Source organism: Pinus tabuliformis, chromosome 1_2 (genome assembly GCF_031772625.1).
Source record: "Pinus tabuliformis cultivar Carrire ecotype Pingquan chromosome 1_2, CPIR1, whole genome shotgun sequence".
In the NCBI taxonomy this organism is placed as follows: Eukaryota; Viridiplantae; Streptophyta; class Pinopsida; order Pinales; family Pinaceae; genus Pinus; species Pinus tabuliformis.
Window position 1 is genome coordinate 357,871,871 of NC_142298.1, and position 144,179 is coordinate 358,016,049.

The window sequence follows — 144,179 nt, forward strand, 5'->3', positions numbered from 1 at the left end:
ACATTGGGATTGATTTCAACCAATGTTTTACAAAACGGACTCGGATTCGGACTCGGCCGAGATCGACTCGGAAACGGAAACGGAAACGGCAATGACTCGGCCGGCTCGATTTCAATGACTCGGTCGTTGTAAAAAATACATTAAATATTTATTTTTTTTATAAAAAAACATAATTTTAAATATTTTAAACATAATTTTAAAGATTTTCATTCAAGTTTCCAAACACACAACATTATAATATACATGGAAGACAACATATGATCAAAGTAGGCTCATGAACCAATCCATTATATCAAAATGGTACGGTGTACCCAATGGCAATAGTAAATACATAGTCAACTGTAGTCTGTCATACATGATCAAAGACTCAAGAGTCAAAACAAAATACAAATAACCAAGGAGGCTGTATAAACTCCGTTTTGAGGCCTATTTGGCCCCTTTTCTTGGGAGATTTCTGTAGCTTATTGGGGAGTAATTCGGACCAGGTCTTCAAGGTATTCTGAGCATCAAGTTTTCATTGAGTTTCCTCTTCCCTAGACTGAAGGCAACTTTGCTTAGTCTCCTAAGGCCTAATCCAAGCCCTTTTTTTCTGAGGCAACTTTCATTGGAGATTCTGATCCCTAATCCAAGATAGTCTGAGGCAATTCTTTTTGGCTTCCTGAAGCTTAAATTCAAATTATCTGAAGCAGATTTAAGGCCATCTCTGAGGCCTGTCTAATCCTAGTCTTAACCCTTAATTGGCACAGTAATTTGAAGGATTTTTGGTGGCAGATCTTTGCCTTATCTTCAGGCCTCTTTCAGGTGGAGTATTTTCTGAAGCTGATCTCACTGATATGTGGAGTTCTTCTTAGGACAAGTTTGCAGAGTAGTTGGATCTGTTTCATGTGGATCTTTAAGACTCTTGCCCTGGTGAGTTTTGATCAAACGGTTTTTCAGTCTGTCTTGTAGCAGAGAATGAATATCATCATCAGAAGCAGTGAGTTGACTTGTTGAAATTTATGCTTTTAGAATCATTTGTGCAAGGGTTGGCTGAAGTTATCTAGTGAATATCTGAAGTATTGAGCTTGCTCCTGAGTGTTTTCCAGCCCTTTCAAAGCAGCATTAAGGATGAAGTTAAGGACTGTTTGAGGGCATGGTTAAGCCCTGTTCAGTGACATCCTCTGGCACTCATTTGCACCAATTTCAAATTTGTTCAGGCTGTATAAAAGGACCTCTATTGACTCGGCCGTTTTTTGACGGGACCCGGCCGGGTTGACCGGGTCAGCTATGACCCGCCGAGTCATTGGCTGACTCGGCCGGGTCATAGCTGACCCAGTCAACCGAGCCGGGTCAAAGGCCGTTTCGCAAATTTTTTTTTTGACTCGGATCGAAACGGCCGTTTCCGTTTCGGTACGGCCGTTTCGTAAAACAATGATTTCAACAACAAACTCATTTGGGAGGACTGCAGAAAGAAGAGAATTTTAAGAGGGTGGAAAGCATTATATGCTCTTCAAAACAAATGTAGAGGCAGAGTTCTGGGATTGGAAAACGATTAAAGTGCTTTTTGGACTCCTAGTTTATCCAGTGATGCTATATGGGTGTGAATTGTGGGCTAGCAACACTCCCGTCTCAAAATGGAAACAAATTGAGAAAATCCAAAAACGTTTTATCATGAACAAGTTCAAAATAAAAAGTTCAATACCTTATGAAATAATGTTAAGTGAAACAAGAGCAACTCTCATTGAAGCAATTGCTATGGTGCAGCTCATAAATTATCTAAAAAGAATTGAGCAAATGAGAGTAGGTAGATGGCCTAATATTATCTTCAATGAAGGCACGAGTGAAAGAAGAAAAACATGGATGAAACAAAACTACACATGGATGCAAAAATGGAATGTCTACCTCAATGCCTATCCCACAAATAGCAAGGAGCTAAAGGATTTTGTTATGGAGAAGTTTCATAAAAAAATATGGGGAAAAGAGTTGGGTAGAAAGAAGAAATATTACATTGAGAAATTAAAAAAGAAATATTACATTGAAGAATTCAACCCTACGTGTGATCTACGACAAAAAGAGTTCATTGGAGCTACCGACAAAAAGAGTTCATTGGAGCTAGCATTTCATGGAGGGCAAAGGTTCTTATTGCTCAATTAAGGACCAACTCACATCAACTTCAATCTGAAACAGGACGGCGGAAAAGGCCTAAAGAAGCTTGGGAAGAACGGGTGTGTACATTTTGTACGTCTGGGGCTGTGGAATCGGAAAAACGTTTCCTTTTGGAATGTGATGCATTCAAAAGCATCAGAGAAAGTTATGAGAACATGTTAGCATCAGTTTCTTAGCAGTCTTTTTAGCAAGGGGATTTTTGGAAGGTTGGGCCAGCACATCATCAATTTGAATCGGAAAAAGGATTGAATTGCAAAAAGCTAAAACCGAATAACTAATGGTCTCATGGACCTTAAAATATCATTTCATTTATATGTACCAATTCAAACAAAACTAAGTCTTATTCTTGATACCCAAAACTTTAAAGAAAAAACAATTATATGTTTTTCTTGTTCTGTTCAACCGCAAGCTCTATAGTTATTCATCAAAGTTTCCTTCAATGCCCAACCTATGAAACACCCAACTTCCGAGTTGAGAGGAACTATTGTCGTTTTTCTCTCGTCTTTATATGTAATAATATATAACTTCATACACTTCACCTTAGCTACATATCAGTTATTCCTCTATTTAAAGTCCACCAAAAATTGAATGAATGGTCTGCATTCTCCATAAACTCTTCAGGACTCAAATCTAAAAATTTCATCGTATTATTTTAGCCATGGGAACATGTATTGGCTCGCATACAATGGAATGAACGCATCTTGTGCACAAGATCGAATTTCTTCATTATCTCGTACGGAAGACTTTATTGCACTTTACAAATACATTTCCATCGCTCAAAACAAAAACGACAAAGCAACGATGCGATCATCTGTTACTGCAATGGAATTAATTAAACTAAATAATAAGTGAGAACCATAATAACATCTTCTAATACATCCGTACGGGACATTGGCTCATATAATGCGTTCCTTGAATGGTCTGGAAGAAAGGGAATTTACACATTGCCATACTGGAGACCTCGTGGATACAAATCATTATGCCAAAGGAATATCAAGAATTATTTACCTTGGGACTAGCAATAGATGTAGTAAATAGTCAGAATTAAATTGAGATCACAGAAAGAGATTGGCATTGTTCTTTGCCTCACAAAGTCTAGCACCATATTCATTTTTATAGTTTCAATAGTTTTTTACCATCTAGTAATAAAGAGGAATAGGCCATATACGAACTTCACTAGACATGGAATTTGGATTGCCTCTCATATATTAAAGACAAAATAGACACCATTCAACTCAAGCATGGACCTTCTACAGTTCTCACCTAGTAAGTATTCTCCTCTTCCTGCTAGTAGATAAAATCCCTTCATCTTAGCTAATCCTATGCTTCCCCTCTGTGACAGCACCTAGAGGGATTTCCTAATATTCAATGATCTCATTTCAATTCCACAAATATTTTTTCATCCAAGAACGAAATCGAGACCATGCCAACTCAACTGATGTCTGGTCATGCTCAGCAAATCCTAGATTCTTTTTGCGCTCGACAGCTTCATGAGAAGAATTCATAAACGCATGACCATTTCCAGGGTAAATATGAACCTCATACGGCACTCCCGATGCATTCAGCTTCTCCTCCAAAGATTTAGCTGCCTACAAATGAAAACAAAATGCAATTAACAAAAAATAAATTGACCAAATATGAAGTAGCTATTTGCCCATATGACAATATTTAACCAGTCACCATCCACCAACACAGAGACATGACTATACATGTAATAACTAACTAATGAAAATAAGACTAGTCTAACAGCTATAGCAAAATTGCTTTGATTAATCATGTATGGAGTGGGAATATCAATTATGTTGCCACTAATTAGGAAAAGTTAAAAGAATCTTTGAGAAAGAAATGGTTGCTAGAAGCTCCCTATATGCAGGCTAGTGATCCTGTAATCACCTGTAACTATCTACTAGTTGCACTATTCTAAAAAACATTATATCTCGAAACAGTATATGAAGATCAGAAGAAAATGTCCAGTCATCAAAAAAGCACCAGATACTTGTTTGTTGGCCACCCAAGATGGCCCTATACCTGTGCCTTGGATTCAGTAAATTATAAATTTTCCATGCAATCACTTGAACATAAAATTTCGATGACTACTTGGCAATCGGTTCATATACAGACAATAAATAATGTAGACAACAAAACCAAAACCATTAGAAACAGAAGGTAAATAATTTCATATCATGATCCTATATTGAAAGGAATTTATCAAGTTGAATAACACTGGATCTAGTTTGGGAAAAGTACCTTAAAAGCTGCAAAAGAAAATATGAAGTCCTTATTTTTAAAACTTTTAAGTTCAAATTCTCACTAAATTGTCTTAAACAAGGAAATGAGTACGGGTTTCAAAGTGGGCAGAAGTTCAAAAACACCACTTCAAAATATTAGGGAATGGTGAAATGGCAGCATAAACACACACACAGACTCAAAGGGGTAGATCAAAACATCCAACGTATAAAAAATATAAACTATAAATGTGTTATAGGAACCCATTGCTCAAATGAATTTCTACAGACACAAATTAATAGGGATCACCATTAAAGCAGTGATGTAAACCAGACTCCATAATATTTCTAATTGTTAAATGCACATGATACACATATATAATATATTCAAAGTACCAACAAGATATCGTCATTCCCTGTGAGGCCCCAATTACATCCAACCAAGATATATATATATACACACACACACACACACACAGACCAAGACCTCGTGATTATTTGTGATGCCAAACTAAGACCTCATGATTCTTTGTGATGCCAAATTTTCTTTCAAAGTTTCTAAAATCTAGAATGGCCAAGTGTCATCACTCAATGGACTTCTCAAAAATTCACCTTGATTGATTCGGCAAGAGTTCAAGGAAAGCTAACAGTTGATTCGGAATCAATGGTTTGCAGATACATCTTGATTGATTCCACAATCAACAGTTAATGCATAAAATCTTGATTGATTCAAATTTCGGAATCAATGGTTTGCAGATACATCTTGATTGATTCCACAATCAACAGTTAATGAATAAAATCTTGATTGGTTCAAATTTCAGAATCAATGATTTGCAGATACATCTTGATTGATTCCACAATCAACAGTTAATGTATAAAATCTTGATTGATTCAAATTTCGGCATCAATGGTTCATGCACTTTAGAAACACTTTGGCACGTAGTGGCAGATCTTTATTCTCAGAGTTGAAGATTGAACAGGTTTCTTGCATGAGATCTTCGTGGCAGTTTTCTTCAAAGGATTAGTTCACACTAATACAAATGCAGAGTTTCGACATTTTCTCGAGTATAGCAAATTTCCATGCTTGTAAGCAACATGCAATACGTGGTACATGAATGGGAAGGATAAAGTTTCAAAAAAGGGTATTTTCAGATTTTCTAAATTTGCTATGTTGTGAATTTCCTATTTCAAGAAAAATCTTGCTTTTGGAAACTAATCATATTTTTGGATACCTTTATAGAGAAGTGAATATGCTTCGGAGTCGATGAAGATCAAAAGTGAAAGATTAATTCAAAATTAGGATTACTGCATTTAAGAACCTAATTACATTTTTGGATACCTTTATGGAAGAAGTCTGAAGAGCATGTGTAAGAATTTTGTGATGATTGGAGAACATGATTAGGTCAAAATTAAGGTTTATATTTTTAGAAAATCCTATACATGGTTGGGTTCATGTTATGTACATAAATTAATAAGCTAGGAAAGAAACTAAATAATATAAATAATATTTAAATTAAAAAAAAAAAAAGATAAATAAGCAATCAAAGCTAAGTAAAAGACTTAATAGTCATAACCCTTCATGAAAAGTCACTAAGGTGGCCCCATAGGATTATTTATACGAGGCCCTCTCATTGGAAAAAGCATCTTGTATTTTTTTCATTCATCTTTTATATATCAAATCAAACATTATTCTCGTGTTATTGAACAAATAATTGTCAGCTTTTATGTTCCATTTGTATCAAAGTGTGTTATAGGTTCTGGACCACACTACAAGTGATACAGGTGATGGTTCTAGGCTTGGGCATGGAGGGCTAGGGAACCTATGGAGGTTCCCTAGGGCTAGGAAGCCAGATACACTATTCCTAGTTGGCTTGGTGGAAAATCCAATCAGGCGGGCTTGAAGGTTGCGGAAAGGAAGGCAGCTTCAAGGTCCTCACAAACTCCCAGATACTCTTCTTGTTGTTGATGTTATCTAGGTTAATTTGTGAATATTGTATATGCAAAAGAAAAAGAAAAAGAAAATGTAAATTTACATGCTTTTGATATGCTATTAATGAAAATAAATGTATTGATGAAATGAAAAATAATTATTTTCTTTTGTATTATATAACTTAAAATAGGTGGGCTTACCAAAACTTGGTCCTCAGACATTATGGGAGGAAAAGATTCGGAAGGATGGAGGCGCGGGCTCGTTTAGCAAGCGATCATGGCTAGCAGATGCGTGGACGCAGCAGGACGCAGTTGTTTGTACCAAGAGTATACACGTCCCCATCATTGCACGTGTAGTCTTTTTACCTTTTACCATGGGCAGTTTTGGGATTTTTACTCTGTTTCATTTACCTGTTCGCATTTTCCCGCTCTTCGATACTGTTGGCTGACCTCTGGCCTCCCTCATTGGACACTGTCGATGGGTTGTTCCTTCCTCTAGCGGTTACCAAGGCAGCTGGTGTTTACCTCACCCGGACAGCGATGGATCTAGAAATGGTTAATTATTTGGAGGAAGAAATAGCGGAAGACGCTATCTAGGCGACCTCGAGACCAGCTAAGTTGGGGTCCATCTCTTTTGGCGAGGACCTACATGAGACCATCACAGGACTCCCCACGCTCTCTGGACCATCGGACCACCAGATTATCCTGCCGGATGACCCTCCTACCTAGTCGTCGCTCACATCTCCCCCGCCATCCCCGGCGTCCCTAGGTTTTGCTATGAGTTGCCTAAACCCTAACCCTCCGTCCCCAGCCCCTGGTCAATTTTCTCATCCCGGTTTGTCCGTAAACCCTCCCTCCCCCCGTGCCCCCCCCAACATCCTGGACTCTGTTGCACCCATCGTGCTCTTCCCCCCTCCCCTCTGGCAATTTCACTGGCATCCCCCCTGCGGAAAGTCTCCCCGTAGTTCCCCCCCCCCCCCCCGGTGAATCCCTCAGTCCAAGAGCACACTTCAGAAGGTCGAGGGAATCCTGCAGCTGAGGACAGGACCACCAAGAAGACGCGGTGTTTTAGAACAAAGGAAGTGGATACATTCCTCGGATTGGAGGAAGACATACGGCTAGGAGAGACTATGGATTTTGCTGATAGAGTCCTGGTTGGCAGAGTAAGGGGCCGTAGCTACACAGCGGCCCATCTGAAATCATGGGTTTCGGAGATCTGGGGGAATCATCTGGCGGATCTGCCCACTGTGAACGTTCATAAAGGGTTGGTTTGCTCTCAGATTCTCTAGGCCTGACCTCACGAACTGGGTTCTCTCGTCGTATTGGCATTTCGAACATGCCCCAATCCTGCTGAAACGATGGTCCCCTCTTTTCGATTCGGACACGGAGCAACTCGAATTCAGGCCGATCTGGATAAGATTATCCGACCTCCCTTTACATTTTTGGTCGGAGGACATATTCAGGGGAATTGGGAATTCCATCGGCACTTATATGGAATCAGACAAGTCATACCTGTCCACGGGAAAGATGGCCTTCGCCAGGATTTTGGTTCACATGGATACTCGAGGAGGACTGTAAGAATTCATAATGATTCAATGGAGGTCCTTTTTTTTAACACATGGTGAATCAATAACTGTCAGTCCTAATCTATGGGAGACCCAGGATCAATCCTCGTAGCTGCCTCTATAACACCAGGAGTACATCCAACTACCTGCAAGTCGGATATACTAAGATCCTATGATTTTAGCAAGAACAAGACTCACAGGAAAGGGGAATCTGCTCCTTTAGCTACCACCACAGCAAGTCACTGTACTCCATGAGATTTTAACTTCGGTCTCCTTTACTCGGAAGCAGCCTTTGGATTATGAGGGCATTCCTTACAGATGTCGTTGTTGCCACAAAGTGGGGCATGTGTACAAGGACTGCCCTCTGGTCAATAAGCGTGGGCAACAACCGATGGGAATAATTGAGGAAGCTCGTTCTCCACAGGAGGAACCTCATCCAGCCACTGAAAAAGAAAATCTGAGTCCTCCAGAGCAGACCGAGGTGGATAAGATTCACGAGAAGGACCAAAGAAAGAAGAGAGGAAAGGCTCCTCTCCGGCCTCCCTCTCCGCCTCTAACCAGAGCACGGGCGACCATAAGGGACGCTCACACCACGAGTATGTCTTCTCTCCCCCTCTCTAATTTTTCTTCCAATGTTGCTTCTGTTATGTCGTCTACTAGGCAATCTGTTTCATTTGATCCCCCGGATTACCCCATACGCGCCCCTCTGGTTCCCCCCCCCAGCCCTCACACCTGACCCCTATGATCCAGCACCGCACCGTTGCCCCCCCCCTCCAATTTTCTCCTTTCCTCAGCCTTCTCTCTCGGAGGAATCCCTTTCCCCTTTCCCCGACCCTGATAACCCTGAACCTCATTACCCCCTCCGCTCACAAGGCTTAGATACTATAGGCTTTGAGGTCTTTTCCTCCCCCCCCCCCCAAATCCAGAGGTCGACCCTCCCACCTCTCCAAAGCTATGCATCAGGGTGGGGAGGAGGTTGCCTCTGGTAAGCAGAAGACTTTAAACTGGGCTCTTAGAGCAAACCATGCCCCTCCCCCCCCCCCCCCCCCCCTCCATGAAGCTCCTCTCTTTTAATTGTCGTGGGGTGGCTAGCCCTCAAGCGCCTTTTTGCCTCCGAGCAGGTCGACATCATTTTCCTCCAAGAAACCCTTGGCTCTACTTCTGCTATATCCTCCTTTATTTCCTCATGGCTCCCCGTTGGTCTTTTTACTCTCTCGATGCCTCAGGTAGATCAGGGGGTTTATCCCTTGGCATTTGCAACAGAACAATTAAAACTCTGAGTGTATGGGGCGGCCGGGGCTTTTTGGGGCAGACATATATTCCCCAACCCTTGAATCAAAGTACAGGATTCTCAATGTGTATGGGCCATGCCAGGACAGGATGGCTTTCTGGAGACCTCACCTCAACTCGTCCCTCCTCCTTCAAGATAATATCATCATTGGGGGAGACCTCAATTTCTCTCTGGATATTCACAATCCTAGGGAAATCATACATAGGTGGACCCTATGTCAGGTCTCTTTGAGAATATCGTGGAATCCCACAACTTCATTAATGTCCCTTCAGCAAAAAAGCAGCGTACTTGGAGGAATAACAGAGTGGGGGATGCAAGTCTGGCCAGAAGACTTGATCGCTTCCTCACTAAAGAAGGCTTGATCAATGGAGGACTCTGCATTAGACAATGGGTAAGCTCGGGCGGGCTGTCGGACCACCGACCTAAATACCTAGAAATGCAGGATGTCATTAGTAAGCCAAAGGCCCCTTACAAGTTCCATTCTCCCTGTCTGCAAGATCTGGATTATATCAAGCTTGTGAAGGATTTCTGGACGGCTCACCCCCATGGGACATCGGGGGACATAACTCAGAATTTCCTCAACAATATGAAGGAACTGAAGAACTTATCCAAGTCTTGGGCTCAGAAGAAAAAGGAGAAGGATGAACTAACCCTCCAGGAGGCAGAGAAGACTATTCTTTTATTTGAGGAGGACACTGGTGGTGTCCTGAGGACCCAGGAACAAAGAGATACATATTCTGCCTCGCTTCAAAAGAGAACCCAAATACTGAAAAACAGAGAAGCGAACTGGAGGCTCCGTAGCAGGGCTATCTGGTTAAAGGAGGGGGACGACAACACTAAATTCTTCCATAAGCATGCGAATGGGAGAAAGGCCATAAACACCATCTGGGAGCTTAAGGATTCGGAGGGGAGGTCTGTACAATCCTTCAGAGAGTTGGCCGCCTTAGCATGCTCGCACTTTAAAATATCTTCAAGTCACCCCCCTATGCCTCCCTGGCAGAAGTGATGAAAACAATGCAACTTTTCCCGAGTTTTGTTGAGAAGGAGATGGAACTGGATTTAGAGGGAGAAGTATCTATGAGAGAGCTGGAAGATACTTTAAAAATGTTAAAGAAAGAAAAGAGCTCGGGGCCGGATGGATGGACCGTAGAATTCTATGTGACTTTCTTTGAGGTGTTGGGGGCGGACCTCCTTCAAATCATCGAGGACAGCAGAAAGAGAGGGAGGATCCCTTGCAGCCTAAAAGCTACTTTCATCACCCTCATCCCAAAATTGGACAAGCCCTCCTCCTTTGATGGCTTCAGGCCCATATCCCTCTGCAACTGCATTTACAAAATTATAGCCAAAATCATTGCTAATCGCTTGAAGTCGGTCCTATCCCTCCACATCTCTCAAGAACAATTTGCCTTCCTACATAATCGACAAATTCACGAGGCCATAGGAACTGCTCAGGAACTCCTCCATATTGTCCAGCACCAGAAATTGAAAGGCATGATCCTAAAGATTGACCTCTCTAAAGCTTTTGATAGGGTCAATTGGCTCTACCTCCACCTGCTCCTCACTCACATCGAATTCCCCTTTTCCTTTATCAAATGGATCATGAGCTGCATAACCGATGTTCCCTACTGTGTGCTAATAAATGGCTCGGCCTCCCCTCTCTTTCATGCAGAAAGGGGCCTTAGACAAGGATGCCCCCTGTCTCCGCTCCTGTTTCTCCTGGTCATGGAAGGCCTCAGCAGATTTATTCATGAAGAGCATAGACATGGGTGCCTTAAGAGTATCAAAGCTTCTAATTCCCTGTTCTTGACTCACCTGTTTTTTGTGGACGATGTCCTCATCTTTCTCGATGGTAGTCTTGGAGACCTCACATCTCTCTTCCAAGTCATGAGGGTTTTTCAAAAAGCCACCGGAATGGTTTTAAACGACTCTAAATCTACATTGTCTGCGCTTGGATGTTCACAAAACGAGTTTTTGTTCGCACTCAGGAGGTTTCCCTTTGTCACCCTCCCATTCGAAGAAGGCTTGAGGTATCTGGGGTACCGTCTGAAGCCATTCAGTAACAAAATTGCAGACTGGATCTGGCTCATCACAAAGGTCGAAAAGCAGCTGAATATTTGGTACCACAAATATCTGTCCAAAGCCGGCAAACTAATCCTGATCAAAGCGGTTTTAGAAGCAACCCCTGTTTATTGGATGACCCTAGCTTGGATTCCCAGAGGCATCCTGGACCGGCTTTAGAAAATATGCTGCAGATTTTTGTGGAAAGGGAACCAGATAGGCCGAATCTTTTCTGGACAAGATGGGAGACTTTGGCACTGCCTAAACGCTGGGGAGGTTGGGGGATAAAAAGACTGGACTTTTTCTCAAAAGCGCTAGCGGCAAAAATGGGTTGGCAACTCCTTAATAGTGATAGCCTTTGAATGAAGGTTGTCACTTCAAAATACATAACCCCCTCAAACCCCCTGGATTGGATACGGCAAGACCATCGAACCAATGGGAACATCTCCAATATCTGGAAAGCAGTCATCAAAGCAAAGGATCTAATAAGGAATGGATTAACTTGGAGAATTAGAACGGGCTCTCAAGTGCGCCTGGGTGTGGACCCATGGGTGGGTTGTGGAAATGTTCACAAGCTCCCTGAGGAGCTGAGAATCCACCTTGTAGATCAGGGGATCCTATATCTCAGTCATATTGCAGACAATGAGCATTCCACTTTAGCACAGCAGGCCTGGAAATCGAGAGCAACCCTAAACATTCCCCCTCAATGGCAACAAGTTTGGAGCTACTTCATTACATTGCTAACAGAGGCACTCATCAGGATCATGGAGGGGGAAGCTGAGCTCATCTGGGCTCTTGCAAAACACGTTTACTATGCACCCAAGTTCGGATACTTGGTTCTAATGGAACCCTTCAAGCCACCAGAATCCGAGATAAGATGGAACCTTCTTTGGAAACTCAAAGTTGCCCCCCGATCAAAACTGCTCCTGTGGTCCATTCTAAAAAACAAGGTTCCTACAGGGGCAAATCTCATGAAGCGATCCTTTGCAGGACCGTTCTGGTGCCACCTATGCAGAAGCAACAATGATGACACAGAACACCTCTTCCTAGGGTGCCCATCGACTCAAGATCTTTGGAATGGCATCCTGACATCACTCTCCATTTGAACCAGATGGCATGGGACAGTGATCAAGGAGGCCTGGAACACTTGGTGGAGGGACACATCTGGGAAGGAAAGGAACCTACCTCTGTTAATCTGTTGGGAGCTATGGATAGCAAGGAACGAGATTATTTTCGCGCAGAAGTTTCCCCACTGGCCCTCTATACATAACAGAATCATGCAAACTACCACATGATCCCTGAAGAGTCCCATACAAACCAGTCAAGGATTGTTGAGACAGAGGTTATCAACAAATCCATCCCTTGGGCTTATTTCGATGGTTCAGCTCAGGAGACGGGTTGTGGCAGGGGAGCGATCCTTCATTTATATGAAACCCATTCATTCAAAATACAAATGGGTTTAGGCAAGGGAACCAATAATTATGCCGATCTTGTTTCTGCAAAAAACGTCATCCTTTTTGCTTTACAAAAACAATGCACAAACCTGCAACTATATGGTGACTCAAAACTGGTTATAAACTGGATCAACAAAAAACATACATTTTCTGCTTACACATTGAGGCATATACTGGATGAGATACATAGACTTATCCTATTTTTGACTCATTCATTTGTCATCACATTTACAGGGAGCGGAACACCTCTGCTGACTTCCTATCCAAAGAAGCAGTGATCAGGGACAACAACTCTTGGATGATTTGTGAAGATCTGGATGGGGTCGTGTACTAGCACTATCACAGGCCTTTTGTAGACCCTGAAGCATTATGACAGCATCACTGGAATGGAACAGTTCTTACATAGTTTTTGTTGATAATCATTTTTGAGATTTTTGTAATTAGTTAACGGTTATCTTACCCCTCTGTGAAGAGGACAAACAGTTAAATTATAGTTGTTTTGCTTTTTATGAACTCCTGCGAGGAGGAATGCACAGTTTCTTCATTTTTGGTTGGACAGGCAGTGCCATATCAAAGTAATGCTTATGCATATGCAGAATGTAATTTTCATCTTTATTAATGGAAATTACGACTCCTTCCACAGGAAAAAAAAAATAACTTAACATAGGTACAGAGTAGTTCAAAATGCTTGATGCCTTGAGGTAGGCATCACATGCTTCTTTGAAACTAAGTCTCTCTAATAAGTATCAATTGTTGGAGATTGTATTAGTCCATACAAGGAATTATTCACCTTGCAAACCAGCGATCAACAACATGTCATCAACCTACAAGACTGCATAAATTAAATGATCACCAACCAGCTTGGAATACACACAATGATCAACTTTGCTTCTTGAAAACCACGTCTCTCAAAATAAATATGAATTTTTTGATACCACATTCTTAGATATTGTTTCAATCCATACAAAGACTTCTTCAACTTGCAAACCAACCCCGGCATTCCCTTTATTGCGAAACCTTTTTGTTGCTTCATGTAGATTTCTTCTTCAAGATACCCATGTAGCAACATTGTCTTCACATCCATCTGCTCTACTTCAATATCAAAAGCAACAGCACTAGACACAAAAAGAAAATCTAATAGAAGTTAATTTAGTAGCAGAAAAAATTTCACCAAAATCAATTCCCTCCACTTGGGAATATCTCTTTCTTAGGTAAGTTTTCTATTTTTTCACTTACAACTTCTTAAACACCCATTTGCTATCAACAAGTTTATGTTCAGCTAGAAACACAACTAGACCCCAAGCCTTAGTTTTCTCCAAGGCATCCATTTCTTAAGCCATGGCCTTCTTCTAGAGTTTATTATATGCCAAATACACTACCTACCTAACAATTCTAGGATCGTCATCAATAATAGATATAGCAAAATCAATTTTAGGATTGTAAAGACGAGTATGAGGTTCTTCCTCTTCTAGTTCATCTTCTTCTATTGAGTCAGATTCTTTGCCCTCCAATTCAAACTCTATTGTCTCTAGCTCTTCCTTCCTTGACTGGATTTCCTATTCAAGAACAAGTTTTAACCTCTCTAAATACTATAGATACTATAAACAATCTTCTTTTCTATTGGGTTCCAAAGTTTATAACCTTTTATACCATTTTATAATCAATTAAGATACATTTTTCAACTTTATTATCTAGTTTACTCCTATTCTCCGTTGGAACATACACATTAACATCACAAGCAAAACACTCAGATGTTTAAGAGATGGTATTGTACCAATCCATGCCTCATGGAAAGTTTTATCAATGCATTGATGTAGGTAATCAATTTATTAGGTAATGTGTAGTGTCCACTGCCTCTACCCAAAATTCTTGTGCACTAAGCCTACACCACTAAACATACTTTTTTCCTTTTCCACTTGCTATTTTGCACTTTTTACAGAAACCCTACAAGTCATTATGTAGAACTCTCCACAATTATCTGTCTACAACACATTTATCTTCTTCTCTCTCTCTGGTTCTCCAAGGCCTTAAACTCCTTAAATTTACCAAAAACCTCATACTATTTTGAAGGAAACAAATCCATGTGTTCCTTAAGAAATGATCAATAAATGAAACTTAATAAAGAGATTTACCTAATGATGGAACAAACATAGGTCCAAAATATCACTTTGTATCAACTCCCAGATTCCTTTTGCTCTTGTAGCACCCAACAGGAATCTTATCAATTATGTTTACCATACATACAATGTTCACAAAAATCAAAAGCAAATGAGCAATTGGACGTATCTTTAACCATATATGTCATATGTAATGCTCCAAGGCCCTTCTTTTCAATATGTTCCAATCTTTGATGTCATAACATTGTCTTCTCTCCAAGAATAATAGGGGTCTTTTCTTCTTTTCCATAAACATCCTATATTCACCCAGAGAGGTTGCACGTGTGGGGTTTGGAGCTCATTTGGAGGGCCAAAAAACTTCCAGAAGGATCTGAGGCAAGGCCAAAGAGATTGGTGGAGGAGGCCAAGTTTTCTAGGAGGTCATGAGGTCATACTTCCATCAACATGCCACATGTCTAGGGCTGTACATATTTTACTGAACGACGCTCGTGCTTTCTAGCAAGCCAAAATTCTTAGAGAGACTCGCATCATCTTGCAAAGAGAGGTCGAGTACCTTCTAGGTATTTTTATTTGTTGGTAGTTGGAGAAAAATATTTTACCAGAGCTTTGCCATTCTATAGCAAGTAGTGGTAATATCTATCAATTACAGAATTGTCAAAGAAATAATAAAACCCTCATCTGCAAAACCAATTTTCCCCGCATTGGGATTTTTCCAAGGACATTTGTCCAAAAATATTGGTGCCCATTTTTATGTGTGTGGCTTTCTCAATTCGTGTGAATTTTAATTGGTGGATATTGCAGTAGTGTTTTTATTCAGTATTTACAATAAATATTTTCGCTGAGGCAAATAATCTTTGAAGAAAAGATAGGTTGGATAATTACCAGATAACTGCGATAAGTTCTAGATCAGAGTTGGATATAGAATTTTCACATTCTACAACTCCAATATATTAAGGTGTGTTTGTAGTCTTTTTCCCTACTATTTTGCACTTCTTATAGAATTCCTCAAACTCATTCTATAGAGCTCTACACCATTATTTGTCCTCAACACTTTTATCTTCTTCTCTCTGTAATTCTCTACAAGGGTCTTAAACTCTTTAAATTTATTGAAAACCTCATATTTATTTCAAATGAAATAGATCCATGTGATCTTCAAGAAATCATGAATAAATTAAATACAGTATGTATCGACTCCTAGATTCATTTTTCTCCCATAGCAACAAATAAGAATCTTACCCAATGATATTTACCATATATACAATTTTCACAAAAATCAAAATCGAATGAGCAATTAGACATACCTTCAACCACACCTTTACCATTTAATGCTCAAAGGCCCCTCTCTCTAGTATGTCTCGATCTTTGATGTCATAGCATTGTCTTCTCTCCAAGACAATAGAGGTCCCCCTTTTTCATTGCTACCCTTGAGAACAATAGAATTGTTACATCCATCAGTAATAGTGCTTCCCAACAACCTATACAGAGTTCCCATATGACTCCCCTCAACAATATCATTTCTCCTCAAACCATCTTGCAAGTTTCATTTTCAAATGTAGTATGCACACCTATATCACTCATCTTACTTATGGATAATAGGCTTCCTAAGGACAGTGTTCTTCCATCTTTGAGCAACAACTTGAATCTTTTGCATCCTATAATTTTGGTTGTCATATCATCTCCTAGGAAAACATCACCTCTATTGTAAATTTTCATATTCTCAAAACCACTCCCTATGAGGACTCATGAAATGAAGCCATATATCATGACCTTAATGTTTAGTTGTACTTGGAGATGCCAAATACACATATCCTCCTCCTAAGGAGGTCTTCCCTTCAATGGATCATTAGAACTCTTTCCTTTATCAAAATTTTAATCTACAAATCCTTCTTATAATGCCCAACTCACCACATTTCCAATGTTTCCTTAAGAATTATCCTGGAGATTTAGATATACCTCTAGATTTAGATTTAAGCCTTGAAGACTTAATTTCCAATATTAGGGATGGAACTACATCATCAAACTTTAATGTAGTTGCATTACTCCTGACAGCTACACCCAGACTATCCCATGAATATGGGAAGGAAAGCAATAGATTAATGCACTTATTTTCATCAAAAATTTAATATCAAAATACAATGATTGACTTACCATAGTAAGTCATTAAAATGCTCTATCATGGAGTCATCGTCATTCATCCTTAGGAAGTCTAGCTTCCTTCGAAGAAAAAGTTTGTTTACCAAGGACTTAGACTAATACAAAGTCCCTACCTTATCCCATAATGCCTTGGTTGTGACTTCTCTCCGGACATTCAATAACATTGAATCTGAGAGATATAATCGAATTGTACTATTTTCCTTCCTATGCAACTTCATCCAATCTGCCACTACCACACTCATAGGTACAATACCAAGATCTACAACAACCCATTCTTTTTTGTCCACAAAGAAGGTCCTCTAACTTAAGCTTCCATTAGACTAATACAAAGTCCTTACCTTATCCCATATCCCCTTGATTGTGGCTTCACCCGAGACATTCAATAACATTGAATCTAAGAGACATAACCAAATCATATTCTTTGCCCTCCTATCCAATTTTGTCTAGTTTATTGCTATTGTACTCATAGATACGATACCAAGATCTATAGCAACCCATTGTTTTTGGTCAACAAGAAGATGTCGCATCTTGAGCCTCCATAGCTCAAAGCTTTAATCGTGAAACATGCCATTCTCTTTCAAACTATAATCATTGTCATAGTGATAGAGCTCCCACTAAAACCAAGTTTATCATAAACCCAAGATAATCTTGCTCTATCAAAAACAAGTTAAACCTAGCAACAAAGGTGTCACTGTGAAGTCAGTAACCTCACTTCAGTACCAAATGTAACTTTTAAAACTTTGGAAGTGAAGTAATGCATACAAATCCTTAAGCAAAATAAAAAGAATAACAATGGAATACATACAGTACATGGAGATTTACCCTAGAAAATTAACCTGAAACACAGAGTACATAGAGATTTACCCTACAAACCCTTAACCGAGAAACCCAACTTAGAGCCACATCTATCTCTTGTTCATTGTATTAAGTTTACCATTCACAATACAATATTTATGTATTCCACAACATCCAAAGCTCTAATCCATTCCACCAAATTACATTACACCCCTCATCCCTTACCTTAAACCCCCTTTGCTTTGGAATAAAAAGTATACCTGCAAAATATACAACAAATTTACAAAATTTAACCCCTATTGTACTTCGTTACTTTGGTTCCAAATACCCCTTCTCCTAACCTATATGCCCTAGGATGAAGAAGTCATAAATGGACTGTATAAGGCTACTACCACTAATCTAGATCCATCTATTGCAACTTTGGTTAACACATTTGGGCTTGGATGAGAATAAGTATACCTGCAAAGAATAAAATGCATGTTCAACATTTCGACCCTATAATATTTTAATTGCATTACTTCCAAATATCGTTTCTTCTAATTTAGATGCCCTAAGCAAGAAATATAACGAAGTTGCAATAGATGGATCTAGATTCAACCTGTCAATAGCCTCATAAAGTCCACTTATGACTTCTTCATCTTGATGTCTTGCTACCTCAAACAATCTAGAGACCAAATAGCATGTTGTTGCATGCAGAGGCTATGCATCATCTTCCATCTTTGCTCAACTACCTCCCATATCACCAGTAATCACCTTCCCCATTATCAAAACCACTTGCAATGCCTTCCTTGCAATGATCCATGCCCTCATAAGCAAAACCCATACAAGGCTTGTCACCATGCACCATGTGAAACATATCAACAATTGGACCACACATTTTTAAAACTTTGTCAATGTTTTCCCAAATGATATTGCCTAGCATTATTTGTTCCACATTATCTCCCTTCAATTCTTTTGAGAGGTGACTTCTCTCTCACTCCATATCGTAGAAAATAGTTCTTAGACTTGTATTTTCCTCGAGAACTCTTTTCAAAGTATGCAAAATGTGGCAACCTTTGTATCACGATTCACAAGGCCTCAACAACTCTCTAGATGCATTCTTCTAGTATATGCTCAAAGTCAAACAATGGTTAAAGGCAAGGTATGTAGTGTTTTTTTCCTCTTCAAATTGTCTCATTAACCTATGTAAATTTAGCTAAATCGTGCAACAATTAATCCAAGTAGTGAGCTACATAAGTGTTAAATTTTCTACAAGATGCACAGTAGAATACAATTTTCTGCTAGATAATTACTTCCTAATGATTTTCACACGGTTTTCTATGCCACTAATATTACAATTACACTTGAGAAAATATCAACAATAAATGCAGCAAAAACAGCAAAGATCATAGAAAGACAGCCACGCACAAATAGACAATATTTTTACCCTGGGAGAAAACCCAACAACTTTTCTTCGGAGAAATTATTCTTCAACAAGGTTTACAAAAGCAACAATTTTGTCTAGAAATCTTAGCCAAATATACAAGTCCAAATACTAGTCAAACTCTAGCAAGTCAACACCAATCAAATTGCCCAAAATAACCAAAAGTCAATGTTATTCAAACTGCCAAAGTATACGGTCAAGCTCAGACCTGCGTTTGTGGCCCTTGCGTCCCTACGGCTCCTACAACTTGCACCTTTTCTTTGTTGCAAGTTGTCTTGGCCTTATGGTTTACTGTTGCGGCCAGCCTCCAATCAATTTGGCCCTCCTGTTTAGACCTATGACTCTACTCCTAGGGTTTCAGCTAACTAACCAAGCCTATGGCTAGCCCTAACCAACCCTCAAACAGAGATCTTGCTTTGCTTCTTGCAGCTCCTTGCTGCCCTCAGCCCTCCTTCTCTAGCTAGCTGAGCTCTCCACACAAGTGATGTCCTTCACATTATTCGTTGGTGTGTAAAATGAAATGTCACATCATCTATATATATTAGTCGAATGGGGGTAAAATTACCCAAGGGGCACACCCTTTTATTTGACTGGGCCGACTTGCACTCCAAAAAATAAATTGTATATTAATTTTTGCTAAGCCGACTTGGAGACCCCCTTTTCGCCATGCAGGAATACCTCCTGATGCTACAAAAAATAAAAAATAAGGGGTCTAATAAATGGATTTCTACTTTTCCATAATCATATTTCCTGCACCGACACGGTTTGAGGCATTCTTGGTGATAACTTGGTAACAACTCTCCCTGACTCTCAAATTGCATCATCCAAAATTCTAGAAATATATCTCGTTGCCTTAACAAGATCCAATGCATCAATTGCCTTGAAAACAATTAACCTTTAGGGCAACAAAAAAACACATTAATCAATGGTCGATGACACAAATCTGACCAACCATTAGTCAAAATTGTGCAACCTAAAAGCTTCTGAGACTATTTCATATCACTGAACCTATTTGTCACTCATTTTTTTGTTTTCATTAGCAAAGTGGACCTTTGATCCTCGAATCCAAGAAGAACATACCCCTTACCAAAATCAAGAACTTTTTTATGCATTTTTAAAATATGGACTTTTGGCCATATTAAGCAAAATTGCACATGTATAAAAAAATAATAATAAATAAAATAAATAAAAATCCACCAACAGTGTTATTGACTTGTTGTTTTAGGTTTCCAAATGCATTTAATAGCATAATCAACTTATTGTTTCTCTTCATTTCCCTTTTTCCCTTCCTACTTTTGATGTGTTATAAGCTTTCTTCATCGCATCTTTCTACTCATTAGGTATTCTTGGCCATCCTTCCACACCACCTCCATTTCCATTATCAATATGAAGGAGGTGGTTGACTACTCTTGTTAAGTAACTAATAAAGTTATGCATGTATTACTAACACACAACATTTTTGTTAATTTTAGACAACAATGGTATGTTCTATGCTTTAGAGCAATTTTACTTCAATTTCTTTATTAGCCCAGTATCAATACCCAGATTAGCAATCACATCAACATGATAGTAAAATGCAGATAGAACATAATCATAAACAAAAGAAGACAAGCCAAGACAAGAGGACACAAGATGTGGCACCAGCCAGGGACAAACACCAATGTAGGGAAACCCTTGATCAAATCTTCTTTTAGTCTTCAATAGTTCAGCAGAGAGAGATAGTACAATTTACAAATTTGATCATTTATAACAGCAGCAAAAGAGCCCTAACCAAAAAAGTCAACATTGGTCAACAGGGCCGATTTGACCCTCAGCAAATCGGTCAACTTCAATCAACTTCGACCTCCAAATAGCAAGATAAAGCAGCCCTCAAAACAGTCAAATTCAGCCTAGTCAAAGTCTAGTCAAACAGCCCACCTGCGGTCAGCCCTAACTGCAGTCAACGCTAGTCAAATTCAACGTTTGGCCTCGATTTCTGTGCCCAAAAATGCGGTCTACCCAAACAAAAATACCTCACCCAAAAACGTAGTCAAACAGGTCAATGCATGGTCAAACTGTCCAAAAATTTGGTCTCCTGAAATTTCGACCTCTTGAAATTTCGCTCTCTTGAAATTTCGAACGTGTGGAGGGAGAGAGGGAAGTGTGAAGATGAGTGTATCCAAATGAGGCTAAGTCACCTTCTATTTATATGTAATGTTGAGGATGAATAGACGTGATTGTTGGGCTTCTGAGCCTCTACAAAAGTTTGTTGGTCGACCTTGACAATTTGACCATAATCAAAAGAAATTCATAACTTCATTTGTACATGTCAGAACTGGATGATCTTTAGATCAATCCTACACCTCTCAGAGAGAGGAATCCAATAAAAATATCAATTGTCATAAATAAGATGACCCATGTGGAGTTTGGCCCTAGTTTCCAATTTTAACACTCCTTCTCAACTAGGGAGAACTCCATTTGCTAATCCATTTGCCAATCTGTACTATCTTGCCATCAATGCACTGCTCTGCATTGCTCTACTCTGTTGAGCTATGAAGAAGAAGAAGTGATCGAGAATGTATCATACCATTTTCTACAGACCCGAAGTCAGTCCCAATCAAAGGAGAGTGTGTCATACCACTCTCACTAACCCGAAGTCAGTTCCAATCAAAAGAGAGTGTCTCATACCACTCTTACTAACCCGAAGTCAGTGCCAATTGATCCCAAATCAATATCGGTCATCTTAGCATAGGGAAGTACGGTAGTACACGATGCGTCCATCGTAGTACTATGGTCCCTATCCTCATTTCCCTACTCATTGCCCAGATGAGAGGTACTTCCCATGAGTCCTAGACTGCATGGGTAGGATGTCTCAGTAGGAGAAGGATGAACCACTCATCCTGCCTACATGTCGCCAAGGGATATCGCAAGGGAAAGCTAAACCACTCACTCTATGGTTGCTCATTTCTCCAAGAAGTACCCCAAGCCCCCCAGAGCTCCCAAAGCTTAATGTCTATCTCATACAGGACCCTCATAAGAGGGTCTCCCCACGATTTCAAGTCGTTCTCGAAAGGCCAAGAACTTGACCTTCCCCAGGGGCTTCGTCAAAATATCAGTGACCTGCTCATCAGTGCCAATGTGATGGAGCCTTATTGCTCCTCATTGTACCATGTCTCGGATAAAGTGGTACCTGATATCTATATGCTTGGAGCGATCATGAAACACGGGATTCTCTGATAATCGGATCCCACTCTAGTTGTCACAGAGGATCACAGTGGTATCCAACACATGTCCAAATAGCTCACTGAAGAGCTTCCTCAACCAGATAACTTCACAAGATGATCAGGGGGGCAGCTATGTATTCGGCCTCGACGGTGATCAAGGAAACCGATTTATGCTTCCTGCTCATCCAGGATATCGAAGCAAAACCCAAAGAAAAACAGCATCCAGAAGTGCTCTTGCGATCCACCACACTGCCAACCCAATCAGCATCAAAATAACAATGTAGCCTCACATCTCCGGCAGTGTATCTCAGTCCATGAGTGATTGTGCCCCGAATATATCTTAGAAGATTCTTGGCACCAATCCAATGTATATGATGAGGCTCAACCATATATTGGCAAAATGTGTTAACTGCAAAACATATGTCCGAACGAGATTTCACCAAGAACATCAGTGCTCATATGAGTTAATGATACTCGGAAGCATTTCCCAATTCATGTCCAGCAACACTACCACATAACTTCTTAAAGTTAAGTTCCATCAGAGTAGTCACAAGCTTGCAATCCACCATCCCAAATCTTTCCAATATCTTCTGACCCAGGTGGATATTGGTGACCACCTGCCTATTCCACTTGGACCCCCAACACTATCTCTTTAAATTTTTCGATTTCTTTAATTGTAGCACAATTTACTATTTTTGGCAGTTTTTTGGGTCCTAAACTTCCGGAGCCGTTTTGAGGCCCTAAACGACATTTTTAGGGAAAACGAAGAGACTAAAAACGTCTCAAATTGACTTGTCAATTTGTTTTTAGCTTTCTCTTCGAGCTCTTCGAAACGAAGTATTATGATAGCCAAACGGAGATTGTATGCCAAAGTTACGACCCCGAGAAGTTGATGTACCAATTTACCCAAACGAGGCCCACAATTTTGGCACTTCATCTCCTAGGGTTAAGTTTTTGGATGTTTAGGATTTTCCATTGTTTCTCAATAATAAATAGGCCTTTGAGCCTCATTGTAGCACAGTTCAGAGACATGTAGTCCCCACATCTTTTCTCAGAGATAAGCTACCATCGCCCAAGCTTGTCTTATTTATATTCTATCAGTATTTGATATTAATGAAATGAAGTGTTATTTCTACTGCATCTTTGTATTTATAGTTATATATGTAATTTGTTGCATTCCTGTTTAAATCCGGATCATCTTCACAACATATTTTCCTTGAGAGAGGAAAATTTCACCTAGCTTTTGCCAGACCTCCAACCCTAGGAAGTAGTGCATCTGTCCTAGGTCCTTTCTCTCAAATTCAGAATCCAACTCCCTCTTACATTTGTGAATGAAAGGGCCTGCACCTGTCAAGAAGAGGTCGTCCACATAAAGTACTAGAATAAGAGGTTTATCATTTTCAACTTTAAAGTAAAGGTTTGTGTTAGCTTCACTTCTAGTGAATCCTAGCTACATCAGATAGCTATCGATCCTCTCACACCAAGCCCAGGGTGTTTGCTTCAACCCATAGAGAGCTTTCTTCAACCTGCATACATGAGATTCATGATCATGTACTTCAAACCCCTTGGGTTGTTCCACATAGACTTCTTCTTTGATTGCATCTCGACATCAATTCTTCAAACACTGGAATTCGATCATTGTTGAGTATAGTGGTTCTAAATACATACCACTCAGGCAGGAGTCCTCCAAGGGTGGTGAGAGTAAGTTCCCTGTCAAGAATGCCTTCTCCAATCGAGAGTAGATCATTCTTGATCTCAGTAATCCTCAAGATATAGGATTGAATGTCCTCGTCCTTGCCTTCTTAATATCCTTCAATTTATTCTTGAGAAATAGAATTTGAATAGCATTACTAACCTTGAACATGCCGACCAACTTGTTGTAGATCTCCTTGGAGGTCTTCAATTCGGAGATGTAGGCCACCAGATGCTTGTCAATGGAATCCCTGATAATCTTCTTCGCTTTGACTTCAACCCTATTGTACTTGGTCTTCGCAACAGCCGGTGCATTTGAAGAAGGCTCAGGGATTTTACCCTGCACATAATCCATCACTTCTTTTTCTTCCAAGGTCAAATCAAGAGACATCTTCCATCCATGATAGTTAGATTTATCATGGAGCTTGTCTTCAGCTGAGAAAAAGGATGAGGAACCCATTGAGCCTTTTGTCATTGTCCAACTGTCTTTAGTGATTGCTCTTTCACTCTTGCTTGGGCTTTGCCTTCACCTCAGCTTTGATACCATGTTAATTTTAGACAACAATGGTATGTTCTATGCTTTAGAGTAATTTTATTCAATTTCTTTATTAGCCTAGTATCAATATCCATATTGGCAATCACATCAACATGATAGTAAAATGAAAATAGAACATAAACATAAACAGTAGAAGACAAGCCAAGACAAGAGGGCACAAGATGTGGCACCAGCCAGGGACAAACCCCAATGTGGGAAACCCTTGATCAAATCTTCTTTTAGTCTTCAATAGTTTAGTAAAGAGAGATAGTACAATTTATAAATCTGATCATTTATAATAGCAGCAAAAGAGCCCTAACCAGAAAATTCAACGTTGGTCAACAGGGCAGATTTGACCCTCAGCAAATCAGTCAAATTCAATCAACTTCAGCCTCCAAACAGCAAGATAAAACAGCCCTCAAAACAATCAAATTCAGCCTAGTCAAAGTCTGGTCAAATAGCCCACATGCGGTCATCCCTAGTTGCAATCAACATTTGGCCTCAATTTTTGTGCCCAAAAATGCAGTCTGCCCAAACAGAAATAGCTCACCCAAAAACGCAGTCAAACGAGTCAATGTTGTTGGTCAACACATGGTCAAATTGTCCAGAAATTCTGTCTCGTGAAATTTCGGCCTCGTGAAATTTCGCTCTCCTAAAATTTCGAAACGTGTGGAGAGAGAGAGCGGAGTGTGAAGATGAGTGTGTCCAAATGAGGCTAAGTCACCTTCTATTTATATGCAATGTTGAGGATGAATAGACGTGATTGTTGGGCTTCTGAGCCTACATAAGTTTGTTGGCTGACCTTGACAATTTGTCCATAATCAAAATAAATTCATAACTTCATTTGTACATGTCAGAATCGGATGATCTTTAGATCAATCCTATACCTCTCAGAGAGAGGAATCCAAGAAAAATATCAGTTGTGATAAATAAGATGACCCATGTGGAGTTTGGCCCTAGTTGCCAATTTTAACAATTTTACCCTTCAAGTAGTTGCTACATCATTGATTGTATAATCCTAGGCAAACTAAGATCTATTGGTTTTTCTAGTAGAAGCAAACTACAACAATTTTCTTCAGCGATAACTACTTCCAATGATTAGTTAGCATCAATTACATATAACATTCAATATCATTAAGCTACATAAGAAAATTTCAACCATTAGTCATAGTAGAGCAGTAGAAATAACAATAAGACATTGAGACAAGAGACACAAACAATTGAGTCTGGGGCCAAGGCAAAACCCACAAGGGGAAAACCCAAAATATTTCCCTAGTGATAGAGAGTTCAAAGTTCATCAATACATCCAGAAATAAGACATCAAGATAACATCTAAGTTTCTAACCAATAACAAGAGTTGCCAAGGCTCTCCTCCTTCCTTCTGAAATTCGACCTCCTCCTACTCCTTTCTTCGATGGATCAGAGATAAAACAAGAAATCATTGATGTGTCAAAGTGAGGAGGAGAGGTCTCCTATTTATATTCTTCCAAAGGGGTCGAAAGGGTGCCTCAAAGGGGCCTAGACAACTTGGGGCCAACATGATCAAGGAGGAGGCCGACTTGACATTTGTTGAGTTATTAAATTCAAATTTAATTTTTCCTTTTTCTTTTGATGAAAATATCGACCATGGCTATTATATTTCCAACCCTCCCTCTTAGCCAGGCAGGCACTTTTCATTCTCTCTCAAGATCAATCTCACTGACTAATCCATAGGTCTCTCAGCAATTGCCTAAGGGAGAGATCAGTTGCATAAGTCTCTCTTTCTTTCAAAATCAATCTCCCCGACCAATCCATAGGTCTCTCAACAATTGCCCAAAGGAGAGATCACAAGTCTCATCATAAGGAAAGATACATAGCATCAACCACATCCCATCAATCCATATCGTTCATGAGGCCAAACCTTCCAATCATATGCAATGGTTACACAAGGTCCATTTCACCGACCATAAACAGGGTCTCTCAGTCCATGACCCAAGGGATGAATCCCTATATCAATATCAATCTCCCAAACTATATAGTCTCTCAGTCCACAACCCAAGGGAGAGAACTCATACTTCCCAACCAAACCATTGGCCTCTTAGTCAACGACCCAAGGAAGGGAACTCAATATCAATCTCCCTGACCAATCCATAGATCTCTCACCAACTGCCTAAGGGAGAGATCACAAAATCATTGTCCCCGACCAAACTCATTGGTCTCTCAGTCAACCAACCTAAGGGATCACTCCATGCCACAAAACCAAGCTTCCCGACTAGAGTCAATGGCCTCTCGGTCAACTGACCTAAGGGAGTAACAATCTTCCCGACCATAATCTACGGTCTCTCAGCTACAACCCAAGGAAGATTCATGATGTTATACAATCAATGCTCCCTCTCCACGATGGGTCCTCATCCATTACAGGCTTCTCATAGAAGCAAACATTAGCAAACAACAGAAAAGTATACCATGGTCAAATCCAGCAGACAATAATAGGCTAAACAAATAGCTATTTATTTAGCTTTGATCGTGGCTTCTCACAGAGGCAAACACCAAAATATGCAACAGATAGTTCAACGAGCCAAACAAAGAATCAAGTCAACAACACAGTCTTGCAGTTCTTCAAATTTTTCATCATGGAGATGTCCATGGACTCACAGTCCATTATGCCAAATTGCAGCAAGGATTTCACCAGGCTCATGTCTTTTGGAAAAGAGTGCCCCATTACATAGGAAACAGAAGTCCTTAGCCCTTGTCAGAAACAAATCATCAATATATAGCAAAAAAATCACGAAGTCATCTTCAACACATTCAGATCAGCGTCGTTCTTAGAAACTTCTAGCCATCTTCATCTTGGTCACAGATCAAAAACATGCTTCAATTAGGTTGATCGTGTATGCTCCCTTTGAGTCCAGAGCTCATCCAATCACGAGTCTCTTCTTGTCACTTTGTTCTTTCATCAATTGCCACAGCCTTAGCAATCTTCACTATGTACCTACAATCCTCAGTAGGAGGCCATGGAAGAACAAACACAACCAAACAAGATACACAAGGACAAGAATATCAACAATAGTAATGATTTAAAGCAAGATACAAGATACTTATCTTTTGAGAACATGTCAGCGCCCTCTTAATCTTAGCCTTCTTGCATCCAACCTGCAAACGAACCTCATCATCAAGATATCATTTCTTCTAGGAGATAGGGTTTCTACTTTCAAGCGTAAACAATCAATCCATAAGCCCTAAGCTTTTATCTCCAACCTTTTTGTCTAGATAGAGTTAATAATTATTTAGCTAGGGTTTTGACTCCAAAGCCTAATAATTCTTCAAGTTTAGTCTAGATGTGTAACACTTATCCATGGATTCTTTTCCAACTTCATCATTCTCATTTTCAATATCAGCAATATGAATGTGATTAGTCCTAGGGTTTAGTCCACAAACCCTAGGGCTTGCTTGTTCAAACCCTTGCTCGGGTTTTACAAATCCAAAACATTTCAATCTTCCAAACCCTATATTTTTCAATCACATCAAATCTCAAATCCTCAGCAATAATCTGATCAGAATGGACTTAGAAGGGAAGCTTCGACCTCTTATTATTTCTACCTTGCTTAGCAAATGGTGTAACCTTGACATCCTTGCATTTATTCCAAAGTGAAAGCTACATGCTACAGATCAAGGAACTCTTTTATCAATGTAACAGTTGCGTTGCTTTTGCAATAAATTTCATCATTCAGGTCAAGGCTTATTCTCAAATATTCATGTCAGCTCTTAGTTATATAGGACTTCATTAAGAGAGACATTGGTCTTCAAGGCTTGAAGAGAAACAAGTAACATCTATAGATTTAATATACATTTTGCTCAATACTTGAAATTTCAAAGTAGTGTCCTGATGCTATTTTTGCAGACTTACAACTTGTTCGTTTTTTAATGATTCTTAATTGAAATACTAAGCCACTCATTATTGTTTGATTGCTCTAAAGATTTGAACAAAACTCAAAGGGAGATCATTAGTGAAACTTCAATAATCCATATCAGTGGGTTCCTCTTGAGACTCTAGACGAGATGGGTGGTCAGGACCGACATTATGTTTTCCTGGTCGTACAATAACTTCAAATTCGAATTCTTGGAATAGTAATAACCATTGACCAATTCGTCCTTGATTAACTGGTTTGTTTACAAGGTATTTTAATGCTTGTTGATCAATGTAAAATATAAAAGGGTTTGCCAAGAGATAATGCCGAAATTTTTGTAAGGCAAAAAATCATTGCTAGAGCTTCGCGTTCTGTCGTGGAATAGTTTCGTTTAGGCTTGTTAAGTTTCCAACTAGCATAGGTGTTTGGATGGTCTATCAATTCCTCGTCGGGTTGTGCTAGCACTGCTCCAACTACAACGTTTGATGCATCGACATGTACATGGAATTGTTTGGACTAGTCGAGAAACTTAAGGATTGGAGCTTCAACTAATTTCTTTTTTAACAACTGGAAAGACTCATCGCATTCATTAGACCAAATAAAAGGAACATCTTTCCTTAAAATCTCATCGATTGGAAACGTGATGTCAAAGTAATGCCTAATGAATTTTCTATAATATCCTGTATGCCCTAAGAATATTTTGATTTGTTTTTTATTTACAGGAGGCTTCAAATCTAAGATTACCTTGATTTTCTCCATATCTACTTTAATCCCTTCCTTTGAAACCACATGGCCCAGCAATATTCCAATAGGTGTTGCAAATATGCAATTTTTTTATATTCAAGGATAAATGTCTCTGACGGCATCTCTCAAGCATTAGTCGTAGCCATTGAATATGATCTTTTAATAATGTGTATATTGTCCAATCATCGAAGTATACTGCCATTGTTTTATAGATATACTCTTGGAATGCTTTAACAACGATCCTTGAGAATAATGTTAGAGCATTCTTCAATCCGAAAGGCATTACTCTGTAAGCAAAAGAGCCAAATTTAGTAACAAGAGTTGTTTTTTTCTTCATCTTCTTCCGCTATAGGTACCTGGTTATAGTCCAAGAATCCATCAGTAAAGGAATAACACTCATGTCCCGCAACCTCATCTATGATTTCCTCAGCAAAGGGGGTTGGGAATGGGTCAGTGACTGTTAATTTATTTAATCCTCGATAATCGACACAAATGTGTTGTATGATTGAGTCACGCTTCTTTGGCTAAATGACCATAGGGTTTTCCCACTCTAATGTTTCTATAGGGTAAATAATACCAGTGGCTAGCATTCCTTCAATTTCATTTTGCACAATGGGTTTATATTTGTGCGCAAGCTTATAAGGCCTTTTCTTTATTGGTTTAGCTCCCAGTATGTGATTTATTTTCATTTCTCCCATTTCCTTGACCAATCCTTCTAAAATCTTTAGAGCGAATATGTCTTGATATTCCTTAAGTAGATCGACAAATTCTACGATTTGTTTCTCCGACCAATAATCACCAAGTCAAGTGATTTTCAGTCAGTCGTCATTTGATATATCTACTTCTCGTATTTTAATCTTAGCGTCCATCTAGTCGGGTGTTTTAGAGTCATCAATTTGTTGTTCCCCGACTTTTTTTTTTGATATTTTGGCGAAAAGTCTATTTTTTTTATTTCTCGGTTTCTTCTTGTTTCCTGACTTTATACTCTGTGTGAATTCTTTTATGATTTTCAAGATGATTTTTGTTCAAACAAAAGTTGTGACCAGTAATAGATGATTCTTCCATTTCTAAACAACTGGCCCTCTTTTGTTCAAACGTGTGCGATATATGATTACAGGTCACTGAGGCATCAACTAATTTTCGATGGTCGGTTTTTCTATGATAAAATCTTTAATTTTAAGCGTTGCATCCTTTAAGTATGATTCGTCTGATTTGAACTTGAAATCCTTGATGAAGTTTTCCCTTGATTCTTTCCATTGAAGTGATTGACCACGACCTTCTTCCAATTCATATCATTTATTCAATAGGTCATCCAAGGTGTTTATAAACATATGTGGCCAAACTCGCTCATCTTTATAGTCGATCGTTCTCCCTTCCAATTCACATGTTTGAATATGAGCGATAGGATCTTGTCCTGCGCTAAAAGTGGGTATGCTTGCTTGTGCAGATAACTATTTTCCTCTGAAGCGCTCCATAAAGTATGTTGTTGCAGTCGTCCATGTTTGAAGTCGAGATGAATGGGTATCCCACCATCTCACGAGTTGTCCTGTGAAAGTTCGCACCAAACTCTGCATTTTGCCATGTTCTTTGATGGTCTTTGTTACTTGCTCTACATGATTGACAGAAGACGCCCTTTCTTTAAATCGAATGATGTTATTAGAATCATTGTTAAATCTGTTAGAAGTAGAGAAGGTATTCCTCAGCAATTTTTTCACATACAATTAGTATTTCTTTAATAGAGTAACATGGACGAATTTTTTATGTCGGAATGGCTTGAATTGTCCAAAATTATTTTGCTTTTGGATTAGTAGTTTTCAATCTACCATTCATAAAGCTCTATATCAGAGTTTTGTCCAATGGAGAGTGGTGAACTTATCAAAATTTCACCATAGGCATTTGGTTCAACATTGTCATGATCTTCATGCAGTACTTGATAGAGTTGTCTCATTTCAGCTTATTCGTCAAAAGCTTCAACCCAAGGCTTTCCTTCTCGGGGGTCTAAGGGAATGATAATTTTATTATTGTTACCTTTTAGGTTAATTCTATCTTTTCCTAATGATATTGTTGCCTTCATTTTCCATCCCCAAGTTTGGTCAACTAATGTCGAGTATGCATGGATTCCGTCGACTACGTTAATGACTTCAAAGTCGACTATCGTCGGGATCCCCATTATGTTAGTTTGTACATGTCACAACATCCCTATTGGTTTCATAAATCTCTGGTCCAATAATTTAGGATAATTAGTCGTTTTGTGTAGGCCTCATCGACCCATATTAATCCACATCTCTCTTGGCAGAATGTTTATTTGCAAACCGAATTCCACCACAACTTGTCTAACCATGTATCCATTTACTTCTAATTCAACTTGTGGATCATGATCTTCTAATTGATTTACTTGTGAGAGTTGACGAACATTTTTCCCTTTTTCTCTGTTTCCGTTGCAATTTTTTAGCATATTCAGCAATTCTACCAAGAGAGCAATAGAATGTTCTTCTTTTAATAGTTCAAGAAATTCTTCCAAGATTAGATCCTTAGATAATCGTTGTTGGTCAGTTTCTTTCATAAAAAATTCGACAGCTTTTGTCATTGCATCATTTTGTCCTTGCATATCAGGGTATTTCGTCGTGTTTTGACTAGTTGAATCACTTGGTGGTCTTGATTGTTGTTATCTTTACGTGCTCTTGACCTTGTGACTACATGAAGGCTTTTGGAATTTAAAATCTCATGCTTAGGAACTATTTGTAATAAATTAATAGACTTTTTATTTAAGATTTTCTCAATATTTTAGGGCAATCCTCCAAAGAATGATCACTCAAACCACACATATTACAGAAGCGTAAACCAGTTTTATCTTTCAAGGGGAATTTTGTAGCAATGCACCCTTCTTGCCAACAGGTATAGCAATAAAATCTCCCTCAACCTTGACCACGACCACATCCCCTACCATTGTAACCTCCTTGTCGTCCACCATAGCCAACCTGACCACGTCCTCTTCTGCTGAAAGATGGTAGTTCACTAAATTGATCGATACCCTGAGTATGATAGACAACATGGTAATTGGGTTTACTTTTTCCATTGAGTGGGCATTCCTGGGTGGAATGCATGTTGTTCTCATAGATGGCGCAAAACTTCAGCTTGGAGTTTTGTAGGTTGTATTGACAGTGTTTGGTGGATTGGTTAGAGGCGACTTGGCAGATATCACAATATACGTCGGACTGTATTCTTCGAACATATTGGTCGAAATAATCTACAAACTTACAAATATCTTTTGTATGTCCTTCCATGTGGCAATTAGTACACCAAAGATGGTTCTTTTGGAGTGCCAATTGCATTAGAAAGTTTTGTAAATGGTCTAGTTTGTCTTCAAGTTTGTTGTCAGTCAATGAGATAGTTGATTGGCCTTCGTCATCTTGCTCAATGCGTTGTGCTAATTTCAGTGCCTCTTCATAGTTTGTAACTTCATGCATTCGAAGCAGTCCTCAGATTTTCCGAAGTAGACCAGCCACATACCATTGAACTAAGAGATGTTCGTCATGGTATAAAGAATCTGGCTCAACAAATCTTTGAATCATTTGTCATATTCTCGTACAGATTTGCTTGGTCTTTGCTTGATTTCCTTTAATTTTTGAGTTCCTCAATGCTTGACATCTTGAGCTTTGAAGAATGTCAGAAAATTGGTCTTAATTTTGATTTTTGATTTAGGTTGTTTCTCTGTAAGGTTCATAAACCATGTTAATGCTTGTTTTCTTAAGGCTGCACAAGCAAACTGTGCCATTCGCTTGTCTTCATCGTTAATATCATTTGCAATCCGAAATTTTTCGCAAATAAACCAGTGCCTTTTCAGGTCATTCTCGCCTTCATAGATGGGTATGTGGTTCAAACCCATTTTGATTGAATGAGGTAGTGACGGTTGAGATGTTAGACTATTGCTTAAATGGTCGTTATTGTCAGGCTCATCATCGAATGATGTATTCATATCTTCTTCTTTATCATTGATAACTTGTGATAATGATTTGTCGGTCTAGCACGCCCTATCTATATATTTTGTGAACTGACTTTCTCGAGGTCGCGACTCTTCGTCAAGCGATTTTATACTTTGGGTTTCTTCTATGGATACAAGCTACGGCAGGTGGCATACAATCATCAGATTGGTTAGTTGGAGAAGTACTTGTTCTACTTCATTATTATTGTTTGATTGATCTTGGTCATGATTTTCTGTCTCTTGATAGTTTCTTTGTTCTTGTTCATTATACCAGACTACAGATATTTCAGAATAATTTCGCAACTGGAGAAATTCTCAAATGTTGGGACTCGCTACTGTTGTAGTCAAAGTTCTTATTGTTGGACTAGAATCGTCAATTTCCATGGTGTCTACTTGCTCTCTAGGGGTTATCAGTAGACCTTCATTATCTATCGGTGTGGGTGGTGCTACGCCTCTCAACTCTTCTAAGGAGTCTCGTGCATCTTCGCTCTCATGCTCCTAATTCTGGATTCTTCTTCTCTGGTATTCTTGTTCTCTAATTTGCTCCCGACGTTGTTGTCTCTTGTCCCTTGCTATTTTATGTATATCAGTCGATTGTTTATATTGTCGATCACTATTTGGTCGGTTATTTTCTTCTTGTTATTTCCTAGCAGTCGACTTTCTTCTTTCCATTTTTGTCAAATATACGTACTTCAACTTTATTTCTTTCTTTTTCATTTTTCTTCTTTATTTCTCACATCCATTACCCCCCCCATGTCGATCCAACTTAGTGCCAGTTCACGAAAAGGTATCTGTCGGCCATGATTATTTGCTTAAGAAATAATCCCATGCTTCCTTTGTATCTTTACATTGAGCGTCAAGAAATTTTCGCCACTTGGTTTGATATTTCTTCCAATCAGTATTGGCTAGTATCCCTAACGGTGGTCAGTACTCAACAATATGTCCTGCACCTTTTTCAAGAAGGAACTTGTGTAAAAGGGTAGGGATTGTGCAAAAGAAACCATCGTGCAGGTCATCATGAAATATGGTCTTAATACGTTCGATTGAAGTCTGATATTCTACTGCCTGCACTTCGCAATAGTTTTCCATCGACTCGAGCCACTCATGTAGATACGTTCGACCATCATTCAACAGTTTCAGTAACAATCAGCCGTCAGCTTCGTTCTGAGGTTTTTTCATGGGCAACGCAGTCGAGGAACTTCTTGATTTCAACCGGGGCACCTCCTATGAATCGTTCATGCGCTTCTGTAAAGAAGTTGGCTCTGGATTCTGCAATTGTTAGACGATTTCTACGCGCGTAGTTCTTTAAATAGATAGTGATCTTTGCCTCCCACCATAGCTATATCTCTTTTAATGTTAACATTTATGCCTACATAATATGTGACTCAAGTTCTGACTACCAGCAACGGAACTAATGTTGTAATCTAGCGAAAAGCATACATTGTTACCAATAAACAGACATCAAGTAATCATACGACAAGCACAGATAAAGATGCAAAGAGACAAAGTAATGGAGAACCAGCAGAAGAGCGCAGATATATCTATATTAAATGTCGAACTAGAACTGTTACAGTGTTATGCAGACAAACATATATATAAATTGTTAGGATAGTTATGCTAGTCTAATTGTCCGACCAAACATGATGCTTAGTTGTTACTAGTTAACCTTTCATTACATTACAGATTTATCGACTTGACTTGGACTAGTCGGCTCAGCTGACTAGCTCCTCCAACACTTACAAAGGAGCATAGCTTTGAAAAAATATATAATAGATTTTCCAAGTGACATGGTCTTTGATCCTGGGACTTATAAGCGTCGGCTTCTTTTCTTCCAAATCAATTAGGTTGGCCTTTTTCAGTGTGATATCATACTTCTTTTATGTATCAAAGTGTCTCCTTCAAGCAGTCTTAGTGTCAGGGTTATACCATAGATCTGAATCCTCCACAAAGTTGTGTCACAGAGATGAGAGTATCATAGACCTCGCATGTTCACAAGGCTATTAGAGCCTCAAATTTGCATTGTTCACAAGGCTATTGGAGCCTCAGATCTACATTGTTTTCCATAGAGAATAAGTGCCTCGGGACTTGCATCATTCTACAATGATTTATGTTTTGAACCTCACATCATTCCATGAGAATTTGCTCCATAAACATTGCATGATTCCATAGATATATAGTCTCAGATTTCACACTACTTCCACGGAGATAAAGTGCCTCAGGTCCACATAGTTTCCACAGAGAATCAATGCCTTATGTCCACAATTATTTTTCATGGAAGACAGGTGTCTTTAGTCAGCAATTTTCCACAGAAGGTAGGATGCCTCAAATCTGCAAAATTCCGCAAAAGATAGGATGCCTTAGAATATTGTGCATATTAAGAGCCACAGAACTTCGCATGCCACAGGTCTGCAAGGTATGTTGCCTCAAGCTTGAATGAAATAGGTGATTATAGAGATATGATGCCACAGAACTCGGCCTAGGTTACAGATCTCTGTGACCCCACATTAGGGTTCAGATGCTACTGAGGTAGTAGATCAGATCCTAGAAGAAGCTCACTTAACACGGACTTTCCGTCCTTAACTACCTTAGGTTCGGATCCTTCTATAATTCGGATTACTTTTTCTTTTACAATGGCTAGGTCTTATTATAGTTCCACAGATGCCTCAGATCAATCACAATATATCACAGGCAGGAGGCTCGGATTTCATCCATCAAAATCAACTTATACATTAGTCCAGTTTATCGAACCATTTCCAAAGTGTTTGTATCAAGGATAAACTTATAATTTATTACAAGAGAACCACATAAGCAATTTCAATCTTGCCAAAAGTACAATTCAAACTCTACCATTACAAAGATAGAGCTCGGACTTCTCTGACACAGATGGTTTGGATGAATTACCTCAGTATGATGTATATGAGCCCACAACTTAGCTTGGATAAAATTACTTCCACAGTATAATGTGTCCCAGACTTCAAGAAGCTTGGATCACTTCATGGATAACTCGAATCCTAACACAGAATTCAAACTTCACTCAATTCGGCCCTTAATTCCAAGGATATGAGGGAGATCGAATTAGGATCATTATTTAGAACTTACACTTGCATTTTTAACTACCACAGAGATGAGGCTCAAATCACCTCAACATAGACTTCAGACCCTTCCATAAACCTTAGAACCATCTCGCAAAACAAAGAGTCGGTTGACAACACTTACCTTACTCAGATAGCACAAACTTTTCGATCCTTCTTCCACAAGATAATGCAATTATTTTATCATGATTGCTCACAGAGATACAATACCTCAGTAACTCACATATCCATAGAGAGATAGTGCCTCAGTGAAACTCGGTTGGAATACAAAGACATAGGAACTTGAGCCCAGGACTTCGCATAAGCCTCAGATGATGATTCAAAGTGTCTTCCTCCCAAATTGCTCTTCAAATGGCTCAAATTCCATGTTGATTTTTCTAGTAGAAGCAGACTAAAACAATTTTCTTCAAAGATAACTACTTCCAATGATCAGTTAAACTTAGCATCAATTACATATAACATTCAATATCATTAAGCAGTTATACATAAGAAAATTTCAACCATTAATCACAGTAGAGCAGTAAAAATAACAATGAATTATGAGACAAGAGAGACAGAAAATTAGGCCCAAGGCCAGGGGAAAACCCAGAAATCTTTCCTTATGAGAGAAAGAGTTCAAAGTTCATCCCATAAATAAGACATCAAGATAAAATCTAACCAGTAACAAGAGTTTCCAAGCCTCTCCTCCTTCCTTATGAAATTCGGCCTCCTACTCCTTTCTTTGCAAGATCAGAGATAAAACAAGAAACCATCAATGTGTCAAAGTGAGAAGGAGAGGTCTCATATTTATAGTCATCCAAAGGGGTCAAAAGGGTGCCTCAAAGGGGCCTAGCCAACTTGGGACCGACATGATCAAGGAGGAGGCCAACTTGAAATTTATCGAGTCATTAAATTCAAATTTAATTTTTCCTTTTTCTTTTGATGAAAAATACTGACCATGGCTACTATATTTCCAACAAGATCACGAACCTAGTGAACCCATGGTCTAAAGCTTGTGCAAAATTTTGGGAAAAATGGTGGTGAGTGCTACTATTGAGTGAAAATGTGATCAATGTGATGAAGTTGTTGCTACAAATCAAGGAAAAAAGGTAAACGGTGGTTTGGTCTAAGCCTTCAACCTTTCAACCCTATAGTCTTCACCTTTGAACCTTGGTTTGTAACCTCAACCTTCAAAGCTCAAACTGTGGTCTGGTCTAGCCCAGTTGTAGCATCCATCTTGACCCATCAAAGACTCAAAGAATATAGCTATTGCAAAACACTCAAAGCCTATAGTCATTAGGCTAGGCTATGACTCCACATAGGTTTAAAAGCAATGTTTCACCATGTTTTTGGGATGGAGTGATGCGGGAACAAGGAGACACAAAGGGGGAATGTGTGGGAAAACCCCCAAGTGGAAATTAAGGGGGAATTAATCAATTTGGATTAATTGCAACCCTTAAAGTTTGGCAAGTTTTGAACTTGAACCTTCAAATTCATTGAACTAACTTAGGTTACAAGTACATACGAGCAACATATCAGAAGCTAGTACAAGATTGTCCTTCAAGTAATCACAAGCTTGGACTCTCCAACGCATCCAAACCCTAACCAAAAAAATGGTTTATCAAGGCATCACACGAAGCAACTCCTAGCCACTCCAACGGCTCAAAAACAAGCTAGGATTACCACCAATAAGTCCTCCCTTGATCTTTCCAAGCTTGCATCATGCAAGCTCCCCCTAGCAAAAGCACTCCTATTTTCTTCTAGAGTTTCTTTGCTATGAACCCTAGGTCTTCCTTACACAAGGACATCAACCTTGTCACTTAAAATCTTCTCTAGGTTTTGCCTCTCACAAACCCTAGTGCCTTCCTTGCATCAACACAAGTGCAAAGACTCGACACATGTTCACCAATAACATATAAATGATCTAAAGAACTTTCACATGCATACTATATGATTACCACAACTAAAGACTCTCTCCTCCCTTCATATAGAATAGGTGAGGTGGACCAACAAAAGTAAAATCGACAAAGTCCAAAAGCAATCTAATCTAATTCTCAATATAAGGTCTCCAAGTAAAGTGATCTCTTTCCAACATGTAAGGCTCCTCAAATGTTGTGTTCTCCAAGCATGGGCTCCAAGTTAAGTTGCAAGAAAAGTGGCATGAGAATTTGTACCATTCTCGGAAACTAACTAAAATGTAGAAATGTGTTTCATACAAATTGGAAACACATTTATTAATTGCTAGCCCATGTTTCAAGCCTATTTAACAATCCATACAATGCATTTCATGGTCTGACTTGGGCAATTTTGACTAGATTCGACCACACAGAACCACCTTGACAACTATAAACCTTAATTCAAGGTTAACTAAGCATTAACAGTGCTTATAGAATCCTCTAACAATGACAATCTTTTAGACACAGAATTTCCTTCTCAATTTTTCCTGACACTGTGCAAGAGTGATTTCAGCAAGAAGAATTAAATATTTTGGGCAGCTTGAGCAGGGGAGGTTCCAAAAAGTGGAATTTCGATGTCTTAGACAGCTACGGCAAACATTGTAGTTTTTGGGCAGCTACAGCCATCATTTCCTGTGTGTTTAGGTAAGCAGCAATCAATTTGGTTATTTGGGCAAGCTACAACTGGGATTTTCTGGTGTTCTGGGCAGATTCAGCAATCATTTCCTGTGTGTTTAAATAAACAGCAAACTTTCTTGGTAGTTATTTGAGTGCTTTATTATACTTAATGCATCTATTACTCATTGCAGAACTGTTTTATTTTTTTTGCAGCAGCGGCAGCGATGGCTTCCAACCAAACTGCTTCTCTTCCTCCAACTGCTAAAATCAACAAGAAGAATGACTTGTATCCTCTTTGGAGGCATGTTTAGAAGATTGCAGGAATTCCTGATGGTGGTTCACAGGAACCAGAGTGCAATCTCTATCATCAACCGTACAAGGGCTCTTACCTAACAGTGAAGGCACACTTTTTGCACGAATCAAGAAAGGGTGTTGACTGCGGTAAAAAAATGTAACCCAAAAGAGAGGGACCAGGAATTTCCCAGTTCACTGGTTGTGTAGTGAGCTAGGGCAATCTGATCTAGGGTTTCCTTAAATAAATCAGGGTTTTTCCACAAATTCAGATAAGGACACAGAAATTTCAAGTAATATTTCGTTCCAGATTTAATAATTCAGTATGAATTGAATTCAACAGACTTGAACTACTTGCATCAACGAATCCAAGCTAATCTATTCCACAATCTCACTAGTATTATGCAGAAAATACCCTAGATAGCTTAGAAATGATAATTTCCTCTTCTCTGTACACAGTTTCCCTTGGAAATTCTTCCAACCCCTTTTACTGCTCGTGAACTGTCCCAGAGATCTCGATCTGGTGACAGACTCGGATCAGAACCCTTTTCAGCCATAGTCAATTAACTTTCGAACTCTGTACAGGAGCCCAAGCTTATCCCACGACTTCAGAACTGCCAGTGCATAAACACTTGGAGATCTTCTGGCTCACCTGGCACGATATGAATGGTTCTGGGTACTCCAGAGCCGCTACAGGTAAGTATAATCATCCGGCAGTCTTAGAGTGGGTAGGGTGGGTTACAATAACTTCAAATAGAGATTCCTCCTGGCTTCAATTAATTTATTTATGAAAGGTTTACACAAGGTTTCATTCTGCTTCTTTTTCAAGCTTGTTGGTCTAAGAACATCTGTCAAACTTCAGAAATAAGTTTTGCTAGTTTATCCTTGCCTTACGGCTACCACAGAGAATTTGCCCTGCGGCCCACAGAAGTTTCATCTGCCTCAAAATTGGTTTGTTTCTTTCCTTAAGTCCGTGATGCTAGCCTCTGGATCTGTGGCCTGCTTCAGGATGCCTTTATTTTCCGATAGAGAGAGAAATCCGTGCCGAATAAAGCCCAAGAGATTTTTGGTTGATCCACAGTGAATTTGACTGCTTCTGGAGTTGTGATCTGCTTTAGGAGGTTGGGCACAGAGTGATATTAAACTCATAAAATACCTTCAGATGGCCTGGATTGGGTCTTCGCTGAACTTCAGGACATTTGCTGATGTCAGGAGCAATGCTCCTATGGCCACAGCACAATTCGTATGCTTCCAAATCAAGTTTGTTTCAGGTTCTGCCACAATTTGCCTTCAAACCAGATTTATTTGACCTCAGGGGGGAGTCTGGATTTGGTCCTTAAGATTAATTTGCTTGACTCGAATGACCGCAAGTGACCCAAATCAGAAGAATGGGCTCTTTTAAGGGACTTGGGATGATTATAACTCCTTTCCTGACAGTGTGGTTCTGAATCCAAATGCAAAGCATAATGGCGGCATACTCCTAACACTTGAGTAGGTTGCACGTATGTTAAGTTTTAACCTTCCATATAAAAAATTGCTCTCTTGCTCCTCTGTTCTCTGAGTTTGAAAGCTGGTCCTTAAACATGCTTGTTTTTCTGTGTCAAGCCCATACACAATTCAATTTCATTGTTTATAGAATCATCGTTCATATGACATTAATATGTAAAGGGCCTCCTTTCAAGCCATCAGCTAAGAGTTAAAACCAATAGTGTTATAACACCTCACCACTATCACTTACTTAGTTATACGGCCTTCTTATTACAAATTCAAGTAGTTAAAAATATGTGTTTATTATTCAATAATTTCAATTTCTTTTTCAGACATTTATTCCAGTTCATAAACAACAAGAAGATCACAAAAAAAGCAAAATGCTTAAATATTTCTTCCCTTTCAACAAATTTTGTAATGTTTCAGCATGAGTTTGTGTCTAAACTCTTAACTTTCTTTCCCACTGGAAAACAGTCTAAAATGATGCCAAAGAAACCAATTCACAAGAAATAGCCATTAGATTATTCAATGTAAACACATAATTTCTTTAAAACAAAGAAATCTCACATTGAAACACCCAAAGAAGAATATAAAAAGTAGGAAAACAAACAGTTTTTAGAGTTTTGACGTACAAATGATCAGATAAAAAGGAAACCGGAATCTAATTTACAATTTGTGAATAAAGTTTACAGTGGCAAGAACATTATAGCCACTACAAACTATGTAGTTGTATTTAGATGTATTTTAAATTAACTGCCCAAAAACTTGATTAGTAATTCAATTAGAAAGAAAAGAAGAAACAAAATTAGACTGTTATGCTTATATCTATTTTCTACGAACATCAAATTTTTATAAATCTGAGGAATTATTTAAAAACTATCCTTCCTTGAAAATAATACAGTGATCACTACACACATGTACCCTATAAGAGGTAAAGAGAATCATACAGTCACGTCTGAAAACCCAACAAAGTTATCAAGTTCTCCAAAATGAGCCTGCACAGGTGCTTTTGCTGATGATGGATCTGCAAGTTGTGTAGAAGGAACACCATAGAATGCAACAACGCTATCAACTTCTGGAACCAACACAGCACTTGCAATAGATAAAGCACCACCCATGCAAAAGCCTGTTACTCCAACCTGCAATGTTCAAGCAGACAACAATTCTTACTCAATTAAAGGAATATATTAAAATTAAATTGTCAATATCCTTTGCAGCTTTTGGTGTAATGGGATTAATGTGATATAACAACAACCACCAACCAATCAATTTATCTTATTTTCACATAACTATACAAAAATAAAATTCACAATCTTAATATATAGAAAATAAGTCCCTGATATGAACTCCCTCCATAAACTGTAATGGCTGGTCCTCACCAGAACAGTGCAATCCACACATTTGGCTATGGCCAACTCATATTGTCTCACTAATGTATTTGGTTAGGAATTGATGTAACCCAGTGTTACTTGGGAGAGGGAGCGAAAGCGGGGAGCGGGAGCGACATTTTCAGAAGCTCCCGGTTTGGGAGCGAATCCCAGAGTGTTTTTTATATAATATATATATATTTTATATTTTGATACATATATGTCAACAAAAACATAATGATTAGATATAAAAAACATAAAAAAACATAGATTGAACCATATAACAACAATCATCTAGAAGTTATAATCTTCATCAACCACGTCCACAAGTTAGTAACATACAACATATTGAGTCTCATGATTCATCAATCTTAAAGTTTCAAGCTTTCAAAATTCAATATATAACATTTATCATCATTGATCACCAAAGTAGTACTTGTAAGCTAAGTGTAACCATTACAACAAATAATATCTAACATGAAATGAAATGAAACAACTTTCCACTTTCATGAAGCATCATATTCATAATTCATTACTAATGAGTTATAATTGCCAACTTCAAACTTAAATTGTCATATATTGTTTAAAAAATATCATAATAAATATGAAAGAGTCAATAGTTATAAAAGCTACTAGAAACTAGAAAAGAGAAGTAAATCTATTATCTATTTCTTATGCTTGGACCTCTTGCCACCACAAGAAATGTCTAATTTTTTAGTCTTGTTGGAAAATCAGGATCTTTGTCATTAATATCACCCTCTAAGCATTAATATCCAGAGGTATCTTTGTCATTACCTCTGTATCTGTATAGGGATCTTTGTCATTAATATCACCCTCTAAGCATTAACATAAGATAGAACAAGCATAGCATGTCAAGTCAAGATTTTGTTTGAGTGATGCGTACATTTTTAGGAGGGTCGCGATAGAGGAGTTTGACAACCAATGTCACTAACATCAAGGTACATAGAGGGATTGATGCTCTTGATTAAATACAAGTTCCATACCCTAATACATGACAAAATTCAATGGAAACATTGCAATCCCCCAATCTTGAAATCCTAAAAAACTGATAAGGCTGCTGGATTTTGAATGAAATCTAAAATTCTACTTTCTCCATATGAAATCCAATGAGGCTGGAACCACTCTCAAACATCCTGAGCCATTTGATGGTAATGTTAAGAATTTAAGCAAAAGGATGAAAATGAAGATTAAGGAAAGGATGAAAATGGAGATTAAGGAAAATGTCACTTTTACTTTAAGAATTTAACATTACCATGAATAGCATATCAATACTAGGGCCTAGACTTGATCATTAAGCTACCCCACTCAAAAATTATTTGTTTCTTTCAAAAAAAATTGCATTTCGAACATTACTACAAAAAAAAATTGCAAAAAAGGCAAAACACTCCCGAAAAGGCAGGGAGTGAAAAAAAATTTAGGGAGCGCGCTCACGAAATTGCTCCCTTTTCGGGAGCGCGCTCCCGAGTCGCTCCCGTCCGGAGCGCGAATTGGGAGCGGGATCGGGGGGGGCGCTCCCCCGCAACACTGATGTAACCATTATTGTGATACTAGGCTTTGGTTAAGGTCATCCTAGCCAACTTATACATGTAGGCTCAATAACCCCTCTTCGGAAAAGCACCTTACTTGTGTTGTGTAAATACACATCTCTCATTTGTATTTCATTATCTTGTGATCTTCTTGTTCATTCTTTAACCTATGAGCATCATTCTTTCATAAAAGTGTTTAAAGTTTAAACAGAAATACATCAAGTTTTGAGCTCTATTATCCACGGGATTATTTAAATGAGTTCATTCCTCTGTTGACCTAAGGACACCTATACCATTTTGCTCTACCTATGGTGGCTCTCTCTTGGTTATGGTTTGTTATGAATATAATTCATATAAAAATAATAAATATAAATATAAATATAATAATAATTAAGTAACTAATGGTAGTGAAGAGACATGTCTTAGAAACATGACCATTCATGAAAGGGCACCTACCTAGGGTATATAAGCAAGCCCTCATTCTCATTTGTAATCATCTCATATTAATTCTTAGACAATATTCAACATACAGTTACAAGTATTACAATGGACATTTACGTCTTTGAAGTATTTTAAAGATTCCCGTTGAGTATACGACTTTTGGTCATTACATGGTTAAATTATCTTGAAGTCATGGTATATGAACATCTTCTTGTGATCTATGCCAAGCATTGTTACATTTCATCTTGTTGGATTAGGGTTTGTGAAAGAGAACAGTGTAGATATACTATCTAAATAAGTTCTCTATCATCTTGAGAGGAGATAGTCATGGTCCCCCCCACCTTGGAGAACACTCAACTCAAGTTGGCTTAGCTAAACAATCACAAGCTGGCTCAACTCAGCAAATCAAAGATCAGCTCTATGAAGTAACAACTAAGAGCGAGCTCCACAAATCTCCAACAGAAACAAGATAGAAGATGGCCCCATGAATCTCCAAGAGACATACCTCGGCTTAGCTCAACAAACACAGGTCACCTAAGCTCAACAATCACAAGTCAGATCCGTGAAGTAACAACCACAAGTCAGCTCCATGAATCTCCAGCAAACATAAGTCAACCCCACAAATCTCCAACAAACACAGGTCGACCCTGTGAACTCCTAATCTAAAGCACAAGAGGGCAGATTGGGCTTCTCTGAAAGTGGATCTGTGGAGGCATGTGACAATCCATTAACATAACCAGAGAGAATATTGTGAATGCACCAAGTACATAAGTCTATGCACTAATACACTATAAATGAAGAATGTGGTCAAAGGAAGTGTAATCACTAGACCAATATAATATGCTTTCCTTCAGGGTTTTAAGGGTTAACCTATACCTGTAATATGCTTTTAGCTAGATAAACCTATACATTGCAAGGGGCAAACTGTCCCTCTCACCTCCAAGTCGATTCCAAAACTTACTTCTAGGTAAACCAGATCTAGATGTGATCTATTTCTAATGTAATACCTCAACTTGACCCTAGACACCTGCCACCCTCCCACTGCCCCATCCCTTATCATTACTCCCTTGTGACCTATCCCTACCCTCCAGTTGCCACCTGTAGGCCTTGCTACCTAACCTACACCCTTTACACCTACACAGGCTACTGAACAACTACAGCAACTCACGAATGACCCCAAAGCACGGGCTAGTAACAATAATGGGGGGAAAACAGGGTGTCCAATAGCTGGATGATCCTGGCGAATATAGGTGACCAAATTTGCCACCATTTTAGAAACGATGCTACACTTTGCTATTTCTATAGTGGCTTTGCAAGCACTAAACTTCTTATGCATTTTTCAAGCACATCCCATGCATTTTTAGGGATCAACACAGCCTAGAAATCTTTGATTGCTAGGCTAACCAAACTCATAGAACTCAGGAAAAGCTTTATAATGGTCCAAGAAACACCTCAAACAAAGTTCATATGCAAAGTTGCGGCCACAAGAAGTAAACATATCAACTAGGCTCCTCAAGGCCCACATTCCTTTTCCCACCTTACCTCCTAGGGTTAGGATTTTGGATCTTGAGGTTTTACTTTTATCCTCTTAGGGTTTGATGTTAAAAGGCAACTACATTTTGTTGTAATGGATTTTTTGCGAATAAGCATAACAAACACATCAGCTATAGCTGGCACTGAGCCAACAAGACTTTCTGGAAGCCCTGTCCTCCTCAAATTTCACATACCTCTGCACCATTGTCTTCCTGAGTGCAAGAATGTAGATTTTGTAAGCCTTCGAGGTCTCGATGTATCCAATGACGATATCCTTCTCCACAGTAGGCTTGAGCTCCGTACTCTTATCTAATGGATTGTGGCAATAAACCAAGCACCCAAAAATGTGAAGATCCCCAACCTCTAGTTTCTTCCTTGTGAATGCCTCTTCAAGGGTCATCCTCCCCAACACCTTGTGTGGACCCCTGTTTTGCAAATAAGTTGTTGTGTTACACATTTCTACCCATAAGAACATAGGCAAATACTGATCATGCAACATTCCTTTGGCTGCCCCAACAATGGTTTTGTTCTTCCTTGCTAATACTCCATTCTGTTGTGGGTTATATGGAACTATAGCTCCCTCTAAATTCCAAAATCTACACAAAACTCCTTGAGGGCATTCGAGTTGTACTCACCTCAATTGTGAGATCTAAGCACCTTGATCTTTTTCCTCGTCTGGTTCTCCACAAAAGCTTTAAACTCTTGGAACTGACTAAAGACCTTGTCCTTAGTCTTCATAACATACATCCAAGTTTTCCTGGAGTGGTCATTTATGAAGGTCACACGTAGTAGTTGTTGCAATAGACATGGCTGACATGGGCCCACGTACATTTGAATGGATCAAGTCTCAGATCCCCATGCACCTGTTGGCACTGCTAGGAAAGATGGTCTTGGTGTATGTGCCATTGGCACACCCCTTGCACACATCATGTTGATCTATATTGAAATCAAGGAGCTCGGTCATGGCCTCCCTGGGCACTTTGAGTGCTCAATGGTGCAAGTGTGTCATTCTCTTATGCCACAGCTCCCCAAGTCCAGACAGTTATTGTTGCTTACCAACGCTTTGTATGGCTTGAACTGAAGTTTGTACAGCTTGTTCCTTCTCACTCCAAGCACCTTTGCTATTTTGAAGTTGGAACCCTTGCGACAAATATAGACCTTTCCATCTCAGAAAAACACCACACAACCCTTGTCCTTCAAGGTCGAAACAAAAATCAGATTCTTTGTCAAACCTGGAACATACAACACATCCTTCACCAGAAGATGCTTCCCGGACTCCCTCTGAAACTTAACAATTCCACTGCCTCTTGGCATTGTCACCAAGCTCAATGTGGAAGTCTAAACCAACGTTGCACAAAGTGGGGAGGTTTTTTGGAAGCAGGGACACAGAAACGTTATTTCCCAAATACCAAATTAGTTGTAGAAGACATAAAACATGCATATTTTTACATAAATCAAGATATATATGGAATCCATGATTCCATAGTACATCAATGATTAATTATTCGAGCATCAACCATCTAGATTCTAGCAATTACAAACATACATCAATTTTTTAAGCATATCATAAAACATAAAACATTTATAAGATAAAAGCATCAAACATTCAAGTAACTTATCTAGCAAGTGAGCAACTGTCAACATGACCCATGTCCGAAATTCAAATAATAATGTTTACAAAATAGGCCACTTGGTTACCACCAAGACTCAAGTACACACTGAACTAGGAAGAGTAAGACAAAAAAGTTCAAATTCACAACAAGACTACAAGTCTAATCTATGCCAAGAGTAGTAAACTGTGAATATATCTACTAATCTCTCCTTCTTCCACCACGAACAGTACGTGATCCTCCACGTGGTGGCAATGAAGAAGATGGTGGCTCTTGAAGTTGTGGCAATGGAATTGATGAAGATGAAGCCCCTGGTATTGGTGTTGAAGCATGGAACCTGGGAAACAAGGGACCAAATGGGGGTGGCATCTCAACTCGATCATCCTCATCCTGGATAAGAGTATCCTCTAATTGCTCTAATTGCAACATTGCATCCTCCAAATTGGGCTCTTCTGGATTTTTGTCCCAAACCTTAAGGTCTTTATTAGTCTTTGCATCATCACAGTAATGGGACAACAATCGCAAGTTGCAGTGAACATAAACCAAGCTCTTTGCCTGGTATAAACTCAACATGTTCCTTTTAACATTATGGATGAAAGAATAAGAGCTCCAACACCTCTCTGCAGAAGAAGTGTTTACCTGAGTTATTAATGGGCCTGACTCAAATAATTACGCTTAAGGTGGCATTTCAGGAGGAATACTTGGCAGAACACCTTAGTGTAATAGCTCGTTGGAACCGGAACGAGAAGATCTATAGGATGGGATGGATAGAAGTGATTTTTGGAGGCTTGAGGAGGCATGGTGGTCAATTTACCATTTTTCCACATTAAAAAGAATATTTTAATTGAGGGAAATGTGTTAAATGATTAAAATAATAATAAAATAGGAGCTTCTAGAGGGGTCCATCAAATCTATAAAAAGAGGAGGAGGAGGCCATTAGAGAACATCTTGGATTTGATATTTCTTCTTGTATGAGAGGTTGGGAACCCGATTCTCTACTTCCTTGGTAGCCCCAAGACGAAAACCCTCGAGTGATTTAGTGAGATTGGGCAAGTACCCATCTCCCCTTGGTGAATTCATCCAGAATTCACAGGAGAGCTTAGCAATGGCAGCTCAGTTCAGTTTTGGTGGAGGGCTCGTGCAGCATTGGAGAAGATCCTTGAGGCCAGTTCTATCTCAGTTATATCAGCTATTCTATTATTTCACCGTGTAAAACCCCAATGATATATTATAATAAAAGCTGAGATTATTTCTGCTCATTGTATGATTGAATTGCATGCATTTTCTTGTTCTATTTTACATGGAAATCTTCTGTTAATCGAATAGTAACTTTATGGTGAAATTTTTGGTTGAGTTAAATTTTTGCAAAATAAGTCAAATATCTCATTTGGGATATTACATGATGATAATCTCCTATACAATAAAAAGATAGAATGGTTGCATCATTTAACACTAGTATTAAAACTCCTACAGCTTAACTGCCAATTTGCAAAAGATGTAAAGCGTGAAGTTGCAAAGAACGAACCTACAGCACATCATCATCTAAAACAGGGTTAAAGTTGTCCGACAAAGATTCACGACAATCCTGATTCACCCATGCCAAAAAGTCTGACACGGTTGAGGGGATTTCATCCACTACACAAATTTCGCATAATGTTTGAACTTCACTAAGTGATTTAAAGGACTCATGGCACTCCTCGCTGATCTTACAAAGAAGGATGAGATCGAATGGGCAGTGATAGTAGAAGCCACATTGGAGCACCGGAAGAAGGTAATGACTTTTAGCCCTGTACTTGCACCTTTCTCACAGCCTTTGTAAGTTGAAGGTGCATCAACAGGAAAATTAAAGTTGTCCTCATGCAAAATAATTTCATTTGAAAGAAAGAAGTTGACTAATAAGGAGACATCATTATCTATCTAGAATATACAAATGTTGGCCCAAATTGTTAAATTGGCAACTAGGGCCAAACCTCGTGGGTCATCTTATTCATGGCTAATAATATTTTTATTAGATTCCTCTTGTCAAGAGGTGTAGGATTGATCTAAAGATCATCCGATTCCGATAAGTATTCATGGAGATATGAATTTATTTTGATTGTGGAATTATTATCAAGCCGACCTACAACTCATGTAGGCTCAGAAGCCCAAGAGTCGCATCTATTCAAACATCAACAGTTGTGTATAAATACAGGAGAACTTTTCCTCATTTGCACTCACTCATCTCATCACATCTCTCTCTCTACTGTGCAGAAAAGAGTCTCTTCTTTACTGCGCAGAAAAGTGTCTCCCTCTCACACATGTGAAGCCGGACGCTGCTGAAACTGAAGCTACAACTGCAGATCCAAACTTTGACCAGCGTGGACCATCAAACCTCCTCTTCTGATATGTGTTGTAGGTTCATCTGAACCTCCTCTAAAGGCTGCAACTTTTGGTGGTGGAATCAAGTCGATCCGACGAACGGTTTGCGAGATATCGACTGCCCTAGTTTGAAGGAAGCTGTTGAAACTGAAGCTGCAACTGCAGAAGTGAAGTTTGACCTGCGTGGACCAGAAGATCTCCTCATCTGGACTGCGTTGTAGTTTCATCTAAACCTCCTCTGAAGGCTGCAACTTTTGGTGGTGGAATCAAGTCGATCCGACGGACGATTTCCGAGATATCCACTGCCCTAGTTTGAAGGAAGCTGCTGAAACTGAAGCTAAAACTGCAGATCCAAAGTTTGACCAACGTGGACCATCAAACCTCCTCTTTTGAACTGTGTTGTAGGTTCATCTGAACCTCCTCTGAAGGATGCAACTTTTGGTGGTGGAATCAACCCGATCCGACGGTCGGTTTGTGAGATATCGACTGCCCTAGTTTTGATGATGAAGCCACTAATGTTGATGCTGCTAATCTAGGGTTTGCTACTACTGATATAAATCAGATTTATTGTACTATTTCTCTCTGTTGAATTATTGAAGATAAAAGAAGATTTGATCAAAGGGTTTCCCCACACATTGTGGGGTTTGTCCCTGGCTCGCCGCCACATCTTGTGTCTCTTGTCTTGGCTTGTTTTCTGTCGATCGTTTAATGTTCTATCTGCACTTCACTTTATGTACAAGTGATTGCTAATTTGTGGAATATAATAAGAAAAAGAAGTAAATTGTTATAAGCATAGAACATACCATAACTTAACATGGTATCAGAGCTGAGGTGAAGACAAAGCCCGAGCAAGAGCAAGAGCAATCACTGAAGAGAAGATAGGCAAGGCTATCCTAGAAGAACAAGGAGTGTTGGACCATGTGAGAGGCAATATTGTTGAGCCTCCATCAAATGCATCCGCTACTGCCAGGTACAAATGGAAAATCGGAGAAGTCAAAACAAAGAAGATCATCCAGGACTCTATCGAAAAGCACTTGCTGGCCTACATCTCTGACCTAAACACCTCCAAGGAAATCTACGATAGACTGGTAAGTTTATTTAAAGTTAATGATGCAAATCAAGTTTTGTTTCTTAGAAATAAACTGAGCGAAATCAAGAAGGGTAAAGATGAGAGTATGCAAGCATACTTCTTAAGAATCACCGAGATCAAGAACGATCTCCTATCTATTGGGGAGACTATTACTGACAGAGAAATGGCACTCACGACTCTTGGAGGATTACCATCCAAATGGTACGTGTTCAGGACTACACTTCTGAACAATAATATAATTCCTGGTTTCGAGGAATTAATGGCTAGATGCATTCAAGAAGAAACAAGGGTAGAAGAGCAAGAAATGCCCATGCCTAAAGGTCCTCATGCTGCCTTTTCTTCTCATGCTAAGAAAAGAAATAATTCTGAGTCTAAATCAAAAAGAAAGGCTGGACCTAAGGGTGGAAGAAAAGGACGATGTTACATTTGCAAGAAAGCAAGTCACTATACAAGGGAATGCCTTGATAGAAAGGACTCTCACAGTGACGATGACCAAAATCCCTCTCATGGTAATCGAAGGGATGGAAAATTCAATAGCCAAGGTAAAAGGAATGTTGGAAATCAAGGAAGAGGACAACCATTCAAGAAGGCTAGAAATTCCAGGATGTATTAAATGCACCTGACCTCCGAAAGAACCTGGTGTCCATCTCGGCAATGGAAGACAAAGGCTACAAGGTAACCTTCAGCGATGGCAAGGTACGTGTATCGAAAAATAATGTTAAAGATGCCTTTACTCTTGGGTTTCGTGTTGATTCATTATATCAGGTCGATGAAAGTCAAGTAGGTGTCATGTCTTATGACACATCTCTTCAGTCTGAACTTTGGCATTGGAGGTTTGCCCACCTTCATTACAAAGATCTACCCGATGTAAGACATATGGTAACAGGGATGCCCGAATTCCGAGTAGAAAAAGAAGGTGCATGTTCGGGATGTGGCAAAGGAAAGCTCAAAAGGGGACCATTCCCCTCAAGCCTAAGCAAGACCTCTGATATATTACAGTTGGTTCACTCAAGCATACCTAAGGTTGGCATTAAGAGGGAGACTACTACACCACATACTCAAGAGCAGAATGGTGTGGCACCGTACGATTGTGGAAGTTGTCTCTATGGGTAGATGATGTAACAATTCCTGATGTGGAAGAACCGATGGACCCTATTTATCCACATGAGCCTTCCTCTTCCAGGAAGACGCCTTCATGGCTTAGGGGGATACTTGATGATGCTGAAAGACATGCTGCACCCTAAGGAACCTTCCATGAAAGTAAGAAACCCAACAGGTGTTTAGTCAATTTAGTGTTATCTAAATTGCTAGTATTTATTGTCAACCCGGGGCTCGTAAGCTGATGAAGTGAGGGTGTACTATATGTACTTAAGTAACCTCTTAGAGTTTTTCTTATCGTTGGGGGGTGTTGTTGTGGTTAATTATGTTCCTAAGATGGAGTGAGAATTTATAAACAAGTGAGTGATGGTGTGTGTGTAGAGTGAATTCTAAATGAGTGGGAGTGTGTGTGGAGTGATCTCTAACTAATTGCTTGAAAGGAAATGCTTGGAAAGAATAAATGAATTGAAATGACTTGAAATAAAATTGAAAGCAAATGACCACTACCAATGGCACTAGACACCGTTCAAGTTGCTGCTAATAAAAGAAAAGAGAATCACTTTTAAAACCCAAGAATAAAGATTATCTCTCTCTAACTCGATGCTTCAAAGCACATGTACTGTGTAAAGCACGGAAAGAAAGTAGCTTAAGTGGAATTTATAAAAGTGAGAAAAATATGCTTGAAAGACTAATGATAATAATTTGCTATTTCTAATTCTCTACTTCAGCCATATGTACTATGGAAAGCATGATTAGAAAGTAGTGAGGAAATAGTCTAGGAAGCACTTTAAAATCAAAACTTTTACTCTAAAGACTAGTGGTAATGATTTACTCTTTCTAACTCGATGCTTCAAAGCACATGTACTGTGTAAAGCACGGAAAGAAAGTAGCTTAAGAACAGTCCAAAAAGTACCCAAACAAGCTGCAAGTTAGTGATATTTTGATCTTAAAAGATAATAATTTATGATGAAGATCATTCATGTATGTTAACAGCTCTTTGAGAAATAAGATTAAAAACTAACTATAAAGACAAAGGCAGCACTTGAATTGTCAACTTCAAATACCATTAGCTGTAAAGCAAACACAACACATATAAAAATAAATCCCGGGCTAAAAGAAACCTGCAAAGAAATAACACTGATCAGCTGAAAAGAAAGGAAAACAAGTAAATGAAACTATACATGCTTAAGGAAATAAATAAGAAAATAATGAAATGCTGCACATGAAATACTTTACAAAGGCTGAGATGAGCAGGGGCCCTCTGTTCATTCAGCCACAAGAGAACTCAAAGATCTGGAAACTTCAAAACAGTGCTATATTGATTTCTCCATTTGCAAAAAGTTTACAAAACAGAGTGCTGGAATAGCACTAGAAAACAGAGTTCACAAAAGCTTCTAAATTCAACACAAGTGCAGCAAATTACAACTAATCCAAAAGTTCCTTGAGCGTACGCAGACGCATCAATTTATAGGAGTTTCTAAGATAGCCTACTCGTACAGCTAGTTAACAGAAAAACAATAAAACAGTATGCGTATTAAAGGTCCTTTGACACATCACGGCTGCGTGGACGAGTTTAGTGGTTCTGTCGACATGGATAATAAATCCTATGTTGGATTGCGTCCCCTGCCATCTGTAGAACATGGACAAATCACCATTTAAGGTGACGTGACCAAACAGCTTTCAAACACCGTTTAAACCACCTTGAGTTGATCGTGGCTTAACCAGCTTTGACCATGGGTAAAAATGACGTGGATAGCTGGAACAAAGGGACAGGAACCTCGAGCACACTGATACCTGAGTGCCCATGTGGCTCGTCTAGCAAACCGACACGTGGATCATAGTGTTTAACAAAAAGGCTGCAGGATCTTCAGATAGCTGCGGGATTCCTGCAAGTAAGTCAAAAACTAAACAAATAGTCATCCATTAGCAAAACTTGCTTGATCATGCTTATTGACACTGAATGTAATGATCTGAGAGGTTTTATGGTGAAAATGAGGCAAAAGTGAAGGAAAGATAAGGAAAAGTTGAGGAAAATGGTAGACAAATAGGTGTAGAATAGAGGTTCTACATACCCCCACTCCGAGGGTATTGCATGTCCTCATGCAATGAAAACACAATTCAGTCCATCTGCTGGGATGCCTCAGCTAGGACATCCAACCTCCTTCTCTTCCTTTGTGTAGAAACATTAACCTTTGGCCTCTTGAACATGCATCTGAATTTCAAGTTAATTAAGGCTCTGTTCAGCCTTCTGCATCTCTTCTTGAGTCTGCTGTGTTTCTTCTGCCACATGCTCATGTGAAGATAGGTATTATCTTGGATTGCCTTGGCAATATCAGCTTGCTGCTTCATTTCTTCATTTCTCTGTTTAATGTGACGGTTCAGCACTTCAAGTTCATAGATTTCTTGTTTAAGTAAATCTATTTGCTGCTCATGAGGTATGACATTACTTGGGCCAGCAGTGTTTTGCTCCAATGTCTCATAATAGTTGTACACCTCTTGTTGAATTGGGTCAACAATTGGTGACCTCCTTGGACTATATTCATGCTCAGTTTCAGTTTCAAACTCCGGCTGAAATGGACTGTCTTCTCTTGAAGGAGTAGCTGCCTCACGTGATGGACTATCCTCAAGGTCTGCTTGTGTAGCACCCTTCTCAGGTGTGCTGAGATCAACGAAGAGTGTCCTCGTGGCTTTCCTTTTATTCTGCAATCTACTACTCCTTCTTACAGTGGCAGCACTCTGTGTTTCTTTTTGTGCCTTTTCCTTTGGTTTTTGAACTTTTACTTCCTCAGAGAGGGCAGTTTTCTCATGGAGTTTAGCTACCCTTTGTGCTAAAGGCTGGTTATCTCTTTCTTCACCACTAGAATGCTCTGGGGTCTGGTCAGTTTCTCGGATTATGGATTTCCCCTTATCTTGTTTTTGTTTCTTTTTGTCCTCTCTTTTCTTTTTGGCAGCTTCCTTGGCAAGTTCAGCGAGGGTTTCTGAGATGACCTCTTGAGCACTGTCTTCAGTGGGTTCAATCTCAGGTTCAGGATGATGGACTTCTATTTCTGCCACAGTTTGTTCTTCTAAGATATCAGTCTCAGAGATACTTTCTTTTCTCTTCCTTCTGCTTTTTCTAGGTATAGAAGACTCTCCAGGCTCTGCAAAATGATTCCTTACAAGGAATTTTTCCCATGTGTCTTGTTTTTCTTTTAACTGTTCTTCTATCAATAATTTTACAAGACCATGGTGACAGAGGTAAGCTTCTACATTTCGTGGATTTCGTTGAGCCATGGAACACATTTTCCTAAGGCTTTGAAATAGGAAATAAGGAAGGTTTATATCATGTTCTCCTTGAAACTGCAGCATAATTTTACCATGATAGACATACAACACTCCAAATCTCCCTTCACAGGTGAAAAACTTTTGTACTAATAACAATAGAATTTTCCATTCTTCTTTAACATGGGAAATTGGAATTCCTTTGGTGAAAACACTTGTGTCCATACCTGGGTTTTTAAAAATCCGCTTCCATTGTTGATCCTGGACTGCCCGGTTTTTGAACCAACGTTCACCGGTTTGTGGAAGAGAGGTAGCCCTTGCTATGCTTCCTTCGCTGACTGTAATTGTTAAATCACCCACAATTGCCTGACTGTCTTTATCCTTAAATGATCTTGCAAAGGCTTTGGTTACTTCTTTATGGTAGCCCTTAAACTTTCTGATACATTGTAACCAATTGGCTCTTTGTAGTGCCTCCTCAACCTGAGGATATGCCTCCAAGAATTTCGAACCTTCGAGTTCAGCCCTCAAAAGCTTTCCCATCGACTCCTCAGCTCTGTTTAAACACAAATTTGATGGTGACCTTACACAGTAACTCCGTAATTTCACACAGTAACTCCTCGGTTCCTGTTCAGACTTCGTGGAACAGAGGGTATACGGTGCATCAACAGCCTCAGACACCGGGAATTCACGGCTTGAATTTAGAGTTAAGCGGTGGAATTAGCGTGGACACAGTGAAAACAGTGACTAACAGTCGTAATACGACTGTATCACAGGTTTACGGGCTATACGGCAGAGGGAAAACAGAGGATGGTATATGGAGGTAATCGTAGTGAGTGAAAACGAAATAAGGGAGATGATGGCGAGGAATAGGGTGTTATGAGCATAGAGGGTTTTGAAATGATGAACGGAACGGCTACATTCTCCAATTTCGGCTGTGGAATGACACATGGCTGCGGGACGAGAACTGAGAGACGTAATGCGGTAGGTTACGTCATTAGGGTACAGGACCTTAATGACCGAAACAGCCATATGTAATTTCAAAAATCGTGGTTATTATGAGCTGGTAGACGTGGAGGATTCGGAGATTTGTAGTCGCATGGGAAAAAGAAAATGGGTAATCATTACGTTTAGTGGCCAACAAGACATAACCCAGAAAATTCCGCATAATGAAATAACCATAGGTTTAGAGTTTTGAACATACCTCGGATCACTTTTGATTTGGCTTCTGATGATTTACTAACCTTTTGTAAACTTTATTGCTAGCACATGACCTTTCCTCCTTGTCTTCGATGATTTGGAACTGTGAATATTTTCTTCAGACAAACTGTGTTTCTTGTGCAGGTACAGAAGGCTGCAGGAAAGCTAATCGGCTGCAGGATTGTCAAATGGCTGCAGAAACTGTAATGAAGTCTTCCAGCTGCATAAAATACTTTAGTTGCCTAAAAAAACTTTATTAATGAAGTGAAATGGAATGAAGGAATGAATGAGTGAGTGGAAAGCAGTGAGGTGAAGTGAAGATGGTAAGATGGAAGAAAATGGTGAGATGAAATAAATGAAATGGAAATGAAAGAGAGAGAGATTTTTTTTTTGGAAAACATTAGGTGTCAGGTGACCCTGATTTTCACCTTATGTTTTCTGCATGAGACTGCCAATCAGAGATTGGTTTTCAGGCTCATGCATTTATTCATTTTTTCCTTCTTTTTTTTTCTTTTTTCTTCTTTTTTTTTTCTCTTTTTTTCCTTTTTTTTTTTTTTTTTTTTTTTTTTTATTGAAATTGAAAGAAACAGAGATTAGGCTGATGGAGGAGAAGAATTCTTCTCCACCAGCCTCATTTCAGAATCGCCTTGGAATAACTTAACAAACTCCTCTTTTGAGAGTGGCTTGTGGTAGACTTTTAACCGGTGGCCATTCACAATAAAGGGAGTTTGAAGTTCATCAATAGTCTTCACTCTAACTGCTCCATTATTAAAGACTTCATCAATCTCATATGGCCCAAGCCAATGAGTTTGAAATTTTCCTTTGAAGTCCTTAAATTTTGAATCAAACAAGAGTGTCCAATCACCCTTTTGAAACTTCTTCTCTTTGATATGTCGATCATGCCATTTGCTTCTTTGGTGCTGAACTAGATCGGTTCTTAGAATTGCATCTTGTCTCATTTCATCTAGTTCATTTAATTGGTCCATTCTGTGCTTCTGGGCTTCTGATAAGCTCATCCCCAATTGAACTGTTGTCTTGAAGGTCTTGATTTGGAACTCAATGGGGAACAGGACTTCCTTCCCATAAACAAGTTCATAGGGAGAATGTCCTGTAGTGTTCCTCCATGTAGTTCTATAGGCCCATAAGGCTTCAGGAAGCCTTTCTGCCCAATCTCTTCTATGAAGATGAACAGTCTTTGTGATGATGCTTTCAAGAACTTTATTTGTAGATTCTACTTGACCATTCGCTTGCGGATGGTATGGAGTAGATGTTCTATGCTTAATCTTATATTCCTCCATCAGCTTTTCCACCATCCTTGATGTAAACTGGCTTCCCTGATCTGTTACAATTTCTCTTGGGACACCAAAACGAGTGAAAATATCCTTGAAAAGAAATTGAACAACTGAATTTTCAGTAGCAGAAGTTAATGCTATAGCTTCTACCCACTTGGTAACATAATCAGTACAAACCAGTATATATCTATTTTGCTTGGATGGCGGATTAATTGGTCCAACAAAATCTAGAGCCCATTTCTCGAAAGGTTCGATGCATACCTGTGGCTGTAGTGGCATTTCATTTGAAAGAGTTGGTCTCCCAGTTCTTTGACAACTGTCACACCTTTTAACATATTGCTTTGCATCCTTAAAGAGAGAAGGCCAATAATATCCTGATGAAAGGATTTTATAGGCAGTCCTCTTATCAGAAAAATGTCCGCCACAAGGTTCGTCATGACATGCCTTAAGGATATCAGGCATCTCATCCTCTCGTACACATCTTCTGATCATCAAATCTGGCCCTGTTCTGAACAATTCATTAGAAATCCAAGAATAAAGTGAACTATCCTGAATGATTTTCCTTTTCTCATTAGGAAATAAATGTAAAGGTAATTTTCCAGTAACTAAATAATTAGCAATATCAGCATACCAAGGGGTTTTGGTAGTTACTGCAAACAAATACTCATCTGGAAATTTATCCTCTACCGGAGAGTCCTCATTAGTGTTTTGGATTCTAGACAAGAAGTCAGCTACTGTGTTCTGTTTACCTGGTCGATCTAACACAGTTATGTTGAATTCTTGTAAAAGCAAAAGCCATCTTGTAACTCTACCATTAGTGACTGGTTTGTTCATGAGGTATCTAATGGCAGAGTGATCAGTGTGGACAAAGGTTTCATAGCCGGTTATATAGTGTCTAAACTTGTTTATAGCATGAACAACGGCTAGAAACTCCTTTTCAGTAACAGTATAATTTAACTCAGTAGGAGTCAAATTCTTACTCGTGTAATAAATGGCATAAGGGATCAAATCCTTTTGTCCCAAAACAGCTCCTAAAGCTGTATCTGAAGCATCAGTAGAAATGTGGAAAGGGAGTTTCCAATTTGGACCCCTTAAAATGGGTGCTTCAGATATTCTAGTCTTTAAAGCTTCAAAGGCAGATTGACATTCAGGATCCCACTTAAATTCACAATCTTTAGTGAGTAATTTGAAAAGAGGGGATGCTATCTTAGTGAAGTTCTCAATAAATCTTCTGTAATAACCAGTAAACCCAAGAAAACTTCTAACATCTCTTTGGCAATTTGGAACAGGTAACTTAGAGATGACTTCTACTTTAGATCTATCAACTTTGATTCCATCTCCTGAAATATGATGTCCTAAAACAATCCCTTCAGTAAACATCATAAAACACTTTTCATGACTTAAAGAAAGATTTGTTTCCTTACATCTTACTAGTACTTTTTCCAAATTTGCCAAAGCTTCTTCAAATGTATTACCATAGACTGTGAAATCGTCCATGTATACCTCTACACAATCATGAATCAGATCTGAGAAGATTCCTAGTACAGCCCTTTGAAATGTAGCAGGTGCATTGCACAAACCAAAAGGGAGTACTCGATAGGCAAAAGTCCCCCAAGGACAAGTAAAGGTGGTTTTGTCTTGATCTTCAGGTGCTACCTGAATCTGATTGTAACCACTAAAACCATCCAAGAATGAGAAATACTTTTTACCTGCTAAAGTGTCTAATACCTGATCAATAAAAGGTAGAGGAAAATGATCCTTTAAGGTTGCCTTGTTCAATTCTCGATAGTCAATGCAAACTCTCCATTTACCATTCTTTTTGGGCACTATAACCAAGGGAGAAACCCATTGGCTATCTGAAATGGGGTAAATGAAGTTTACCTTGAGCAATTTCTGAAGTTCTTCTTTCACAATTTCCCTAAGATTTGGATTCATCCGTCTTTGTGGCTGCCTAATAGGTCTGCTGTTTTCTTCAATGTAAATATGATGAATACAAGTCTTAGGGTCGATTCCTTTCATGTCAGTATATTCCCATGCAAAGGCAGTGGAATGTTTTTGCAACAGTTTAGTTAATTCTTCTTGTTGTAGTCTTTCCAAGTTCTTGTTGATATTTAATGTTTTTCCTGGAAAGACTTCAACTGTAGAACTACCAAACTCTTCCATTGAGAAGAGAGACATCTGTCTAGAGGAAAGATATTCAATATCTGCATCTAACTGGAATTGTGAAGAGTCATATTCTAAAGGTGCCTCAAAATTTTCTAATGTATTTAGAATTTGACTGTCCTCACTGATTTCAGAGATGGTTAGAACAGGTTGAAGAGTATCCTCATCATCAATCCACTCATCTTCTCCTATTTCTGTTATTGCTTTTGCGGGAGGATACAAGTTGAATTTCTTGGTAGAATTACCATCTGATATATACATGTCTCCCGACCTACAACTTATGAAAGCATCAGCTGTGGCCAGCCAAGGTCTTCCTAGAATAAGAGGATGTCCTCCTAGATTGTTCTTGGGAGTTAAAATCATAAAATCAACTGGATATTCCCAAGAGTCTAGTGAGACTGGAATGTCTTCCAATACACCATCAGGTTTAATGATTGATCTGTCTGCAAGTTGCAGCAAAGTAGGTGTAAAGAGAAGGTTAGGAAGTTTTAACTGATCCATGGTCTGTCTACTCATAATGTTGATAGCGGCTCCTAAGTCAATCAAGGTATTTGGGATTTCAACCCCATTAATGTGAGTTTTAACAATAGGGCTACCGGGATCTACATATTTTTGCAAGGTAAATTTACCCATCATAATGTCTGCAATTTTTCCAACTAGATGTATCATTTTTGTGTCTCTGGTTCTTTTTATTGTTTTTTTTCAAACTCATCTCCTTTATTGTCTTTGCTAGAATGGGAATCTCCTTAATGGCTGTTAACAAGGGAATCTTGATACAGACATTTTTCAATTCATCTAGAAAGCTATAGTCAGGCAACCAAATCTGCTTCTCCACTCCTTTATCAATTTGCAATCTTTCAGGAAAAGGAGGAATAGCTGAAGATGTGGGTTGCTCTACTAAGGGAGTTGATTCTTTTTCTTTTTCTTTAATGCTTGGGTTTTGAAGGGATACTTCAGAACCCTTATTGGCTTTGAGAGATTCTTCCTCAGAAATGCTTGGTTGTTGAGCACTTGTAGAAGGTTGGTCTAGGATTCTACCTGATCTGAGTTGGACCTCATTGAGAGGGACAACCATATAGGTAGGGAATGGTTGACCTTCCATAAGTGGTTGACCTTCCATCACATAAGCATTTTGAGGATTCCTATTATTGGGGTTTGGTTGAGGTTGAGAGGGAAGTTGATTTGGCCTCTGCTGAGATTGTAACAAGAGTTGAGAATTTTGATTTTGTGGAGGAGGTTGTTGTTGTTGAGGGAATGGTAATGACAATTGTTGACCTTGATTTGGAAGTTGGGGAGCTTGCTGATTCTGAAAGGATTGAGGATATTGATAGAATTGGGCAAATCTCCCATAAGGATTTTGCATTTGCATGCTTTGCAACCATGCTTGGAAAGGATTTTGTGGTTGTGACCAAGGTTGTTGCCAAGGATTCCAATTTGGTGGGGGCTGGAAATTCATAGAGTTGTTAAACCCTTGATTTTGCTGCCCCTGCCAAGGTCTTCTTGCAACAAAACAAAGAGATTCAAGCGTACTTGGATCTTCTTGAAAGACTGCTTTGAGGCCAGGGATTGAAGGACATTCCTTGGTCTCATGAGTTTCTGAGCAAATTACACAGGTTTCCACAACTTGTGCTTCCAAGGGACATTCCCTTAAAGCATGCTTCTTTCTACACTTCGGGCAAAAGATGGTCATAGCCTCGGCTTCTGCTTTTTGTTTATTCTGAATCTTAAGGGTATCAATTTGTTCACTAAGACTCCCTAAGATGTCAGTTTTAAATTCATCTAGCATATTACCGATTTCAGCCCTACTCACTGATCCTGTTGCAGATTTATTTGCCCTAAGGAGAGAAGGATCTCTAGGCCCTTTTTGAGTTTTTGATTTGCCTCTTGAGAGATGGGTACATAGTTCTGCTATATCACTGAGAGGAAGTTGAGAAATATCCCCTTTCCCCATCATGTTTAAGATATCTATCCATTCATCCCTAATGGCTTTTAATAAGAGGGCTTTTAAGGTCTCTTCATCCAAGGTGCTCATTTTTGCTCTTTTTAAATTATATTGAAATCTCTCAAGTAAATCTTCTAAGCTCTCATCTTCTTTTTGCATCATTTTAAAAACCTCATCCTTATGATTAGTAGGCATACAATAGTCCAAATACCTATCCAAAAAGGTTTGTTTCATTTCATCCCAGGTCCTAATGGACTGAGTAAGTAACCCCATGAACCATTTCAAAGCTTGATCTTTTAATGTTGATGGGAACAATTTGAGTTTCTGAGTATCATCCAGATAGTCATAAGTTCGACACACAACTTCAAATTCAAACAAGAATGTTTCAGGGTCCTTAGTTCTTAATCCATGAAAATTTGGGAGAACGGATGGTGATATGTTTTTCATGGTGGCTCGGGAGTCCTCATCAACAATGGGAAACCCAAATGTGTTATCCCCATCTCTATTTCCTCCAATGGGACCTCTACCTCCTCCATTGTTATTGTTATTTCCTCCTCCTCCTCCTCTACCTCTACCTCCTCCTTCTTCTTCTGCCATGATGATTCTCCTAGGGATTTCAAAATCTTCTGGTTCTTCTACAAAGGGTGAATGAGAAGAGATTTCTCCTTCCTCTTCAGGTGAGTCTATTTCTCCAATTACAATTGGTTTTCTGGTAGGAGAAAGAGAAGAGTCTCTTCCTAGTTCAAACTCAATAGAAGGTATAGGAGAGTCAACTCTTGGCTCTTGAATTTCAGGACTAGGAGTTTCGGTTGGAGATAAGGGAGGTGTCTCTTGTCTATTTCTTGAAGCAGATGGACTTGTAAAAATTGAACTTCGAGCTCTAGCTAAAAACCTTCCCCTAGAATCTCTAGCTCTATGCATGTCATTTTTATTTTATCTTCAAGTCAAGTTAAATAGTTCTTTTTCTGATCTTCCAGTTCACTCTAGGTGCAAAAAGAGAGCATACTCACGAAACTATTAGATCAATAACTTTCTCCTTTCTGATCCTCCAGATCACTTCAAAGTGCAAGAGGAGAGCATACTTAGATAGGTTATTAACTTCTTTTCTTGAAGTTTTTTTTTTTATTTTTTTTTTTCTTCTAAGAATATGGCTACTTAATTTCACTTCCCCGGCAACGGCGCCAAAATGTTTAGTCAATTTAGTGTTATCTAAATTGCTAGTATTTATTGTCAACCCGGGGCTCGTAAGCTGATGAAGTGAGGGTGTACTATATGTACTTAAGTAACCTCTTAGAGTTTTTCTTATCGTTGAGGGGTGTTGTTGTGGTTAATTATGTTCCTAAGATGGAGTGAGAATTTATAAACAAGTGAGTGATGGTGTGTGTGTAGAGTGAATTCTAAATGAGTGGGAGTGTGTGTGGAGTGATCTCTAACTAATTGCTTGAAAGGAAATGCTTGGAAAGAATAAATGAATTGAAATGACTTGAAATAAACTTGAAAGCAAATGACCACTACCAATGGCACTAGACACCGTTCAAGTTGCTGCTAATAAAAGAAAAGAGAATCACTTTTAAAACCCAAGAATAAAGATTATCTCTCTCTAACTCGATGCTTCAAAGCACATGTACTGTGTAAAGCACGGAAAGAAAGTAGCTTAAGTGGAATTTATAAAAGTGAGAAAAATATGCTTGAAAGACTAATGATAATAATTTGCTATTTCTAATTCTCTACTTCAGCCATATGTACTATGGAAAGCATGATTAAAAAGTAGTGAGGAAATAGTCTAGGAAGCACTTTAAAATCAAAACTTTTACTCTAAAGACTAGTGGTAATGATTTACTCTTTCTAACTCGATGCTTCAAAGCACATGTACTGTGTAAAGCACGGAAAGAAAGTAGCTTAAGAACAGTCCAAAAAGTACCCAAACAAGCTGCAAGTTAGTGATATTTTGATCTTAAAAGATAATAATTTATGATGAAGATCATTCATGTATGTTAACAGCTCTTTGAGAAATAAGATTAAAAACTAACTATAAAGACAAAGGCAGCACTTGAATTGTCAACTTCAAATACCATTAGTTGTAAAGCAAACACAACACATATAAAAATAAATCCCGGGCTAAAAGAAACCTGCAAAGAAATAACACTGATCAGCTGAAAAGAAAGGAAAACAAGTAAATGAAACTATACATGCTTAAGGAAATAAATAAGAAAATAATGAAATGCTGCACATGAAATACTTTACAAAGGCTGAGATGAGCAGGGGCCCTCTGTTCATTCAGCCACAAGAGAACTCAAAGATCTGGAAACTTCAAAACAGTGCTATATTGATTTCTCCATTTGCAAAAAGTTTACAAAACAGAGTGCTGGAATAGCACTAGAAAACAGAGTTCACAAAAGCTTCTAAATTCAACACAAGTGCAGCAAATTACAACTAATCCAAAAGTTCCTTGAGCGTACGCAGACGCATCAATTTATAGGAGTTTCTAAGATAGCCTACTCGTACAGCTAGTTAACAGAAAAACAATAAAACAGTATGCGTATTAAAGGTCCTTTGACACATCACGGCTGCGTGGACGAGTTTAGTGGTTCTGTCGACATGGATAATAAATCCTATGTTGGATTGCGTCCCCTGCCATCTGTAGAACATGGACAAATCACCATTTAAGGTGACGTGACCAAACAGCTTTCAAACACCGTTTAAACCACCTTGAGTTGACCGTGGCTTAACCAGCTTTGACCATGGGTAAAAATGACGTGGATGGCTGGAACAAAGGGACAGGAACCTCGAGCACACTGATACCTGAGTGCCCATGTGGCTCGTCTAGCAAACCGACACGTGGATCATAGTGTTTAACAAAAAGGCTGCAGGATCTTCAGATAGCTGCGGGATCATCAGATAGCTGCGGGATTCCTGCAAGTAAGTCAAAAACTAAACAAATAGTCATCCATTAGCAAAACTTGCTTGATCATGCTTATTGACACTGAATGTAATGATCTGAGAGGTTTTATGGTGAAAATGAGGCAAAAGTGAAGGAAAGATAAGGAAAAGTTGAGGAAAATGGTAGACAAATAGGTGTAGAATAGAGGTTCTACAACAGGTATTAGGGATACCTAACCAGTATGAGCACAATCATACAAAATGAGCCTTCATCATTCTCAGATGTCGTCAAGCATCAAGCATGGAAGGATGTTATGACCATTATAGAGAATGATGTCTGAGAAGTAGTTCCCAGACCCTAGGGCAAGACAATTGTTACTTCAAAATGGCTTTACAAGATAAAGCTGCAGTAGATGGAAGTACGGAATAGTATAAGGCTCATTTTGTTGCTTGTGGTTTCTCCCAAAAGGTATAGACTATGATGTGATATTTGCACCTGTTGCCAGATATACGACCATCCGCTTGATCATAGCCCTTGTGGCTTCACAAGGATGGTGAAGCGAACAAAGTTCCTTCTAAGAATTAATTACTCCAGAAAGACTTGGAATGTCAAGATATCCATTTAGGATATAAATATTATATTAAATAAAATGAATAAGAATAAGAATGAATATGATTTACAAATGAGAACGAGAGGCTTGCTTATATACCAAGCAAGTGTCTCTTCATGAAGAGTCATGTCCTATTAGACATGCCTCTTCAACCTAATTACTAGCTTAACTAACTATTACTTATGATTATTATCTTTTACATTATATTTATATTATTTATATATTTTATTCGTTACATTGCCTTCTTCCTCAAAAAGCTTTGTCCTCGAAGCTTGTCAATGAAAAAAGCTTGATCTCTTTTTTGGCTTCGAATGTCTTTCTTTCTCGGACTAGTCATCCTCGTCGATACAAGTTGATATGATCTTCTTAGTGACAAACAAAATTGTTGCACTGAGAAGGGATCAGACCATCCCAGATTAATTTTTTGTATAGTACTCTGATCACTGGAATTTTGTAACGATTTGTTAGCATAAGACTGGATTGATTTTACGTCATTATTCTCTGAAACATCAATTTGTTGTTTCTGGTCTGAATGGTCCCAATACGTAGCATGGTTGAGTTGTCTACTCTCATGATTCGGATGTCGACATGGAACTTCTTTGGTTTGATTTCTCCTTACTGGGCATGTGCCAATTTTTATATTTTCTTGTGGCAAAGATGTTGTTGAGATGGTTATCGAACATTCAATTGGGATGTTCATTGTCTGAACTGCAACATCTACCTGTGTCATTTCTTCAACTGACTTGTCTTCTTGAGTTGTCATATTCACGGGATCGGTATTCATTCCCTTATTTTCAACTTGAACGGTTGCGACTGGAGATTCTAATACTTCTACTTGAGTGACTTGTTCCAACTTATCTTTTAATGCTTTCTTATCCTCCTTAAGTTTCTTAGTTTGATTGAGCAGACTTTGATTATGGTTTCTCAAACGTAAAAGTTCTTTGGTTTTTGATTCATCAACCTTATTTTCAGTGTTTTGAATTTTAAGTTTTTCATCTTTTAGATCTCTGATTTGTTCTAATAAATTTTTATTAAGGTTCTTTAAACGTAAATTTTCCTTTTCTTGTTCTGATAAATGCTACTTGAGTTCTTTCTTTGAGACTTTAGTCTTCTTCACTTGTGCCAGTAATTTTTCGACGTGGTCCTTGAGACGAGAAATTTCTTCATCATTTTCCATTATTTCTTTGTAATGTATATCCACAAGATTTTTATGTTCGCGTTCTAACATTTCCTTGCTTTGTTGAATTTTGGCTATTTTGTCATTCTCTTGATTTTTTTGCTGCAATTTCTTGGTACATTGGATTATATCGTTTGGTAGAAGCGATGATGGGTTTTCAACTTGCAATGTGGATTCTGTTTTCTTCATTTCCTTATGTCTTGCCATTAATTCTCTCATTTTTCTTGCTATTAATTGTTTATCTGCATCACTTAGAAGTTCGATTAAGGTAAAAGTTTTGTAACATTTTGTGCAAACAACATTTGGGTTTCTGAATGATTCTTGACAATTAGGGTATCCTTTTGAACAAAAAAGACATAGTGCAAAGAAACCGTTGTTCTTTGTGGACGACATCTCTTTTTTGTTATAATAAATTCTTTTTTATATATAATTTTTTTTTAACTCTCTTTTTATATAAATTCTCTTTTTTTTCTTCTTCTTTTTTGTATATATTCTCTTATTCTATAAAATATATTTCCACTTCTCTCTTATAAAAATCTAATATATATATATATATTTCAAATATTCTTTTCTTCTTCTTCTTCTTTTTTGTTCACTCTTTTAATAAAAATTTTATATAATAATAAAAAAATTTAATATATATAATTATAAATTATATATATTATATAATTTTAATTTATATATATTATATAATTTAATTTATATATATTATAAAATTATAATTATATAAAATTTATATATACTTTTTTGAGACCCGCTTTTCCTTTTATATGTAACTATATAAGGCTTATATAGTATCCATTTTTATAATTATAATAATACTTTTTTCTCAAAAAATTTGGATGAGACGTGACTCTTGGTAGGGTCACAATCTTTAGATTTGAACAATTAAAATTATTAGATCACACTTTTTTTTCTCCAATGTTATCAAAATATCTTTTACTTTTAAAATACCATGGGCTATTACCATGGGTTGTTTTTAAAACCTCCTGTAAAAAGTAATATTTATGTTTCACGTAAGAGCTTTTGTATCCTTGTTTTTTCTTTAACTTTTAAAATACCATGGGCTATTACCATGGGTTGTTTTTAAAACCTCCGTTAAAATGTTCTCCACGTAAAAAGTAAAACGTATTCCTTTTGTTTTTTGTTTTTTTTTTTCCTTTAACTTTTTAAAATACCATGGGCAATTACCATGGGTTGTTTTTTAAAACCACGGGCTTCTCACATAAAAGTTTTAAATATACGTGGTATGAGATTTCCGTTTTGTTTTTTCTTTTACTGTTTTTTTTCTTCTTCTTTTTAGTTTATTTACTTATATTTTTTTTCTCTTTTGGTTAATTTTTTTTTATATGGCCAAAGGCCTAGAAAAACGGAGAAAAGGAGAAACTCCCAAATAGTGAGCAAAATGCTTCAATTATTACGGCAACAAGGTTGACGAATTTCGATAGTCAAAGACTTGGATCAGAGAACGAGCTTTGTGCACAAGTCAAACAACCTAGAGGACCGAACTGCTTTGATACCAAATGAAGCGAACAAAGTTCCTTCTAAGAACTAATTACTCCAAAAAGACTTGGAATGTCAAGATATCCATTTAGGATATAAATATTATATTAAATAAAATGAATAAGAATAAGAATGAATATGATTTACAAATGAGAACGAGAGGCTTGCTTATATACCAAGCAAGTGTCTCTTCATGAAGAGTCATGTCCTATTAGACATGCCTCTTCAACCTAATTACTAGCTTAACTAACTATTATTTATGATTATTATCTTTTACATTATATTTATATTATTTATATATTTTATTCGTTACAGATGGAACCTACATCAGATTGATGTCAAAACCGCATTCTTGCACGGTTCGATCAAAGAAGAGGTCTATGTGGAGCAACCCGAAGAATTTGAGATTTATGATTGAAAATCTCATGTATGCAGGTTGGAGAAGGCTCTCTATGGGCTGAAGCAAGCACCCCGAGCATGGTATGAAAGGATCGATAGCCACTTGATAAAGTTGGGATTCATTAGGAGTGAAGTCGATCCTAACCTTTACTTTAAGGTTGAAGATGACAAGCCTCTCATACTGGTGTTGTATGTGGATGACCTCTTTCTAACAGGTGCATACCCTCTCATTCACAAATGTAAGAGGGAGTTGGCTTCTGAATTTGAAATGAAGAACCAAGGACTTGAAGTGTGGCAGAAGCCAAGGGAAATTTTCCTATCTCAAGGAAAATATGTGGTGAAGATTTTAAGAAGATTTGGTATGGTGGACTGCAAGCATGTGACTACCTAGAGGATCTTAACTGCCGGAAATATGAAACTGCATGATTATTCGAATGATGATTAGGCAAGTAGTGTGGAGGATCACTGGAGCACTTTTTAGTGTTGTTTCTCATTGGATTCTGCTTCCATATAATGGATGAGCAGGAAGCAGAAGTCAGTTGCCATAAGCACCGCCGAGACCGGATACATATCTACGAGTATGATCTCGTATGAAGCTGCCTGGTTGGGGAAGCTCTTCAGTGAGTTGTTTGAACACATACCACTGTGATTCTCTGTAACAACCAGAGGTGGGATTCGATTATTGAGGAATCTCGTATTCGTCAATTGCTCCAACAGATAGACATCATCTGGGATATGGTAAGTCGATGAGCAAGGAGGCTCCATCGCATTAAGATGATGTACAAGTTGATACACCTTGTCAAAGCCCCGAGGAAAGATCTAATCTGTGATTTTCCCAAACGACTTGGAGTCGTCAAGAAACCCTTGTACAAGGGTCCTGCATGTTGCATACATTGAGCTCTGGGAGCTCCGAGGGCTTGCGCTTCTTACTGGAGCAACATACGACCACAGGGTGACTCACCCTCCCCTGGTGGTGCGCACTGGAACAAGATGATTCGCTCTCTTGTGGGACAAGATGATTCGCTCTCTTGTGGAACAGGATGATTCGCTCTCCTGTGTAGCAGGATTGATGTGGTCTCCTGTGAGGCCTGGATTGATGTGTTCTCCATGGCGATTGTAGCAGGATTGATGTGTTCTCCTGTGAGGCCTGGATTGATGTGTTCTCCATGGCGATTGTAGCAGGATTGATGTGTTCTCCTGTGAGGATAGGATTGATTAGTTCTCATGTCAAGGCATCCTACCCATGCAGTGTGGGACTCATGGGAAGTACCTCTCATCTGATCAATGAGCAGGGAAATGAAGTTAGGGACCATAGGAGTACCGATGGACGCATCATTGTATCTACCGTACTCCCTACGCTAGGATGACCTCCATTGATCTGGGATCAATGATACTGGTCTAGGACCAGTGGTAGGAGTGGTACATTCTATGACACTGACTTCGGGTCAGTTGAGACTGGTCTGGGACCAATGGTACATACTCTGAGACTAACTTTGAGTCAGTGGAGGATGTTACTGGTTTGGGACTAGTGGTAAGAGTTGTACATACTATGACACTGACTTCGGGTCGGTTGAGGCTGGTCTGGAACTAGTGGTACATACTCTGAGGCTGATACATCCTCGATCATTTCTTCTTCTTCATAATTCAGACAAAAGCAGAGCAGAACAAAACAAAAGCAGAGCAGAACAAGACAAAGCAGAACAGGCAGAATAGAGCAGAGCAAGGCAAGGGTCAAGTTGTACAGGGCAGTGCATTTGATGGATGAATAGTAGCGACTGACAGACAGATTGCAGTTCTCACTAGTTGGGAGGGAGTGTTAAATTGGAAACTAGGGCCAAAATTCATGTGGGTCATCTTATTCATGGCTAATAATATTTTTATTAGATTCCTCTCGTCGAGAAGTGTAGGATTGATCTAAAGATCATCCGATTCCGATAAGTATTCATGGGATATGAATTTATTTTGATTGTGGAATTATTATCAAGCCGACCTACAACTCATGTAGGCTCAGAAGCCCAACAGTCGCATCTATTCAAACATCAACAGTTGTGTATAAATACAGGAGGACTTTTCCTCATTTGCACTCACTCATCTCATCACATCTCTCTCTCTACTACACAGAAAAGAGTCTCTTCTCTACGGTGATTGCTCTTGCTCTGTTCTGCTCTGATAACTTAACACAAATACATGCTCTGGCGAAGTTCAAACAATGTTTGTTGGGGTAGCAATTTATTATCTGAATAAAGTGCCAAAGTTTAAAATAATTCTCTTAGCAAAAGAACCAGGTTCGGCAACAAGCCAAGTGAGTTACAAGGCTTTGACATTGAAATTAAATATAGGATGGGTATTAACCATTCTATAGCATGTTCATTTTCCCATCTGCCTGAGTTACAAGCAATATTTATGGTTGAATCTAGTTTTTCTCCACTTATATTGGCAAATTACAGATCCCAAACAAAACAGTCCATGTGACAACAAATTTCCAATTACAGTATTATGTGTAACTTGAGATTTCCAGAAGGCTTATCACCAGTTATCATGTTAGGATCTTAACAATTGAAGTCCAAACAAGAGAACCTTCCCTCTGGATATCCATATACAAATTGTCCTGAAGGCTGAGATAGAGGTAGACACGTTTGGAAATGCAGTTAGTCTTGGATCATCCAAACTCATGTGTTAATGGGAGAGAAATTGACTTGTGTGAGTTTATTATTTGTTTTTGTGAATTGAGATCAATGCTGTATACACAAACCAAACCACAAATGCATTCAGTATAAACAGCAAACACATTTAATTCTTGATTTTGATTCATGTAATTAAAATATTTATGTTACTTTTAAAGGCTATGTCATAGTAGGGTCCAAGACACTGTTATATTCATCAACAACATTTGCTTTGGCCACCTCACAAGATGCAGAAACATTCTTGATTGATATCTTTAGGTTCAAAGCTGGTAAACTTTGATACTCACTTTTTTTGAACCATTTTCCTTCAGCCACTTCACAGATGCCGCGATATCTTTAACAGCACCTTGCCAATCAAGGCCATCCATTAAATGTTGTGCTTCTGCAGCATCCAAACCAAGTTTTCCGCGGTACAAACTGCATAAAACAATTATTTCAGAATATAATAAATATATAGTAAAAAATCACCTGAAATGTGCAGCCAGATAGAAGGTTGATATGCATGTAATGCTAAGATACCAAAATAGAGAGCAATCAACTTGGCTTCCAAATTCGTGCATGCCAGGGTTACAGTAACAGATAAAAGTTCAGGTAATGAAAGGCTATCAACTTTCAAGAGAAAACAACAACAATAAGAAAAAGATAAACAGCAACATCGTGATGCACACACTAGAATAAGGCTTCTACAGTCATGAAAGAACAAACCAATTTTACACTCTTACAATAAAAGTTTAACCATTATCTCCAGCTGAAAATGTTACCTTGCATAAGAAAGACGAATAATAGAAACTTACTCTGGAATAAGAGTCTTATAACCAGAATCCATTTTGGCTATATTAGCTGCATGATTCTTGATCTCATAGTCAACTCCCCACCACTCCTGCAACACTACAATCCCCGGGCATCTTCTTTGCCCACCACATATGCATTGAATGTCTGTACAAGTGCAAATAGAAAATCTCAGTAAAAATATTCTTCAAAAGCTTCTGATGAACATGTGTGTGAGTCATGAGAAAATTAAATTCTTACTACGTCAACATCTTTGAAGCCATATAGAAGCTTCAACCCTGAAATAACTTGCATGGCAAACATTTCCCAATCTCAGCGAATCATAATTGGCTTCCTGTGGTGCAATGCATGTCAACTGAAGAGTCTAACCAGTGTAGATTATTCCAACTTCAAAGAGTACCAAATCACAAGAGCTAGAGTGAGGTCAATGACTTGGCTCAAACAATTAATGAACTAATGTGTGTTGCCTTTTCTGATAAAGTTTTTAACGTTTCAATATTTTCAGCATTGATTTATTTGTTAACATCCCCAGGTTGAAATTTTAATTTTTGATTGTAAATAGAAATGTATTCCTGCATTTACAGCAGCATAAGGGACACTCAGTCACTAGGCAGTCGCTATGGGTTCACATGCAAAAAAATAACTTGATCCAAAAGCTTGCATGCTATCCCAAGAAAGTGGTATTTTCTAGTGTGGAAAAAGTCTGCAAAAAATCCCGATTTAATCCTAAAAATGCAATTTTTTAAACTAAATAATTTAATCCCCGACTTTTTGGTGACTTTCTCAGAAAGGAAAAAATCACGATTTAATCGGGAGTCGACCCAAAAAGTCTGCCTTCCTCCCAGGCTGCGGATAAAGAGGCCGCAAAGGCAAAAATGATATAATTTTCTCCTGTTTAATCTTAAGGCAGAGAGTGGAATCTTTCAAACATAGCCCTAGAAATTTGGTGATAACGTTGTGCTGTGCAATTTGTTTTGTTGTTGAATCTTAATTTCAAGCATTATAGTTGGTTGGTGTTACTGAGAAAATTAATTGCTTGGTTGCTATATTCTGTTGAATGTTGAAACATATACGGCTATTATTGGTTTGCTCTTGCTGGATGTTATGTCTGCAAAACAATAGGGATCTATATGAGATGTGCAAAAATCTACAGAGAAGAGACATTAGCCAAAGGCTAAGCTGTCAGAAAGCTGCTATAAGAAACTGAGAAGACTATGAAAAAGAAGTGCATACCTACCTCGATGAGCATGATTGTGAGACATAAGAGAAAGAGGACAAGGAGTATCCAGACTAGCAAGCAAGGAAGTGTAAATAGCTGATGAACATTCCCAAGAATCAACACTGTTATGATCATATTTTAAATTTTTTGTGGATAATGTTGAAAAACATTGGTGATAAAATGCACTTAGAATGCAGACTGCAAGAGTGTAACATCCTTTTAGTGATCGACTTCACATGTAAAGAATGAGATTGTAGTAAAACACTGAAAACACCTCTAAACTATGACTTCGACTCTAGATGTTAAAAAAAAAAAAAATGAATAATTTTGTGTTTTTTTTAATTTTGCCGACTTTTTCAAAAAACTCCCGACTTTAATGAGTTTTTCAACTATTGGACCCTTGCCGAATTAATCCTCACTTCGACTTTTTCCACATTGGTATTTTCTTTTACAATGGAAGAGATCCAATGCTCAAAAAGGATGCAATTCAACTTGAAGAAGGGGTCATTACACATGCGCTTGCCACAGAGTGCAATCAATTATCAAACCCAATAATTACTAAACTGTAAAAGCACATCAATGATTCAAGCCTTCTTGGAAGATTTGACAGGGAATGCTGAAAGCATTGGTTCTTTCGACAGTTACTTCCAATGTGGAACAAGACTTATTTTATCCATATAAGTCCACTCAAATCAAGAAGGCAATTTGGCTATTTGATATCCTTGCCAGATTTGTGTACCAAAGAATAGATGATATAATTGTAATTGCCAAATAATCCGAGTAGATCTATCTTAAGCTCCAGATCTACCAAGCGCCAACATTATGTTTTATTATTATTAATTTTTTTATTTAATGCTTCACTACAACATCTCCTCAATAATGGAGTCAACATTATTTATTTATTTTTTGTAAATTTAATTTTAGATCTAATGCCTCAATGACCTAATACTTCACTACAACATCTCCCCATACTAGACTGTAAAGAGGCTCTCAGTGCAAAAAATGAGGATCCCTCAAAAACTAAATTAGCAATAATTAGAAATATCTGGGGAAAATTGACCACCTTAGCATGCCTGCAGCATTAAACAAGATAAACAAGATTATTTCGAAATAACCTTTTTGTTGATCACATCAAGATTAATTGTTGAGACTTAATTCAATTAATTGCAGATTATTTCATCTATGTACTGAGGTGCAATAATCTACGATCTCTGTTATTGCTTCCCCAACGATCATTTTAAAAAGACCTTATATTTTCGTATAGATCATCTTAAATGTATTGGACTAAAGAGATTGCCTGGGAAATCCTTAAAACAGATTGTCAAGTTTTTTAAGAAAAAAGAAACAAACACAATTTTAGTTCACTTTAATTTGACTTAAGGCACTTTGCACAGACTGTTATCACTTCCCCAACGATCATTTTAAAAAGACCTTTTATTTTCATATAAATCATCTTAAATGCATTTAAATGTATTGGACTAAAGAGATTGCCTGGGAATTCCTTAAAATAGACTGTCAAGTTTTTTAAGAAAAAGTAAACGAACACAATTTTAGTTCACTTTAAGTTGACTTAAGGCACTTTGCACAAATGAAAAAATGATGATAAGCTGTAAATAAACCTTTGTTTATTTTTGACAGTATTATGTTAAGGCTTTCTTTTAAAGTAGCCCTGAGGGTTAGCTCAATTGGTCAAGTCCCTGTTGTTAAAGCACTTTTGCTATTTAGAGGTCATGGGTTCAATTCTCTCGACACTCTCGGGGTCAGGCTCCATGGTTGAGCTGGCCAGAAGTGATCCCTTCAGGTGGATCTGCCTGGTACAAATATTCTGTGGACGTAGCAGTGATTGATCTCCGGGGTCCATGAATCACATAGAAACAAAAATGCTTTCTTTTAAAGTTTAAATAATAATTAATTGTCTAAATCCTGAATATATGATCCTTAGAAATTGTACCTGAAATCCTTTTAATAAACTTCTTTTTGTTGTTGTAATTGAATATGCTTTGACTAATATAAGGCAATTTTACACTGCTTGATCTGTGTGAAATTTGAATAAAGTAAAATATGGTAGTTTCAGCACCATAACTTTGAACAATTATGAATAAAGAATATGGAAAAAGTTTAAGTACTTCAATGGCAAACACTTTTCTACCGAACCTAACCAGAATTTCTTATATTTGCCCCTAAAAGAATCATCAAACAGAATTTGAAGCGACATCAGAAAATTCATTCAAATTTGTCTATAGAAATAGAGAGTGATAAACGGGCCTTGCCATCAGTGTTTTAAAAAACGGCCAAGTTGACTCCAACTCGGCCGAGTCAAACCAAGTTATAGGCTGACCGGGTCAACTTGGTGGGTGACTCAGACCGGTCGGCCAGGTTGTTACCGCGCCAGCCGAGTTGGATACCGACTCAGCCGGCTCGGTAACAACCCAGCCAGCTTGGCTGAGTCTGAGCCAAGTCGACCGGCTAGGTAAGAGCGGCCAGTCAATAGATATCAGCGGCTTTTTTTTTAAATCAGTTTTTTGGGACCCCAAAGCCCATTCTAATGTGCCTTTGGATTAATTGGGGTCCATTTCCCTCTCTTAAACCCTATAAAACCCACCCGACCCCTCTCATTTCCTCACAGCCATCTCATTGCATTTGAGTGAGAATTTGTGAGGAGTTTATGAGGAGTTGTGGAGTTTGTTTTTGGAGTAGCAGTGAAGAGACTTGGGCAAGCATTGTAGCAGGAGTGAGGAGCTTCTTGGGCAGCCATTGGAGCAGCATTGAGGAGTTGGTTTGTTGGAGCAACTTTGAGGAGGCAATTTGTGCCTAGAGGTATTTTTTTCACTTCTAAAAATCTGTTTTTGCTTATTTATTTTTTTGTGCAAATCTAGAAATTGAAAAGTGTTTTCTGTGAAAGAAATGAACATTGAAGCAATGCTATTTTTTTTGTTTTCATTTTCAGATTTTTTTTCCTTCGATTTCCAAGTGAAAAAATGGCACCTAGAGTGAAAAATGTTGCTTGGGCATATGTTGAAATGGTTAATAGTCAAATGCATTGCAAATTTTGCCATAGAAAAATTAAGGATGGTCTTAGGGGCATTAATAGGCTGAAACAACACTTGGCAGGGATTAGAGGCCAAATTACTCCATGTGAATCACCAGAAATTTGGCAGGGATCAGAGGCCAAATTACTCCATGTGAATCACCAGAAATTTGGGAGATTAGGAAGGATTTGTTAAATAACTTTGAGAAATTTAAAGAAGAAAAGCATAGGTAAAAAGAAATAGAGGCTGAAATTGGGAGGAAGAGGGCAACCCCCATTTTGATTTTGAGGGTTCTTCTTAGAGGAGAGTATTGATGCATCCAACCCCTTCCCATATGTTCCTCCCTCTTTGGAGTCTATTCAAGAAAAGGGTAAGGGTAAAATGAAAAAGAAGGGTGATATGAATATCAAAAGTTATTTCACGGTCACACCCTCCTCTCCATCAAATGCACATGGTCCTGAAGCTAGTAGAACTTTGCAGCCCACTTTAGATGACCATTGGAAAAAAGAATTGAGGGAGATTGCTTGTGATTACATATGTAGATGGTGGTATGATGCTGATATCCCCTTCAATGCTTCCTGTTCACCATATTATGACCCTATGTTTGATGACATACATGCTGCTGGAAAAGGCTTCAAAGACCCTACTATGCATGAGATAAGGGGGTATCATTTGCAGAAAGAGATTGCCTCCATTAATGAGTATTTCAAAGATTTCAAAGATTCATGGGCAAGAACACGATGTACCATCATGTCAGATGGATGCACTGATCAAAGGAACCGTACCATCATAAACTTTCTTATCTTCTGCCCACAGGGAACCATGTTTCTAAAATCAATTGATGCATCTGATAGGGTGAAAGATGGACAATTGTTGTTTCAGCTATTGGATGAGGTTGTTGAGGAGGTGGGGGTGGCTAATGTTGTTCAAGTCATCACAAATAATGCCTCTAACTATGTTCTTGCTGGTAAATTGTTAGAGGAAAAACACAAAACCATATTTTGGACCCCATGTGTTGCACATTGCATAGACCTCAGGCTTGAGGATATTGGCAAATTAGATTGAGTCAAAAACACTGTAGATCATGCCAAAAGCATAACAAAATTTATTTACAATCATTCATGGATTTTGAGCCTTATGAGGAGACACACAGGGGGCAGGGATATTATTAGGCCTGCCATCACTAGATTTGCTACTCATTTTTTGACATTGCAATCTATGCTTTCACAACATAGAAACTTGCAAAAGATATTTTCCAGTGATGAATGGAATCAAAGCCAGTGGTCTCTCAAACAGGAAGGCAAAGAATTGAAAAAGAAAGTTAATGAAGAAATATTTTGGAGAAAGGCAGCAGAGATTGTGAAGGTTGTTGAGCCACTGGTTAAGGTGTTGTGGTTGGTGGATGGGGAAAGATTGGCTATGGGCTTCATTTATGAGGCTATGGATCAAGCAAAGGAGCAAATAAAGAGGGCATACAAGGATAAAGTGGCTAAGTATGGGCCCATTTGGGCAATCATTGATGAAAGATGGAACAATCAACTCCATCGCCCTATACATGCAGCTGGGTATTTTTTGAACCCACAGTATCATTATAAAGCTCTGGCAGCAGGAGCTTTGAGTGGGGAGGTTAGAGATGGATTGATTGACTGCATTGATCGCATGATCCCATTGGAGTGTGATCAGCTGGAGATACACCGACAGGTCACAACCTTCAGCAAAGCCACAGGTACCTTTGGGAAGAACCTAGCAAAGATTGCAAGGGAAGCAGATGAGCCAGGTAAACAAAAATTTCAATTTTCAAATTCTTAATACTTATTTTGTTAAATCATTTATAATTTGAAAGTTGGATATAATTTGTAATTTTGTTGAGCTAACTCATTACACTCCTATGTTTTTTGCAGCACAATGGTGGGAGGCTTTTGGTAGCCATTGTCCTCAATTGCAGAAGTTTGCAATTCGTATTTTGAGTCAAACTTGCAGTGCTATTGGGTGTGAGCGCAATTGGTCTGTCTTTGAGAGGATTCACACGAAGAAGAGAAACCATTTGGATCAAAATGGTTAAATGATCTAGTCTATGTCCAATACAACCTCCGGCTCAAACGCAACCAATTGTTAACAAAAGACCTGATTCAGATCCCATTGTGTTGGAAGATATTGATCCAACATCAAATTGGGTACTGGAGAGTCATCCAGCAGAGTTTGATTCTAATGAGGAACTTGATTTCGATTTACAGAAGGTGGTATCACTTGAACATAATGTTCAATTGAATGCAGATCCACTTGTACCAGCCTCAGGGCCAGCCCCAAGTCCTCTAGTTGCAGGCGCTTTCTCTGCTCAACCACGACGGAAGCGCATATCTCGTCTATGTCAGTAGCCACCAGTTGCACAGCCTACTAGTGCTACCACTTCTACAGTTGTGGTTGGAAATGATGAGGAGTAGGAGCCATGGGCTTCCCTGTCTGACTCTGATTCAGAGGTTGAGCCAGATGATGTTGGCTCCTCTAGCAGTAGCCAATAGTACTGGTCATAGTTTACTTTTGTTGTAGATGCCATTTCTAGCCTCTTTGGTTATGTGTTTTTGTTTTGATCTCTATATCATCATCATGTATGTATTAGACAGTGCACTGGGTGCCATTTTGATATAATGGATATGCGCTTTGATCATATGTTATCTTATATCTATATTCTAAAGCTTTGTTTTTGAAAACATGAATGAAAATCTTTAAAATTATGTTTTTTTATAAAAAAATAAATATTTAATGTATTTTTTACAATGACCGAGTCATTGAAATCAAACCGGCTAAGTTGATACCGAGTCGGAGTCAAAGTCGGAGTTTTAAAACATTGCTTGCCATAACCTAATGTGAGATATCAGTTTGTACAATGTCCTTTATCTTAACAAAATTGCTTAATGAGACCCTCACAAAGCAATTAGACAGGGCATTGCAGAAGTATTCACCGTTCTTCTTCAATCTCATTCAAATTTACCTAAGGGATTTTAGACAGTTCACGTGCCGGTAAAAAAGAGTAGAGAAGTTATAAATCCAAAGCATTGCACACATTGTGATCAATTCCACGCATTAAACCTACAAAAGTAATAGTAAAATCATCCAAGTAACAGAAAGCATGATTAACCGTAAGCATGCTTTCAGACTTGGTAAAATATAATCGTTTTTACTATTTAGGGATCTGCATTGGCATGCAGAGAAAAGAAGAAATTCAATTTAAGATGAATGGTAATAATTAATATTTAGGGATTATAACAGCTATTTATCTTGAAGTCGAAAAGAATATCTAAGCGCATATTACACGTTTGCAGATGATTTTCTAACTGAACATGAAGTTATGGTAATGAAACTATTTTGAGGAGGATGGGGTCGTTCGAAGAAGTAGAAGCCGCATAAGCAAAAGGGCGATGAGGAATTAATGGATTATTCAAAAGATCCACTCAAAGGCTTCAGAACAACCTACATTTTATAGTCACAACGGGTTTCCAACCGGAAACTTCCACTGGTAAAGTACTCAGCCCCTTTACAAGAATTAATTTCCACAACCTTGGGTGACAGAATAGGTTTTTTTTACCAAACCCTAAATCGCCATAGGTCACACCAAAGGTGGGGCCTATCCTTTCTAGAACTGTATCTATGAAAATGGGTTTTCCATTCCCCACAAGGGAAGCCCTGACTCTTTGCATTTAAAGGGCAAGGAAAAAAGCGTATTATTGTCAACTAGTGAGAACGTGGAGGATTTTAGGGTTATGCAATACCATGCTTTTTGAACCTCCCTGCCAAGGTCTCGATCACACACGAGTTCGCCATCCCTCATCCACCAATCAAGTTTGGAAGGTTGCTCTAGACAGGGTTTAAGCCATTTACAGAAGCAGGCAGATCAATCTACACCACCGGATGGAATATCCTCAGATCTAACAGAAAAAGAGTACAGTCTCATATTTTTTATTCTATATGGCACTGGGAGTCCATTTATTGTTTTCTTGCTGAATTATTCGTTTGAGCGTAAAATTCTTTCTTTTGCTGTTTGTCTTAGTCTTCCCTGCTTATTAATCCATGTTACCTGACTCCCCCCTTGAAAATCACTCTTCATTTGGCCATTGGCTACAATAACCGCTAAAAATTTATGCAACTGGCACTGATTTCCTCCGCCATCTCCAGCTATGGTTGAACTACATAATAATGCAGTATTGGCAGCATAGGAACCGAAAATTTAACAATCACATCGAAGTACCCCCACCCCCCCCGCAACACGCAGCGAGACGTGGAGTAACAGAAATGACACTTACAGTATCGTCTCGCTGAATTTCAATTTTCTGAAACTCGGCAGCAGCAGAAGACGCCATTGCGCGCAGTGGAGTGAGTGATGGACGACCGCTGGACCGTAAATGAGGAAGATTACGTGCAGATACAAAACCGAATGCAGAGGGTTTGGATAGCTTATTGGCAACGAAAGCCCCTAAAGTCAACATGAGCTTTCTTTCTTTATCCTGCCCTTAGTGTTTGCAAAATTTTTATGAGGGGATTAAAGTTACTATCAGTTGTTAAATAATGGGATGTTATCGCCGGGTGTGTGGCTGTCTCATAGGATTCCCAGACGATCTACTCATTCATGGTATATTATTGCCAGGTGTGTGGGTGTGCCATAGGATTCTCGCTCTTAGCACTCTTTATTAGGATTGAACATAAAATCTAATGAAAACTAAACTTTACACTCTAAATTCCAAATCTCATATTATAAAGATCAGTCCACTTTACATCTCCATTATAATATTTATAGTTATTTATAATTACATATGTACAGATAAATAACTTAGTAGACAGATATTTTATCTTTATTTTAAAATACATCCTTAAAATAAGGGTTTAGGGTTTATTTATGTCACTTGTTTTGAATTTCAATAATGAAAAAACGAATGCATAGGAATAAATGAATTTTATTAAATCATGGTTTATTAAGAAAAAGTGTTTTAACTAGTTTATGAAAGGTTTTTTTTTTACGAGGTAATCAAAATTTGATATACATTTTTAAAAGTTTAAGTTGTTTAATTTATAAAATTTGAGTATTATAAGGATTTTGGTGTTGAATTCATTTATGCATTTAAAAATGTATTTTAAACATCAAAAAATTACAATTTTGTTTGAAATTGTAGCGTAGAATTCGAGTAAAAAACTTAAGAAATGAATTAAAAAAATAAAAATAAAAAGAAGTTTTAAAATTCAATTCAAAGTTCGGAGAGGGTGGAGAGGGTGGAATGCGAGGGGTGTTTTTTAACCTCAAAGGAAAAATTGAAATAAAGTTCACTTGGGGACATGGGAAAGCCTCAAACAATCAAGTTGAAGCGCTCTCACTCTAGCAAGGCCTAAAGATTAGCATTTCTAAAGACATCAGGAAATTGATCATTGTAGGTGACTCAATGGGTAATTCAAAAATGCATAAGATTTTCCAGGAAAGAGCACCTTCTTGATTTTGAAACTTCTCCATTGATCATAAGGATAATGTATCTTCTTAGAAAATTAGACGATTACAAAAAATTCCATGTTAAAAGAGCAAATAATCATATGGCGAATCTCCAAGCCAACAAGGGGGTGGAATTAGAACAAGGAATTTTACTCAATGATCAACATAATGTTATATGTCACGTTCCTTAAATGATACATTAAGCATAATCCTAATGGATCACAGTTGGAGCACAGGAATTAACGAGGCTCAGCAGTTAATTAAATATGATAATATCATGAGGATTCAAAGGAGTTCCTCGGGAGAGGACAACAGTAGTTGGGCATTAAAGAGGAGGTGGGCGCGAGGGAGTAAGGTAGACATGTTGCAAGACAAGTGGGCTCGCTCCCCTTGGTTAATAAATGGGACTACAAGTGAGTGCAAGCTTAGTACCATCGTTGTTCGAGTCGATAGGAAATTGGCAGTGATAGAGATGGCGGAAGGTGGCTTGGCTATGTTGCAGATAGGAAATGCATTTAAGCTTGATAAGATGGGAGTTAAAGTTGGTAAGGAGCAGGCGATTATATATAGTAGTTGGTTGAAGCAGCTCAACCATCGAATTATTCTTGTGCAGGGGAGAATTGCAAAAAAGATGGCCTCTGCAAGTAATGGAAGTGGGAACGATGTAGAGGAGCTCAGGCGCAGCAAGAGTGTGGCGGAAATGTTGGACAGTTCAAGCAAGCAAGTTGTAAAGAAGATTGTCAAGGAGATTCATGAAAACATAGCGGTTGTGTTTTCCCAATTGTCTGGGTTAGGGAAGGACATGGAGCTGATGCAAAGGTGTTGGAACACCTAAACGTTGGTATGGTGAATTTGAAACATAAAGTGGATAACATCAAGCTACAAGTTGAAACGGCCACTGTGGGAGTTCTAACGGAGGTTTTCGGGTTAAGTGATGGCTTTTACTCCAATGGCAGAGGGAAATGCAGTTATTACTAGTCGAGAGCTAGAACATGTTGCTGGGAGGAGTGCGGATTTGGGCTTGTCATCTGAGGCAACTCAGGAGGATCTGATCTTGGAAGTCGTGGGTAGTCGTCGCCCTTTTTTCTCATGTTTTGTCGGATAGTAAAGTACTGCGGAGTTTTTTGGAAAATCTATAGTTTGAAAGATGTAAAGAAAATATATAGGAATAAAGTGGGTAGCAATAGGATCTCTTTGTTTATGTATCTGCAAAAATCTAAGACAGAGTTCTCCTCGATTGTAAGGGACCTAGTCTGTTTCCAGCTTTGTGAATGAAAAATGCTACCCGTTCCTTAAAAAAAAAACAATTCAAAGTTAATATATTTTATTGTTCAAATTTATTGCAGTTGTAATTAAATATGTTTTAAAAATTGATGTTTAAATATTTATTTGTAAAGCTTAGGTATCTCAAAGGTTTTTAGGGTATCCAATTCATTATGCATTCAAAAGTGCATTTTAAACAATAAGAAATCACAAACTCGTTAAAAATTGCATTATAGAATTTTGAAAAAAATAAGCCATTTCATTTATTAATTAGATTGGGTCGTAATTTTGTATATAAAGTTAATTAATAAAATCAAATTCAACTATTTTTTTAAAATAAATTTATTTATGATGAGGGAATTTACTTCTCTTTAATCCTACACCAACAAATAAACTAGCAATTGTCTCTAAAGGTGTAAAGTTACATCGAAGGAATAGATGATTTGGGAAGATCATCTTGTCATGGACAGAGTCGACTACTAAATACATGCATATAAAGTTTGTCAAACTCTCCAATGCAAGAGCCACGAGGTGAGCTCACAGTTCACAACCTGCATATCATAAATATGTGGAAATTTTTTCTCTTCAAACTAATAATGAGAGAACTCAAAAGAATTATATAAATAAAATACTAAATGTGATGTCGCAAGGATACACAAGCAAGTCTGATCTAAATTTCATCATACGACATGGGCAGTCATTTGTTGGTTAGCTCCGATGCATTTCATTTTTATATATTTATATAAATTATATTGAAAAAATATATAAGTATTTTATTATAGGGAGCAATTCAACTCTGATCTAAATTTCATCTTACGACATGGGCAGTCATTTGTTGGTTAGCTCCGATGCATTTCATTTTTATATATTTATATAAATTATATTGAAAAAATATATAAGTATTTTATTATAGGGAGCAATTGAATAGGTCATTGTTATATTAAAAAGTATTATATAAATTATAAAATTCATAATTTAAATTTTTTAATAATTAAATTAAAATTTAATTTAAAAAGTTAATATATTATTTTATTTTATAATAAAATTATATTAATATTTTGAAAATCATATTTAGTAAAATAGAATTAAAGAAAAAAGTTTCCATAAAATTTAATTTACCTTGAAATCATAAATTAGAGACAACCTAAGCTTTGGAATGAATATTTAAGGTAGTTGTTATTTCAAACCAGCAAACACATTTAAATCTTGCAAACTTATTTGGATTTCAGGGTTGTTTTTCTAAACGTAATTAAAGAATTTCAAAACTATGGAAGTGATGTGTTAAAAATTCAACTATGTTAAACCGTTAACATGACTTAAATTAAATGTTTTGAAACTTAAATATTTTTACAATAAAGAGTATATATATAAAGCAAGCAAACAAACAAAATTAAATCTGGCAAACTTAAAGGTAATTAAAAATTTCAAAATTATGGAAACGACATTATAAAAATTCAACTATGTTAAACCATTAACATGACTCAAATTAAATATTTTGAAACTCAAATATTTTTAAAATAAAGTAAATACTTTTATCATATATATATCACATTTAAAAAACATTGTTTAAACTTGACTCAAATTAAATATTTTGAAACTCAAATATTTTTAAAATAAAGTAAATACTTTTATCATATATATATGACATTTAAAAAACATTGTTTAAACTTAACTCAATTATCACTGAAGGTAAAAAAATATTTATGTAAAATTAATGCAATCATTACTTATTAAAAGAACAATATTTCACCCAAATATTCTATTTTAAATAATAATAAAAAATACATTTCAAAATAAAATATATGTAATAAGAAAAACTTTGTTTAAACTTTAATAATAATAATAATAATAATCATCATCATCATCATCATCATTACTTATTAAAAGTATGACATTTCAACCAAATATTTTATTTTAAATAAAACATTCTACATTTCGAAATAAAATATATGTAATGTTATGCATTTTCTAGCAATTCTACTTCCTTTAGATTTATAGACACAGGCTTTGCAGATTGTGCAATCCCTGCTCCAAAAGAACACATTTAAATTCATTGAAATCATATATGTGTATTAGCATTAAACATGATGAAAATATAATTACCATTTCCAAGTTCTAGCATAAAATCAACAGGATTCATGGGACAGATGAAGAGAAGCCAATTGAGGAGAAATAATTCATGGTTGCCTACGCTTTTTTCATAGCAGATAGCATCCCTCTTTGTAATCATGACTCGAAAATGTTGAAAAGTGTAACTAGGTTTGGTCTTTAGAATGACATGTGTAATTGTGATTTTATGTAATTGATGTAAAGAAGAAAAAAAAATTATAATGTTTGACTCATGGTTTCATGAGCAAGGAATTTTATTTTTAGTTAAGGCTATTATTGTGAGCTATTAAGTTTGGTCATCAAGTCATAAAGTTCATAGAGTCAATGTCAAAGCTTGAAGATCCATTTTAGGCATGTAATCCATTGTAAAAGAAAAATTATTAGCCCTCCAAGACCTTGTCACAAGCTTCTCTTCATGTCGGCCTAAGAATGCTTCTAAAATGTCAAGTCAACTTATTTTGATGAACGAATCACTATAAATAGGCAGCCCAGCCTTCATTTGAGAACAAGCAATTCAGATAAGCATGTCTGAAGTAAAAAATGTGAAAATCACCAAGTGAGGAGCCTCATAACTAGCGAAGAGAAGGAAAGGAAGAGCAAAGTCTTTGGTATTGTTTTTAGGTCAGTTTTTGGGTTAAGTACTCTCCACACGTGCGAGAATCTACTACTACCTACTATAGGAAGAACGAGATACCATAGTCATATTGTGAAGACAAATTTTGGAGAAGAACAAGGTGATTCCCTAATCGAGTTAAAGGAGAAATAACCTTCATCTAAAGCGAAAGGAATTAAGGTGTTTATCTCCCTCATATGCTACAGCTAGGACTTTAGAAGTAGGGTCGAGAATTGCAGAGCGAAATCAAGGAAACGAAGTTCGTAGAAGAGTCGAGATAGTGAAGGAGGGAAGGAAATTTGACCATCATTGACTCAAGGAAGAAATCAAACAAGAAGGCTTGTGACTTGGTCTTGGAGAGGTTGTTGTGTCAAGGGTCTAGGTCTTGGTCTTGGTATTCATCAATTAAAGTCTCTATAAGAAGAAGAATTTGTTTGGGTTTTCCTCTCAAGTTGGAGAGGTTTTGGCCCTAGCTGATCGCCTACATCTTGTGTCTCGTCTCTTTATTGTTTATACATTGGTAGATGTTTGATAAAGAACAACATAATAATAATCTAAGTAAAGAGAAGGTCTTAATCTAAAGAAGTAAAAATCATTCACAAGCAGTTATCATTATAGAGAAATTACCTAATCTTGATGCCCCAGATTTCTCAACATGATATCAGAGGTAAGGTGATAAAGTCAAGGAAGGGCACTTATCAAGGGACACTCAAGGATCAAATCTCAAGAAAAAACATCAAAGCAAATCTAAGAAGATCATCTTGGAGTCAAGATTTACAAAGAAGTATCAAAGCCCTAGAATGAAGGAGAAGTCTTGGGATTCTCAAAAGGCCACAAAGACCCTTCTCAAGTTGAAGGAACTTACAAATCAAAGTTTCTTGAAGACTATTCATCCTAGAGAAGTAAGATCAAGGACATTGTCATCATCTTCAAAAGTTTTAAGGCAATTTCCTCTTGTTGAAGCAAAGACATTACCATTGAAGAAGATCATCCAAGAAGCATCAAGACATCATCAAGAATGTAACACCCTTCTCCCACATCCACCCATGTAACCATGCCAATCGGGGTAAACATGAGATGAGAGGCTACTATGATCAGATTCGACCTCCTAGGTAACCTTAAGGAAGTGGAATTGACGGAACATCAAACACAGTCATCCAACATCATCAACAGAACCCTCAGGAGGCAAGTCAGCACTCAAACAACCTGTCCCTGGGTCCCACTGTTGTTCTGGACCTCTAAGGCCATAGTCGCTCTCATGCTATGGGCAAGAGGGCGACTAGAGACCTAAAGTTTCTCTCATAGGCCTGTCTACCAACGACTGTGGACCAAACTTGCCAGTTCTATGCCAGCAACCCCGGGAATTAAGCCACTTTTTCAGGCCCAGAGCCTAGTCCACTGCCCATAATGGAATGAAAGCTCATAATCAAGTAAAGTACAAGGAAACAATGTTGCAAAAGTAAATAGTTGATCAAGACCTTAACCAAACCCTTACTAGACATGACAGGCATTTCTTCAAACGTATTGTCAACATGTAACCTACAGGTGTAAACAACAGAATTAAGTGTAGGGATCTCATACTTATCTGAGAATCGTCATGAACCATTGTTTCCTCATGTCATTTGTTGTCTTATCACTTATTAGGTCACAGATACAATATCCATTCAAATACAAGTAAAAACATGCTGAGCGCCAAACATAGTTGCCGCAATAAAATATACATCTTACCAACATAATAGGAACATAATTACAATGAACATATCAACCATCAAAATCCATATATACATCAGTACATTTACACATGAAAATCAATGGAATGAATTTCTCATTAATCAATGCAATGAACCAACTGGTGATGGGACTATCACGTTCCACACGACCATAGATTGGTTGAGCGAAGTCTCTCTTCAGCCAATCACCCCTGTGCCATATTCCAAGCATGAGTGTGGGACTCACAGAACACATCAAAAACACCAATCAATGTGGATGCCACCAGAGTTCTTTGCCTACACCGTGAGGAATTTGAGTGCCTCCTAGTCTCTCAGGCTTTACCGTGCATCCGCAGTCCAATTCAAGGATCACTAGGCACGACACCAAGACATACTCTCCAGGCTTTACCATGCATTCCATCCCGGAATCACTAGGCCCAACGAAGAGAAAATCCACCTCTTGGCTTTACCGTATATCCCGTCATTCACCGGCAAGGATTCCTAGGCCCATCGAGGCACATAATCTGGATTTACTGCAACCCACAATCTGGTTCAATGGTTACTAGGCTAGTGGCTTCATGCATCCTCAGTCCGGTTTAGGGACTACTACCACCATGTGTTTGTCAATTTGGAGATCCACCCCACTCGACTTCAAATCCAATCCAGCCATCCCACACAAACCGTATGAGAGAACCCATCTCATCAAAGCTATCAGGAAATGGCAAGGTTAGGCTGAAAATATTGTCACACCTGGCAAAACCCATGCCATGGTAGAAAAGAAACACATGCAATCCCATGCATGCCAAATCTAGCAAGGAAAATACACATGCAAGTCGATACCTGCAATGAAGCCTGTTGTAGCTGCTTGATCCTGCCTTTCCCTGCTTGGTCTTTGCTTCCTCTTGCCTTCTTTGTCTTTCTTTCTCCAATGCCAAAGTTCTCTAAGAAAACTCTAAGTGTCCAAATGTATGAGAGAGAGAGAATAATGAAAGGCTTCCAAAGCTAAAATGAAAAAAGGTTACCAACTGATCCTTAGAAGCCCTTTTATGAATGAGGCCCCTATTTTCTTCATTTTCCATTATTTTCCTTCATTTTCCTCCTCACATGCAACATGTGACCTTTCACCTCCTTTTCTCCTAATTTCCATTATTTTCATAAATAATTGTGCCAAAAATTCCATTTTGCATTTCCAAAGCCTTAGCCATTACCTTTGCCAATTTCCTTAGCCATAAACAACCAAATGAACACATAATAGGATGTCCTGCCCAACATTCAATTTGCAATAAGTGTCCCATTCATCCATGGTTATTGTTTTTAACTTTTATTACATGAAATTTTCACTAGGGCTGTTACAGAACCCTCCCCCTTGGGGGACACCGTCCTTGGTGTTCAATCACACATATACTTCAGCAACCTGCTGAAAGAACACATACTGCTTATGGAGCTTTATAACACAACTCGATGCAGTATTTACAATGAAATATCTGCTCAAGAGAAGAACATCATGACAACACGACAACATACCGCATAATGGAGCTTTATATCACAACTCATTGTGGTATTTACAATGATCATCCTAGTGAGTGCCAATCCACATAAAATCATAGCATCATGATAACATAACCACATGATATCATAATAACATGGTAACATAACCATAATGATATGACACCCATACCGCATGGTGGAGCTTTATAACACAACTTGTTACAGTATTTACATCCATACACGAGTGTACATATAGCAACATCACCATAAATATAGATACCAAAACATATGCCAAATCATATACCAAAACATATATCAAACATATACTAACATCATATCTAAGCATTTATCAAAACATCATATAGTATATATCAACCATCACAAAGCATATATCTATCACCAGAAAGCATATACTAAACCAACATAAAGCAAATACTAAACCACCATGAAGCATATACCAAGCCATCATAAGCAAATACTAAACCACCATAAAGCAACTACCAAACCACCATAAGCAACTACCAACCACCATAAGCAATCACCAACCCACCATATCAAAGTTGCTTTGCCTCAACCGTCAAGTAAGGAAGGATACAGGGCCTGCATCTATTCTATCATCTCCCATGTATCTTCATCGGGCCCAAAGTGCTTCCATTGCACTTTAACTTGCTCGATTACTCGGTTCCGGAGCATGAGCACCTTTTTCTGCAATATACACCAAGGCTCTGGCCAGAATTCTCCATTTGGTTCCACCTGCAATACAGACCAGTTAATCACATGATCAACATCCTTAACATGCTTCTTAAGCAAAGATACATGGAAAACATCGTGGACTTTCACTATCAGAAGCAGTGCAATTCGATAGGCTACTGGCCCAATCCTCTCAATAATGTTGAAGGGTCCACAAAATTGTGGTGCCATCTTGGCACATGAGTCAATCCGCAAGGAGATCTTCTTCGGTTTGATGCTCAAGCACACTTGTTCCCCAACCTGGAACTCCTTAAACAACCAGTTCATGTCTGCATAACTCTTCTGCCTATCATGTGTTGCCTTTAGGTTCTTCTTGATCACCTGCATCTCCTATTCCATGTCTGCCAACATATCTAGTCCAATCAATACCCTTAGAACTGGATCACTCCAGTGGATGGGAGTGTTACAAGTCCGCCCATACAATGCTTTAAAAGGACTCCTCCTCAATTACTCCTGATAACCATTATTGTATGCAAACTCAACCAAAGGGAGATACTCTTCCCACTTCCTTTGTCGATGCATCACATACGTCTTCAACATATCCTCTAATATCCTATTGACCATCTATGTATGTCCATCCGTCTGCAGATGATAAGTTATGTTGAAGGCCAACTCTATGCCCAAACCTCCAAATAACTCCTTCCAAAACTTGGAAGTGAACTTCGCATCCCTGTCTGACAAAATCTTCTTCGAGACACCATGTAGTCTAACCATATCTCGGATGAACACCTGCACCACATCGCTAGCTGAGTACGTAGACTTTACTGGAATGAAGTGTGCAAGCTTTGTTAACCTGTCCACAATGACCATGATGGAATCATGTTGCTTCACTGTCTTCAGCAACCCTGTAATGAAATCCATGGAAATGACCTCCCATTTCCATTCTGGAATCGCGATTGGTTGTAGTAGTCCACCTGGATGTTTACACTCTGCCTTCACTCGCTGACAATCAAATCATCTAGCCACAAACTCTGCTACATTCGTCTTCAAATTCGGCCAACAGTAATATCTCTTCACTACAGTCAATGTCTTTTGATAACCTGACCTGAATATGGTTGTAGTGACCAACCTAGGGTGCTAGATTAGGCTAAATTTATTATCGACCAGGGTAAGTAAACTTCGAGGCATGCGTCTAAAATCTATAGACATAAAGGATTCCTAACTAAGTGTTCATTGTGGTAGGTTACAGTACTTCTTTACGGAAGGTTAAGATATGTTCCCTATCACCTTGACGCTCAGGTCACTCAACTCATCTAACTGTCCTAAAGACACTGTGTATTGCTAGACCAAAATTTTAATCCCCTTACAAGGATGCTATGCACAAAAGCTCTGTCTAGTTAACACTCAGCATTCATGAAAGATCAAAAGCATACTACAAATTTAAATACATGTAAATAGAGTTTATGAGGATGCTTTAAAAATTATAACAATGGATCAGATCTCTTACAAGATATGGTTCAATGATCTTAACGATAAATCTTTTAAGCTATCACCATAAACATCATTCATAAAGATTGCAAATTAAATCAACAAAATTATAAGCATAACTCTAATCACTATGCATGCTATACAATATTCAAAAGCTGCTAATGAAATGAAAATGACAGTATACCCGTCCACGCAGGGCCCGTCCGCGTTTCAATGGTATACTGGAATACGCTCAAGCAACTAAGGTATTAACACATGAACAATGTTATAATAAAACCGTGACTGTAATCGAGTTCTGGTATTAAGTTTTGAAGATCATACAAAAGCTCTGTTTTCAAAACGATATACAAAGATCAACAACCATGTAACTGTAACTATATCCGTGTTTTTTTTTAAACAACTAATACACAGCTTTCATTTGGATTGAATGTACATTCACTATGCAGTTGTTTCCGCTTTTACTATGGAATGATTTTTGGGTCATTTCCATTCTAAACCGATTTCCAAAAAGAAACAAAACGAAACCGGTTTGGGAAACCTATGGTTGTTGTTGCCTTTGTCACCAAAAGGCTGGGGCTTTGACCAGCGTTGACCGCATAACAAGGAGTGTTTAATTTGCTGTAGGATCGATGTTTCTCCATGCTTGTACATTCTAGTTTTTGTTCCTATCCCTTGCTTTAGCTTGCCTATCATGCCACGTGTCAGATGATGAACCATTTACAGGATGTTGTGACTTCCTGTAACCTTTTTATTAAAAATTCCTAATTTCTAACATAAAAACTCATAAATTAACTTTAATGCAAACTAACAACTATAATACTGTTAACTAATCAATTTCAAGGAATATAAGGGATCTATGGAGGAAAAAGGTAGACAAATGATGTGTTTCAAGAAGAAAAAGATGGTCATGGAATGGTACCAACATCTCCCCCAAGCTTAATGAATTAGCATGCCCTCATGCTAATCTTGATGTGCTGCCTCTAAACTTTGTCCCTGCCTGCACCTCTGCTGCTTTCAACAATGCATCCATGTTCTTCTTAGCTTGGGCATCTTTCTGACTGTGGAGCTCATGCTTTAAACTCTTGTACTTCTCCTTGAGGGCTTTCTTTTGGTTATACCATTTGGTTGCCCACTTGCAAATGTCAGTTTGTTCAGCCTCGAGTTCCTTGATCTGCTCCCTCAACTTCTCATTTTTCTGTTGAGTCTCTTTACTCTGTGCTCTTAGCATTTCATTCTCTTTCTTGATGACTTTTTCCAGCATGTTGGCCTCCATCAATTCTTCTTTTAACTTTTCAATTTGCTTTTCCAGCCTCCTTTGTTTCTTAATGGCGGGTGGTGACTCTTTTTCTTGCCTATTGTTGCTCTCAACCTCCATCTCAGCTTCTGGTCTAGGTTGTGAGTGAGCACTGCTCTCAATGTCCATCGGTGCAGGTGCATTCGATTCTGGTTGGTCTTCTTGTAGCTGGGTCTTTTGTGCTCTCCTGGATCTTCTTGTATAGGTAGTAAAAATTTTATCTTGCTCTGCTTTCTGGGCATCCTCTTTTCTCATTTTCCTCGTCCTCACACTACTAATGGGTGGAGGTACATTGCTTGATTTGTGCACAGGAATCTCTTCATCAATGTCATGCATAAATCCTGAGTGCTCTTGCTGTTCTTGCTCATCCTCTTCATCTTTGATTTGGTTGGCAGCCAAGAATTCCTTCCACGTTCTTCCCCTTCTCTGTAATTCATACTCAATAAGAATTTTAATTAGCCCGAAATGATATAAGCTCTTGTCCTCGTTACCTTTTTGCTTTTGGATGGTTTCCAACATTTTAGTTAGGCTCTGCAAGAGGAAATATGGTAAGCTAATAGTGCACTGCCCTTTCAAATGTAACAGTAGTTTGATGCGGTATAAATAAACGATGATGTAGCGGCCCTCACAAGTAACAAATTTTTGGATGATATACACCATTTCGTCTCATGGATGCATCAACCAGCTCCTAGGGACACCTTTCTTCCAGTTAACAGATGAGACCCTCGATTTGGACATGAATTGGGTCCATGATTTTTCTTTGAACTGTTTTGTCTTGAAGTATTTCTCCCCTTCCGGGTTGATCCTTAAGGACTGTGCTATGGTGTCTTCTGAGACCCTGAATGAAAAATTACCTATCAAGGCTTTCTCCCCATTGAATGTAAAGGCAAATTGTTTAGTGACTTCCTCATTGCTTCCATTAAACTTCTCCAAGAAGGGTAGCCATTGTTTTTCTTTTAAAATTGCAATGCAGTCATCGTGGTACTGAGAACTGTCAAATGTGCTTGGCTCTACCCTATTAGTCATTTTGACAGAGAAATTTTGCTCTAACCCTCTTCGTTTATGCTTACGAATTCAACAAAGGTATTTTGGTTTGTTACCTTTGTCTTTTGCTCCACACTGCTGACCTGGTGGCGCCCTCTGTTCTTCGAAACTAGCTCCTTCAGTGACTTAAGCGATGCCCAGATGACTGTCTTGTAATTATGGTGGAGGTCGAAACTTGTAAACCCAAATGACTGTGTTTTCCTTTCGTAGCACTTGCTACTCTCAGTCTTTGCTGTTGAAATCACAGAAGTCGAATTGCTAATATAGAACAACTGAGAATGAAATGAATTTTTTTTTAATAACCAACCCGACTCAATTCATAGCATATTCATATTTTATGACAGAGGAGTAGCTGTACTGGGTCATATGAATACCATCATGAGAACGCTGGAGGCATGTATGGAGTACTGGAGTATGATATCAGATAGTTGTTTGCATCATTCGACTTCGTCGGGTGGTTATGTTATAATTTGGCCGATTCAAACATAATGAACAAAACCGTATAACATTTGGCTTTCAAATTGTTCACCACATGTCCCTCGTTCATTGGTACCTGGCCGAATAGGGAGATGTTGGACCGGCAGTAGGGTTTGATTGGCCGATAAAGAGTTGATAACAAAGGCTGGAAGGGTGATATAAGAGGGGATTGAGAAATCATATGGAGAGTATGGGGATTTTAAAAATCGTATAAATATGGGATGGCTAGAGTGTTGGGAGATGATAGGGATTAAGAATATGATAAGGGCCGATAGGTATGTAGGTGTTTTTGAAATTGATCGTAGCAGTCATAGTCATCACATTTAACATTAAAAATAATCTAAGAATTTAAATGTTAAAAATAAAGAATACATTACACTTTTATTGGTTGATCAAGCGTTGAATTGGCATGCTAGGTAGGACTAGTCTTTCTTGACTAATCTTTGTTGTTCATGACAGGTCCCTCTGAGATGAATTTGAATGCAACAGGTCCCTCTGAGATCTGGAAAATGTTTGTGCAGCTTCTTTGAAATCTGGAAAAGAATTATATGTGTGCAGGTTCCTCGATCTTTGGTGTTTGATGAAGCCTCGGTGACAAGCAACCTTTGAATCTCTGTTGAAACTTTGTTGAAGCTTTGCTGAAGTAACTTGAGATAACAGTCTCTTAATAGGTCCCTTTTATATATGTTGAACAGGTCCCACTACTGTTGGTGCTGGTAACATGGTCTTCTGGACAGAACAGGTCCCACTGCATAGTGTTTTTAAACAGGTCCCTCTGATTAGAACAAAGACAAAAACAACTTCTTTATTGAAATCTGGAGTGCTGAAACAAACTCTTTGGAAATTTACAGTGAGGAGATGAGATAAGAAATCTTTGAGAATTTACAATGAGGAGATGAGATAAGAAAACAAAATGCTGATGCTTCTCCCCCACTAAAGCGTTGACTTGTCCTCAAGTCATTATTCAAGTGATGAATCAAACAAGAAACAAAAAGAAAAGGAATTCTTACCAGCCAAAGAATTGGTTTTCAAGTAAGAATTCTGGGTTAGAGTGTGCTAGAGTCTGGTTTTCACATCTAACCCATTATTATTATTATTATTATTGTTAAATTTCTTTTGGATTTCTAAATTGAAATGAAATGAACTAAGGCAGAGATACTACAGCAGAAGGCTGTAATATCTCAACCTCTCTCTGTTGAGATACTGTTTGAAGAAAATTTTGCTTGCTGATGGGCTTATTGTAAAGTTTTAAGCGATGACCATTGACAGTAAAGGAGTGGCCTTCTCCATCAATAATAATGAGCTTGACTGATCCATTGTCATAAACTTGAATGATTTTGTATGGGCCCATCCAATGTGTGGTAAACTTGGCTTTATGATCTCTGAATTTAGAATCAAAGAGTAAAGCCCAATCTCCTTCTTTGAACTGCTTCTTCTTGATATGTGCATCATGCCACTGCTTCCTTTGTTTTTGCATGAGGATTGTTGTTTCCTCTGCTTGCTGCCTCATTTCATCCAGCTGGTTCAACTGCTGAATTCTTTCTTGTTGTGCTTCGTTCAGATCAATTTCCAAATCTGCAACCATCTTAAAAGTATGTATCTGAAACTCAATAGGAAGCATTACCTCTTTGCCATACACCAACTGATATGGTGTAAATCCTGTAGTATTCTTCCACGTGATTCTATAAGCCCAAAGTGCATCTTTGAGCTTCTCTTCCCAATTCTTTCTGTTCATTGCCACTGTCTTAGTGATAATTCCTTCGAAAGTTTTATTTGTGGATTCCACCTAGCCATTGGCCTGTGGATGGTAAGGTGTACTTCTTCTGTGCTTGATTTGATATTTTTCTGTGATGTCCTTAACTAACTTTGAAGTAAATTGAGTACCTTGATCAGTCACTATCTCCCTTGGTACTCCATACCTTACAAAAATCTCTTCAAAAAGGAAGTTTACCACTGTTTGTTTAGTTGCTCGAACTAGTGCTTTTGCTTCAGCCCATTTTGTTACGTAATCAGTACATACTAAGATGTACTTCTTACCATTGGAGGTTGGATTAATGGGTCCTATGAAATCTAGAGCCCATTTTTCAAATGGCTTTAGGTGCACTTGGGGTTGAAGTGGCATCTCATCTGTAGTTGTTGGCCTACCCATTCTTTGGCAGCTATCACAACTCTTCACGTACTTTTTAGAATCCTTGAAAATATATGGCCAGTAGTATCCAAGACTAAGAATCTTGAATGCTGTTCGCTTAGCTGCAAAATGCCCACCACACGGTTCATCATGGCAAGATTTTAAAATATCAATTATCTCATCATTTCTTACACATCGTCTAATAGTCATATCATAACCAGTGTAAAATAAATCGCCATTAATCCATGAATATCGAGCACTTTGTTTGACTAGCCTATTCTTTTCCTTTGGAGTAAAGTATGGAGGTGTTCTTCCTGTAGACAAATAATTGGCCAAGTCAGCATACCAAGGATCACTATTGAAATTGCAAATATACTTTCATCTGGAAAAGAATCTTCAACCGGAACAACCTCACCTTGATTTTGCAGTCTAGAAAGAAAATCTGCCACCTGATTCTCCTTACCTGGTCTATCTAACACTGTGATGTTAAATTCCTGTAACAATAATAACCATCTGGTAACTCTGCCACTAGTTACTGGTTTATTCATTAAATGCCTAATGGCAGAATGGTCAGTATGTATAAAAACTTCATAACCAGTTATATAATGTCGGAATTTATTCACAGCATGTATGATGGCAAGCATTTCTTTTTCTGTGACTGTGTAGTTTAATTCTGCAGGTGTTAGATTTTTGCTAATGAAATAGATGGCATAATGACAAGACTCCTCTTTCTGGCCTAATGAGGCACCTACTGCAGTATCAGATGCATCTGTAAAGATGTGAAATGGTAGGTTCCAGTTAGGTCCTTTTAAGACTGGTGTGGTTGACAACTTCTTTTTGAGTGTTTCAAATGCTTGCTGGCAATTCTCATTCCAGTTGAAAAGTACATCTTTGGCTAGAAGCTTGAACAAGGGTGAAGCTATTTTACTAAAATGTTCAATAAACCTTTTGTAATAGCTTGCATACCCAAGGAAACTTCTTACCTCTTTTTGAGTCTTCGGAATTGGCAAATTGACAATGATCTGGATTTTCGATGGATCAACTTCAATGCCTTGAAAAGAAATATAGTGGCCTAATACTATCCCCTCATTTAACATCATAAAACACTTTTCATTGCTCAGGGACAGATTAGCTTCAATACATCTCTTCAAAACTTTTTCAAGGTTCTCTAATGCATGCTCAAATGAATCGCCATACACTGAAAAATCATCCATGTAAACTTCAACGCAATCATGAACTAAATCAGCAAAAATAGCTAATATAGCTCTCTGAAATGTAGCTGGAGCATTGCAAAGTCCAAATGGCAAAACATTATAATCATAAGTGCCCCAGGGACAAGTAAAAGTGGTTTTGTCCTGGTCCTCTAAGGCTATCCTGATCGGGTTGTAGCCACTGAAACCATCAAGAAAAGAGAATGATGATTTCCCAGCTAATGTGTCTAGCACTTGGTCAATAAATGGTAGTGGGAAATAATCTTTGAGCGTTGCTTTGTTCAATTGTTTGTAATCGACACAAATCCGCCACTTACCATTTTTCTTGGGCACTACTACCAATGGGGATACCCACTGACTGTCAGAGATAGGATAGATAAAATTAACTTTCAACAGTTTTTGTAATTCCTCTCTAACAATATCCTGGAGCATGGGGTTCATTCGTCTTTGCGGTTGCCTCACTGGTTTGATAGTACTATCGGTATAAATATGGTGAGTGCATGTTTTAGGGGGAATCTCGTGCATATTGGTGTAGTCCCAAGCAAATGCTTTCTGGTATTTTCTCAATAATTGAATCAATTTCTCTTGCTGAGATGAGTCTAGGTGAGTGCCAATATTCAAAGTTTTTCCTGGACTAATCTCTATGGCCTTACTCTGTGTGTTTGTGATGGATTGAATGGGAAAAATATTGTGGAATGTTGTCCGCAAAGATTGAATGGTGCATGTTTCCTGAAAATTTTGGGCTAAAAGTTCATCTGCAGCATGATATTGGTCATTTCTCAAATTTTTGGCAATATCAGGTTGAGAAAGGAACAATTCTACCAAATCATCATTATTATGTTCTTGAAAATCATAGATTTGGTTGATGCTAAAAACAGGTTGTACTTCTTCTTTGTCATTGTATTTATCGTCAAGCCATAAATTGTGTGCTACTGCTGGTGATTGTGCTGATGGGTAAAGAGTGAGTTGTTTTCTTTCAGTTCCTCGTGAAATAATCATATTACCCGATCGACATCCTATGAATGCATCAGCAGTTGCTAACCATGGTCTACCAAGGATGATAGGATGCCCTCCTAAATTGGATTTGGGTTGAAGAACTAAAAAGTCCACTGGATACTCCCAAGAGTCCAGCGAAACAATTATGTCCTCCAAAATCCCTTCAGGAATCACTTTAGATCTATCAGTGAGTTCTAAAACAATTGTTGTGTGCTGCAAATTTGTGAGCTGGAGTGTTTTCATGGTTTCAAGAGTCATGACATTTATTGCGGCCCCAAGATCTATTAAAGTGTTTGGAATATGTATGTTGTTAATGATTGTAGTGACCCTGGGAATACCAGGATCAACATACTTTTCCATTGAGATGGTGTTTGTCATAAGGCCAGCTAAATGTCCAATAACATGAATGGTTTGTGGATCAACCCTTTTCCTAGTAGGCTTCTTAAGGCACAGTTCTTTGATTGCTTTAGTATATATGGGAATGTCTTTTATGGCTTGTAGTAGTGGAATTTTTATATAGACATTCTTGAGCTCGTCTAAAACATCAAACTGTGGTATAGACATTGGAAGTTTTGTTTGGACCAATCGGTCTGGAAAAGGTGGTGGATGCAATGGTTGCATTTGTTTATTTTTGGTGTCATCATTTTGTTTTCTTTGATTTGAAGTTTCATTTTCATTTTCTTCGTTTTCTTCTTGTTTATCAGCTATTGGAGATTCTTTGTGGAGTACCTTACCAGACCTCAAATTGATATTTTGCAAGGGTAATGTGGGATATGAGGTTCCCTCATCTACATTGTAGGTTGGTCTCTCTGCTCTGTTATTTGGATTTGGTACAGGTTGAGCAGGGATTTGAGTAGGTCTGGGAGGTTGTGAGTTAGATGGGAGTTGTAATTGTGGTGGATTTATTGGTGGAGGAGCAGGCAATGCTTGTTGAGTGGGTTGAGGTTGGTGTGGGTAAACAACTTGCTGCTGAGGATATTGCTGATATGATTGAGGATATGGCGAGTATGGCTGATGATATTGTTGATATGGCTGCGAATATGCTTGGTATGATTAAGGATATGAATGATATTGTTGAGAGTATTGTTGAGATGGTCTCCATTGTTGTTGGGGGCAATTTTGGTGCTGCCATGGCATGGGTACATTCGATGAATTTTGAGCATACATCTGATCATGTACAGGAAATTGCAAATTCTGATTTGGGAACATACCTTGAGGTGCTGGTTTTGGCTGCCATGGTCTCTTTGCGCCCATGTAATACACATTTTCCATATCTGCATTAGCTACGACATTACAATTATGCAAAACCTTGACTTTAGAGCAATGAAATATATCATGATTTTCATTACAAAAGGCACAAACTTGAATGTTTTCTAATGGGCAGTCTTTTAAGGCATGTTTCTTCCGGCATTTTGGGCAAAAGATAGCCATCATATGATCTTCCTCTTCTTGTCTCTTCTTAGCTTTTAGAGTGTCAATTTGGGTTCCTAAGGTACTTAACAGATCTATTTTGAATTCTTCTAACAGGTTCCCTATTTCAGCCCTTGTGACACTTGCTGAAGCAGATTTTGTGGCTTTGGATGATATGGTTCTTTTTCCAATTTTGGCTTTGCTCCTAGAATACTTTTCACATAACTCAGCAATTTCTTCAAAAGGTAAAGTAGAAATATCACCTTTGCCCATCAAGTTAAGATCATCTAAGTATTCCTCTCGAATGCCTTTCAAGAATATTGTTTGAATCAAATCAAGAGGCATGGTTCGGTGTTTTGATTTTTGTAAATTGTAAACAAACCGTTCTAAGTATTCCTCTAAATTTTCATCCTCTTGTTGGTTCATCCTAAAGATATCATCTTTGGAATATTTCGATCTACAATAAGGTTGGTATTTCTTTAGGAATATTCTTCTCATGCCATCCCAATCAGTTATCGCATGTTCACCAAGCCCCATGAACCATCTTAATGCTGATGCTTTTAATGTTGCTGGGAAGAGTCTAAGCCTATGGGCATCATCTGTGTAACCATATGTTTGACATACAATGTCAAACTCAAACAAGAATGAATATGGGTCTTCTGAAGCCATGCCATAAAATTTTGGTAGCACAGATGGAGGTATGTTTTTCATTTTTATTTCATCATCTTCTTGTGGTTCTTGAATAGGAAATTTAAAGGTTGACTCTTCCTCGTCTCTTCGACCTTGATTTGGTATTGATCCATCTCCTTCCTTAGCCATTTTGATAGGTTCCTCTGTTTCTTGTTCAGTGTCACTTGTTTCAAAGAGAAGATTAAAGAAAGATTGTTGAGTCACTGTGCTACTTTCTCCTTGTATAGAGGATCCAGGGAAGTGTTTGTTTTGTGATTTGTGTGCTAATAGAATTTGCCTCTCGATGAGTGTGAGTCTTTGCCCTGATTTTTGTTTATCCTCTAATTCTTGCATGGTGACTTCCTCAGCTGGTGTTGTGTGTTCAATGTTTCCTAAAGGGTCTGCTCCTGAAGGTAGGTTAGTTTTTGGATGGGGGGTTTTTATGAATCTACCTTTATTATCTCTAGATCTAGGCATAAGTAAACATGACTTCTAAATCTATGTTTTTGCTTGTTTTTGTTTATTAAATTTTTTTTCGAAATCCTCTAACTACGCCTCCCCGGGAACGGCGCCAAAATGTAGTGACCAACCTAGGGTGCTAGATTAGGCTAAATTTATTATCGACCATGGTAAGTAAACTTCGAGGCATGCATCTAAAATCTATAGACATAAAGGATTCCTAACTAAGTGTTCATTGTGGTAGGTTACAATACTTCTTTACGAAAGGTTAAGATATGTTCCCTATCACCTTGACACTCAGGTCACTCATCTCATCTAACTGTCCTAAAGACACTATGTATTGCTAGACTGAGATTTTAACCCCTTATAAGGATGCTATGCACAAAAGTTCTGTCTAGTTAACACTCAGCATTACTCAGGTCACTCAACTCATCTAACTGTCCTAAAGACACTGTGTATTGCTAGACCGAGATTTTAATCCCCTTACAAGGATGCTATGCACAAAAGCTCTGTCTAGTTAACACTCAGCATTCATGAAAGATCAAAAGCATACTACAAATTTAAATACATGTAAACAGAGTTTATGAGGATGCTTTAAAAATTATAACGATGGATCAAATCTCTTACAAGATATGGTTCAATGATCTTAACGATAAATCTTTTAAGCTATCACCATAAACATCATTCGTAAAGATTGCTAATTAAGTCAACAAAATTATAAGCATAACTCTAATCACTATGCATGCTATACAATATTCAAAAGCTACTAATGAAATGAAAATGACAATATACCCGTCCACACAGGGCCCGTTCGTGTTTCAATGGTATACTGGAATATGCTCAAGCCAACCTAGGGTGCTAGATTAGGCTAAATTTATTATCGACCAGGGTAAGTAAACTTCGAGGCATGCGATTCCTAACTAAGTGTTCATTGTGATGGGTCACAGTGCTTCTTTACGGAAGGTTAAGATATGTTTCCTTTCACCTTGACACTCAGGTCACTCAACTCATCTAACTGTTCTAAAGACACAGTGTGTTGCTAGACTGAGATTTTAATCCCCTTACAAGGATGCTATGCACAAAAGCTCTGTCTAGTTAACACTCAGCATTCATGAAAGATCAAAAGCATACTACAAATTTAAATACATGTAAACAGAGTTTATGAGGATGCTTTAAAAATATAACGATGGATCAAATCTCTTACAAGATATGGTTCAATGATCTTAACGATAAATCCTTTAAGCTATCACCATAAACATCATTCGTAAAGATTGCTAATTAAATCAACAAAATTATAAGCATAACTCTAATCACTATGCATGCTATACAATATTCAAAAGCTGCTAATGAAATGAAAATGACAGTATACCCGTCCACGCAGGGCCCGTCCGCGTTTCAATGGTATACTGGAATACGCTCAAGCAACTAAGGTATTAACGCATGAACAATGTTATAATAAAATCGTGACTGTAATCGAGTTCTGGTATTAAGTTATGAAGATCATACAAAAGCCCTGTTTTCAAAACGATATACAGAGATCAACAACCATGTAACTGTAACTATATCCGTGTTTTTTTTAAAACAACTAATACACGGCTTTCATTTGGATTGAATGTACATTCACTATGCAGCTGTTTCCGCTTTTACTATGGAATGATTTTTGGGTCATTTCCATTCTAAATCGATTTCCAAAAAGAAACAAAACGAAACCGGTTTGGGAAACCTATGGCTGTTGCTGCCTTTGTCACCAAAAGGCTGGGGCTTTGACCAACGTTGACCGCATAACAAGGAGTGTTTGATTTGCTGTAGGATCGATGTTTCTCCATGCTTGTACATTCTAGTTTTTGTTCCTATCCCTTGCTTTAGCTTGCCTGTCATGCCACGTGTTAGATGATGAACCATTTACAGGATGTTGTGACTTCCTGTAACCTTTTTATTAAAAATTCCTAATTTCTAACATAAAAACTCATAAATTAACTTTAATGCAAACTAACAACTATAATACTATTAACTAATCAATTTCAAGGAATATAAGGGATCTATGGAGGAAAAAGGTAGACAAATGATGTGTTTCAACAAGAAAAAGATGGTCATGGAATGGTACCAACAATGGTTTTGCATGAAACTCCCTCAAGATCATCTTCTTGAGCTCACTGTTATCTGGTACATATATCCTGTCTTGGAACTTGACCAATCCATCTGTTGTAAGACGTTAGTTCATGCCGTGTGCACCTACAACTGCACATGTACCTGTACCAATACATGTACATGTCCCTGCACATGTACCTATACATGTACCCGTACTATCACCCTGCTGCAACCTATGCACAATCTCCATATACCTGACATCTTATTGTCCTGCCTGCAAGATCCTATCTTGTAAGTCCATCCCATAGGAGCTCATAACTGCCAAGTGATGTACCTGTACCCATCTATTGAGAGCATTTTCCACCTTGTTCTCCTTACCTTTTATGTACCTGATCTCGAAATCAAACTCGTTGATCGTGGCCAACCATCTAGCCTGCCTGGCATTCAGATTTGGCTGGTCAAACAAATACCTCAACCCAATGTGATCACTCATAAGCACAAACCGCCTGCCAAGAAGATAATGCCTCCACATCTTCAGTGCATGTATAATTGCTGCTAACTCAAGATCACATGTCAGGTAGTTCTGCTTGTGCTTGTTTAGTTTCTGGGACTCGTAACATACTACCTTTCCATCTTGCATAAGGACTCCACCAAGCCCTCTCTTGCAAGCATCTATGCATACCACAAACTCTTTATCCGGATCTGCAATCTGTAGTACTGGTGCATGCGTCAACAACTGCTTAAGCTGCTCAAAGCTAGCTTCACACTCCTTTGTCCATTCGAACTTCTTACCTTTCCTTTGCAATGATGTAATGGGATAAGCAATCTGTGAGAAGTTCCTGATGAACCTCCTATAATAACCTACTAGACCCATGAAATATCTCACCTCATCTACATTCTTAGGAGCTACCCACTCCATGATGGCCCTTATCTTCTCTAGATCTACTACAATTCCCTCCTTGGAGACCACATGCCCAAAGTAGTGTACCTCAGTCTGAAAGAAACTACACTTGCTGAGGTTAGCATACAACTAATGCTCTCTCAACAACCTCAATACTGTTGCTAAGTGCTCGGCGTGTTCTTCCTCATTTTTAGAATATACCAGTATATCATCAATGAACACAATAACAAACTTATCCAAATATGGATGCAACACACTATTCATCAAACACATGAATGTAGCTGGAGCATTAGTTAAGCCAAATGGAACAAAAACAAACTCATAATGCCCATACCTGGTCCTGAACGCAGTCTTGTAAATGTCCTCCTCTTTGATGCGTACCTGATGGTATCCGGATCTCAAGTCAATCTTCGAGAACACTGCTACTCCCTTCAGTTGATCGAACAAGTCATCAATCCTCGGCAAAGGGTATCTGTTCTTGATAGTCACTTTGTTCAACTGCTTGTAATCAATGCATAATCTGAGAGTACCATCTTTCTTCCTCACAAACAAGATCGGTATGCCCCAAGGTGATACACTTGGCCTAATATATCCCTTGTTCAACATTTCCTTCAACTGAAACTTTAACTCAACCAACTCAGGTGTGCTCATCCTATAAGGTGTTTTTGATGTTGGAGCTACCCCTGGCACTAACTCAATAGAAAAGTCTACCTCCCTGTGAGGTGGAAACTCTGTAATGTCCTCAGGAAATACATCCTGAAACTGTTGCAAAACTGGGTACTTGTTCAACACATCTGCATCCTCAACCTCCTTGCCCTTATCACTAGAATTGTTACTGCAGATAACTTGCACCCTTTCATGTGGCTACGCTTTGCTTTGCATAGTTGTCACCATCTTAACTGATGTGAATTTCTTCTTACCTTGCAAGACTCTTGGTTCGCCATTGTCATCAACACACTCAATAGCTTTGTCATGGCAGTCTACCTTGGTTCTATGTATATACAATGAATCTATGCCCAATAACATATTGTATGGACCTAATGGTAATACATTTAAATGTGTTATTGTAGGCATACCATTTAAATCAAATGCGCAAGCTCTTACCTAATGATGAACTCGCTTCTTCGTACCTGTAGCCAACTGCACTAACCAAGACTCTGCATGCAACTCCTTATTCAAACCACACTTATCCACCAAGTCAGGACTAACATAGCTATAATTAGATCTAGGGTCAATCAAAATATAAATAACTTGATCACAAAGCTTACCGTCCATCTCAATGATAGATGCCTGGTGTTCTGCTTGCCCATTGTCCACTGTTGCATAGATACATGGAATACTTTGACCAACATCCCCAACAGTCTGCACCTCCTGTGCATTGTATATCTTAGGCCTTCCACCCTGATGCTGCGGACAATCTCTCCTAAGGTGTTCACCACATGTCCAACACTCTAACTGACCAGTGCCCTCACCTCTATGTTGTTGTTGTTGATGTGGCCCATGTCCTTGTCTAGCTGCATTAAATATATTTTGGGAGCCACCTTTTCTTTCTAATCTGCGTGTTGAGGCCTTGTCCTCTTAGGCTGCCATTTTACCTCTACCTTTGTCTTTTCCCTTCCATTCATGCTGAGATTCATTCTTATGCTTTGATTTCTCATAGCAATACTTCAGCTTCCCAATAACTTCCTCAAGTGACTGAGGCTCATCATACTCAATCTGATCTCTAAATGCTAATGGCAAACCACTAACAAAACTCTGAACTTTAGCGTTCTCATAAGTAAGATACAATACATAGCTCAATAGTTCCAAGGTCGTGTACTCTTCGTCTGTCATTGATCCCATCTTTAACTCATAGAATTATTTTGCCTTACTATCATAATACCTTTCTGACAAGTAATTCTTTGTGAAAAGCCCCTTGAGTTCCCACCAACTCAAGTCGTTTGTCCTAATGTCTCTAACCCGATTAACATCTTCCCATCAGATGTCTCCTTTACCTTTCAGGCCAAAGATAGCTATTTTAGCCTTCATGTTATCTGTGGACTCATGCAACTCAAAGAATTTGTTCATCCCAAGTATCCAAGCCTCTGTATCTTTCGACTTCTTCACAATCCATCAAAATTAGGTGGTTTTTGCTTTCTTGAATTCATCTGGTAAGTATCCTCTATCATTCCTCCTGTAAGGATGATAGCGATGACGATCATGATGTCTATCAGAAACAAAACTAGAATAATACTTGTACTCATTGCCCCTCCTTTCCGGAGTATCCAATAACCTGCCATCTCTCACTATGTCAGATCTATCTGACCTGTGTCTACCAAGAGATCTACTGCCATATGCTCCATTAGTCCCATCCTCATGTGCATGGTTGATCCGAAGCGGCCCTTGTTGTTGCAGTTTTGACAAACTCTGAAGAAGTATAGCATTGACCTCTGCTTGCTTCTCTTATGTCTGTATGATCCGATCATTATCTGCCTTACAACTCCTTATCTCTTCCTTCAAGCTTCTCAATGTATCGACCAAATCAGAAGTATGCCCCACACCACGCTGCCCATCTGACGGGTAGGGAGATTCTATGTATGCTACCACCTTGCGAACCATTTGATCTTTCTCTTCCTGTGATGCATAATATGTGAAATAAACCAAATCACAATAAACCAACGTACTAGCTTGGGGAGGATACCTTGTCTGCAAGATCACCAAATCAATGTGATACATGTATAACATAATCATAACAACATATCGACATATGCAAGTAAATGTATCAACACATAAACATCATTCTAACTAGGATCCAGTCATCAATGCAAGGCCATATCAACAATGCATGTTATGACCTCATGCATGACAACAACCATTAATCCATTATACACATTGCTACATGCAACCGACAATATGCATAAGCAATGCCTAGCTAACTACAAATACACATAAACGCATGTAGTCAAACATAATCGATCAATTCTTGCAATCAACCTACAAGACTAATGCATGTAATCAAAATATTCAAAATGTAACCTAACATACAAGGATGTAAGTAGGTGACATAAAATCAACATGTAAGTAACATATAACCCATATGCAACCAGTCACATGCTCATGTCAAATAATCTTCAGGAAATCAACATCAATTTCTCCATGATAACCGTACTACAACCCTAATCCAACATCAAGCAAATGCAACAAGTATACAAGTGTAAGAGATACACATGCAACTGACATGTATGCATGACTAACACATTCAACCCAATCCAGTTTGAGAGTTGAACCATGCTCTGATACCACTTTGTAACACCCTCCTCCCACATCTACCCAAGTAACCATGCCAACTGGGGTAAACATGCGATGAAAGGCTAATATGATCAAATTTGACCTCCTAGGTAACCTTAAGGAAGTGGAATCGACAGAACATCACACACAGTCATCCAACATCATCATCAGACGCTCAAGAGACAAGTCAACCACTCAAATAGCCTGTCCTTGGGCCCCACTGTTGTTTTGGGCCTCTGAGGCCGTAGTCGCTCTCATGCTATGGGAAAGAGGGTGACTGAGACCTAAAGTCGCTCTCATAGGCTTGCCTGCCAGCGACTGTGGACCAAACTTGCCAGTTTTGTGCTAGCAACCTCGAGAATTAAGCCACTTTTTCAGGCCTAGAGCCCAGGCCACTGCCCAGAATGGAATGAAAGCTCAGAATCAAGTAAAATACAGGGAAACAATGCTGCAAAAGTAAATAGTTGATCAAGACCTTAACCATACCCCTACTAGCCATGACATGCATTTCATCAAACATATTGTCAACATGTAACCTACAAGTGTAAACAACAGAATTAAGTGTAGGGATCTCATACTTATCTGAGAATCACCATGAACCATTGTTTCCTCATGTCTTTTGTTGCCTTATCACTTATTAGGTCATAGATACAATATCCATTCAAATACAAGTAAAAACATGTTGAGAGCCAAACATAGTTGCTGCCATAAAATATACATCTAACCAGCATAATAGGAACATAATTACAATGAACATATCAACCATCAAAATCCATATATACATCAGTACATTTACACATGAAAATCAATGGAATGAATTTCTCATTAATCAATGCAATGAACCAACCGGTGATGGGACTACCACGTTCCACCCGACCATAGATTGGTTGAGCCAAGTCTCTCTTTAGCCAATCACCCCCATGCCATATTCCAAGCATGAATGTGGGACTCATAAAACACATCAAAAACACCAATCAATGTGGATGCCACCAGAGTTCTTTGCCTACACTGTGAGGAATTTGAGTGCCTCCTAGTCTCTCAGGCTTTACTGTGCATCCGCAGTCCAATCCAAGGATCACTAGGCCCGACGCCGAGACATACTCTCCAGGCTTTATCGTGCATTCCATCCCGGAATCACTAGGCCCAACGGAGAGAAAATCCACCTCTTGGCTTTACTGTATATCCTGCCATTCACCAAAAAGGATTCTTAGGCCCACGGAGGCACACAATTTGGCTTTACCACAACCCACAGTCCGGTTCAGGGGTTACTAGGCCAGTGGCTTTGTGCATCCTCAGTCTGGTTTAGGGACCACTACAACCACATGTTTGTCAATTTGGATATCCACCCCACTTAGCTTCGAACCCAATCCGGCCATCCCACACAAACTATATGAGAGAACCCATCTCATAAAAGTTATCAGGAAATGGCAAGGCTATGCTGAAAATACTGTCACACCTGGAAAAACCCATGCCATGGTAGAAAAGAAACACATGCAATCCCATGCATGCCAAATCTAGCAAGGAAAATACAAATGCAAGTTGATACCTGCAATGAGGCCTGTTGTAGCCTTATTTGTCTTTTTTGCTCCAATGCCAAAGTGCTCCAAGAAAACTCTAAGTGTCCAAAAGTATGAGAGAGAGAGAACCTATGACCTTTCATCTCCCTTTTCTCCTAATTTCCATTATTTTCATAAATAATTGTGCCAAAAATGCCATTTTGTGTTTCCAAAGCCTTTGCCAATCTCCTTAGCCATCAACAACCAAATGAACACACAACAGGATGTCCTGCCCAACGTTCAGCGTGGAATAAGTGTCCCATTCATCCGTGGCTATTGTTTTTAACTTTTGTTACATGAAATTTTCAGTAGAGTTGTTACAAAGAAGTCATCATTGATCATCATCAACAAGGACAACCCCATCAAAGGATCTAAAGTGATCTCCCTATAGGGTCAAAAGAAAACTATCTTCATCAAGGAGAAGCTCTCTATTAACTATATCATCATCAAAATTCAAGGAGGCAACAAGTGGAAGAAGCATCTTCACAAGTAAGTATATTTATGTCTAAATCTGTCAAAATGTCTTTTTGCAAGGAAAGCAACAAATTGGTTGGGGCTTCAAACTATCTTGCATGGAAGAAGATGATAGATTTGAATTTCATTGAAAATGAGGTTATGGATAATGTCAAAGGATCTATCACCAAACCAACAAAAGAAGATGTTCAAGCACTTGCAAAGTTTATGAAAGGGGAAGTGAGAGCTCAAAGGATTCTCATAAAATCCATCAAGGATCCCCTCATTCCATATGTATCTAAACTCGACACCTTAAAAGAAATATATGACAAATTGGTAGAGTTGTTTTTTGTAAGCACTGCAAGATAATTTAGCTCTCTAAGGAAAAAACTCTACAAGTTAAAGATATCAAAAGAAGAAGGGATAGCCTCATACTTTATTAGGATATCTGAAATAAGGGACCAAGTTCAAGATTTGGGAGAAATAATGTATGACAAGGAAATGACCACTGTAGTACTAAATGCACTACCAGAGGAGTGGGGTAACTTTACTTCCATTATTTATGGGAAGAAAGAAGCGACTCCATTCCAGGATCTATGGTCACTATGCAATATTGAATAAACCAGACTGAAGGGAAAAAATAATGTGGGATTTAGTGAGAAAAATCAAGCCTACGCTGTTATGACAAAGAGAAGCAGAAAGTCTGGAAAATTTTATCCTCAAAAAAAGAAGAAGAACCTGGCTAAGGTTCAATGCTATAGATGTCAATAATATGGGCGTTACAAAGGAGATTGTCCTAAGCTCAAGAAGGAAAATAACAAGAGAGGTAGAGAAGAAGCCCATATCACTGAAGAAGTTGAGGAAGTTGAAAAGAAGAAGTCCAAGAAAGAGGAAGTAAGAGATCTCTACTATGATTGAGATAGTCTTCCTCGCCTAGTTCTTTTCAAGTTCATGTTTTCAAGTTTTTTGTTTTAATATATGGCTATCATGAGTCACTAAGGAAAATGATAGGATGCATCATGGCATCATAGAAGCATTAAAAACAAGAGCTCGTGACATCATCATAGAGAAGCATGAAATATGGCTGATATAGCTCTTGGTAACCTCATTAGAAGCATAAGTGGTACTTATGGGAAAAAGAAAAAGTCATCTAGTACAAGAGATAATCATACATCAGTCAAAAAGGAAACATTTGTTGGCTGAGGATACTCAAGATCCTCTATTGGAATCTTCATTAGAAGGTTCACCAATCAAAAGGAAGCAAGCATTTCATAAAAAATTCCAACGTGTGGGAATTCATGGGATGATGGTATGATGACAAGCAGATCTAGGATTGAAATTCTTTCAATCAAGGAGGCTGTTGAAGGAAGTCTGGATGACATAAAGGAAAATGAGGTATGTATGCTTGTATTCGATATTATAGAGTCATGTCATATGGTTGTAGGTAACATGGATCAATGCTCTATCTCGAGAGCATGACCAAAAGAAAGGATCTCCTCCCTTGAAAGGATGCAGGAAGGCATCGGTCACACATTGATGAAATCAACATAATATGTCCTCATATGAAAAATGAGGCGATTGTGAAAAAATTGGGGTAGCTATGACTGGAAGTTCCTAGAAGGAAATGTGTGAAGAAATAAAGGAAGAGATCATGAAATATGCAACCATGGAAAAGGAAATCAACATCCGAGGACTGAGAAATTTGAGTAGGATATCTCCATGAAGGGTATGAAGACAATGATGAAGTTTGAAAAAGAAAGAGACCCTTGAAAATATATATCTTTTGGAGATATGTCAATGCACGATGTTGGTGTGAGCTAAAAGATGTCATGATGAAAGACCATCACAGAGGTAATTTTGATTTAATGTTCATTCCTTTATTTTTTAATGATATCTGGATGGGCTTATGCAGAGTTGTCAAGGGAAGATCTATGGATATCTTCCACCCTCGATGTCCATGTAGTAGGATGAAAGATCCTTAAGGAAACGTGGCATGAAGAAGGCAACATGGCATGAAGGAAGGCCATATAGGAACCAATGGATCACTTTCCGATGAAGAGAATAATGACATGACTAACTCATGTATGAAAGTGATGGATGGTTTGCGCCCTATGAAGAAGTCCCAAAACATGAAGACTCAGAAAAGAAGTTCATGACATCATGAGGAGGAGTTCTTCAAGCAAATAATTGTCCCATCATCTCCACCTAAAGAGTTGTTGTAGGTCCCAAGCTAAGAGGGAGCCTGGAAAACAAGTTTCTAACTTGGTAGAAACTTGGAAGCAAATTCCTAAGCCAAGATGGAGCTTAGGTACATTCCTTCATTGAAATAGATGTGTCCTCCCTAATTAAGAAGGAGAGATAGACACATCATTCTTTTCTTCACTTGGGAATACATAATGGAGGATTGGGTAAACATATGGCATCTGATGCTCTTTTAGGATGAGTTAGGGCAGCCAAGATAAGAGTATTCGTAGAGGACCGATATTTGTTGAGGACTGGTAATCCAAGATAAAAATAGTCCTAGTGGAACATACTCTACGAGAACTCGGATGGGATATGTTATGAGAGAGACGATGATGAAGGTGTCTATACATCATCGGTCTTGCCAACATTGTGCTATGATCTTGTGGAGAGATAGGATTGTTAGTCAAGGCCTTGCTATGGGACAATACTGGTTGATATGATGTTATACAGATGGGTTACTAATCCAACTCTTCGTATGAGAATTCTCCAGATTGATAATGTCCAAGTACCTTGTATGGATTGTGAATGCCTCCCTAGTTGAGAGGGAGTGTTGAAAAGTGTAACTAGGTTCGGTCTTCATAATGACATGTGTAATTGTGATTTTATGTAATTCATGTAAAGAAGAAAAAAAAATTGTAATGTTTGTCTCATGAGTTTCATGAGCAAGGAATTTTTATTTTTAGTTAAGGCTTCCATTATGAGCTATTAGGTTTGGTCATCAAGTCATAAAGTTCATAGAGTCAATGTCAAAGTTTGAAGAGCCATTTTAGGCATGTAATCCATTGTAAAAGAAAATTTATTAGCCCTCCAGGACCTTGTCACAAGCTTCTCTTAATGTCGGCCCGAGAATCCTTCTAAACTGTCAAGTCGGCTCACCTACAATTCAAGTCACCTTATTTTGATGGATGAATCACTATAAATAGGGAGCCCAACCTCCATTTGAGAACAAGCAATTTAGATAAGCAAGTATGAAGTAAGAAGTGCAAAAATCACTAAGTGACGAGCCTCATAACCAGCGAAGAGAAGGAAATGAAGAGCAGAGTATTTAGTATTTACTGTTTTTAGGTTTGTTTTTGGCTTAAGTAATCTCCACACGTGTAAGAATCTACTGCTACCTACTGCAGGAGGAACAAGATACCACAGTCATATTGTGAAGACATATTTTGGAGAAGAACAAGGTGATTCCCTAACTAAGTTAAAGGAGAAAGAACCTCCATCTAAAGTGAAGGGAATCAAGGTGTTTATCTCCCTCATATGTTATAGCTAGGACTTCAGAAGTAGGGCCGAGAATTGCAGAGCGAAATCAAGGAACAAAAGTTCATAGAAGAGCTGAGATAGTGAAGGAGGGAAGGAAGTTTGACCATCATTGACTCGAGGAAGAAATCGAACAAGAGGAGTTGTGACTTGGTCTTGGAGAGGTCGTTGTGTCAAGGGTCTAGGTATTGGTCTTGGCATTCATTAATTAAAGTCTCTATAAGAAGAAGAATTCGTTTGGGTTTTGCTCTCAAGTTGGAGAGGTTTTTGCCCTGGCTGATCACCTACATCTGGTGTCTCTTGTCTCTTTATTGTTTTTACATTGGTAGTTGTTTGATGAAGAACAACATAATATAATCTAAGTAAAGAGAAAATCCTAATCTAAAGAAGTAAAAAACATTCACAAGCAGTTATCATTATAGAGAAATCACCTAATCTTGATGCCCTAGATTTCTCAACATAAAATATCACAGTAACATATATTGATATAAAAAATGAAGTTATCTCAACAGAAAATATCATACTAACATATATAGATATAAAAAATGAGGTTAAAATTACGTACGCACAAAATTCTATATGAAAATTCAAAAAAAAAACATACACCACAACAATTATATTGTGCGCACATCATATGGAAGAAGTCACTTAAAGTTACATCTTGGGAAAGGACAATATTTTAAGATTGATAAATCCTCGTTTTATAACTGCATGCAAGTTTACAGTTGGATATGATAAAGCTATAGGTGGAGTTGTGTGCTGGATGATATGTGTTACCACGGTTGGAACGTTATCACATGAATTCCCTCAAGGAGGAGGAGCTTCACAATTTGGTGTCTCTTCCCCTGGGAAATAAAGGCGCTCTTCTGCAGTAGCTTGTTCAAGCCACCATTGCGCTTTCACCATTTTTGGTTCGATCCTGGTTATGTCTCTTTATTATGAACTAAGGCCAGTGTGTTGTTTCATTTTTTTTTAGAGCACAATAGGCTAGGTACAACAGAAGGTCGAGGCGAGATATTGAAGGAGATGGGGAAGCTCAACACCATCAACAATGGCAAACACTAACGTTGTTATGGTTAGAAATTGTGGGTTCATGACTAACAAGCTTTTGGAAAGGAAATTGTTTGTTAATATTTTGGGTGCCCTTAATTTCTCTTATCCCGATGAAGTTGTTGCTTAGGTGTTGGTTTTGGGTCCATTGAGAGTCTAAATATTAAGTTTCATCATTTGTGTATGTGTATTAGGGGCTTCGGAAAAGAAGTATTATCGTGTTTGAAGGAGACAGGGAAGCTCAACACCATAAAAAATGGAAGACACTAAAGTTGTTACAATTAGAACTCACAAGTTCATGACTAACATGTCACAATGTCTCTAACCATGCCCATGAATTCCACAACAAATGCCTCTACATATCTGGTAGGTTTTTCTGACGTTCGGAATTAAGTTGAAGCATGTTCTTATGGCTGAACTGAAAATGGAACGAGGGGCGTTGAACCAAAGGTGTTCCTACAAGCCAGGGGTGCATTGCTGAGTTCCTTGGAGGAATTATTATATATGCTTATTTAACCACTAGGTATTTGTTTTCTAGCTTTTGGGGACCATGTGAAGTATTGGGTAACTTGAATTAAGTGGGCTTTGCAGGCGGATTCTCAACTCCAATCTATGTTATAGGTATTGTATACATGTCAATCACATGTATGGATCCCTGTGTTTAAGTGACATGTATGTTGAATCGATTTTAACTAGTTCGCACTCTTCATGCTCATGTGACTTGAATGTTGTTACATTTGGTATGTCACGTTGCAATGTGTCATCTCGGATGGATTGATATATTGATATGAGCAGGGGTGGTCATACGTGAACATTATATTGTTGTCTGGTGGTGGGAGTATAATATACATCACTATTGATTTTTCATTTATCTGAATTGTTACACTCTTGGATTGTTTCGGTTTGGGATTTGCATTTGACCTTTGTGGACTACCTTGCTCAGATATTAGTCCTTAGGATGGGGGGATAATATTTCGATTTATTTTGGTTGGCGTCTGCATTTTCTATTCTGGATCTAGAATGCTCGTTGTTTACCTGGACGACCTACTCTCCATATTACAATCAGAGATTATGCACATTTTGATGATTTTCTTTATTGCCATCTATATCCTAATTTGCATAATTAGGACCCATATTCCTCCCTCTATCAGGTGTCCAAATGCCTATCTGGACTGATATCCTTTCTCTTGCCTGCCCACACCATAACCAGGGGAGGGATCTTGTCTAAGTCCTATAAACTACTATGCGCTCTGGCAACGTTGGGTTAATTCTTTCATCATTTCTAGGCCATGCAAGGAATTTGGGTTTAGGCTCTGTAATAGGTGGTGGACTTGTTTGGGGTGTTTTTGTTGCTGTTGCTGCAAAGGATAAACATTTTTGTCTATCCTACTTTGGCTTTTGTTAGATGCTGGGTTTCTTGGATGATTTGTTATGGGTTCTGGTGCCCTGTGATGGATAGGGACTCCAGTGACTAGTTATCGTTTTTCCGGAGTAATTTGAATATTCTGAAGGGGGGCGTTGGGACTACACTTAAATGAGATGACTTGGGTCACCATCCACATTATTCTATGACAAGTTGCTTCTGACATTCTGGGTATTAGTAATTGTGCGTGGTAGCTCCAAATCGGGTAACCTCTATTTTATGTGCACTCATCCGATTCTTTCCCATTTCAGACTGCGATCCGACGGTGGTGTCCCTCGTTTGGCGGTATGCGGGTATAATGTTGCGTGGGTAATTACATTGTGCCTGATGATTGGGAATCCCAAGACATTCCTTTGGGGATTTTCTACTGGATCCACCTACTAATTGACCTACCACCCTTACATGCTTTTATGACTATATTTAATCCTCTATTTATGCAACCCCATATTCTATTGCATGGTGTCTATGATGGATCATTTGAGTCAAACACATCGACACATGAGGCGTACTTTCGTGCCACACTAGAGGCTGAATCAAATCATCAGTTTTTCTTTGGGTCGGAGAGGGATGGTGGACCTATATGCCAGAATACTTGGCGCTCAGTGGGCGCCCTGATGGACTTGCCAGGTGGTGGACATGCAATCCCCGGTTCACATGGGGAGATACACGATGGCAGAGACAAACGGAACCGGAAACAACATCGCTCTATTAAAATTACCACTCTGGCACCTCTTCCGAGTTTTAGTCATGATGTTTTGATAGACTGGGTTAACAGTCTACAGAAGAGGGTGCTTGTTGGCAAATGTCATTTTGCTGAATTGGGTGAAGTCAAAATGAGGAGTTGGGTAGAAACAAAATGGAAGTCTTTGCTGGGTTATATGCCATCGGTGGTGCATTTGATGAATGGATGGTACAGTTTTCATTTCCTCAGCCAGGACAATTTATTCAAAATCAAGGCACTTCCATGGATAAAAGGGAGGGGTTTCTTGGCTCTGCATTCTTGGTATGTCGGGTTCAATCCCCTGAAGGAGACACCTAGAAACAAATTGATATAGGTAAAATTGCCTGGGTTGCTGATAGAATTCTGGACTCAGAAAGTATTCATGGACATAGGCAATGCGATTGGAAAGTTTGTTTATGTCGACCCACAGTGTTTGGGAGCATAGGATAAAAGAATTGCTTGGATCTTGATTGAAAAGGAATATAGAGGAGGCTTCCCGGACCACATCAAACTTCAATGGGAAGGCACACATCTGGTACAAAGGCTGCATTTTTGGGGTCTTCCGTTCCATTGTCTTATATGTCATCACACAGGGCATCTTATGGCTCAGTGTCCATGCCAGATGGGTGGACGACGTATGACACATAGGCGGAATTGCTCTAGTGCGATGGATAATGTTGGTGGTCATACTACAAAACCCGTCATTGGCCATGCGGTGACAAAACATTCGGATGACACACATCACTCATCAGGTACACCGTCTTATTCCATTCCTCTCCCATCCTCTAATATACATCCTATAAACTGTGTTAATTCCATTCCTATTATGGTTCCTTCCTCTCCCTAGACTTCAGAAGGTTCTGGCACACCTACGACTGATGACAACTCACTGTCCCCATCGGAAATGATTCCCCTACTTCCCTGTGTTGACCCGCCTCTTTTGGATATTGTACCACCACATCTGACGGCATATGACGACACCTCCCCTTCACATATTACGTACATCCCTGCACCCCCCCCCCCACCCGTCACCCATCCATCCCCGGTGACTAGGACTCGACCTAATTCACCTGTTTCGCCCATATATTCCCCTACCAATTCGGTGGATAGTGATTTAGACTTCCTACTCCAGAAGAAGACCTTGGATCTTCGTACTCTCACGATTCACAAACCACCTGGCTCATCGTCTCCCCACATCAGTCCTACCTCGGTGGGCAACATCATTGTCTGTCGGAAATAGAGTCGGGATAGTAGACATTTCAGAGGATGCACTCGACCTCTTCCTTTTAGTTCGTCTAACCCACGTGCATTGATTGATGTTCCCATCACTTCGTCTACCTCTCCTCGGGCCCTTAGAGAAAAGATGCCTGCTCCTGGGCTGTCATGAATTTCATCCTTTCTATGAATATATGGGGTCTGGGGGCTGCTCCAAAATATTTGGCCCTCAAAGAAATTTTCCTTTCGACTCGTCCTTATATCATTCTTCTACAGGAAACTATGCATTCGGCTCTACAGGTGATTAAATATTTCAGGAAGATGCTCCTTGACTGGCATATGGCGGCTACAGATGCTGCAGGCCTCTCGGGGGGTCTGGTTGCTCTATGGGATCCTCGATGGGTCAATATGAAGGCTTTCTCATGTTTTGAAGGCATTTTACTTTCTGGAAATATTAGAGGACTACCGAGTCGAATTCATATACTAAATATATATGCCCCGTACAGGGACCGAGACTCTTTTTGGAGAAAACTGGTTGCATTGGAGGTATTGGGATTGGTATCCCTTGTCATTGCCGGGGATCTGAACTGTACCATTGGGTTGGATGAGGTATGGGGGAGGTCCAGAAAAGTAGATGCCATGGCTAACCTGATTAAAGATATAATCATTGATTATAATTTCGTGGATATATGTCCCTCTAAGATTGTTCCTACTTGGGACAATGGAAGGACAGGTGATGGATATGTGGCAAAAAGGCTGGATCAATTTCTTCTACATGAACATATAGTTGAGAGGCTTGGGTCCGTCCAATCAGACATTGTGAATAATTTTATTTCTGACCATAGACCCATTATTCTCAAATGGAGGCGTGGGGATCTCAGACATGGGATGCCATTTAAGTTTAACCGCGTGTGGTTGGAGGACCCGAAATTTGATGCACTGGTGCGGGATGTCTGGAATATGGACAAGGAATGGGATATCTCACCCATGGTGAATATCCTGGAAAAATTACGGGCCCTTAAGGTGGAGGTTAAAGCATGGGAAAGGAGGAAGAGCACCCAAATGAAAAAAGATCTAAAAGATATATCTGTGGCCTTGGATACCCTGAGCCCACAATTGTTAATGCATAATCCCCCGGCAGCACTTAGGGACAATATACATTCTCTGGAACTAAAAAGAAAACATATCCTTCAAATTCGGGAGACTACATGGCGCCTAAAGAGTAGGGCCATATGGATTCAGGAAGGGGATAGAAACACAAATTTTTCACAGATTTTCCAATCATAGAAGAAAGATAAATTCCATATGGGAGATTACTGACTCAGAAGGGAACCGGGTACAGACACAACAGGATATTTGTAGAGCGGTTGTTCAACATTTTGAACGAGCTTATTGTCGCAGGGAGATAAACTATGTTGAGGATCAGATTTGGGGGGTGGATGTATATCCCACCATGTTTGATGATGAAGCAAACACGGCCCTATACAAGGCAGTCACGGGGGAGGAAATCTTGGGGGTGCTTAAATCTTTTAAAGGAGACAAGAGCTCGGGACCTGATGGATGGATGGTCGAATTGTTCACACATTTCTTTGACATATTTTAGAGGGATCTTCTTGATATGGTGGAAGAATCGAGAATCAGGGGATATATTCATCCTCATATAAATTCAACCTACATTGCTCTCATCCCAAAAAGGGCATCCTCTGAAACATTCTCGGATTATCGGCCCATTTCACTTTGTAATCTTATATATAAGATTATTTCAATACTATTGCAGTCAGGATTAAGCACACACTATCGAGGTACATAACTCTAGAGCCGTTCGACTTCTTACAGAACAAGCAGATTCACGATGCAATGGCTATTGCCCAGGAATGCATACATTCGATCCATACTAAAAAATTAAATGTTATTGTTATGAAGGTCGACCTACAGAAGGCATATGACTGCCTTGATTAGGGATATCTGAGGATGGTATTACTTAAAATTGGAGTCCAGGTCAGGAATGCTGAGTGGATCATGGCTTGCATCACAAATGTTAGATATGTTGTTATTATAAATGGATACCCCACATGTTTTTTTGGGGTTGGATGGGGGCTTAGACAAGGTTTCTCACTTTCGCCATTATTATTTATATTGGCAATGGATGGGCTCAGTTTACATATCAAAAAAGCTGTGGTGGAGGGTAATTTTGATGCACTGGTCCTGGGACGAGATATCAAGATTTCACATAGTTTCTTTGTTGACGATGTGCTGATTATGGGGATGATCAATAGGTTTGCATGGCTGGCTTTATTTCACATCTTTGCCAAATTTGGAAATGCCACGGGACTAATCATGAATCTACAGAAGTCTATCATTTTATATGGCACTTGTGATCTGGAGGACATTGCTTACATCCATAGACTATTTGGGGTGGGGATTGAAATATTGGTGGGGGGCATGAAATACCTGGGTTATCATATCAAGCCCAACAGATATAGGATTAATGACTAGATGTGGCTAGTGGATAGATTCTATAAAAAGATCACTGGGTGGTAATTCAAATGCTTATCATTGGGTGGACGCATCACTCTCACCCAATCGGTGATCACACAGTTGGGAGTATACTGGGCCCATTTATACTATTAATCCGAATAGAAAATGGCATCAACCCATGGTATTCATCCACCCGTGGAATTTAGCCATGGTATTGTAAGTGACATCCACCCATGGAATTGACCCGTGGTATTGTGACATCCACCCATGGTTTTCATTCACCCATGGAATTGACCTGTGATATTGTAACTAAAAAAGACTATAAGTAACAAGTCACATTTTGTAAAAGGACAGATTTTCCACCACAATGTAGTTCTTACAGTTATTATTTGTTTTAATAAAAAAATCTTTGCGGTTTTGTTTATTGGGCATTCTCCTCTTTTTCTTCTGGCATTTCAAATTTTTAGATCTTGGGGCCATCCCCCCAAGATCTGGATCTGTGGTATCAGAGCACGTTATGATTCCATGGGAATGAGGGTTTGATGCATATTTCAGTTTCAAAATTTTCAACAATATTCAACAAACTTCAGACATGTGATACGTCCTCCATAGAGTATTTTCTTGGGCCAAGCGTGAAGAATTTTTCTTTTTCATTTTTTGCACGAATGTTTTTGGGCGGCGAGTTTGTAGATCAAATCTGAAATTTTTGGTGCAAAATTTACAAAAAAAATAACATATCTAGATTCCTTGTGAAAAAAAACCATTTCAAAAAAAAAAAAAAAATCGGCCGAATCGGAGTCCGGATGAGGGAGATATCGCTAATTTAAAATCAGCTATGTTGCAGAAATGTTTCTGACGACAATTCGTGGACGGAGGCTCTCCTATTTTTTTTTGAAATTTTGGTGCAGAATTTCAGAAAAGTGATTGTAGATCTGAGCTCCTCTCGAAAAATTTCTCCATTTCAAAAAAAAAATGAGTCAAATCGAGTTCAGATGTGGGAGATATCGCTGTATTAAAATCTTTTTTTTTTTTTTTTTTTTCAAAAAAAAAAAAGGTCAAATCGAGTTCAGATGTGGGAGATATCGCTGATTTAAAATCAATTTTTATTTATTTATATATATATATATATATATATATATATTTTTTTTTTCAGAACTTTTGTGACGGCGGAAAAGTTGCAGCACGAATATGAGATTCTAGAGTGTCCAGATAAGGATTTCCAACACATGGGAAGATGCAAAATGGTCCTTCTGTTTCCAAAAATAGGTTATAATAAATATTATGAGTTATATTGATCGAGTTATGTCCATTTTAATTCTGGAGCAGCATTTAGAGCAGGTTCCCTTTGGAGACGTGCCCTCCCACCCCGCTTTAGTAGGCACCTGCTTCACATTCATCAGTTTCAACATAGCAGCATTCGGCTTGGGTTCTTTGGAGACGTGCCCTCCCACCCCAGGCTATGTAGGCACCTGCTACTTCATCAACAACCAACATCACAGTTATGGGTCAACCGCACAAAATCCTTGTTATCGAAGTCCATTTGCTAGGTTGCACACTGTTAGCATCACAGTTGGTCATAAGCATTACAGGGTATCTCTATCCTCGAATCTTCGTTTGTCATGGTTATGGGTCATCCACAAACCCACACTTCATCGAAGTCCATTTGCTAGGCCGCACACTGTCAGTATCACAATTGGTCACAAGCATTACAGGGTATCTCTATCCTCGGATCTTTGTTCATCATGGTTATGGGTCATCCACAAACCCACACTTCATCGAAGTCCATTTTCTAGGCTACACACTATCAGTATCATAATATTTCACAAGCATTAGAGGGTATCTCTATCCTCAGATCTTTGTTCATCATGGTTATGGGTTAACCACATAAAACCCTTCTCTTCAGTGGCTCTTCATATTCAACAAAGGCTTCACAGGAGGGAACTTCACACAATGGGGACCATTGCTTCTTAAGGAGGGAGGAATGATCCGAATAGAAAATGGCATCAACCCATGGTATTCATCCACCCATGGAATTTATCCATGGTATTGTAAGTGACATCCACCCGTGGTATTCATTCGCCCATGGTATTTGCCCATGGTATTGTGACATCGATCCATGGTATTCATTCATCCATGAAATTGACCCGTGGTATTGTGACATCCACCTATGGAATTGACCCGCGGTATTGTAACTGAAAAAGACTATAAGTAACAAGTCGCATTTTGTAAAAGGACAGATTGTCCACCATAATGTAGTCCTTACAGTTATTATCTGTTTTAATAAAAAAAATCTTTGTGGTTTTGTTTATTGGGCATTCTCCTTCTTTTCTTCTCGCATTTCAATTTTTTAGATCTTGGGGCCCTCCCCCCAAGATCTGGATCAACTATCTCCCATTTACAATTATTAAGTATTTGAATCGGATTATGGCAAAATATATCTGGTCTGGAGTGACTACCACTACCAAATACCATCTGGTTAAGTTGGATTACATTACCATTCCAAAAAGACTAGGTGGTTGGGGAATCTTGAATCTGAGGCGTTTTGGATGGGCGTTGTTGCAAAAGACATTGTGGAGAGGATTATTTGGGGACGACATATGGGGTAATATAATTAGACATAAATACCTAAAAGACAAAGAGTTTACTGTTTGGATGCGTAGGGAGTCCATTGGGACTACCTCGGGATCGGCCATATGGCTCAGTTTTAACAAAATCAGAAAAAGTTTTTTGCAGAATCTGTGTTGGATATTTGGATCTGGGCACAAGATATTGATCAGACAAGACCATATTCTTGGCATGGGAAGGGACTTATGTATATCGGATGGCCTTATCCAATGTATTAACAGTAGAGGTATCTTCTTTTGGAACCAGGTCATTAGAGAATGGCATGGTTATATTCCAATCTGGAAAATATCATGGGAGATGGGCTTGGAGGGCCAGATGGCTCGAGAATGGGAGTAGATCAGGACAAAGATGAAATTGGTTGGTGTCAGTCGAGAGGCAGGCAGAGATCAGATTGCCTGGGTTGGCAAGATGAAGGAGGGAGGCGTAGTGGTGGCAGACGTCTATAATACTCTCTGCAACTAGGAGGTACACAATACAGAGGTATGCTGGTTTTATAAGTTTTGGAAAACTAAAATTCCTATTAAGATCATATTATTTCTTTGGCTTGTTTGGAAAAACAAGAATCTAACATGGGAAAACCTACAAAAGAGGAACTGGCAGGGGCGGGGGTATGTGTACTGTGCAGGAATGCGGCAGAGGACAATGTCCATATATTTTTGAGGTGCCCCATAACTATTCAGATATGGAGTTATATTGCTCAATTCATTGGTTTTCCATACAACCAATATGATAACATCACTGACTGTTTGGTTTGGTGGAGCAAACAAAAATCCCCATGGAGTACAATCCCATTATCTTTATTTTGGAAATATGGAGATGGCGCAATAGAATTATTTTTGAGAACTATAAGGAAAATGATATACAGGTGATGGATCACATTATTGGATGGTATACTTATGGAAAAGAACACAACAATGGCCCTAAGATGCGTATAAGCAGGAAGACAGGCCCTGGGAATGACTACCCAGCAGGTTTCTTTGATGGAGCAGCACAAAGGGGCATTTGTGGGTGTGGTTTTTGGATCATTATATCAAAGGAACAAGAATATTGGGTCCATTGGGGTGTTGGCAGGGGCACAAATATGAAGGCTGAAGCTATGGCCCTATGGGGTCTCCTTTGGTTTTCATCTTACCTAAACATTCCCTCCATCCACATATATGGAGACTCACAGACTATCATTGAACATGTACGGGGCAACACAAAAATATATCAACCAATGCTACATGGTTGGCTCAGACAAATTGAGAATCTTTGGGTCTCTCTCAGAGACTCAACGATTCAACATATTGGACGAGAGTTTAACCAAAATGCGGACAACATGTCTAAAAAGGGGCTACAGGATGCACTGGACAGGATGCATATTGAAATTAAGTTGGGTGACAACACAGTAGATGTTGGGATACTTCCACTTCCGGGATAACAACAACTCTTGGATGGGATTATAACAACTAATTTTTGGGTTCTTTTGCTTTATCTAGAAGGCAACTTTGAGACTGGTTCTTTGTTGCTTTTATATATGCATAGTATATATTACAAGTAGACATATGGATGATTTCATTTTTGAATAATGTGGAACAATATGTGTACAATTTATTTTGTTTAATACTACCTCTGGGTACATAGGCACATATATTAGATAGGTCTAATGTATAGTTGACAAAAAGAGATGGACTGTTATAGTGATTGTACAGGGATTGATCTATGATGGTATATGCACTGTACAATATCAGTTATATGTATTGTTTTATATCTATATAAAAACAGGTGCTTTTTTATTACTGAAAAAATTTCATGACTAACAGGATTCTAGCAAGGAAATAGTTTGTAAATATTTTGGGTGCCCTCCATTTCTATTATCCTATGAAGTTGTTTCTTAGGTGTTCGTTTTCGGTCCATTGAATTACTGAATGTTAAGTTTCATCATGTTTGTACGTGTATCAAGGCCTGCGAAAAGAAGTATTACAACGTTTTACATTGAAGAGGATCTGCAGGGGCCAATCATTTTGGCTCAGCTAGGACCATGGTCATGGGATTATGTAGCCCCACAATAACATACATCGGTAGGCCCTAGACATGCATTTTCTTCAATTTGAGGCATCCTATCCGGTTGTGATTTTGATTGTTAGGGAAGTGCATAAGTCTTCCCATGGTTGTATTTTCCGCAAATACATCCAGGACAAGAAGTATGATGGTCCTACCTCCTTTGGTGAGGCTCTGTAAGGTAAATATTATTTTCAGAGCGATAGTGGAGTCCAGGCTTGAAGTGGTCTCGTCCAGAAACAAGAGCTCAGATTCGTGAGCATTTTTTCCTTGGTTCCATTCTCCTCTCGAAACTTCTTGCAATAGTGGCCCGATAATGGTATTCTGACATCTTGCCGACCCAAGCTCTGCAATAATGCCATCTTTGTACTCTCCCTTGTCCTGATTCGACAAATGCCTGGGCGGTGACTTTGACATATTGTCACGTGGTCTAAAATTATTTGTTGGAAGATGACGAAAATAGAAGGTTCTTATTGGTTGGGATAAACAATGTTGCTCATCCCAACCTTGCGAGAGAACACGTTCGGTGTAATGACAAATGTAAACGGTACAGTAAATAAATTATTGTAATTCATTGGTTGATGTTAGCTTGTCCAACGCTTTCTCAACATTTATTAATCTCCTCCAATATAACGACAAAGAAGATTTTGGGTATTTCCAACCATTCCTTTAACAAGCTACATAGTAGCAAGTATGTGTCATCTAGTTTAAATATAGTTAAATTAAAGTAAAAAACTATGAAGATTTGGCAAAATGGAGATCTATGTGAATGCATGTTGGAAACCAAAACTAGAAGAAAAGAGGTAATATTGGAAGATAAAATAAATTAGAATATCTATATATATATATAGATACACACACAATGAAAAGCTTTAATGGTGTCTTATATTTTTTTAAGATTATAAATAAATATTTAGAAATATTATTTTATAGCTTTAAAAACACCCTTCACAAGTCATAACCAATAAAAAAAATGTCATTTGATGACCAAAATAAGTCATGAACAACAATTTCATTATCAAATTCTACCATTCATAGAGATATTAATTTGACTTATTAAATGGACAATATCTATCCACCATGTAGAGCTTTTGCTCATAAAGTTAAAGAATTTTACATTCAATTTGAACTCTTTTTTAATGAACGTAGTTATGCAATTTGTAAATTTTAAATATTTCAATGACAAATTGTTAATTATTTTCCTTTTATAAATATACCCCATTTTATGAAAAATTTTAATTAAAAACTTTGTTTTTTTTTTCCCCATGAGATTCAAATTACCTAACACAAATAAAGTTTGTTCAAAGTTGGAATACACTAATATGTTTTGTTTGTTATTATCTTAAGGCTTTATATTTCTATGGCCCACATAGATCAAGTATTTCACATAAATGTAGTTGATAAATGAATTTTAATGTTATTTTTTTTTACAGAAACGGGTAGTGGATATATTAGATAGTTGGCCTTAATGCCAAAAATCGGATTACAAAAGGTGAGTCTAATTTTACAAGTACCCCGTAACCATGCAAGGCCATGGCATTTATGCTTAGCTCACATCCCTTTTTGGTTGCTACTATGAGGTCAATTTCAGAGATTTTTCCAAGTTTATGAATACATACGAATTGGTTTACCAAAAAGCAGTAAAACATGATAGCTATCTAAATTAAGGAATTGGTTCCCATGTTTCCTGTCCGCCTCTGAGTAAGGCTCCAGCCGTAAGGAGGGATGCTTTGTTGGCTTCAATGTCCGCCTCCTTATTATTAGCTCTCAACACATGGTAGAAATTCAAATTCTGGAAAGAGTCTCCAAGGTCTGTTATTCTAAGGATCAGCCTTGCAAGCCTTAGATCCGTTGGCTTAGAACGTGTCACCATAGCATTGATGATGACCTGAGAGTCCCCAAATACATTAGCCTCCCTGATGTTCAACACTTTCAACAACTTGAGCCCTTGGAAAAGAGCCAAAGCCTCAGCTTGAATGCTAGAAGTAATGCCCAAACCCCAGGCGAAACTGTGTATCCTTATGCCATCTGGGTTCAATATGATGCCTCCTGCACCAGCTCTTCCAGGATTGGCCTTTGCAGCCCCATCAAAAAAGAGAGAGTATCTCTGTTGTTTTGTATTCCAATCCTGGAATTATTTTGCTGAAACTCTTATTTGCCAATCTTTGGGGAGGGTGATACTATTTGCAATATTTTGGAACTGAAGATCGAGAGAGGAGCCCCAATTTATATCTTGCTGGCTGAGATTTAAATCGTCTTTATGGTCTCTCAGACACTCTTTTAGCTGGCATTTAATCTTAACTACCACAAGCTTGGCATCCTGTTCGTAGTTTCTGAAAATTCTTTTATTTCGCTCAAGCCAAACCTGCCAACAAATTATTTTAGGAAGAGCAGACCAAGCAGCTCTGATAATTTTATTTTTTGGGGGAGGTCCAGGATACCTTTGCAGCCATTTAGCAAAAAGTTCGGGAATGGAGGAAGGCAACACGAAGTTGGAAATCATAGTTCCCAACAATTCTGTCCAAATCTGTAAAGTGAAGGTGCATTCAAGCATCAGATGAATGACACTTTCCTGATTTACCTTACAAAGGCTGCACCTTGAAGGACCGTGGAAACCACGCTTCTGAAGATTTTCATCAGTCAAGATTTTGGAGTGACATAGCAGCCAGTTGAAGAAATCAATTTTAGGCAAGGAGGGATAATGCCAAATCCCTTTCCACGGCTCAGGGTTCGTGGCCACGTGAGGGCGCTCACATAGCTTGGCGTAACCTTGAGCAACGGTGTATCCACTAGCCAGCGTACCCCATCCTCTTGAGTCTCGTTTTCGATCCAGCGATGGAGCCAATCCGTGGAGCTTGGAAAGCAGGATCTCGCGCTCCATAGATAAATCTGGGGGCGTTTGAAGATTCCAACCAGCCCAGCGTGAATTCTGCCAAACTGAAATGTCCCACAGAGTACGCATTCCAGCCTCATTCATCCATCTGCGCAACGCTTGAAGCGAATGGCAGTCTCCCAGCAGCTCATTGTTCAATATTTTGTCTGTCCAAAGATTGATCCTTTTTCCATTACCGGGAACCCAGAAGGCATGAGCGTTGATGAGAGAGCAGGCTCTATTGCAAAGCTTCAGAAAGGGCGTATTTGGATGCGTCCTAGGGTGATCTAGGCAGCGAGAACGTTGGCCTTTGAAATATTTTTTCCAAAGAGCTAGTTGCGCCCAGCCAGGATTAGGAGCAATAATTCTCCAGATTAATTTAGCTCCCATTGCAATATTATGATAGCCAAGGTTTTTGAAATTTAAGCCTCCTTCCAACAACGGTTTGGAGATGGATTCCCAGCTAACTAGCAAAATCTTTTTCTCATTCTGCTTGCCCCCCTTCCAAAAAAATTTCCGAATGATCTCCTCCATTTTTCTGAGAATACCAGAGGGAGCAAGAAGGACAAAAAACTGAAATAAGGGAAGACTAGAAAGAACATATTTAATGAGGACAGACTTACCAGCAATGTTAAGCCAGGAAAAGCCCTAGGCAAGCAACTTGTTCTTGTATTTCTCCAATTGGGGGAGCCAATCTCTGTTGTAGGCTCTTTTGAGGAAAACCGAGAGGCCCAAGTACTTGAAGGAAGTCCAGTTTGAGGATGCGGCGAAACCAAAGGTTCTGGAAATGGAGTTAAGCAAGCTGGAAGTGGTGTTCCAGCAATAGATATGACATTTGCCATTGTTTAGACTGCTTCCCGAAACCATGCAAAACTCGTCCAAAGCTCTTTTAAATCTGGAGGCCATAAGCACAGAAGTTGCTCCCAATAACAAGGTGTCATCCGCAAAGAGGGCATGATTTATGTTTTTAACACCTCTTGCAATACAGAGCCCAATGATATCCTGATCTACCCTTTTTTTATCTAGGTAGAAACTGAGGACAGAGGCTTGAAGAACAAATAGAAGGGGTGAGAGAGGGCACCCCTGCCTGAGCCCTCTCGTGGCTTTGAAAAAATCAGCAGCTCTGCCATTTACTAAAGGGGCAATCCAAGGCTCCGAGATGCAAGCCCGAATCCAATTTATAAAATTCTCTCCAAATCCAAGCTTATGTAAGACTTTCAGCAGAAAGCTATGCCTAACTCTATCGAAAGCATTTGCTAAATCAAGTTTGACAACCATACCTTTTTCATTGCGCCTCAGGCTTGAGTGGATTGCCTCTTGGACTAGAATGAAATTGTCCACAATCTGTCTACCTTGGATGAAGCCTCCTTGGCTTTCCGGTATGATTTTGGGGAGGATGGGCTTCAGTCTATTAGTGATGACTTTGGTGATCAATTTGTAACCAATATTGCAGAGCGAAATCGGGCGAAACCTGTTAAAGGAGTTGGCCCCCTTCTCTTTGGGAATGAGAGCAAGAAAAGTAGAGTTCGTGCTGCCTCCAATTTTCTGGCAAACTTGGGATTTTAGAACCATTTTGTAGAGATCTTTTTCCACAATAGGCCAGCAAATTTGGAGGAATCTGGCTGAGAATCCATCCGGCCCAGGGGCTTTGTCTGGGTCCATGGAAAAAAGGGCATCCTTGACTTCATTCTTGGTGACTTTAGCTTCAAGGAGGTGATTCATTTCAGCAGAAATCAAGGAGGGGACCACGTCCATCATATCTGAATTTTGATCCAGAATTATATCTTCACTATACAGGCTTTTAAAATGAAGGGAGGCTGCTTTTTTGATGTTTGCATTATCCTTGTGAATGATAGAACCATCTTTGATTTCAGAAATGGAATTGGTACATTTCCTGGCCTGAGCTTGTTTGTGAAAGAAAGAAGAATTCCTGTCCCCTGCTTTAAGCCAGAGACTACGAGACTTAAGTCTCCAGTATTCTTCCTCAGCTAGACAAGCCTTGTGATAGTTTTGTTGAAACAGGGCTTCTTTATCTAGAATCTCTTTTGTTATGTCAGTTGTTTCAGCTTGAAGATGGTGAATTTCCAGAGCGTGTTGAATATTTTTTCTTTTGTTGGCTGGATTGGGCAGAGATTTGACCTAGCTTTTCAACGCCCTTTTCACTCTTCTGAGCTTCTCTTCCCAGACGAAAAAGGGGGAGCCTTTGACCGGCTGCAACCAAATGCCCTTAACTAATTGCATGAAGTCCGATTCCTTAGCCCAGAGCAGGCTAAATCTGAAGGGAATAGGTCCAAGATCAAGCTGAAACATGAGTTCCAGCTTGATGGGTTTATGATCTGAAGTACTGCAAGGGAGAATATGGACTCTAGCCTCTAATCCAAGAAGAAGAAAAGAGCTTTGAATAAAGAATCTGTCCAACCTGGCAGCTATGTGGCCAGGACCAATTCTTTTATTAGTCCAAGTGAACTTGCCTGAGGTTGGCTTGATGTCCAGCAGGTCCCAATCCTGCATAAGGTCCTCTGCCCATTCCCTAGCCGGATCACGAACAACGTTGCCTCCTCTCTTGTCTGCTGACAGGAGAGTGAGGTTGAGGTCTCCGACAATGATGATATTCTCGAGATTAATTAGATCTGCTTGGTTTCTTAAGGAGTCCCAGCAGGCCTTTTTTTCCCTGGCATTCACAGGAACGTACACGTTGAAGAGACTAAAAATCTGATTTGTTTCTACATGCTGCAATTTTAAGAACAACCAATGAGAGTTGAGGGTCTTAGAAATGACTGAGAATTTGTTAGCGTTCCAAAGGGTGCCCACCCCACCGGAAGCCCCTCGGGCTGAGATTGCTTTCGCCTCACATTTATTCCAGAGTTTCTTACTTACTTGAAGGAAGGTGGATTCCTCCAGTTTGGTCTCCTGGATGAGAAGTATGTCTGGAGCTTCTGTCCTAATTAAACTTCTGATGGCTTCTTCTTTGATTCTGCTCCCCATACCTCTACAGTTCTAGGAGACAATCTTCATCATTTGTATTTCTGGTTGGCTCCCTTGGAGCCTTGGGGCTGATTTCTCGCCATCTTAGGTTTTGTCGCTAATAGCTTCTCAAGAGTTGGTTGGCTGCCTTGGAGCTTGTCTTTGAAAGTTTCCAGCTCTCTTTTTTCCCGATCTGTTTTGTGGCCTCTTGTGGATCTCCTTGTCGAGGCTTGTGATTCTCCTATTTCGCCTTCTTCCTCCGAGCCTTCAGATTCTTGCTCAACTTCCTTGACTTCTATAGTGTTTCCTTTGGAACTCTCAGCAAGGCTTGCCCCCTTGGGAGAAGAGGGGGTACCTTTTGTGAGGGGGGTTGATTTTTGGATATCTGCTTCCTGTGTTTCCTCTATTTGTGAGCTTAGAGGGGCGAATTTATTTTCTTGCTCCATTCTGACAGGGGGTTGCTGAGGGCCTCTTTCGGTTGTACCAACATGTTTTTGGGTTTTCTTGGCACGCTTGACCTGATTCCAGCCTTCTTCTTTACCCTTATTTGGATCAGCATTGGTTGGGCATCCTCTGGCGAAGTGGCCGTAGACATGGAATTTTCGGCACTTGAAGGGCAACTGCTCATAGTCAAGCTTCTGTAAATGAGTCCAGCTTCCTACTTTGATTTTGATGGCTTCCGGGAGTCCCACCTCTAGATCTACTTCTACGCAGATTCGGGCATAGTCATATTGATCTTTGTTGTTTGCCTGGTCTATGAATTTCCCAAGGGCGTTGCCGATGTGCTTCAACGAGTCCCAGTTCCAACAATGCATTGGGAGATTTGGAAGCTTGACCCACACCGGAACAACCGTAGGAACGTCAACTGCAGGGTCGAAATCCGGCGTCCATTTGTTGAGATAGAGGCCCTGGGGGCCCATGAAATAGGGGCCATTCTGGAAGATTAGATCCTTGTCTTCCTTAGAGGTGAATTTGAAGAGAAAAAACCCTCGTCCTAAGAAATAAGATGTGACACTATTCTTGATCAAAGGAGCCCAGTTCTTGTTGACCCAGTTCTCAGTGGACTTAGGAGAAGGCCATAGTCCGGTGAACTGACCGACAAGTGCTCGCTCAGCCAAGGACAGGGCGACTTGGATCGGAGTCTCTGGCGGCAAGGAGATTTCAGGAATATCTTCGAGCCTCTTGACGAATTTGGCAGCTTCATTCTTTTTCTTTTGCGGCAAACCGGCCAAGAGCCGAGAGAAGGCTTCGACAGAAGAAGAAGGCAGAGGAGGGGGGAGGGGGGCTGCCTGGGGCGAGCCCGGGACCTCCATGGACGCGAACTCCTCCCAGCGGCAAACGAGCCACACAACAGGCTCTCAGCTGAAAAGCGCAGGAAAGCAAGCCCAGGGCCTCGGGGCCGGAGGGCAGGGGGACCTAGGGCACAGGCGCCGAAGCGTAGGCAGCGAACTAGGCTTTCACTACCAGGTCAAACCGCTCATGTCCATGAAGTGATCAATATGTCTTTTACTGTATGAATTTTAATGTTATTGCTCATTTCTATCTATGTTATTTTTTACACATGGCTTACTTGCAACCTTTATTATATCTTTAAGTTTTCTAATTTTGGGTTTGTGATTATTGTCCAACACACTCATCATTTTTCATATATATATATATATATATATATATATATATATATATAGATATATATATTAACAACTTGATGAATTAAAAAGTTTATTATAATAATATATATATATATATTTCTTTTATAATTCTTCATTTGCCTATGATTTTTACTTTGACTTAGAAACTTTTACTGGACTAATGGTCCATTTTGGCCCATGAGTGCCTCAACTCTCTACTCACATGCATGCATTATTAATGTTTAATTATTGCTTAGAGAATATTTTTGTACATAAGCACATATCAAATTTGTGAGCACTCTATTGTAAAGTGTATAGTAAAAAAATCTTAGAGAATCAAAATCATGAGATTACTAGGTACACTAATACGTAGGTGGCATGCACTTGAAATATTGAAATAGGTGAAAACCGTCTTCATACGTCAAGGATAAATGCTAACTAGTCCATCTTTCAATAAATAATAAAAATAATATGGATGGTACAGTAGTAATTAATGATGCAGTACATTGAAATCATTACTAGGTACACTAATACTAGGTGGCATGCAGTTGAAAGATTGAAATAGGTGACAATCGTCTTCACACGTCAAGGATAAATGCTAACTAGTCCATCTTTCAATAAATAATAAAAATTATATGGATGGTACAGTGGTAATTAATGATGTAGTACATTGTAATCAGTTTCTACCATCATTACACAATAAGAGGTGAAACATTTCAACCAATAATATTTGAGATAAATGAATTTAAATTTCATTTCATAATGTTAAACTTTGGATAAAATTCAATTTTTTTAGTCAAAGGGAAATTAGCAAGTCAATGGAAAATTGAATACATTATATCCTGCCAACAACAAGTATAATAAAATTGTAATTTTAATTTAGAATATTTTTTAAAATTAAAAATAAATTTGAATGTGATAAGTTAGTTTAAGATTGTTAAATTTTTGATAAATTTTTAATATATATTTTTAATCAGAATAATAAATAGTATTAGAATAATAAATTTGAGTTGTTAAATTTGTATGGACCTTTTAAGGTTTTCAAATTTACTTACACTTTTAAAAAGTTTTTGAAATTTTCACTAAGAATTATATTTATATCACTAAATTAGAGTGAAAAAATATATAAGACAGGAAGCCATTCAATAAAATATTATCATATTTCATACATTAAAATATAAAACAATTATTATCTCATAATTAAATTGGAAAAAATTACAAATTCAACCTCAAAATCTCATGCATACATTATTAAAATGAAGTTATGTTATTTTGAAAATTATGTCTAATACATTAATCTGCCAACAACTTTTCTGCCTGAAGCTTTGCAAGGAATATTTTAGTTCTTATCTCCCTCTTCTAATCCTATAAAGATAATCATATCTTTGTCATGAAAAAGCCCACCACACAAAATCCCTTGATCAAACATTTTTTTGAATTTAAATGAAAAACCAAAAATAAAATCAGATTTGACACTCTTTAAAAGCTAATCTAAAAACCAAGAAAAAGAGATTCAACACCCGTGAGAAGTCAATGTATAAGGTTAATATATTCTTACCGCGGTGACATGTTCTTTAAGAGAATTTCTTAATGGTCCAAAAACTCAATTTACACAATGATAAAGACAATATTATTTATGGAAAAACGTTTCACCAAATTTTGAAGTTTGAACCCACAAAATAGATTTACTACATTATTTCTAAACAATCCATTTATTTTAATGAAATTGAACACAATGCCATGATAAACAAAAATAAAAAATAAAAAATCAAACATTTCAGTACTAAGATGAACCACAATGAGAAAAGCTCCAGATGTAAATTCTAGTGGACAAATGGTTTTGCTTATAATTTTGTTCATAGTTTTGTCATATAGAAGTTTGGAAACCTCATAATTTTTTTAATAAAATAATTTTGTTCATAGTTATATCATATAGAAGTTTGGAAACCTCAAAACAAGATTGAATAACAAATTTTGAAAGCTTTCAGTTTAATGTGAAGTTCTTTTAATATTAATTGATTTATTAATGAGAAAAGAAAAGCATTAAGAGTGGTAAAATATTTTGTACATTCAATATGCACCTACTCCAATGTTGTCGTTTCCTCCATATTTCCAGATCCGTCCAACGTCCCTGCAATGATAGGCGTACCTGCAATGACAGTCGTATGAAGAGAAAAGGGAGATGTGACATTTACTGTAGAATCATTTAGTCACATATTACCTAAATACAGAAGGTAGATTCGTAGTCTCAAATAAATAAATACAAAATTGTCCCCTGTAATTAATTAAATTGTAAATTAGTAATTAATGATGCAGTATATTTAATTTATTTTTTGGTGTTGAAGTACATTGAAGTTAGTATTACATAATAAGAGGTGAAACATTTTAGCTAATAATATTTGAGATAAATGAATTTAAATTTTATTTAAAAATAATAAATTTTATTTGATAATGTTTAACTTGGGATAAATTTTATTTTTTTCAAGTCAAAGGAAAACTAATAGCAAGTCAAAGAAAAATTGAACACAATATACAACAGGTATAATAAAGTCTGTACACCATCCATTCATATATCATTAGAGCCCCCAACAAGCTATTGTGTTATTCTATGTCAAACCATATAATATAACATTTAAATAATCCACATTAACAACTTGGAGTAACTATGAAGGTGTGGGACATTCCACCTTTGCCTTGCAATAACCCATAAAGCTATGAGCCTTTCAATCACCAATTGTAATAGGCTTGCCCCCATGGTTATGACTCTTTAGAAGAAACGAGGGGCAATGTGTTTATCTTAAATTTGGTGAAACAATTTGATGGGATGCCAATCTCTATGACTTATGTGGCTTTATGTCATAAAAACATTAAGAGAAGTAATGCAAAATTAAATAAATATAGATCATTTAAGATCTATCAAGTATTAAGAGATTAAATGTCTCGAGATATAAACCTTTCCTCGAGTTTTGTATTCAAAAAAGAGGTTTGTACCTCGAAAGATTTTATCCCTCTCAACACTTGATAGATCGAGAATTAAGATGGATTTAGGTTGGTTATATCTTCTTGTCATAAAAACCATTTTATTTCAGTGATCATTCGTGGCTTAAAGACACATTACAAAGGAGTTTTCACACCTTTATATAGACTATATTACATAAGAATAACATTGGTAGAACCATGGGTTTCCAAAACATGGAGCCCCAAAACCGCCAACAGTAAATTCACTTTATGATCCCAATTTCACCTGAATTACCGTAACAATATTTACCAGCATAGATCCATCTTAACCACAGATCTAACATGAGCTGAGAGGGATAAAATTTCTTCACGTGTAAACTTATTTTAGAGTGCAAAAAACAATATGTAAATTTTTATTGTTTAAATTGTATTTTTGAATGTTATAGAGATTATATAACATGTGCATTGAGCCATTTTATGAGTGCACATTAATATAGTTTTTTGTTATTAATATATTTTTTAAGTATACGTCAATATTAATTCATATTAAAATATTTTATTCATAACCGACACTCGATATTTTTTTTTTGTTGTAAGCTTGGTAGATCCTTCCATTTGCATTAATATATATATACAAGTTACAACCACATAAAACTAGTTAGGCGGCCTCAACTTGCCCAGCGGGAAACCAAGTCTGTTAGCCACCTAACCGCATGATAAGCCATTGAGTAGCAAAAAGTGATAAGTCTTTCTACCCAAGCTACATAAGTTTGTATATCATGTCCTTGCCCATACTCTATTGGCCTATAAACATATCTGACTTCAAACTGAAAAGTAAAAGCTAGATACTAATAAAAAATTCAAAACCAGCTAACATTCTAACCATTTTGCTCAGCAAAGGCGTATTCAACCAGGGCCGAATCCTTGGCATTGGAACTAGACAACACTGTCTGTGAGTAAAGACATGGGAAGTGTTTCTCGATGTGGTTGAGGTGTCCATCCTGTTTTTGCATTTGGAATTGCAACTTCTAGAAATCCTGTTTGTAATTAGGGAAGTATTTGTTGAAGGAAGTGTAACTAGGTTCGGTCTTCATAAATGTAAGTTTGACTTTTGTATTTATTCAAGAAAAGAGAAATTATTTTTATGATACTTGTCAATGAGTTTCTTTCTCATTGAATTAGGTCAAGCACATGTTTAAGTGCTTCTAGGAAGTCAAGAGTCAAATGTATTTATGTAAGACCCTTTGAGGGCATGTTACACTATGTATAAAATAGTATAAAGGTCAAAGAAATACCTCCAAGACAAGTGAAAGTCCTCTCCATGCAACAACGTCCTCCTCAAGAAGCAAAACAAAGAAAATAATGAAGGAAAAGTCAAGTCGGCCTACAAGTCGACCTAAAAGGAGAGATAGTCCTCTATTTATAGAGGTTGTCCACTCCAATACAATGCGCTCAATGAGCTCTGAAATACGCAATGCAAAGGAGGCAAGAAAAGAACAAAGAAAGACGAAGTAAAAGGTCTACAAGGGCAGCGAAGGAAGAGGCTACAAGACCGAAGGTTAGAGGGTTGTTCTAAGGGTAAAACACAACCACACATGTGAAGGAAGGAGGCCTCTTTGCGATCATAACAACAACAGTACATTAGACCCATACTTATCACTATTTGGGCTAGAAATTAAGGTCTATAAGGCCTCCCTCTAAGAGCGAAGAAGAGACCCTCACAAATGAAGGAAGAAGGAATAAGGACGAGGAGAAGAGGATTGTTTCTAGGGCTAGAAATAGTCACACTTGCAGAAAAAGAAGAAGATAAGTATGCAGTTGATAAATAGTCCATGACATATCATTATTTGGGTAAGAAATCAAGTCTACAAGGACTCCTAAGCCTAGCGAAGGAGCCTATCTCTCTATTGAAGGTGGAATGACCCTAATTCACTAAGGGTACCTTCTACACATAAGAAAACTAGGGCAACATTGTTGGGTTGTGTTATATTCTTTCCACGACTAGCCCATGTAGTTAACTGGGGGGTTATAGGGGGGGCGGAGCCCCTCCACCCCTCATTGCATCGATCGCGTAGCGGGGGGGTCATAGGGAGTTTGAGGGGTGCGGGGCAGCGACCCAGAAAATTTTGTTTTTAGACTCTATATTAGGTTGGGCAGACCTACCTATGGTTTTGTGCATGGTTTTCGCACATGGTTTTGGACGCGATGGTTTTCGGTCCATGGTATTGGATGCTTTGGCATATATAAATATGTATTGTAACATTGAAAGGAACATAATGAAAATTCAATTTGGTAGTCCCGGTTTTGGGATCCAGGGGAAAATCTCTGTGTATATGTGTTTTATGTGTTATGCTCTTGCATTGTTTATTTTCTGTGTTTTAGAATTCGTACGCAGGTAATTTCTGTACGGGGTTAAAACCTACATTTAGTTTCAGAGCGGCTTCAAGGGGACGCCTTTGTTGCTGAGGGGTTTCACTCGGGCCTATGGTAGACCCTGTTCAGTGGGAGATCTGCGGGATCGATTCTGGTGGTCAAAGAAGATGGCGAGCAATGGAAAGATAGAGATCAAGAAATTTAATGATTAGAATTTGGAGTTATGGAAACTCAAGATGGAGGATCTGTTTGTGGATAAAGATCAGTGGGTCGTGGTAGATCCAGGTATTAAACCAACGAGAGTGTCCAATGAAGAATGGAAGAAGTTGGATCGGAAGGCTAAGAGCACAATACGATTGTGTGTCTTAGATTCAGCATTGTTGAATGTGTCAAGGGAAGCTACGACAAAGGCTTTGTGGGACAAGTTAGGGACTTTGTACCAATCTAAGTCTCTGGTGAATAAACTATTCCTACGGAAAAAGCTATATACCTTGAGGATGAAAGATGGAGACTCGGTGACAGAACATTTGAATGCATTTAATACTGTGGTAAGTTAGTTATTATCTATTGATATTAAACTTTCAGATGAAGATAAGTGCATCAGTTTGTTGTGTTCTCTACCAGATTCGTGGGATAGTCTGGTTATTGCAATAGGTAGCAATGCAACTGCCTTGTAGTTTGATGAAATAGTCTCATCCTTGCTGACGGAGGAGATGAGACGGAAAAATATGGAAAGCCAAAATGGTGATGCCTTGTTTGTACAAGGAAAATACCAAAACATAAACAAAAATAAGTCATCGAGTGGGAGATCTAAATCTACAGGGAGATCTAAATCTCCAGGAAAACCTGTAAAGGTGGTGTGCTGGAAATGCGGAAAGGAAGGGCACTACAAAAGGGATTGTAAATCTAAAGCTCTTGACAAAGGAAAGGGATCTGGTGATGTTCCTTCTGCAGAGGCAAAAATCACCTCAGATGATAGTGGGGATGTGTACTTGGCTTCTTCAAGTACACATGTAGATCATGAGGCATGGTTGATTGAATCAGGTGCATCCTTTCACTTCACTCCCCATAGAGAGTGGTTTTGCGAGTATGAGAAATATGATGGTGGTGATGTCTTATTGGGGGATGACATGAAGGCTATAATCGTTGGTCACGGAAAAGTAAAGTTGAAGTTGCAAGGTGGAAGGGTTAGAACACTTCCGGGTGTTCTGCATATTCCTGCATTGGCCAGAAATCTGATTTTCGTAAGCAAGCTGGATGATGCAGGTGTAAAAATAGTGTTCGAGAAGGATACCTGCAAAATGGTTCGGGGAGCACTGGTATTGGTGCGGGGAGTTTGGATTGGAACTTTGTACAAGCTGCAAGGTAGCACTGTTATTGATGGGTGCAACAGTTCTGTGATTCTTGAAAGTGGAGCAGAAAATCTAGTGGTCTTTAGAGAGAAGACCATGCTGTGGCATCAAAGGCTTGGACATATTGGAGAGAAGGGCCTTCGAATACTTCATGTTAAAGGTATGGTAGAAAGTATGAGTAATAGCTCTTTGGATTTTGATTTCTACGAAAATTGTGTATATGGGAAGAAGAATCGTGTGAGTTTCCCATTTGGCGATAAGAGGGCGAAACATATATTAGAGCTTGTGCACAGTGATGTGTTTGGACCTTTGAAGGTTCCATCACTGGGTAATTCTATGTACTATGTATCATTTATAGATGACTTCTCAAGGAATACATGGATATATTTCCTTAAGAAGAAATATGAAGTCTTTGACAGGTTTAAAGAATTTAAGGCTCTGGTGGAAAACCCTACAGAGAAGAAGATAAAGGTGTTGAGGATAGATAACGGTGGAGAGTTTTGTAGCAAGGAATTTGAAGAATTCTATAAGAAGTGTGGTATAGCATGACAGAAGACTACTCCATACACACCCGAGCAAAATGGAATTGCAGAAAGAATGAACAATTTGTTGATGGAAAGGGCAAGAAGCATGCTTAGTGGTGCCAGGATAGGACGAGAATTTTGGGCAGAGGCGATGGAGACAACATGTTACCTGGTCAACAGATCACCGTCATCAGCATTGGAGGATAAGACTCCACAAGAGGTATGGATTGGTAAGAAACCCTCTCTTTCACATCTGAGGGTATTTGGATGTGACGCATATGTACATGTTCCAAAGGAGAAAAGAACCAAGTTGGATAGTAAATCTGAAAAATGCATCTTTCTTGTGTATAAGGATGGTTTAAAGGGTTATAAGGTTTGGAACCCAGTAACAAGGAAGGTTGTGTATAGCCGAGATGTGGTGTTCAGAGAGGTGAAAGATGTTATTAAACATGAAGTCCAACCAAAGGAACCTAAGAAGATAGAGTTTGAGCTTAAGGAAGAAGAATCAGACTCTACAGCAGAGGAGGAATCAGAAGATGAAGAGCCACAAACTCCGGGTGTGAGAAGATCAATTTGAGAAAGAAGGTGACCGGAAAGGTATAGTCCATTTGCTTTCTATTCAAATTTTGCTTTATATGTTATTGATGATGATCCTAGAACTGTGAAGGAAGCAATAGATTCAAAGGATTTAAAACTCTGGAAAGAGGCCATGGTTGATGAAATAACATCTTTGCACAAAAATGAGGCTTGGGATTTGGTGGAGTTGTCGGCTGGAAGGAAAACCATTGGCAGCAAATGGGTGTCTAAAAAGAAGACAAATGTAGAAGGAAAGGTGGATAAATGCAAAGCTCTGTTGGTAGCAAAAGGTTATTCGCAGATGTCAGGAATTGATTTTGGTGATATTTTTTCTCTTGTTGCCAAGATAGCTTCTATTATATTACTTTTATCTGTCTCTACTACTTTTGATTTTGAGGTAGAACCGATGGATGTGAAGACAACATTTCTTCACGGGGATCTGGAAGAGGAGATCTGCATGAAGCAACCTAAATGTTTTGCGGTGAAGGGTAAGAAAGAAATGGTATGCAAATTAAAGAAGTCTTTGTATGGGTTAAAATAGTCACCAAGGATGTGGTATCAGAAATTTGATACATTTATATGGGGACTTGCCTTCACCAGAAGCAAAGTAGATCACTGTGTGTATTTTAAATTAATTGGTGACTGTGTTATTTATCTGGTCTGGTATGTGGATGATATGTTGCTGTTGGAAATGACAAAGAAATTATCCAGGATTTGAAGACCCAATTGTCCTCCAAATTTGACATGAAATATCTTGGTGCTGCAAACTATATTTTGGGCATGGAAATTAAAAGAGACTGGGCAAAGAGGAAGCTCTGGTTAAACCCGAGGAAGTATGTCGAGACAATACTGCAGAGGTTTAATATGCAGGATAGTAAACCGATGAAGGTTCCTATTCCTATAGGTGTGAGGTTATCTGCTGAATAGAGTCCAAAGACACAAGAAGAGGAAGAGGACATGTCCCGTGTTCCATATGCAAAAGCAGTCGGTAGCCTGATGTATGCAATGGTCTGTACTAGACCAGACATTGCACATGTAATGGGAGTATTGAGCAGGTTTATGTCAAAACCAGGGAAGGAGCACTGGACAATAGTGAAGCGGGTTTTTAGGTATTTGCGTGGAACTAGTGATTATGGTTTGTGCTACCAAGGAAGACCAGGATTGGACATAGTGTTGGATATTCGTGGCTTTGTTGATGCCGACTGGGCTGGAGATCTGGATCAGAGAAGATCTACAAGTGGATATGTGTTTAACCTATTTGGAGGTGTAGTCAGTTGGATGAGTAAGAAATAATCTGTAGTGGTACTATCAACTACAAAGGCAGAATACATGGCAACCACTCATGCAAGCAAGGAAGCAGTTTGGTTGTAGAGATTGTGTTCAAGTATGGGGTTAGTACAGGGAGCTATAAGGATAGACTGTGATAGCCAAAGTGTAATTTTCTTGGAAAATAACCCTGCATATCATTCAAAGATAAAGCACATTGATGTTCAATATCACTTTGTGAGGGATATGATAGAAGGAAAAAAGGTGTTGCTGGTAAAGGTGGACACTTTGAAGAATACTGCAGTTGCATTGACAAAATCTGTGAGCTCTAAGAAGTTCTCTTGGTGTAGAGAAACAATGGGTGTTGCAGGGATGGATAAATGACTAAGTTCTCTTGTGGCCTCCTGTGGAAAGAAAACAACAAATGGGAGAATGTTGGGTTGTGTTATATTATTTCCACGACTAGCCCATGTAGTTAACTGGGGGGTTATAGGGGGGGCAGAGCCCCCCCCCACCCCCTTCGTTGTGCTGATTATGTAGCGGTGGGGTCATACGGGGTTTGAGGGGTGCAGGTAGCCCCCCTCTATGGGGTCTGGAGCAGCGCCCCAGAAAATTTTGCTTTTGGACCCTATATTAGGTTGGGCGGACCTACCTATGGTTTTTTGCATGGTTTTCGCACATGGTTTTGGATGGTATGGTTTTTGGTCCATGGTTTTGGATGCGATGGTTTTCAGTCCATGGTATTGGATGCTTCGACATGTATAAATATGTATTGTAACATTGAAAGGAACATATTGAAAAATCAAGCTGGTAGTCTCGGTTTTGGGATCCAGAGGAAAATCTCTGTGTATATGTGTTTTATGTGTTATGCTCTCGCATTGTTTATTTTCTGTGTTTTAGAATTCGTACACAGGTAATTTCTATACGAGGTTAAAACCTACAAACATAACAAAAGTACAGTCATAAACCCATACATCAAGAAGGATCTCACTTAAGAAGTCTACTTGAGTAAGGGATAGAATAGGAACACCTCATCTAGAAGGCTTACCCAAGGAAGGTCTATCTTTAGACAAGAAACAATGGAGGAGGACGAAGTGCTGGAAGGAGGAAGCCTATGTGCCGAGGAACAAGGTGCAGAAAGGAGGAGAGGACTTGACTTGTGCTTGGAGGATATTCTAGTCAAGGGTCTAGGTTTTGGCATTGATCAATAGAAGCTTCAATAAGAGAAATTCACTCAAGGATTTTCCTCTCAAGAGAAGAGAGGTTTTGGCCGTGGCAGAGAGCCAACATCTTGTGTTCTTGTTCTTATGTTTTGGTAACAGTTTGATGAAGTACACACACATGCATTAATAATAATAAGAAGAAGATTAAGCTAAGAAGAAAAGTAAAAAGACTCCACAAATTGTTATCAAGTAACGAAGAATCACACTACACCTAATTTGCCCTAGATTCTTCAACAGTCTTGCACTGTTGTCGCCATGCTCACTGAAATTTGCTCCAGGGCATTTCTCATGAGGCTTTTCATAATCCAATACAGATACAAGGTTTTTTTGAACTGGGTCACTCGCCCTCGAGTATGCCTAGGGTCTGGCACCATCGTGCGCCAATCCTCCATCTTTATCTTTGTTTAGCTTGCCTAGCGGTTCAGGTCAGCTTCCCATTCCTCAATCAAACTTCTAATCTCTTCATTGGTCCCCTCTTAGTATGCATTGGTCACTTCATTAATTAGGTTGGTAGCTAGTTTCCTACCATGTCTCCGGCCCGAGGAGTTGGGATCTTCCTTCTGCTTAGTCGCCCAAGGCATCCTATCTCGACCCCTAGACTTCACTGCCCTTGCCATTACAACACAATCTTGGTGCTTGGTAATGAAATGGGTGTTGGTAGGTCCCTATGCAGGTGAGGGTGTGATCCCATAAGCCCTTCATGCCCAGGAGAACCTACCTCTCTACGCACCTGCCATGGGAGAAAGAAACCATAATTGACTTAAAATTAAACTTTGTCTCTCTTCCATTCACAGACCCTGCAACCAATCGAAGTCCTCCAACCCACCCATGCATTCAATATCTTGACCCCCAGGGTCATTTACATAACAACCCTAAACAAAATTTACGAGCCCATCATAGCTAGCTTCAACAACATTTTAACAATTCCCAAACCTAGGGCGACGCAACACCTCAACAACAACCCCGCAGACGCTTCAATACAGGCCATGGGTGCGAAGCCCATAAATCTAGCCAACCAAGTCATTACCATGCTTCCATTCAATCCCATAAAAAACAGTATAGCATACCCTAAATGTAAAACTGACAACAACCCAATCCCAGACTCCCTGGTCTCCGAACCAAGCCAGACACCAACAATCCACAAGGTTGACATCCCTGTCCCAGATCGCGAATAACCCCATTCGAGAGAGGAGAATTTCATAGCAAACCAACACCGAGGTTATTTCGGTGAGGATAAGATATTGTTACCAGATTACCGGCATCCGACACTTCCACTAGCCCAATTTATCCCCACTCACAAACAAATTGTCCCCCATTTAGAACCCAATCCCAAAACCAAACACTTAGATGCGTGGAGGAGGGGGGAGAAAAAGCATTTTACATACCATATTACCCTTGCTTGGAGATGAAGAGTCCACTGTCTCTTCTGGAATCACTGTGCTTCATTGTTTGCAAAGTTCCTCCTCCGGAATCATTGCACTACTCTTATTTGGGCGCGGAAACAACCAACAGACCTCTCGGAACACCTGCCACCAAACTCAAGCCTTAACATAATAACTCTGCCACCTTCCACTGCGTTGATAACCTTATGCATGCCTGGAGCCACTGTACCCATCGCCTCGCACGTGTGGGGGGCGATGGTGGTGCACCTCGACATACTCGACATTAAATCTGTCTTGATGGGTCGCCCTCTGGCTCGCACCCTGATTGGGGGAACCGACACTGGATATTTTACTTTATACAACATTAAAATATTTTCTTTTAACACACACACACACACACACACACACACATATATATGAATTTTATATCAATGTGTTAAAACATTTTTGAAAAGTATAAGATTAAATCATCTTACTCACATATTCTTTTTTTTTTTTTACTTCTAATTAATTTACAAATTATATTAGGTCATATGGACAACTAATTTTTTTTTCCAATGGAAAAATCGTAATCTTTCATTATGTGGAAAAATTACATGTAGTAGATTCCCGAGGCATATGCGAGTATTGTTGGCAAATCACCATTTCGAAACTAGTTGTGTCAAAAATATAAATGGCCAAGCCATTTCCTGTACATATTCAGACTGTTTGTCTTTTTTTTTTTCCCTGGAAAAATCGTAATCTTTCATTAATATTGAAAAATTACATGTTGTAGATGCCTTCCGGCATATGCTGTAAACAGATGTCAAAAATGGTGCTTAAAAAAGATGCAATGATCCGTCATCACCGCGCAGGGTGTACGAAATCAAGAAATAAGCATGTTATGCAGATATGATTATGTACATGTGGGGGAAAGTCAGAGTTTTCGCCCCTTTTTCTTCTCAACTTTTTTCCAAATCCCCTGTGACTCTGTTGGACTTATGAGTGCAAGTGCAGATTCAGCCACAGGTTGTGGATTGTCTTTATCAGAGTCTGACGAGTCTGATATGTGTTGTCTTTTGTTTCTGCCCATGTTCATAGTATCTGTTAAACTTTCCAGTGTTGTATCTATCTGTTCCTGTGGTATTTTGTCTTCCTCTGTTGGTTCTTTGTTCATCTGATTGGGCTGGTTGGGGTTTGTAAACTCCATCTCTTCTTCCTCCTCGTCATCTGAAGCAGGTGGGGGAAATTGCCATCCCTTCACTTGTTTTTCTGTTTTCTTCTTTCTTCGATTGTCTTTTTTGGCTGCTGGACACGTGCTTTGTAGGTGTCCTGTTTGTCTACATATTCGACATCTGAAAGCAGTATTTTCGAAGTCTAGACCCTGTGTCCAGCTCCTCTGTCGATGCTTCAGCTGAATCTGGTCTGGCAGGCCTT

At 38.6% G+C, this 144,179-nt stretch overlaps 1 protein-coding gene and 1 pseudogene across 2 annotated transcripts; one reads left to right on the top strand and one right to left on the bottom strand.

The window, feature by feature from the left end:
• Positions 1 to 3,171: 3,171 nt before the first annotated feature.
• LOC149205847 (uncharacterized) lies at positions 3,172 to 80,355 on the bottom strand (annotated as a pseudogene). The gene is made up of 5 exons (XR_016252496.1): positions 80,111 to 80,355; positions 71,570 to 71,711; positions 71,063 to 71,192; positions 41,570 to 41,761; positions 3,172 to 3,734 (listed from the first exon to the last, which is right to left on the bottom strand). The product of XR_016252496.1 is annotated as an uncharacterized LOC149205847 (transcript).
• Positions 80,356 to 116,841: 36,486 nt separating this feature from the next.
• On the top strand, positions 116,842 to 117,789 carry LOC149205848 (uncharacterized). The gene has a single exon (XM_089397526.1). It carries the CDS (start codon positions 116,842 to 116,844, stop codon positions 117,787 to 117,789), a length of 948 nt encoding a protein of 315 aa, XP_089253652.1.
• Positions 117,790 to 144,179: the final 26,390 nt, after the last annotated feature.

Bases quoted from the DNA above. Each gene is read 5' to 3' on its own strand.
- LOC149205848 (XM_089397526.1), top strand. From the start codon at position 116,842: ATGGCGGCTACAGATGCTGCAGGCCTCTCGGGGGGTCTGGTTGCTCTA.